The 144,179-nt window shown below is 40.0% G+C and overlaps 4 protein-coding genes and 1 pseudogene across 12 annotated transcripts in view; 2 read left to right on the plus strand and 3 right to left on the minus strand.

Annotated features, from left to right (window-relative positions):
- Positions 1–3,071: 3,071 nt before the first annotated feature.
- Positions 3,072–21,784, minus strand: TFAM (transcription factor A, mitochondrial). Its single transcript, XM_008145520.3, has 7 exons — positions 21,472–21,784; positions 20,810–20,928; positions 17,926–17,996; positions 17,372–17,521; positions 12,043–12,138; positions 6,588–6,644; positions 3,072–6,111 (listed from the first exon to the last, which is right to left on the minus strand). Exons 1-7 carry the CDS (start codon positions 21,570–21,572, stop codon positions 5,968–5,970), a joined length of 738 nt encoding a protein of 245 aa, XP_008143742.1. The 5' UTR covers positions 21,573–21,784; the 3' UTR covers positions 3,072–5,967.
- Positions 21,785–39,365: 17,581 nt separating this feature from the next.
- UBE2D1 (ubiquitin conjugating enzyme E2 D1) lies at positions 39,366–76,275 on the minus strand. 3 transcript variants are annotated; one of them, XM_008145486.3, is made up of 7 exons: positions 76,051–76,275; positions 49,066–49,129; positions 48,941–48,972; positions 46,606–46,683; positions 44,645–44,750; positions 41,160–41,253; positions 39,366–40,242 (listed from the first exon to the last, which is right to left on the minus strand). In XM_008145486.3, the coding sequence occupies exons 1-7, from the start codon at positions 76,072–76,074 to the stop codon at positions 40,197–40,199; spliced, it is 444 nt and encodes a 147-aa protein (XP_008143708.1). In that variant the 5' UTR covers positions 76,075–76,275; the 3' UTR covers positions 39,366–40,196. The 3 variants fall into 3 exon arrangements, with proteins under 3 accessions (XP_008143708.1, XP_054584983.1, XP_028007320.2); XM_054729008.1 differs by lacking the exon at positions 39,366–40,242 and adding an exon at positions 40,285–40,387; XM_028151519.2 differs by lacking the exons at positions 39,366–40,242; positions 46,606–46,683 and adding an exon at positions 40,285–40,387.
- LOC103289570 (phosphatidylinositol N-acetylglucosaminyltransferase subunit P-like) lies at positions 49,405–49,818 on the plus strand (annotated as a pseudogene).
- Positions 76,276–112,707: 36,432 nt separating the features above from the next.
- CISD1 (CDGSH iron sulfur domain 1) lies at positions 112,708–141,556 on the minus strand. 6 transcript variants are annotated; one of them, XM_054729258.1, is made up of 5 exons: positions 141,478–141,556; positions 139,756–140,016; positions 132,613–132,707; positions 131,410–131,615; positions 112,708–113,108 (listed from the first exon to the last, which is right to left on the minus strand). In XM_054729258.1, exons 2-5 carry the CDS (start codon positions 139,956–139,958, stop codon positions 113,019–113,021), a joined length of 594 nt encoding a protein of 197 aa, XP_054585233.1. In that variant the 5' UTR covers positions 139,959–140,016; positions 141,478–141,556; the 3' UTR covers positions 112,708–113,018. The 6 variants fall into 6 exon arrangements, with proteins under 6 accessions (XP_054585233.1, XP_054585234.1, XP_054585232.1 ...); XM_054729259.1 differs by lacking the exon at positions 141,478–141,556 and adding an exon at positions 140,250–140,410 and having other exon boundaries at positions 139,756–140,013; XM_054729257.1 differs by lacking the exon at positions 141,478–141,556 and adding an exon at positions 140,250–140,410.
- Positions 141,410–144,179, plus strand: part of IPMK (inositol polyphosphate multikinase) — a 36,434-nt gene continuing 33,664 nt past the window's right edge. For both annotated transcript variants that reach the window (XM_028151521.2, XM_008145488.3), the window contains exon 1: positions 141,410–141,671. In XM_028151521.2, coding sequence (XP_028007322.2) covers positions 141,482–141,671 — 190 coding nt within the window. In that variant the 5' untranslated portion in view covers positions 141,410–141,481. The remainder of the gene's footprint in view (positions 141,672–144,179) is intronic.

Genomic DNA, 144,179 nt, shown 5'->3' on the forward strand with positions numbered 1-144,179 from the left:
CCAGAATAGCCCAAACAATCTTGAAAACACAGAACTAAATTGGAGAACTCTCACTGCCAGTTACAAAACTTACTACACAAAGCTACAGTGATGATGGCAATGTGGTAAAGGCATAAAGATATACATATAGCCTTAACCAGTTTGGCTCAGTGGATAGAGCGTCGGCCTGCAGACTGAAGGGTCCCAGGTTCAATTCTGGTCAAGGACATGTACCTTGGTTGCGGGCACATTCCCAGTGGGGGGTGTGCAGGAGGCAGCTGATCTATGTTTCTCTCTCATCGATGTTTCTAACTCTCTATCCCTCTCCCTTCCTCTCTGTAAAAAATCAATAAAATGTATATATTTTTTTAAAGATATAGATCAGCCTACTAGAATTAAGACTTCAAAAAATATATCTATGGTCAAGTGATTTTTTTACAGGGGTAGCAACAAATGGTGCTAGGACAACAAATATCCACATGTGAGAGAAAGGAGCTGTACCCCTACCTTACACCATATATAAATTAACTCAAATGGATTATCAAACACTTAGAAGAAAACAGGGGGTAAATCTTCATGAACTTAAATTTAGCAACTGTTTCTTAGATATGACACCAAAGACATAAGCAACAACAAAAAAATAACATCAAAATTAAAACTTTTGTGCTGCAAAATGATACCATTAATGAAGTGGAAATGGGCTTAGTCTCACTATTTTCAAACATTTTTTTCTCATCACTTGGTCTTTAGAGAGAACAACGGCTAGTTCTAATTTATTTTTGTTCTTACATTTCCTTGTTCTTACTATTCAGCAACAAATTGAATCAATAATCAATTCCCATTTTTCATAAAAAAGAGGAATACTTCCCTTCTGAATCCAAGATAACACTTCAATAATAGTATCGGCTAGAAGTTGTGACATGTCTCATTCAAAGACATTCAGGTTCTTATTACAAACTAGAAGCCCAGCGCGTGAAATCGCGCAGCCCTGCATCACCACCACTGGGTTTTTATTATATACATGACAAGTAGAAGCCCTACAAAAGCAAAAACTGAGGGCTAGGGGATAGCTTTGGGGAAATATCCTTAAGTTTTTTTCTGTTTTTTTTTTTCTTGATTCTAAAGAGAGAGGGAGAGGGAGAAACATTGATCGGTTGCCTCCCACATGCAATATCCTGAATTTTTTAGGTCAAAGTAATATTTGATACTGTTTCTATAAATTCAGATGTTATTCAAAATTAAGACAAAATTTCTACACATTTAACAAATCTCCACTATCCTTACCTAAGTAGTCTTATAGTCAGGGTATAAATTCCAGCTTGGGAAAACTGGGCATCTGTATCTACCAGTAAAATTCCTGTTCACTTTAGTTACACAAGTATTGAGGATCTGTTCTGACTGGTGATGAAGGGGGGCGGGGGGGGGGGGGATTCAAAATTGAGTAGAATGCTCCTAAGGCTTCAACAATTTCTAAATAATTAACAAAAACAATTTGGAGCCCTGGCCAGTGTTGCTAAGTGGTTAGAGTGCTGGGCCATGCACCAAAAAAGGTCAAGGGTTCAATTCCCAGTCAAGGGCATGTACCTGAGTGCAGGTTGGATCCCCAGCCAAGTAGGGGCACATTCGGGAGATAACCAATTGATGTCTCTCTCACATTGATGTTTCTTTCTCCCCCACTTCCCTTAAAAATCAATGGAAAAGAATCCTCATGTGAGGATTAACAAAAAATAAAGATAGTAACTTGGAGCCCTCTTCTCATCACATAATCCTACTTACAATTCAATGCACAAAATTCCTAATAAATATACAACCTTAAAGATGGGTAAAACCAAATCAAGTTTTTTAATGTGAAGGCCAGTAGCTGACAGACTGTAAGATCAAAATTATGTATTCACTTCTTCCTCTATCTTTTATACATGATGAGTGCGGGAGGAGGAATGAAACTGAACAAACTTTAAATTAATACAGGCAAAACAAGAATTCAAATATTTTCTTACACTCCACATATATAAATCAGAAACCATTATGTAAGAATGGTTTAAATATTAGGGTGATTTTTAAATGTTTATTTTTTAAAATTCTTGTTTAGGACTAATTGTATTTAGCTCCTTAGCCAGTAAAATATATACATTCATACTTTTTAATATAGTACGCCCTCCATTATCTATGGATTCTGCATGCATGGGTTAACTGCATTAAAAATATTTGAAAAGTTCTTGTTGCTGATGTTGTACTGTGCAGTTATAGACCTAGATCAGGGGTCCTCAAACTTTTTAAACAGGGGGCCAGTTCACTGTCCCTCAGACCGTTGGAGGGCCAGACTATAGTTTAAAAAAAACGATGAACAAATTCCTATGCACACTGCACGTATCTTATTTTGAAGTAAAAAAACAGAACAGCAAAAACACCCACATGTGGCCCACGGGCCGTAGTTTGAGGATGCCTGACCTAGATGGTTGTGTATATAATAAATATGTATAGATTTTTATCATTATTCGTAAACAATACATTATAACAACTATTGAGTATAACTATTTTATATAAGGGACTTAAGCATCTACAGGTTTTGATATCATGGTGAGAGGTCCTGGAACCAATCCCCCCCAGATATGGAGGGTCGACTCTACTAGAAAATGTTTTGTGTTTTATGTATTTTCCATTGTAATATAATTAATAACTTAATCAATTACCAAAAGTACTTTATTTGTGAACAATGTAAAAACTAACGATACTAGCTTTGTACAGTTTTACTTTCTGTTTGGAAAGTCCTACAAATTCAAGGTAATAATAAATATGTTTATTTTCTTAGTCTTTCCTTTCCAAAGGTTCAATTTTAAAAAGAATGTTACTGCTTTAAAACTTCAACACAGTCTGTGCTTATAGTATTTTCAAATTTGTCTGTAAGAGCTTGGTGCTATGAAGAGAAGAAAGAGTGGCTGTGAGAGAGAAAAGAAAGGGAGAGAATATTCTCACAGTTAATATTGATAAAATTATGAATCAATGGGTACTATCACTTAATATATAAAAACTTCCTGGTGGTGATTAATTTTATGTAAAGTAAATATCAGAAAAAAATCAATGAAATTTGCTAGTTACTTTAAATCAACTTGTATTTTAATTCAGAATTTAAATACACACATTCGTAGCAACTATAAAAAATACACCTTGTTTTTTAAAAATGGCATTTTCAAGAAGGGAGTTTTAACCAAAAGCAATAGCAAAATTTACATGATTACAGTTGGCTGAATCTTCACACAATATCCTTTAAACATCAGAAAGTAGAATTACCACACAATCCTCTCCTACCATCAAATTATTTCAAACCTAATACTAGTACTCTAATGAAAAAAGTATAGAAATCTCTTTATGATTCTGAACAGCATATGCTCAGAAAAGCATAAACACCACTTTCAATTCTTCAGATCTTTCCCCGTAGCACACTCTTCTTTTAGCTCATACAGCAATAACTATTAGGTCAACTTATGTCTAAAAAGTAAGATGAGTGGCCCCTGGTTTTTGACATAATTTATGCCTCATAATAGAAAATTTGGACATACTATTAAACTGGAAGGCATTTGGTATATGCATACCAGTCTTCAATATGTACTGAAATTTACTAACCAAGGTGTGGACTCAGATTACCTTAATATTTAAAGCATTAAAAATGACATTCTTTTAGAAACAAAGGAAACTAAATATTATTTGATGTTATCGTTTTGCTCTAGCTCTTTTCACACTTTTCCCCCTTTGGTAAATTGTAAATACTTGAACTTACTCGTCACTAAACTTCCTAATATAACTGGGAAGATATGACTTGAATGTGTTCTGTATAAAATAGTTTATGTAGTTGGATGCTAAAAGAGCACAAAAAAAAGTAATTGCAAAGATGTTTACATAATTCATTTCTCAACCTCACCCGTCCTACATCACAAACGACAGACTCCCACATGCTCCTTGGGCTCATCTGAAGCACAGAACACAGTGTATGACTTGAATGATTTTCTCCATTCTCCTAAGTATGGTACATCATCAGTGCCATTCTCTCCCGGAAACCCCATTGAGGCAGGCTGCGATAGACACTAGCACACCTCTTCTTCCCCAACTCCTCTCCCCACGGCATCTATTTAACTCAGAGCCAACTTTGTCCTATATTAATAACCACAGGGGGAAATTGTTTGGAAACACCTAACTTCAAATATTTAAATCTTAAGCTTCCTCTTGTTATATTTGTCTCTTTAGTACATACTTTTGTCAAGTTCAGTATAGAACAAGTCATGACTTTTTATTTATTTTCTATCCACAAACAACAAAAATCCTCAAAATTTTTCTGTAGATTTGGAATCCAAAATTCCTAGTTTGCATAATATAAGATACATATAAATTTTGGGTTATCCTATTCTTATGAACTAATGATGAAAGATGAATTATTTTGCTCAAAAAGATAGTGTGAATTTTAAAAACTTTTGCTAATTCTCAAGATGATAAACAAGTAGTAAAAGATGGAAAGGTTTTTGTGATATGTGCTAACTGGAAACTCAAGATTCACTTACTAAGTCATAGGAAGTAATTGAAGAGAATCTCATTCACACTAAATGGAACTCTATTATACAAAATAATTTGAAACAAGATTATTTTTCTTGCTAACACTGTGGAGCAATGGTTTGTTTAGCTTCTTCTGTGACTTGACCTTTTTCCTCTTAAGACAATGGTGACAAAGATTCTAAAACAAGAACCTCTTAATCAGTTAAAAAACCTACCCCAACATATTAGTATGCTTATCATACTACACTATACTGTAGATATGGGTTGGCAAACTTGTTCTGTAGAGTCAGACAGTAAAAATTTTAGGCTTTGCAAACTAGTTTCTGAAGCAACTACTCAACTGTCACTGTTGCACAAAAGCAGCCATAAACAACAGATAAATTAATGAGTATAGCTGTATTTCATATTTATGAACATTGAACATATTTTCATGTGTCTTGAAATATCTTTTTTTTTTTAAATGGTAAACACAATTCTAGCTCATAGGCCATGAAAGGCAGGCTGTGGGCTGGATTTGGCCCATGGGCAGAGTTGGCTGTCCCTTATATACTCTTTTATCTTATATAAAATGTTTTAAAATTACAGGTTGTTGAGTCTAGATACTTTAAAAACTTGTTTCTGGATCTCTCATTTTAAAACTTACCAGATAAGTTCTCTCTGGATAAATATACTCACATGAGAGAAAAAATAATTCAGAATATAAATCCCTACTTAAAAAGAAAAAAAAAAAAAAAAGACAGAAACTGTAAAATAAATGTTTTACCTTAAACATATAATTAGGAAACAAAAATTGTGTTCTATGACATATAAAACAATATGCATTGATTTAGAACATACTTCTTAGTTTTACTTTAGGAAAAAAGACAATGAAGAAAAGGTTCACAAATCTCTCCATCTTTTGTACAAAAAATTACAACTGAAACTAGCAAGCCCTTGCCTGTAGAACCATCAGCTCTGAATATAAAGTACACCTAGGAATTGGAACTTACCTAAATGAGCTCTGGGTGCTCTTATTAAAAAATGCACAATTAATCATAGAACACTATGGCTCTACAATCTGGGACACTTCTGAATAGGAAACCCCTGCCTCCATAATATAAGGAGACAAGAATACTCTTTTTCCACAGTCATCAGTATTATAAAAAACTTCACAGTCTGACTCACCTTTATCAAAGGTAAAATGTTACTGATACATTTCATGATTATTTTGATCCTCAGTAGTTGCTAAACACAAAATAAATTTTGGATGAACTTTTCTATGTTTGAGTTTTCCAAAGCAAGATACCAATACAGAATGTATTGAACTGGCAGAAGTCCATGGGCTAAAGAAAAAAGAATTATAAAATGTTGACCAGCTTTATCCTTTTAATTTTATAACAGTTTCAGATACTGAGACCTAATTGGTTTCTTGTGTCTATCCATTATGAACATAACTCAATCTTCTACTTAATATTCCTCAGTGCTTTTTGATTGGGGCTTCACTTTGCGACGAAGAAGATCTTCACGTCCAACTTCAACCATTTGTTCTTCCCAAGATTTGATTTCACTGTAATAACGAGCTTTATCATCTTCAGCAAGTTGAATATATACCTAAGAAAAAGTGTAATTGTTAAAATGATTTCTTCAGAAGAATCTTTGCCATTAATTTCTGAAATGCTTCCATATACAGTATACCATAAAAATTACCTTATTCTTCTACATGTGTAAAGGGGGACTGGAGAAGGAATGTTTTTGTGAGATAAGGTAAGAGATAAAGATTTTGTATTAATTAAATTGTTACAATTTTAGGGCTTAAGATGTGGGGAAGGAGCAGAGGCACAGTGTGACTGTCATAGCATACATTGGACACTGAATTTGGTGTGACATTGTTTTAAATATCAATTTTATTTGCAGTTAAAAACTACCAAAAGAAAAAAGCCAAATTGATTCTAGGAATACGAAATTATTTAAAAATATTTTAACTGTATTAGAAGTAATATAAGGTCATATTCACATGAATCAAGCCTTGCCCTAATACATTCTCACAGATATTCTAACTAGATATTTGAGACTAAAACCATACTTACTTGCTTTTCAGCACTGGAGAGATTTTTCCAGCTTTCATGTATATTTTTCAGCCTTACCTGTAAAACAACATATGTTTAAATAGCAGATACAGGGACTTCAGTGATTAAAGAAAAATTGTTTTTTATTACTCATTTCAAAAAAATTCAGACACTAAAAATCATCATTTTTACATCATTTTATCATACTCAGATATTAATGCCTCAACAATTCTTAATATCTTCTTTCTAAATTAAACTTAAAATATACAAAATGACTGGAATAAAGATACTTATCTTTTTTACTGAGATATAAATTTCATATAACTTTGTATTAGTTTCAGATGTACAACATGATTCAATATTTGTATATATTCTGAATGGTCAATACAATAAGTCTTTAACATTTGTCACCATAATTTTTTTTTCTTATGAGAACTTTTAAGATCTACTCTCAACAACTATCAAATTTATTAACTCTAGTCACCATGCTGTACATTACATCCCCAAGACTTTTTTATAACTGGAAGTTTGTACCTTCTAACCACCTTTATCCATCTCATCCACCCCCCATGCCTGGCAATCACCAATCTGTTTCTTTATCTATGAAATCAGTTATTTTTTTAGATTCCACATGTAAATGAGATCATATGGTATTTGTCTTTCTCTGGTCTGATTTATTTCATCCTATATAAGAAAAGCCTAATATGCTAAGTGTCCAGTTGACCTGGCTTTTCAACCAATTAAAGCATAATATGCTAATGATATGCTAAGGCCGCTCAACTGCTCACTATGAGTGCACTGACCACCAGGGGGCAGTCAACCAGTCACTATGACATGCACTGACCACCAGGAAACAGACAGTCGATCAATCAGTCACTATGACGTGCACTGACCACCAGGGGGCAGACACTATGACTGGTAGGTTAGCTTGCTGCTGGGGTCCAGCTGATCAGGACTGAGCAAGACAGGCCAGACACACCCTAGAGCCCTCCCATGGTCCCTCCCCAACTGGCCAACCTCCCGTGTCCCTCCCTGGCCCTGATCGTGCACCAGTGGGGTCCCTCACAATCTGGGATCCCTTGGGGGATGTCAGAAGGCCCGTTTCAGCCCAATCTCGCAGGCCAGGACAAGGGACTCCACTGGTGCATGATTTCGTGCACCGGGCCTCTAGTTAAGCATAATGGTTTCAGGATCAATCCATGTTGTTGCAAATGGATTTGCAAGATTTCTTTCTTTTTTTAATGGCTAAATTACATATGTCAGTTTCTTTATCCATTCATCCAATTAATACTTAGATTTCTTCCACATCTTTGCTGTTGTAAATCATGCTGCAATGAACATGGGGGTTCAGATATCTTTTCAATTTAGTGTTTTCTTTTTTCATTGGATACATATCCAGAAGTAATATTGCTGGACATATGATAGTTCTAATTTTAAGTTTTTCAGGAACTCTTTTGTCTTCCATAGTGGGCTGCAGCAAATCACATTCCCACCAACTATGCACAAGGGTTTCCTTTCCTCTATATCCACACCAACACATTACTTTTATCTTTGACAACAGTCATTCCAACAGGTGTGAGGTGAACTATGGTTTTGATTTGCAATTCCCTGATAATTAGTGATGTTGAACATCTTTTTCATCTACCTGTTAGCCATCTTCATGTCTTCTTTGCAAAGATGTCTATTCAGATCCTTTGCCCTTTTTTTTTTTTTTTTTCTGAGTTGAATTCTGTATTTATTTTGGGTGTTAACCACTTATCGGATATATACCCGCAAATACAATAGGTCCTCGGGTTACATCGAAGCTCCATTCCTACAGCGCAACATAACACGATTTTCGCCATAAGTCAGAACCCACCTACATAAGCACCTACGTCACTCACATGAACACATACACAGCAGTAATGAAGTGAAACAGTAAAAATAAACTTAAAAGAAAGATAACAATTCCTGAACTTTACTTGCGGTAAATAAATAATAAAAAACATACAGCACATACGTATACATCGAAATGACAGAACTTTTTTTTTTTTTTAATAAATAAATTAGAGATGGCGACGTAACCACAAAATGACGTATGTCGAGTCCGAAGTAACCCAAGGACTGCTTGTATTTACTCCCATTCGATAGATTGCTTTGCATTTTGTTGATGATTTCCTTTACTGTGCAGGTATTTATCTTTTTTATTCAGAAATACTAATATTCAAGTATATTATGTTGTAGTCTAACTACTTGTACCTTAATGTTTTGTTCTAAAATGGGTGCCAAAGTATTTAGGTGTAGTGACAAGAACAATACAACACCAGTCTTCAATTCTACTTAGCTGAATTTAATTAAGCGACTCAGAAAAAAGTCCTACTACCTCCCTTAAGTTTGGTTCTTCTATAAAATTAACCTTTTGCACTCGGATGTCGAGTGTGACTCGACACGGTTAGCATTAGAATAAAGGAATCGAGAAAAAAGCAAGCGAGTGCAAAGGGTTAAAGGTATACAGGGACTCCATGGCTGGAAGAGAGGCAGAGATGAGTCAGAGTCAGTGAACCTCACGATGACTATGCTGTTGCTCCCAGAGAGCAGAGAATAAAGGGAAGGTGGGTGGGTGGCAAATGAGGGGCAGAAGAAGGGGACTGTGAAGGAGAGAGGGCCATTATTTCTGAGCAGAACTTTGAATGAATTTTATGAAATTCATGCACAAGGGGAGGGTGTCCTGCACCCTCTCCAATCTGGGAACCCTCAAGGGATGTCCGACTGCCCATTTAGGCCTGATCCACAATCCAGGACTGCTGGCTCCCAACTGCTCGCCTGCCTGCCTTCCTGATTGCCCCAACCACTTCTGCTTGCCAGCCTGATCACCCCCTAACCACTCCCCTGCCAGCCTGATTGATGCCTAACTGCTATCCTGCCAGCTCGATTGCCCCTAACTGCCCTCCCCTGCCAACCTGGTCAACCTTAACGGTCCTCCCCTGCCAGCCTCATCGCCCCAAACTGCCCTCCCCTGCAGGCCTGGTCCCCCCTAACTGCCCTGTCCTGCAGGCCTGGTCCCCCCCAACTGCCCTCCCCTGCAGGACTGGTCCCCCCCCCCAACTGCTCTCCCCTGCAGGCCTGGGTCCCCCCCAACTGCTCTTCCCTGAAGGCCTGGTCCCTCCCAACTGCCCTCCCCTGCTGGCCATCTTGAGGAAGCCATCTTGTGTCCACATGGGGGCAGCCACCTTTGACCACATGGGGGCAACCATCTTGTGTGTGGGAGTGACAGTCAATTTGCATGTTACTCTTTTATTAGATAGGATAGAGGCCTGGTGCACGGGTGGGGGCTGGCTGGTTTGCCCTGAAGGGTGTCCTGGATCAGGGTGGGGGTTCCCTTGGGGTGTGGGGCGGCCTGGGTGAGGGGCCTGTGGTGGTTTGCAGGCCGCCCATGCCCCCTGGCAACCCAAGCATAGGTTGGAAGCAGCTATCTGGGATTTATTTATCTTCTATAATTGAAGCTTTGTAGACTTGAGCGGAGGCCAGGGCAGGCCAGGGCAGGCAGGAAGCTTGGCTTCCTCCTTCGCCGGGGGCAACCCAAGCCTCCTGCTTGCTCCAGCTCCATGACCACCGCCATCTTGGTTGGGTTAATTTGTATACTCGCTCCTGATTGGCTTGTGGGCATGGCTTGTGGGCGTAGCAAAGGTACGGTCAATTTGCATGTTTCTTTTTTATTAGATAGGATCGACAAAAACAGAGGTACCAGATAGTACCTGAGACTACATAAATATTATGTTTTGAACATTTTTAACTTATCTTCATAAGCACTTCTAATATATTCAGGGACAGTTAATCGTTAAATAACTGCTCTGACTCTTAGAGTTGGAAGGAATTACTTTAATGCTTTCAATTTTTTCATAATCTTTTTCTTTAAAATTTTGTTAAAGTTATATATATATGTGTGTGTGTGTGTGTGTGTGTGTGTGTGTGTGTGTATATATATATATATATATATATATATATATATATATATATATATGATTATTATTAATTCTCACCCAAGGATATTTTTCCATTAAATTTTCGAGAAAGTGGAAGGGAGGGAGAGATACAGAGAGAAAGAAACATCAATGTGAGAGAGACACATCAATTGGTTGCCTCCCCCATGAGTCTGGATCAAGCCTGCAACAGAGGTACGAGCCCTTGACCAGAATCGAACCCGGGACCCTTCTGTCCACAGGCAAACACTCTATCCATTGAGCCGAACTGGTTAGGGATATACATATATATATATATATTTTTAAATTGATTTTAGAGAGGAAAGGAGAGGGAGAAAGAGACAGATACATCAATGATGAGAGAGAATCATCAATCGGCTCCTCCTGCCTGCTCCCTACTCGGGTTCAAGCCCGCAACCCAGGCATGTGCCCCTGACCATAATCGAATCCTCCTGAAACCCCATTAAATGAGCCCTTCTACAACGTGAGGACACACTGAGAAGGCACCAGCCATGAACCAGGAAGAGGGCCCTCACCAGTAGGCAACTATGATGGCACCTTGACCTTGGATTTCCCAGCCTCCAAAACTGTGAGCAATAAATTTGTTATTTTAAAATAAAAAACATTAAATGAATAAACAAAAAAATTTTAAGGCATAAACCCACACGGACAAAGAAAACAGGAGAGAGCACTACCAACACAAAATTTTGGAAGCTGAAAAGCAGATACAGCATGGTTCCTGGCTTACCTAACTCATGAAAGCTATTCCCAAACCAGCAGTGGGGAAGCCAAAAATGCAAACTGTTTTACAATGTAGAATTCTGAGTTAGCTCAGGAATTGGCAGCACCAGATAGGTATAAAATAGAGGTACGGTCAGGAGGACTGATTGAAAGTGTTTATAAAGAGGTTAATTCCCACTATGGGCAGATTCTAGGACATTTATCATCTGACAACAGTAAAATATGAGTTACTCAGTGGATACCAGGTATAGTAGGGGGTGGTGATACTACCATGCTGGAAATAGGGAGATTACATGAAAATGTATACTGAATCCCAGAAAGAGGAGCAAAAAAGGCTAAGAGAAAACAATACAGAGAAGGTAAGAAAATTAAGAGTAATTCAGAAGATGCATAAACAAAAAGTAAAAGTTCTAGAGTCAGAACAGAGAAAAAAACAGGGAAAGGGAAAACATTAAAAAAACAAACAAAAAAAAAACAGATCACATTCAAAAGACCAATAATCAAAATGGCTTTATACTTCTCAAAAGCAATACAGAAGTTATAAAAGGAATATTTTTTTTAAGTTTTCAAGAATATGAAACAATTCTATGCCCAAACTATCAAATGTGAAAAAATAGAGACAGAACTCTTAAAACTAATCTCCCATGTATCCTTACTATAACAGAATCAGTAAACCAAGAAAGACAATGATAGAAGCAAAAATACCCAACATTTCCTATCTAATTATTTCTAAAACTAAAATAAACATTTAAAAAATAAATGCAGTTCTATTTTACCTGTAATGTACCATTCTTAGCTCCCTGGAAGCATTCAGATATAAAAATGTTATAAGCTGAGCGAGGTCTTTTTGGTTTTCCAAGCAGTGTTAACTCCTAAGGAGTGAAAATGGAAGAGTTAGATACAGTTTTAACATCTCTGAGACTTAATTTTACTTACAGAAACTGTATTCACTACTTTGCATTATGCAGAATGTTCCTTAAAGTGGATGTTCTGATTCTTATATAAAGTATGTAATTATTCCCTCCTGAGGTCAGAATTTGATAGCATTATTTTGAAAAATTCAATAAATTTTGAGTTATTTTCTATACATATCCTTTACATATTATTTTCATGGTCTCCATGAACTGAATAACTGAGCACATATGTACAAATCTTTTTAAAAAATGAAACAGCTCTAACTGGTTTGGCTCAGTGGATAGAGCGTCAGCCTGCAGACTTAAGGGTCTCAGGTTCAATTCCGGTCAAGGGCATGTATCTTGGTTGTGGGCACACACCCTGTAGGGGATATACAGGAGGCAGCTGATTGATGTTTCTCTCTCATAGATGTTTCTAACTTTCTATCCCTCTCCCTTCCTCTCTGTAAAAAATCAATAAAATATATTTAAAAAAGAAAAAAAATGAAACAATCTGTTTCATTCTTACAGAGCATTACCATTTCCTTGTTCAAACCACTACATGCTTCCACCACAGCTCGTAAACACTAGACTATCTGTTTAATAATATCTCATTTCATTTCCTTCCCTGCATGTCTCTCAATCTTTAACCCTCAAAGATGGGCTAAGAGAGAAACATGAATGTGAGAGACGCATGGATCAGTTGCCTCCCAAACACACCCCGACCAGGCCAGGAACGAATCTGCAACCCAGGCTTATCACATTTAAATATATTGGGAGATGTGGGAGAAACTGTGACTACTATAGAAATTGATGAAGAAACATATGACGAGATATATAAATCAACAAAACGGAATATTCCAATGCTTTTTGTCAGGAGAGATGGTGTTGTGCTAGTTGCCCCTCCATTGAGAGTTGGTTGAAAGTTCAGGCGTCCTCAAACTATGGCGCGCGGGCCACATGCGGGTGTTTTTGCCGTTTTGTTTCTTTACTTCAAAATAAGATATGTGCAGTGTGCATAGGAATTTGTTCATAGTTTTTTTTAAACTATAGTCCGGCCCTCCAACGGTCTGAGGGACAGTGAACTGGCCCCCTGTTTAAAAGTTTGAGGACCCCTGGTTGAAATAAAGAATATATCCTGTGTGGAAATTAGGACTTTATATGATTGTGTCTTTAAAGGCAGAAGATAGTCAAAAGAGAAACCTGCATAAATTTTGATATTAAGAAATGACCAAGGATTCTTCTGCTCGTGAAATGAGTTTATTTGTACATAACTCACAAATTCTTAAGCTAAATGGCAATTTTATTTTTCTCCAATCCTTCCAATAAATGTGATCACCAAAACGCAAAAAAAAAAAAAAAAAAAAAAAAGAAAGAAAGAAAGAAAGATGGGCTAAATTCTTTGTACTCAGTATCTAAAGTAGAGGAAGAAGCCCAGCGGACATGGTTGAGCATTGACCTATGAGCCAGGAAGTCATGGTTCAATTCAGCTAATGGGCTTGATCCCCAGTATGGGGCATGCAGGAGGCAGCCAATCAATGATTCTCTCTCATCACTGATGTTTCTATCTTTCTCTCCCTCTCTCTTCCTCTCTAAAATCAATAAAAATATATTTTAAAATATAGAGAGAGAGAGAAACTGCCTTTCAAATAAACTCCAATGCAGAAAGTCCTTACAGAAATCTATTAACAACAGAGTTGTTCTGGTTGAAGGACAGGGAATTCTCACTAGCTCAACTTTTTCCTTTCATAATTTCAGGGTCCAAAGGTCCAAAAATGTATTTTAAAAATATAATAAAGGCCGAAACCAGTTTGGCTCTGTGGATGGAGCATCGGTCTGCGGACTGAAGGGTCCCAGGTTCGATTCCAGTCAAGGGCATGTACATTGGTTGCGGGCACATCCCCGGTAGGGGGCGTGCAGGAGGCAGCTGGTCAATGTTTCTCTCTCATCGATGTTTCTAGCTTTCTATCCCTCTCCCTTCCTCTCTGTAAAAAATCAATAAAATATATTTAAATAAATAAATAAATAAAAATATAATAAAGTAGAAGAAAAGATGAAAAAATACAAGTATCCCTTGCTATCTGAATCAATTTAGTTTCTGAGTTCAGAGAATGAGAGATATTGCATTATCCTAACCTAGTGTCTGAATATGGATAGTGTGAGTAGTACTTGTAATTTATAAATTTTTTATGGCTTTTAATGACAATTTGGTTAGTCAATAACAAACCCAACTTTTATTCATATGTTAAAGTAGGACATCACTTTCTTCTTCCTGAACCTCTCAGTCATGCAACTACTATAGACTTCAGACACTTCACAACATATCACCCCTTTTATTTCTGGAATTACTATTAGGGATTTCTCTCCTAGGTGATTCACTTGCAACTTCCTAGTTCCCACACTTCTCACCTGATCTCTAAATATTTGGTACTGGGAATCTTTAATGGGAAGGGAAGGAAAATTCCAACAGGGAGTGGGAACGAAAGTCTGAGGGGAAAAACCTGTAGAGCTTGGAAGTCACCACTCCTTCCTAATGAATATAAAATGGAACAGACTGAGAATCAACAACTCTTCTTGAATCCATGAGAGGAGGACACAGAGAAAACTGCTGTGATCACAGAGTTGAGGCTTACCAGAGCAGAGGAGCAGACCCAGGAGAAACTGCTGAGTGCACCAGTGCCAGGTGGGGAAACCTGAACTTTAACAAATTCCTGGAGGTTCTGTGTAGACAACTCTGAGTTTAAGAACTTCAGAGGACCCAGTCATAGGAGGGTCCTCACAATAATGTGAGATTTACAAATTCAGGAGCTTGACCAGATTCCCACAATATACATCTAGAAAAATCGATGCCCCTCTACCCACGCTTCTAGCATGAGGAGAGGAAAAGGAACCATTTTGAAATGTCTTGAGCATTATTATTAACAACTAGAGGCCTGGTGCACGAATTTGTGCACGGGTGGGATTCCTTGGTCTAGCAGGCAATCGAGGCCTATTGAAGGACTGGCCGGCCAGGGGGAGAGACCCTGGGAGGTTGGCCAGCTGGCCCCTCAATTGGGGTCTATGGGGGGGGGGGGCGGAAAAGGGGGGGGGCGGCCAGCCGGGGGGAGGGGCTGAAGAAGGTTGGCTGTGCGAGTGCACTGACCACCAAGGAGCAGCTCCTGCATTGAGCATCTGCCCCCTGGTGGTCAGTGCACGTCATAGCAACTGGTTGACTGGTCATTCAGTCATAACAGTTGCTTAGGCTTTTACATATATAGATGCCTGCCCTTAAGGGTAACTAGTTAATCAGAGCTAATCTCCTGGAGCAGCAATTGCCAACTGGTGGTCTGGACCACTGGTGGTCCATGAGGTTCAAAAGGTTGACAACCACTGTCCTGGAGTATTAGCAAAGCTAACTGACCTGATGGAAGGGAAATACCCAACCCCAGCCCACTCTAGCCATCCTGTCCCAACTAAGGGGAAGAGAGAAAACTGGAAAATACTTGTGCAGTTCACAGTCAGAGACATAGGATCACTGAAAGACCGGCACCTAATCACAGCACTAGAGAACACCTCCCTTGCCTCCACACCTCACCACCATATTAAGGACTATTTAACAGCAATTCCTTTTAGCCAGTACATCATGTCCAGCTATCATGAAAAAATCCCAAGGTACACTAAGAGATAAAAAAACATAGCTTGAAGAGACAAAGCAAGCATGGCAGGGATGTTAAGAGTGGTCAGATCAGGAATGAAAAACTATGATTAATTACACTAAGACAGCATGCAAGAACAGATGGGCAATGTAAGCAGAAAAACAAGAATCCTAAGAAGGAACAACAACAAAATTCTAGAAAGCAAAAACACTGTAGCTGAAATAAAGGATGGCTTTGATGTGCTTAGGTGGTAGACTGGACACAGCTGACGAAAGAATCTGAGCTACAAGACATATTAATAGAATCCTTGAAAACACAAAAATAAAGAGAACAAAGATGAGGGGGTAAAAAAACCCAGAACACTCAGGACTATGGGACAACTAAAATAGGTATAACAAAAACATAATGGGAATACCAGAAGAAAGGAAGACAAGAAATATTTGAAAGGGAAACCCCTTATGTCTAATCCTCATTCTGGTATTCTCCACTCAGCACTAGCTGCATGCATTAAGAGGAAAGGAGAGTAAACTTTAGTACTCACCCCTCCAAATACCATCCCTAAGGCAGAGGCTGTATTTCTCACTATTGGTATTTTTACTCAATCCTTGTACTAACTGGATCAGCAACCTTAGATTACTGACTTGAAATTGGCTGACTCCTTAGGAGGACTTAAAACATTAGGATCAGGAATGCATATCTTGGCATCAGACATTAAAGGTTCTAACCTACTTTTTCAGAGAAATAGTTTTAATTCTGATGACCATTTTCTATACTATATGAGCTAGATAGCAAGCTGACCACTTCATACCTAATACTGGTTTTATACAAAAATGTTTAATTTTCAAACGATGGAATTTATGTGGATTAATACTTAAATTAGGAACCACAAAATTTGAACCACATGGGTTGTTTTTGTGTTTTTTTACTGATTTGAGAGAAAGAAATCTCGATTTATTGTTCCACTTATTTTATGCATTCATTGGTTGCTTCTTATTTCAATTCCCGGTCAATGTGTCCTGACCAGGCATTGAACCCACAACCTTGGTGTATCAGGACAATGCTCTATCCAACTGTGCTATCCAGCCAGGGCCCTATGTAGGGTTTTTAATGAGAAAAAAAGCAGTATTTCATCTTAAAGGGACTTATTTGATTAGATTCAATAGGCACTTTTCCCTGATGTGCTAATAAATTTAGTCTATTCAGCAATATATAGAATCAAATTCACTATTACCTTTAGAACAATTCAAATCAGTAGGCCATTCTAGACAAAACTCAGAAACAGATTTTTACTATCCAAGATTTGGCTGTTCCTACAGCTTTGATTGCCAGTCCTAACTATGTATTTTAAAATCAGATACATCCCAAAGTAGCAACAAGAGTTTCCAAGCTAGACTCAATGACAAATGATCCCGGTGGCAGAAGAGGATAATCCCATTTTTTCTAACTGGAGTATACCTGCCATTCTACCATATAGCCACCACACACATCATCCAAGTAAGAGAAAACACCCTATATTCATATAGTTATATAAATTTCAGTTCTTTGTTAAAGGAAAAGAATATTTCAATGATACTCACTCTCTTTTTTAATATCGATTTCTTTTTTAAACGTTTTTGCATCATTTCTTTTTCCAAAGATACTTTCTGACTTGGAGTTAGCTGTTCTTGAATTCTGTTTAGCTCTTCTTTGTATGCCTGCCAGTCTGCCTTGTAAGCATCTTCATATATCTATAAATAAATAAAAACAATAAGAAGTCAATAAACTGTTGCTACCAAGGAGAGACAATTGCATGACTTCAGATAAAGACAGACTGAACCATCATGTGGAAAATGTGCTCTGGGATCACATTTATATGGACCCAAATCCATGTTTTTTTCATCATATACATGCTAACCAACTTGAGAGTCTAGCAAGTAGCCTTCAATTTTACATTGCTGCCAACCCTTCATCACCACCCCATGCATCCCTATTATCATCATTTATGTAGATCAGAAGGTATGAAGTTCCTTTGTATATAATAGATTTTTAAAAAACAAACAACAAAAACATCATCTCTGAGTCATTTGGTCCTTTAAAGGGCATGACAACTGCAGAATAACTGGCCAGCAATGTTGAAAACCTATATGCTTACTTTTTTCTCTGATTCAGGAAGTTCCCTCCATATTTCCGCAATTTTTTTAATTAGTTCTGAATTTTTCGCATCTATGGATTGGAATGAGAAAAGATGTCACAACTTTATGTCTCATGAATAACTTCTAAAGACTTCCAGGAAATCATAATACATCAGCTCTAAAAGTAAGTTTTATTAGAAACTCTATACCACACACAACCTAATACAATGATTTAGCTTTTCTTTAACCAATTTAAATAACTTTAACCTTAGCCAGTTTGGCTCAGTGGATAGATCATCAGCACACAGACTTAAGGGTCTTGGGTTCGATTCTGGTCAAGGGCAATACCTCAGTTGCAGGCTCAATCCCGATCCCTGACTCTAGGTCGGGGCACCTGCAGGAGGCAAACAATTGATGTGTCTCTCTCACATTGATGCTTCTCTCTGTCTCTCCCCCTTCCTTCCACTTTAAAAATCAATGGAAAAATATCCTCAGGTTAAGAATAACAATATATATATATATATATATATATATATATATATATATATATATACATATATACATATATATATATATAGATATATATATATATATATATATATATATTAGTATTTTATGCAAATTATTAGTGTTTTATCTAATCAAGGAGTGTATCACATATCACCAAAACAGTCCTCAGAACTTGATTGCTAGTTTAAGCAGTTCAGTAATCAATTTCTTCAAGTTCTTTACTTGATATTTTAATCAAACATTTTTTTCAAGCCTTTTAGGAATTAAGTTCGTAACATCTGAATAAAGAACAAAATACAGTCTTGATTCATATACCACCATCTTGGATTTGAATTACAGAAATACCAGTTGCAAACAAACTGAACTTTTCTAAATTCATTAGTCCCCATTTCCTTCCTCATCTTAACTAAAAAGGGTATAAATGCTTTAACAAACCACTTATTAATTTCAACTCCTACATTTTAAAAAGATGTGAGCACTTAATTATGTCTCATAAACCAATTCTTTGGGAATTTTTATTATATCTCATTTGATTTTCAGAAGTGCCTTGTGATGTATTGTTTGTGAATGGGCTTTAGAAATCATAAGCAAAAGTTAGCTATTATTTAGTTACTATCTTTATATTACAACCTCAAATGAAGGCCCTATAGCCTTTCTAGGGAGTCGTCAAACATCCTACCTGGAAATCTTTCAGCACAAAAGCTCTTGCATTAGCAGTAATTTGTATAGACCTTTCCAGTTTACAGAACACTTCCACAGAAGTTATTTCATTATAACTTCCATTAAAAATTCCCTGTGGCAGAAGGGGCTAGGCGAGAGACAGAATGATTCATGGTGGTCCTCTACGCCAATGGCAACTAGGCCCAAAATTAAGCTTTTTCATATCCTCTTCTTTAGTTGCTTTGTATTCTACATGCTGCTATTTTAAAAATATCTTTCATTAGTTCTTAATTATATTTAAAACATTTCTGCCCTAGCCGGTTTGGCTCAGTGGATAGAGTGTAGGCCCTGGGACTGAAGGGTCATGGATTCAATTCCGGTCAAGGGCACAGACCTAGGTTGCAGGCTCCTGCCCTGGTTGGGGGCGTGTGGGAGGCAACCAACCAAGGTGTCTCTGATCTTCCTCTCTCTGTCTCTCCCCCTCCCTTCCACTCCCCCTCCCCCAACACACACATACACACACACACACACACACACACACTGAGTGGCTAGATTATTATGATCTCTGAACACATAATCTGGCCACTCAGTGTGTGTGTACATATCTGTGTATATGTACACACACACACAGATATGTACACACACACACACACACACACTATATATATATATACATACACACACACACACACACACACACACACTGAGTGGCTAGATTATTATGATCTCTGAACACATAATCTGGCCACTCAGTGTGTGTGTGTACATATCTGTGTATATGTACACACACACACACTATATATATGTACATATACACACACACACACACACACACACACACATACACACACACACACACGTGTGTGTGTGTGTGTGTGTGTGTGTGTGTGTGTGTGTGTTTTAGAGGCCCGGTGCATGTATTTATGCACAGGTGGGGTCCTACCAGCCTGGCCAGGGGGAGGGGACATGGGCGGTTGGCCGGCCTGCCTGCTGGTCGAACTCCTGTTTGAACTCCTGGTCGAGGGGACAATTTGCTTATTAGCCTTTTATTATATTGTTACAGAAAACCGGAGAACCACCAAGCAATACTTAGAGAGATGGAGTTACATTTATTACGCGCGGGTCCAGAGGAAAATGTCTCTCAAATTCTGGGCCCCAACATGGAGGAATTTTCCCTATTTATATGTTTTTATCTTCTTTGTCTCCCAAATATGGGGTGTTTCCGGCCTCCTTTGCAAGTTCTTAAAGAGCCTTTATGTTCTGGGGCCTTGAGACCTCAACCAAAGGCCTGGCCTGGTGCCAGCACTGATAACCCCATCCGGGAAAGGTTTAATGGCCTCTCTGAAGTGGGAGTAGTCTTATTTTCCTTATTATTTAAGCAAGCAAGCATTTACAGAAGCCAAATAGCAGGGTTAAAATTTCAAACAGCAGTTTTTATATAAGATGGATGCTTCAATATAGGATATCCACTGAGTGGCCAGATTATTATGTGTTCAGAGATCATAATAATCTGGCCACTCAGTGTGTGTATATATATCCTCAGGTGAGGATTAACACAAAAAAATTTCTACTTGGTGAAAAATACGTTAGACCTGCTATTTCACAGACCCTCAAATAGAAGGTTATGTTCCTGCAGTCAATGGATGGTTGGTAGCGTGTATCAAATTTACGGCTTAACTGCTCAGTGAGCTCTTTATTCCATCAGAGAAGAGCACAAGCCCCCCAACTCCTTACCTGGGTTCTTAGCTTTATATATGGCTAGTTGTTCTTTAGAAAATCGAACGTAAGAAGTCATAGGCTTCTTTGGATAACTACTCAAAGTGGATGAAAACCATCTGGGTATATACACAAAGCTACATGTAAATAAAAAGAAAAGAACCAATGTCAAGGATTTAAGCGCCAATGATATTCCCTTGTACATAAATAGGTCCCCAATAAGAGATGATCAAGATGCTACGTATCTGACACCTTCGACAAAAAAAAAGCTAGTGACATTGACAATGGTGACATAACCCGAGGGAAGAGCCTGCAAAACTGAAGCCCTCCCCTCCCACGAAGGACAGAGAGTGCAGAAAGCAGGTACTTCAGCTCCAGGGCCCCGCCTCCCTCATGCCTAGAAGAAGGCGGGAGACTGTCGGCGTGACTTTACAAGGAACGGCCAGTGAACCAGGTGCTCGGAGGCCGCACGGAGGGGAGGAGAGCGGGGAGGGGCGGGGGGAGCAAGGCGCGGGGTACTCCTGGAGTAAGGCCTGCAAAGGCACCCTTCCCTTGGCAAGGTCGAGGGCTGAACCACGGGGTCTGAGCGTCCCTGACCGCCTGGGAGGGACAGAAAGTGGGAGAGACACCGTCTACATTCCGGCCCCAGGGCGTCCGGCGCCTGGCCGCCCAGGTCCTACCTGAAGGGTGCGCGCAGTCGACTCCCACAGTCGGCGCAGATCTCCGCTCCGGACTTCCCCAGGGCGCTGAGCACCCCCCACACGCCCCGAAGGAGCGGCATGGCACCCCGCGAGGCAGTGGCCGGACCCTAGTCTCGCAGAGCTCCCTGGCAAAGCAGAGCAACCCCAACAAAGGCAACCAAAACCCCGCGTTCAACCTTCCAAGCTTGTTATCCCAAAACCCCGACTCGCGAGGCACGATGGGAAGTTTATCAACTTCCGGTTGGTAGGCAGGGGACAGGGTGAGGCAGAATCGGCGCAGGCGCCGTAGTGACTTCCGCCGGGGGGGGGGCGGGACTGCAGGAAAGGAGGAGGCGCTCGGGGGCGGAGCGGGGAAGACGCAGCCCGGGGCGCCTGCGCGGGCCTCGCCTCCAAGGGGCGCCGCTGAGCCGCCTCGGCCCCGGCCCCCGCCTCCGCAGTCGGCTCCGCAGCGGGGCCCGGAGGTGGTGGAGGTGCGGCGGCGGCCTCACCCGGACTGGGCACAGCTGTGCGTCTGCCTAGGCCAGGACGTAACAGACGGTTTTACGCCCACGGCACGGCCTGGCGCCCACGCTGCTCTGAGGTCAGCTTGGCGAGTGGCGAGCGCCCAGCAGAGCCGCTCAGGTCAAGCAGGAGCCGAAAGTACTGCCGGGGAGTGGAGTGGAGCGTGTTTTCAAACCTAAAAATGCGTACTTCCGGACCGGACCGCAGCGCCTGATTCAGTGTGTCTGTGTGGTGCCCGTGAATCTGCGTTTCGTTTTGAAGATGTGATTTATTGACCTTAGAAAGTCGGGGGAGAGGGGCATCGATGGGAGAAATACCGAATGGTTGCCTCCCATTCACCCGGGGGATGGAACCCGCAACGTAGTCTTGTGCCCTGAGCGGAATAAGGCAACCTCTGGTGCACGGGAACCGCTCCAAACAACGGAGCCACACTGGCCAGGGCTGAATCTGCAAGCACCACGAGGTTTGACACGTTCTAACGCAGTGGTCCCGGGACCACATTTAAAGCAACACTGGTCTAGACCGGCATGCCATCTACTGCAGCTAACGCTGACCTAGTCCTCAAGCCTGGCGTGCAACCCTGCTTAAATCTGTGGGAAGGCAACTGGCTCGTTAGTTGACGGAAGATGCATCCTAACCCCAGCATTAACTCTTGATCCAGGAGTGTCACATCCCTTCTCTAAGATTCAATTTCCCCCACTGCAGATGAGGATCTGTACTAGATCAGTTTTCCCAACCAAAGCCCCGAGAACTTGGGACAAGTACGCTTTGAGGTATTGATGGATGTGCTGTACGATTTCCTGTACAGGCAATGGCATGAGAAAGATTGGGAAGAACTAACTAAAGATATCTAAGGACCCTTAGAGCTTTTACTTTATAGTTACTTCAAAGGTAGTCATCTCCTGAAACAGCCTTTCTTTCCTCTGTTGGATAGCGGTAATAGTTAGAAAATTCTTACCTGTGTGATACTGAGCTGAGAGCCTACTTCCTTTCAGTTTTAGCTTTGGAACATTGGCCCTTTGGTGCTACAAAGAACTAAGTTCACTTCTTTTAAGTGGCAAGGAACTCACAACTCCCCTTTTCATACTCTCAGGGTTGAAAGGGACCTTCCAGATCATCCCTTTTCAAACTTCCCATCCTGTCATTAAAGAAAGTTTTCCCCCCTGAGTACACACTATTTACAATGCCCCAAACATAGATAAAAGACACAGCATTTCCCTACTCGCAGTAAAATTTAGTGGCAGAGGAAAAGAAACACACAATTACAATCAAGTGCCAAGAGAGAAGTATGTATAGGATTCCTTATAATTACATTTTGGAAATAATTTGTTTAGTTTTGAAGAATGTTTTTGTTCTTTCAGATGTTTTATATAATCTCTTGGATTATAAAATATTTTGTTTTAAAGTTTCATTTTGGTAAATCTTGTAAAAACCTTATAAATCTGATTTGTCACATGCCTGTTTTTATCAAATACCAATATTCTTTAAAACGCATTTATATTACAGTGATTTTATTCCAAATGCAGTATTTACAAAGAAAATATAATTCTACCTACTTTCTCCGTCTTTGAAGAAAACGATATATGGTTTCATTTATATTTATAAAACATGAAAACTTATCACAGCCCTTCCCAGGGTCTGTCCCTTTATTTTGTGTTAAAAATTCATCCACTCTGATGACTTCAGTTATCAGTTATATATGCTCATGTTCCCATATTTTTAAAATATTTTTTTTTTTATTGATTTCAGAGAGGAAGAGAAAAACACCAGTGATGAGAGAATCAGCTGCCTCCTGCACACCCCCTACAGGGCATGAAGTCTGCAACACAGGCACGTGCCCTGATCTAGAATCGAACTATGACCTCCTGGTACATAGGTTGATGCTCAATCACTGAGCCAGATCAGCTGGGCCATGATTCCCATATTTTATATTAAACCTAGACCTCTCCTTTTAGTCCCATATCTATATAACCACTATCTTCCGGACACCTATACCATCATGTCCCACAGATGCTTCCTTTTTCCCTGAACAGAATTCACTTTCCCCTAGCTTGAACTTCTGTTGTTAAGAGGTATCAGTATTCCATTTGACTCATCTTAGCTGATCTATATATATAAAAGGCTAAGTGTCCAACCATCTGATGGGTCGCTATGATGCGCACTGACCACCAGGGGGCAGACGCTCATCGCAGGAGCTGCTGAGCTACAGTGACTTGGCAGTGGTGGTTCTCAGGTCACGCACCCTAAAACCAGAGAGGAGAGAGCCCAATTCCTTGCAGGGCCATGTGATTCCACCGTCGGCCGTGGGTTATGTTGTTGCTGGGGCACTGTCAGCCCTGAATCTAGTTTACTGCACACTTGCGTTTGTGTTCCACACCCTATACGACAGCAATTTTGCAGAGTGCCCTCTCGCACTCTGGGACCCCTTGGGGGATGTCACAGAGCCAGTTTTGGCCCGATTCCCGCAGGCCAGGCCAAGGGACCCCTCACCTGCTGGAGGGACCCTGCTCACTCTGCAGACGGCAGGGACGGACCATGGGAGGTTGGCTCCAGGGCGTGTGCAGCCCATCTTACCCAGTCCCACCCTACTGGCCACCTTAATTTCCTTTCAATGTGCATGAATCCGTGCACTGGGTCACTGTGACGTGCACTGACCACCAGGGGGAAGACACTCAATGTAGGAGCTGCTGTGATGCGCACTGACCATTTATGGAGAAATAGCACCGTGGACCTGGCACCCACAAAGCAACACTCAGCTTCCCCCAAGTGGGACACAGGCCCCATCACCAACCCAGAGCAATACCCCACCAAATCACAGCCAATGCTGCAGAGACCCCATGGCGCAAAATGCGGCCCACAGCCCAGCCCAGCCCAGAAACGGTTGCTGTGGGCGCCAAGTAATGATGTAGAAACACCCGGCTTCCTCTCCCTAGCAACTAGCCACCTTGCAGTTTCTTCAGCCTAGGAACACGACTTGCTTTATAGCCAGGTGGAAACATTTCACACTGTAACCAAATGTCTGTTAAGCGTTTTCCCTTGCCTCATCTCATTTGATCCTCATGGAACTCCTGGAGTAGGTAGATAGGACACTCAGTGGAATCTATTTTCTTTTCATTGGCCGGAAAATGGGAGATTTAGAATCTTGACCCAACTGAAAAAAAGTAAGAAATGATGGACCTTGAAAAGGACTTCAGGTTTTCTCACTGCACAGAATATAGTCAAACACTGCTGCAGTTAAATATTTTACCCTTTGTTCTCCCTGTGAGATCTACAATAATAATCTGCTTCATGTTGATATTTACTGCTGTGTTGTTGACAATTACCTGAAAGAGAAGTTGGGTGCTTCACTGGGCTGGAAAAAGTTTAGCTAAATCAGAAAGCATGTCTAACTAAGCAAGTTTATTCTATATATATACTAGTAAAAGGCTAAGTTAACTCACACAAGCGTGATACATATAAAGCTCTCACTGGCACCAATTGCACATTTCAATCTGTCATTGTCAATTGTAAATTTGGTTGACACTTCTATTAATAGAGAAAGGGCGAATAGCGATATTAAAATATTTCTTCTAATTAATTTCTTTTCAATGTGTACAGATTCGTGCACCGGGCCTCTAGTAATTTGATAAATCATAATCCCCCCATTGACACTCCTCCCCCAAACCAACTGATGCTAGGTATTGCTGATTCCCCATGAGCTCCTCCAATAAATATTTCCTCCTCTCCAACATTTTGTTCAGGCCAAATGGGTTGATAAATCAGCTCTCAAAAAAAAAAAAAAAAAAGAGTTAAAAAAGAAAAGACCTACTTTGTAGTGTTTGCCAACATCTGTGGCTTAAATATTCCCACCATGGCTGATTTCAAACTATCACCTTGATGTCACTGAACCCGAAATTGGGCAGATATACATAATAGGTTCTCCAACCCAGTACCAGCCAGCTCCTGTTTGCCACCAGTTCAGGCTCTGCCATCTTTACCCAAACTCAACAGTTTTCCTACTTTGTCTTACTTCCCTCCAAACCATATTCCACATTGTCTCCAGGTCACTCTTTCTAAAAGACAAATCCCATTGTTCATTAGGTATGTATGGAACTCCAGCTCTGTGCCAGGCAGGCAATGATTACATTTCTGTACTTGAAACCGTCAGTGGCTCCTGATTACCCACAGAAGCAGTTTAAATTCTCAGACATGGCACAAAAGTCTGCCAGGAACTGGCCTTTCTATTTCCTCTATAACTTCATTCCTTACTTCACCTTTGCTTAAAATAATTTACGATTTAAATACCTACTTCTGATTTAATAAGCACATTGAACCACTTCATTTGACTCTGAGTTTACCATTGCATTTTGTGTGATATTCCCAAGTTATAGGAATTACTGGTTTAGAAGTTAGGCAGATTTAGGTTCAAATCCTGCTCTTGTTACTGACTAGCTGTGTTACCTTGCCAAATGACAACCTCTCTGACCCAGAGTTTTTTCCTCTGTGCAATGGGAACAATAATCGTTGATTCTTAGGATTGTTCTGAAGATGAAATTAGAAAATACATAAAAAACTCTTAGCAGAGTCCCTGGCATATAGTAAAGGCTCAATAAATAGTGGCTATAATTATCATTACATCATTCATAACAATTATTATTGGCTTCTAAATAATTATAGGTATAGTATGAATTGTCCCCAAACAAAAAAGTCAGATTTGTAGCACAGCCCTGTCATTACTTTATTTCCTCTCCCTATTAAATAACATGCATCCATCCATACGTACTATATGTCAGCACTGCTCCTCTCTTCCTATTGAATTTTCAACATTTCTTAGTGTTTCAGCGTAAATACTATGATATTGTCTTGGCCTGTGTTCTCAGGGGTTAGAGTGTTTGCCTATGCACCAAAGGGTCTCAGGTTTGAATCCTAGTTAAGAGCATGTACCTGGGTTGCAGGTTCGATCCCCGGTCCAGGTTGGAGCACATGCAGGAGGCAACCAATCAATGTTTCTCTGTGTCCTCTTTCTCTGTTCTCTCTCTCTCTCTTTCTCTCTCTCTCTCTCTCTCTCTCTCTCTCTCTCTCTCTCTCTCTCTTACTGTCTCTGTCTCTCTCTCTCCCTTCGTCCCTTCCACTCTAAAAATAAATAAATAAATGGAAAAATAGCCTCGGGTGAGGGTTAACAAAATAAAAATAAATACTATGGTATGTAATGAAAAATTAAAACAATATATCCTTAGGTTTTAATCATATTTTAATGTTTTCAGAACATTTTATATCATTTTATTTTATGATTTTCATATTGAAGTAAAGCAGAAAAGATATCATCATCATGTTTCCCAATTTACATCTGAGAAAAATTAACTTCAGAAAGCCCAAGTCATAAGATTACAATAGTTAATTAGCAAGGGGTGGTACTGAAAACCTGGTCTTCCAATTCATTGTTTTGCACTTTTCCCATTATATTAAACTATCCCTCAGACTCAGTCAAGAAACCACATAATTCCAGTCCATAATATCTTCCTTGGATCTTCTATAGTGTGTAAGCTTGTATTATTTACTTGTGACATATCATATACCACTCTGGGTTGTAATGCTTTTTTTAAAGTATATTTTTATTGATTTCAGAGAGAAAGGGAGAGGGAGAGATAGAAATATCAATGATGAGAGAGAATCATTGATCAGCTGCCTCCTGCATGCTCCCTACTGGGAATCGAGCCCACAATCGGGCACATGCCCTTGACTGGAAGCGAACCTGGGACTCTTCAGTCCGCAGGCTGATGCTTTATGCACTGAGCCAGAACGGCTAAGGCTGTAATGCTTTTTTATGTGTACATATTTTTTTCTCAATAGATGGTAAGCTACTTGAGGACAAGACCAAGTGTTTTATTTCTTCCATTTCCCTATAATAACTAGCATACTACATGCATAACAGATGGAGAGAGGGAGGGAGGGAAAGAAAATATGAAAAGATTGGTATCTGCCCAAATTAGTTACATACAAATTTGACCCCACAGAAAATAGCAACTATCTGTTAGAAGTGTTATTTGCCAATAGAAAGCACAGTTATGTATGAAGATGGGAACCATGTGAAATTTTGGAATATACTTATCAAAGTAGTGAGCATGTTTTATTGATACTTGCACATTAGTAAAGCCAAAGGTAGCACCAATAAATACCAGCAGCAGTCAGAAACCAAGGTAATTCCTTGCTGAACAAAGGAGTTAGGTACATAGATGCATAGCTATCCCTGGGAGAAAAAAACATTCCTTAAAGAAACCAGTAATGCTTTTATAATTACAATGGATAAATAATTCAGCTATAATTGAAGCAATCACTTAATAGGTTTAACGTGAAGAATAAATGTAATTCTGAACTCCTAAGTAAAATATATTTCTATAAATAAGATTATACTGAAAACACCACATTTAAAGACAATTTACACATTAGCAATTAAGTAGTACTGTGATAGGCATTGGATATGGCACAAAAAAGTAAGATATTGTGGGAACAAAGAATAAACATGCAAAAAATTACAAAAGTATAATAATTCATTGCAGCAATAGAGGGAAAAATTTATAATCTGAATATTTCCTACCTTATCTTTCCTGTACATTTTACTAAAATGTATGATTATTTTTTCCTTCACTTAAGGTCTGTTATCACTTCCTTGGAGTTTGCCTTTAAAATCAGTATACAAAATAGGGGGTGGGGGAGAAATAAAATTCGTATACAAAAAGATGGAAGGGGAGAAAAATTAGAAAGAGCTATCACATGTTAATAGTTCCCAGATATTAAAATTAGTTTGAGTTATTTCTCAATTAGGACAAAGTCTGCTTGCAGCCTTAATTATTAAGAGCATGTCAGAGTTATTTTTAGACATTGCTGTAGCAGCATTATGTAAAATAAATATAGCTCTGTTTTACAGCTGATTCTATGAGTCAGCAGGAGGTAGGACAAGTAAAAAGGATAGCTATAATTTTATGCAAATTTATAAAACCAAAATTCATGTTGCTGGATATTCCTGAAAGCTGATGTAAAGAATGGATAAATCCAGAATTATATTGATGGAATAATGCTATTAATAAACAGTATAATCTACAGTGTTTGCCCTCATATTACTGTAAAACACCTGACCAATATAATGAACTATATTTTATTGCTCAATTGCATGCCAAACATTTTAGTACATTATCTCTAACCCGTTTACACATCCTATGAGGAGAAATTATTTCTATTGTAGAGACATGAAAACATATTCAGAGAGATATAGAGGAATAAGTAACTTCTTTGTTGCATCTTATTAAAAATTTCTACCTATGAATCCAGTTTGCAGCTTTGAAATTATATTTGACTCTATGTAAGCACAACATAGAGAAATCAATCATGAAGTTGCAGTTTTGTTTTTCCAACACTTGCTCACATGATATTATTTCTTTTCTATTCCCATAAAGACTCTTTCTTGACCTTAATGAGTGGATTGTTTAAATAACATCTTAAGTTCCTTTATTCATTCATTCATTCAAACACTTAGGCTTGAGTTTTTAAAAAATACACTCACATATGCATGGGTGTGCTTGCATAAAAAGTGGGCAAGGTAATACACACAAAATCGGGTTTAATGGTGATTATACCTGAGTATTTCAGGAGTGATAAATGGTACTCATCTTTTACTTTATATAGATCTGTATTGTTTTATATTTTTTCTAAAATAAAACAATAATATTCATCTTTTGTCATAAATTTTAAAAACTCAGTTCCTAGTAGAAGCCAGCACCATACTAGATACTGTAATAAGTTCTAAAAATACAAGAATGACTAAGGTCTGATCCATCTGCTTAAACCTGCCTAGGAGAATAGAGGATGGCTTCATAGAGTTGGTAACATTTGAACTGGTTTGTGGTTTTTCTCAAATGGGGAAGGGTGGAGGTGCTTTCCAGAAAAAGGAAACAATATGTGCAAGTCATAGATATATATAAGAACAAGGTGTACATATACATACATATATATATACACATATATATGATATAAGACAAATCCAAACATGTTGGGTGGCATTAGGTCATGAAAGGCCTTGTATAATATGCCAAGGAGTTAGCAAAATATAGACCAGTAACTTTTTAGGCAGGCTAAACTTGTTTTTAGAAAAATCTTTGGTAGGAGCACAAAGAGTGAGGGGGCAGAGGAGACTGGTAAGATGAGTTAGGAGGCTGCTATAATACAGGGAAGAGAGGCTGAAATTCTGAACTAAGATACTGGTTCACATTCCAAAAGCCTTTCTAATTTTCATCAGCAGAATTTCATTGACCAGTTCAGCATATGTGAGCCAAGAATGACTCTGAGGATTTCTAGCATGACAGATTATTTCGATTCAAATTCTCTGCTGAACAAATATCCCTAAACAAATGCTTTCCTCACATCACCTTCCTGGTTAAAAACTTACTCTGGGAAAGTAGAAGCTATCAAATCAAGATTTCATACCCAGTAGATCTGCCTTCTCCACCTTATCTTTTCTTTTATTAATTGCACACAGACCTACCAAGGCTATTTTTACTTTTTTTTCTACTTTATTATCTTTGTGTGGTTTCTCCTATTTTAATGAATGTCTTCCCACTTAAGATCCTTTTTTCCAAGGCCTAGATCATTCATTTATTTAGTCAACAAATACTTGAGTTCTTTTTTTTTCTTTTCTTTTAAATATATTTTATTGATTTTTTACAGAGAGGAAGGGAGAAGGATAGAAAGTTAGAAACATCGGTGAGAGAGAAACATCGATCAGCTGCCTCTTGCACACCCCCCACTGGGGATGTGCCCGCAACCAAGGTACATGCCCTTGACCAGAATCAAACCCGGGACCCTTGAGTCCGCAGGCCGATGCTCTATCCACTGAGCCAAACCGGTTCCAGCGATACTTGAGTTCTTATGTGCCAAATACTGTGCTAGGTCCTAGGGAGTCAAAAATGGGAAATGCAAAGAATCTCACAAATAATGATATTGACAATACAGCACGGAAAGGGCACTTATACACACGGGGTAGAGTGACATCAATATTATGAGAGAATAAGCTACCCCTCGTTCATGCCCCGCTCCCAACAACTTGGCACCATTCTCAGACACAAATGCCCCTGTGAGAGCCATGGAATCTAGCACCAGATACCAAGGACCCAGAAGGAGTCTTGCCCACCCATGCATCTGGTAATGGGCATGCAGATTTTGGTCCTGCAGTGGCCCATAAACTAGCTCCAGTCCCTCTTGTCCATTGTCCAGGAACCCCTGCAAAACACTGTCTTAGACAATCATTTACAGATGAAAGAGCCATTGTGGAAGTCCATGTTTCCAGCAGAGAACTTCCAGGACAATGCTGAAGCAAACTGTAAGTTTAGACACACTGGAGAAGGTAAGATGAACAGTTTGACTTTACCCGTATCACCCATCTGCCAAATGGCACGGCTGAGGCCCGAGAGATCTTCTGAGCCTGTGATTTCTCCAATGAGGAAACGTGAGAGCGTGTGAGTGAGCGCCCAGCTTCCCCAGCTGTGTGGAACACTGCAAAAGGAGCTCATTTCTCTCTTAGCCCATCCAGAACACTGAATCATGAATGTCAGGAAACGATTCTAAGAGGGAATTTTATAGTGATAAATGCATATATTAAGACAACAGAAAGAGTTCAAATTAACAACCTGTCTTAAGGAACTACAAAAAGAGGAACAAACTAAGTCCAATCAAGATACACTGTCCATCCTCAACCTAATGAGGATTGAGAGAAGGCATTCTAGCTTAAGAATTCTGCCACAAGAGGGAGCAAGAAGCATGGAGCAGGTGTGCCCACAGAAGTCTGAGAAAGCCTCAGAATCCCTAGCAGAGCTGATGGAAGTTTCTTCTCTCCTGACAGCAACTAGTCAAGATTAGAGGAGGTGCTACTTTAAATCAAGGAAACATGATGCCATCAAGGATCACATTCTTCCAGGAACCAATCTCCAAAACATAGAGATCTGAAATTTACCCGGTAAAAAATTCAAAATAGGTGTTTTAGGAGAACTCAGTGTGCTAAAGACAATTCAACAAAACCAGAAGAACAATACATTTTCAAAACAAACAGCTTAATAAAGAAATACAAAAAAAAAAAAAAAAAGACTAAAACAAATTCTGGAGCTAAAGAACACAACGAATAAAATACAAAATGCAATAGAGAGCATTCCATCAACAGACAATGAAACAAGCAGAAAAAAGAATCTATGAGTTAGAAGACAAGAACTTTGATATTATCCAATCAGAAGAGAATAAAAAAGATAATGAAAAAAGGAGTGAAGAAAGCCTATGTGATCTACGGGATAACACAAAAAGAAACCATATTAAATTATGAAGTTCTCTCCCCCTTCCTCCCACTCTCTCTAAAAAAATAAATGGGGAAAAAAATCCTCAGGTGAGGATTAAAAACAAATACTCTAAATATAAACGGATTACATCCAATTAAAAGACATAGAGTGACACAGCCAGTATGGCTCAAAGGTTGAGCATGGACCCATGCACCAAGAGGTTGCTGGTTTGATTCTGGGTCAGGGCACATGCCCAGGTTGCAGACTCGATCACCAGTAGGGGTTGTGCAGGAGGCAGCCAATTGATTATTCTCTCACCACTGATGTTTCCATCTCTTTCTCCCTCTCCCTTCCTTTCTGAAATCAATAAACATTTTAAAAATAAATAAAATAAAATACATAGAATGGTTAGATGAATTTTTTTTTAAAAAAAAGACCCTACTATATGCTGCCTAAAGAGACTCACTGAGCCATAAGGATATACATAGGCTCAAAGTGAAGGGATCATAAAAGATATTCTGTGCAAGTAGAAAACAAAAGAAAGCATAGCTAGTTATACTTATACTAGTAGCCCATTTGCAGGAAGAATCCTGCAAGTGCCGCTGCGGCCGCGTGCGCTGCCACTGCCGCCGCCATTGCGGCCGCAGCACCTGCACCCACGCGCCGCTGCTGCCCGCCCCGCTCCGCCCCGCCCCACCCCGCCGGGGCTTTCCCTCTGGCAGCCACCTTGCTTTCCACTTTTCTTCCCTCTTCCTTCTAAGTTGTCTTCAGTCTTCACTCCTCCCTCCCTCAGCATATGCAAATTAATCGCCATCTTGGATGGGATAATTTGCATACTCACCCTGATTGGCTGTTGGGCATGGCTTTGGCTGGTGGGCATGGCTTGGGCGTAGCAAAGGTGCAGTCAATTTGCATATTTGTCTATTATTGGGTAGGAGGATCAGAGAGAAACTTTAAGCCAAAAACTGTAACAAGATACAAAGAAGGTCATTGTATAAGGATAAAGGGGTAAAGTCATCAAGAATATATAACAATCTTAAATATATATGCACCCAACACTGGAGTATCTAAATATATTAGCAAACACTAACAGATCTGAAGGGAGAAATGGACAATACAATGATGGTAGAGGACTTCAAACACCACTTTCAACATAATGAGTAGAGATCTTCCAGACAGAGCATGGTTCCAGGATAGATCATACGATAGGTCACAAGATAAATCTTAGCAGATTTCAGAAGACTGAAAATTTTTTAAAATATATTTTATTGATATTTTACAGAGAGGAAGGGAGAGGGATAGAGAGTTAGAAACATCGATGAGAGAGAAGAAACATCGATCAGCTGCCTCCTGCACACTCCCTACTGGGTATGTGCCCGCAACCAAGGTACATGCCCTTGACCGGAATCGAACCTGGGACCCTTGAGTCTGCAGGCCGACACTCTATCCACTGAGCCAAACTGGTTAGGGCCAGAAGACTAAAATTTTACTAAAGATCTTAGACCACAATAGTATGAAACAAGAAATCAGTAACAGGAAGAAAGGTGGAAAATTCACAAAGATTTATAAATAAACAACATACTCCTGAAAAACCCAGGGTCAAAAGAAAACAAAAGTGAAATTTTTAAATATCTAAAGTTAACAAAAATGGAAACAATTCTAAGAGGGGATTTTATAGTGAAAAATGTATATATTTACACAACAGAAAGACTTGAAATAAACAACTTATCTTTACACCTCAAGGAACTACTAAAAGAGGAACTAAGTCCAAAGTTAGTAGAAGGAAGGAAGTAACAAAGATAGGACTAGAAGTAAATGAAATACAGACTAGAAAATTTTTTTTTAAATCAATGAAACTAAAACCTGATTTTTAAGAAGATATTAAAAAATGACAAACTGGTCTGGCCGGTGTGGCTCAGTGGTTGAGCATCGAGGTATGAACTAGGAGGTCACAGTTTGATGTCTGGTTGGGGCACATGCCTGGGATGTGAGCTCGATCCCGTGTGGGGTGTGCAGGAGGAGCTGATAAATGATTCTCGCTCATCATTGATGTTTCCATCTCCCTCTCCCTCCCTCTCTGAAATCAATAAAAAATATATGTATATTTTTTAAAGAAGCATTCATGACCATGTGTGGCTAAGGGAAATAATCAAGACACAAAATATCCTGAAAATGTTAAAGTGCCCAGAAGAAGCCTCTTTAAGCCTCTAAGTATGTCTGGCTGATCAGGTTCAATGGAAGGAAATGCCCATCATTATTATTGTACATGATATTGAGAGTTAATTCAGCTTTCATTTGGTGGGCACCACAATTCAAATATTTGCATTGTGGGCCATATCGCTTCTCTCATGAACACAGATGCAAAAATCCTCAGCAAAATATTAGCAAATACAATCCTAAAATACACAATATTGTAAAAGAAGAACAAAGTTGGAACACCTACCCTCCCTTCCGATTTCAAAAGTCACTACAAAGCTACAATAATCAATGCCAGTTTGGTACTGGCATAAGGTGTAGAAATCAATAGAACTGAGAGCCCAGAGCTAAACCTCTACAGTTAGTTGATTTTGAAGGGGGTACCAAGACCATTCAAGGGGAAAGATTCATCTTTTCAACTAATGGTGCAGGCCTGATCTCTGAAGGCTTTGCTTCCCAGGTTGGCCCTCAGCTGGCATCTAGGAACTTGGCTTCTGGCGCTTTCCCTATGTGACATTATGTCTGCAGGGCTGACTAGAGGTTTTAAATAATGGGATTTATGAGGAACACTTGCTTTTCTTCGGAAAGATTAGAATTCTGAAGGGCAGAGTATCTACACGATCTAGTCCCTCCTTGCCCTCCCCCACCCCCGCACCTCCCACCCCAAAAAAACACCTGGACTTAGCATTTCAAACAGACTTTCCTGGACAGAAACACTGTGCTGTGTAATTGCATCTCAGAGTCACTCTCTGTGCCTCTTCAGAGAGAACACAGGAAACCTGCACATGGATTCCTCCAGACTCTGCCTTATCTCCATTCCCGTTACTGATGCATCCAGCGGTGTATCTTTGCTGTGTCACTATAATAAATAAAACTGTGAGTGCGACCATATGCTTAGTCTTGCGAAGTCTTCTATGGACATACTGAATGCATGGGTGGTCGTGGGACTGCCAAAACAAGTGCATCCGAAGTGATAACAGCGGTGCTATCTATTCCTCACTTTATATATAATATATTTCATATACAAACTCACAGTGATCTTTTGCACTAGACAGCGTAACATAATCACGTCGTACATGATATGGGGAAAGCACAGCTCGGACTTGTGCCAGCACCATAAAAACTTCTTCCCGAGGTAAGAAAGGCACGTCCCTCTCTCTAGAACAGGAGAACCTAAGAGAATGTTAAAATAAACTTTTAAAGAAATGTACCTTATTACATAAAAATACCCCCAAATGCTAGCAATTTTGGGTGAATAGTCCCTCTTCTTATTAGTTCAGTTCATTTATAACTTAAAACCACATTCTTAATATAACAGGACAATGGGAGCATAAATTTTAGTGTGACATAATACCACCAAGACTAATACATTACAACTTATTTCTACAACCACAATATCAGCTGCCCACTAATGGTCAGTTACCACCACTCCCAAAAAACCTCCTGGTGAAAGTGCATCAATTACAGTGTAAGAGAAGTTTACAGCTATCACTCCATAGCAAAAAAAGTAGAAATGACAATGCATAGGATTTTTCTTTTTTTTAAATATATTTTATTGATTTTTTACAGAGAGGAAGAGAGAGGGATAGAGAGTTAGAAACATTGATGAGAGGGAAACATCGATCAGCTGCCCCCTGCACACCCCCCACTGGGGATGTACCCGCAACCAAGGTGCATGCCCTTGACCGGAATCGAACCTGGGACCCTTGAGTCCGCAGGCCGACGCTCTATCCACTGAGCCAAACCGGTCCCGGCATGCATAGGATTTTTCACAAGTGAAATTAGATGAATCTCTACCTGCTGCTTTACATTTGTACCGACAACTGTCCTAACAGTAAAAGGGAAACACTATAAAAAATGAGAACTTTCACAAATAACCTGCATTACATTTTAGGGCTTTTAAATTGCAATTAAACTTCAGCTTTAAAGAAAATATTTCTGAAAGTTCTAGTTGACAGTTAATAGTTATAGAACTGAACTCTAAAAATTCAGATGTTATTGTTTTAATAATCACTTAAAAGTTATACACTTTTTTAAAAAGCAGTACTCTGTTATATCTTAACAGACCAAGGTCAACAGTTTGAGTACACTGAAGCCCTGTTTATATGGCCATGGCTAACGCATTAATCACATTTTCCGTGGTTGGTCCTAATAAGAATAAGTAACAGGACTGCTGATTCTACTGCAGAACTCAAATTTTAAATCATTCACTGGACTGGATTTTGAGTCTATTTCAAGTTAACTACTAAAAAATAAACATGATATAAATAGCTTGAAGACCAGGAATTTCTTTTAATCTTAGAGAAAAGAATTTGCCCGTTTCCTTTTTTTTTTTTTAATCCTCACCCGAGGATATTTTTCCGTTGATTTTTAGAGAGCACGGAAGGAACGAGGACAGAGAGAAACATCGATGTGAGAGAGACGCACTGATTGGTTGCCTCCTGCATGCACCCTGACAGGGGATCAAGCCTGGGAGCAAGGTATGTGCCCTAATGTTTCTGTTTTAAAATGGTGTCAGATTGCCCTAGCTGGTTTGGCTCAGTGGATAGAGCATTGGCCTGCATACTGAAAGATCCCAGGTTTGATTCCGGTCTAGGGCACATGCCTGGGTTGCAGGCTCGATCCCCAGTGGGGGACTTGCAGGAGGCAGCCAATCCATGATTCTCTCTCATCATGGATCTTTCTCTCTCTCTCCCCCTCTTCCTTCCTCTCTGAAATCAATAAAAAAAACATATATTTTTTAAAATGGTGTCAAGCAGGTACTAGATTTACTGGAGTGATCACTTCATAAGTTATATAAATGTCTAATAACTGGGCTATCCACCTGAAAATAATATACTAGTGTATGTCAACTGTAATTGAAAAATAAAAACATTTTAAAAATAATACAGAACTGTGAGAGGGCACGATCCTGTGACACATTCATGACTGAATCATGTACAAGGATAAATAGATCATTGTAATAATAAGAGCAATGAAAACTATATGTGGTACTGTTTCTATCATGTTTTTTAAAAAGTCACTCTTAAAAATATTCTTAGGGTTGCCTTGTATACTGTTTGTGTGTTTCTCACTTAATACCTGTTGAACCTTTGAAATTGATCAGTAGTTGATTTAAAAAGAAAAACTTTAATTCTCCCTAACAAAACTTATAGTAGGGTGGGCAGTTGGGGTGGGGATGGATGGGTAACTTAAAGCAAAAATTAATAATATATGGTTTACACAGGCATGTGTAAAACCCATATTTCAGAAATCATATGCTTTGAAGATAGTCGGGGGATGAGGGTGAGGTTGCCCTTACAACCTGTATTGCTGATTGAGTGTATGGGTCAATTATAATTTAACTGTAGTTTTCTTTTCGATGTATTTTTATTGACTTGAGAGAAGGGAGAGGGAGAGATAGAAACATCAATGATGAGAGAGAATCATTGATCAGCTGCCTCCTGCACATCCCCTACTGGGGATTGAGCCTGCAACCCAGGCATGTGCTCTTGACTGGAATCGAACCCGGGACCCTTCAGTACACAGGCCAACACTCTATCCACTGAGCCAAACCAGCTAAGGCTTAACTATAGTTTTCAACTAGATCTTGAAGCATCCAGGACTTCGCGTAGGATCCTAAATCTCCAAAAGGCTACTCATTTCCCTCACTCCAAGGAGGCTCTAAAGTTAAAGGTCACTCTGTGGAGGAAGGTCCCTGGCTTGGGATTTACAATTCAGATGTAAGCAAAGGCAAACAAGAGTTCGGCAAGTTTCAAAAACTTTAATAAAGAAAAAAAAAAGACACTTCCAAAAATAAATGCCACACAAATGAAAGTTTATAAAAAAGTGAAAGATATTCATGAAACAAAATCCCTATATCAAAATATACTAAATACTAAAATCTAATGATGTTGATTGTTCAAATTCTGGGAGAATATAGCTTATAATAATATAGCTAATAGTGTTCTTCATAATATGCCTGTTTCAAGACATCACTTAATATAATTACTTTTAAACCTATATTTTCTTAAACATCCATTTCACAATTCATTTAAATATTTTACATTCATTTATAAAAACACACTTTCTAACAACGGGTTATTCTGTGTTTTAATAATAATGAACCATGGTAAAATACTTCAGTGATTTAAATGTCTTGCTAATGACTACACCCATCACAGATTCTTGCACACTTACATAGCTACTGCATAATCAGAAGAGCTACAACTCTTCTTAAAAATGACACTCAAGTTTAGTAAACATGCTAATAATTAGAGATGTATTTTTCCCAAGTTAAAATACTTTCAAGCTTTCTTTAAAATCTGCAAAGATAACCTGCTTATTTAACTACTTTTTACTGGCAATTTATAAAGCCAGGAGAAGCATCGTTTTAGAATTTTCTCTATAACTTCTATAGTAAAAAAAAAAAAAGAGGATTTTTTTTTCAAACTGGATGGCACTAAAATTCTATTTTGGAAATTCTAAATTTTAAAATGTGAAGAAATGCAATGTCAGTTACATCTAGAGTGGTATTTTAATGGATTAACCTAATTATTCTTCAGGTATATAAAGATTTTTCTTCAGTGTGGGTGACCCTATCTTATACACACACATCTTAGTATTTCAGTAAATAATCCATATTAGTTGTGATCCAAGACAAACCCTAACTTATTCTAAATTCTCTTCCATAACAAGGGACCAATCTATATCACCTTTAGACTGACAATTTAGTGAACACATAAAAAGCTAAAGCAATAAAATGTATATAAATGATGGTTAATTAGCCAAATCAACAGACCTTAGTCTCACAATTTAGAATTAATTTCATTGCAAAATTTAACATAGAGTTTTGATCCTTTACTTATAAACTATTATTTTATCTTTTTAAGTAATCAAGACAAATAGTAGAAAAAGCATTTTATTTATATGGAAAAGCTACATTAAGATCTGTAAAAGGTGTCATTATAATATTGCCTATACAGAAAAAAATTCAAATGTGAATAACAACAAATAAAAGTTACACATCTTCCTACTTAGCAGTGCAATTAATTCACATTGCAATAAAGTTAAGTCAAGTATAACAAAATCAAAACAAGTGTTTTTCCATAATCAGTATACTGAGAATTACAGTGTAAAGATCATTCAGGTTTAAGAAATCTGCAATTGATCTACACAGAAAACCCTAAGACAAGGGAGAGAGACAGTTAATTCATTTAATTATCAGCTGTTCGGTTTTTTTCAATACTGTTCACAGGAAAAAAGTAATGAGTTGACATACATGTAAATAGAATATATTTAGTCTATACAGTAAAAAAATACAAATTATAAAGTGAGCTAACAAAGAATGAAATCTGAATAGATTTATAAAACTGACGACACAGACAACACATACAGTATTTCTCATGTAAAAACATCTAATTTCAGCAAAAAATAATTTGGTTACTTTTCAGATGCTTTGTAGATCTTGTAAGCTGAAGATGCAGATGTCCAAGTATCTTAAAATCCATAATAAATGTCTTTCTCAATGCATACAAAATGATAAATGCTCTCATCACAGTCTTAAGGGTATTTTTGGAAGTTTGTTTAGTCTTGCTTCAGAAATACATTTAAAATGGATAAAAATCAAAGGATTTCATGATACAATGAAACAGTAAACAGTGCTCAATTTACTGCTAATATTGAAAAAAACCTAGATTTTACAGTACTCTGGTATATATGAAAAATGTTTTTATTTTACATTGCATATTTCTGAGTCCATTCTCTTGCGTGTCTGTTGTATCTGTAGGCATACAAAAGGGATATAGTAAAAACATACAAATTGAATCTTTTAGAAGATCTATCTACATAAAACAGTATACTCTACCTTCCTATGCTTATGTGCAGTAATCATACGTATACCAATTATTGGGTCAATGTGACTTAACCTTATAAATAAATAAAACAGAAAACTTAAGTCAAAATTTTACCTGATGGATTTGTCTACAACCTATATGAAAACATACCTAAATTATAAATAACAAAATGAAAAAATAACAATTTATAGTAATAATCTATAAAAGGCAATGAGCATTATTTGTAAATTGCAAATGAATCAATGGTACCAGTAAGATGAAGCAGCTTGAAAACTAGGTCAGTTTGGGTGGCTTAGGGATAACTTTTTTCCCTGGGAGATTAGGAATATAATATCTAACACTTCCCAATTACCAAATTTACTCCCTAGAATTTTTAAATTTACTCCCTAGAATTGTATATAGTTCTTTCCTACCAAAAACATAACATCCTGTGCAAATACAGAACGTGTACTATCTATAATAATAAAAGCATAATATGCTAATTAGACTAGACGTCCTTCCGGATGAAGCCAGGGCTGCAAGGGAAGCCCGGTCCTGGGTGCCAGAAGGAAGCTGGTGTTGGCAGCCAGGGGAAGGAAGGCCTACTCTTGCATAAATTTTATTCATTGGGCCTCTAGTTAAAAAGTAAAGGATTAAACAATATGTGAAAAGGAATAAGATTGTTTTTGTAAAAAAAACTAATAAAGTTTAAAAAGAAAGGTTTACTACTCGGGAAAGAAAAACAAAATCAATGTAAGTATAATAAGTATAACTAAATGTATTGTTAAATATATTGACAATACTTATATTTTGGTAGACCACAAAGAAATATACACAAACAGAAATAAATATAATAAACACTTACTTTTCTTTGTCTGATTTATAGATTTGTGCAATATCTGGTACTAAGGGGTCATCTGGATTAGGATCACAAAGTAGAGAACATATGGACAATAAAACTATATTGAAAAGAGAACACCATATTAGATAATAATCTTTCTTCTTTATACAATTACATATGTAAAAATAATTTCAATGAATATAGACAATGAACTTATAAAGAAAACAAAACACATTCAATTATATTTTAGACTATAGCTGGTAGCACGTATTTTTAATTTTTAAAATCATAAAATTACCATAATATATATATTAAATGCAAAATTATAATTTTTAAAGGCTTAAATTCTATTTGAATTTCTATTTATTTAAAAAATATGGACCTCTAGCCGAAACCGGTTTGGCTCAGTGGATAGAGCATCGGCCTTCGGACTGAAGGGTCCCAGGTTCAATTCCGGTCAGGGGCATGTACCTGGGTTGTGGGCACATCCCCAGTGGGGGGTGTGCGGGAGGCAGCTGATCGATGTTTCTCTCTCATCGATGATTCTAACTCTCTATCCCTCTCCCTTCCTCTCTGTACAAAATCAATAAAATATATTAAAAAATAAATAAATAAATAAATAAATAAATAAATAAAAAGAAAAAATATGGACCTCTAAAGTAGTTATTATAACCTTTAAACTCAAGTGTTCTTTACAAAAATATTTTGGTAACACACACATACCCCAAATGATACATAATAAAAAACTTTTTAGAATAGCATCCTAACTTTAGATGTCTCTTAGAGATACTTTTGTAGAGAAAACTGTCCATTTTATTCTATTTTAATGCAGAAAATCTGTGTTCTAATCAATTCAAGGTAAAGCAATCAAATTACAGTTACTATTTGGACATTGTGCTCATGTACTTTTTCACTTTGGCTTAGTGCTATACAATGTCCACAAAGAAGAAAGATTTGTAAGATTTTTCTCAACGACTCTTTTATTCCATGTATATTATTTATATCACATGCATGTAAAAACAATGTGAATAGTTACTCTGTAACTTGTATATTTTTAAATATAGATGAAAATTTTAAAAATAGTTGTTTCTTGCCACATTACCTCAAATACTAATACAAATAGCCACACACACAAATCTAAGCATCTGAAAAAGGAGGGAACAAGACTGGTTCCTCTTCTGCCTTCACTGCATGCCACCACTTCTGAGGGGGTCCGTGGGCTCTTTGGAACAACCTTGCATTTTCAGCCTCCTCTACTATGTTCCCTTATCTTTTCCTATTCTTATAAAGAATTTATAAAGCAAAGTTGATTCTTAGATGACACGAAAAGCTGGTGCTAAGAGCACTAATATTAAAACTAGTATTTAATTTATCTTCTTTATCTCCCATTGTATATTAAACCACGATTATCTGGGCTAATGTCTCCAGAAAGTTTCCAGATAAAAATCAAAATAAGGCATTTTAAAATACCTGTATTTTAGGTAGAAGGTATAAGCTACCTTACAAAATAAGCAAGAGGCAAGTTCCTCATCTCCCCAGTCCTGCTGCCCAGTCAAGGGCCATGACTTCACTATTATGCACAAAAATCCAGTGTTTTAAGATAAGGAAAAAGGGATGTTGACACTCATTTGTGTGCTTACTGTGTGTCAGGTGCATAGTGACCCTATGTAGTAATATTATTTATAATCCCCACTTTACCTTTGAGGAAACTGAGGCCATTTGAAACTGTTATTAAAGACAGTTACCAGAAAGCATCAATACTAATTATTCTTTATAAAAAGCTACCAATGTCAGAAGATAAATGTTCAACATCTAGCAGTCTGCCATTTCTTTTGTATGTGTAAGTATTTAGCTGCTTATGCCAAATGAATTATAGTTTCTGATACCCTTCCAGGAAAGAGCATGTGAATTTGAATGGCCCTTTGACACAGAATCTTGCCTACATCTAGTTCTAGTGCGTAACAGTTACACTATGTGAAATATTTTTTAAAAGACAATGGAATCTACATGAACATTTTATACGAACATTTTAGGTCAGAAAAACTGCCATTCACAAATAACTGACTGACATAAAGGGCTATTATTTACCTAATACTTGAAAAAATGATGGCTGTAGACTCTGTTGCCTATAAACCTCATCACTTTTAAAAACAAGTCATATATTCAGGTAGCATTTATTTCTTTTGTTTTAATTTTTAAATGACCATGGATCTCTCCATGAATCCTTCAAGAGAAACAATTTTCTTAAATTTTATAAAAGGAAAATCTACCAAGTTACTTCAGGGGCAGATGCTTCTAACTCAAAACAATATTTTCCAACTGTCAGGTGCTCTTCTGTTTAGATAAACAAGACTTGAATTAAGAGGATTCACACAGCAAATAGTATTGCTAAAAAAACAAAAGGGATTCAGATGTACACATCTGATAATTTAGCAAAGAACAAAGTTACAGATTACTAAAAGTTAAGAATCCACATGGCGTATGTATTAGTCATTATGATAATGCTATTGATTACTCAAAGTTTAGAGCAGTGATTTTCAACTGGTATGCTGAAGAATTTTTAAAACACACTATGCCGGAGTATTTAGTCAGGGGCACTGACATCTTTTTCCTTAGATTACCAAATAAAAAAATGACAACAACCAACACAACAATAGCTGTCTGGTGTGAATGAATCAAAATTATATGTATTTTTTTCTCAGATCAGGAAAAATATATTTTTTGGTGTGCCACAGGATTTTAATAATTAGTGTATGTGTATCATGAGATGAAAAACATTGAAAATCACTAGTTTAGAATGTTATATGTATTGCATCATTCTAAAACGTGAAATGTCTTAAATCATTTGTTTTATCAACCTAATCTGATATTTCTTCTTAGATGAAGTAAAACAAATGTAAACCTTTAATCATTATGTCAGTAATTCCATTTAACAAATGGGACAATGGGCCCTAAAATCATATATTTACTTCTCTCTTTTTAAAGATAAGCTAAAACTAAAGGGTAAAATGTCGAGAGGCTTATCCCCAAATTTCTAGCTTTAACATTTTAAATTTCTCTTACTTCATCATTTAGATTTGCTTACCAACACCACCCCCACCAAATTAACTGTCAAAGCCTAAAGAGGCCTGGCTGGTGTGGCTCAGTGGTTGAGCATCAACCTATGAACCAGGAGGTCACGGTTTGATTCCCAGTCAGGGCACATGCCTGGGTTGTGAGCCTGATCCCCAGTATGGGGCATGCAGGAGGCAGCCAATCAATGATTCTCTCTCATCATGGATGTTTTCATCTCTTTCTCCCTCTCCCTTCCTCTCTGAAATAAATAAAAACATATAAAAAAGTTAAAAAGAATACATATAAGAGCTATGAAAGCAAAGCAAAATCAAACAAAATCAAAGCAGGATAAAACACAGTAGATTGTTGTTTTTTTAAACTTTGGGCCTTAGATACTTCTGTATTTTTCCTGTTTCACTATTATCAACTGTCATATATCTGATAAATGAAATTACCTTTTGATACAGTCAGAGCTGGTGACCACTGTGACCTCAGGATATCAAGACAAATACTTCCATTACTGTTTATGTTTGGATGATAAATTTTTGTTGTGAAAGCAATCTAAATATAACACAAAACAAAATAAAAATGTGACAATCCATGAACAATGAACAAAACAGAACCAGCTTACTTTAAGGTAAAATGTCTTTAAATTTAAGCACCCTAGTAGAGAAATGTATTCAACATAAACTGAATGAACATCCACTTTGTGTGCACAAAGTTTTAGCTACTGGGGATGTGAAAGCAGATAAAGTAAGTTTTCCCACTCTCCCACTTTCCCCACCCCTCCCCCGCCACCTCCAGCAAGAAACTGAGAAATATTTTGGAGAGTGCAATAAGTATGAGAGCTGATATGACTGCTGAGTAGCAGCTGAAGTAATTAACCATGGCTTTGATGATCCCCCAAAGTAATCCTTTTCTTAATTTGATTATCAAGGATACCTGGAAGTGACACTAACGTCTAAAAATAGGGTGCTGACCCTGTTCTGGGGTAAAGTGGAGGCCTGAGTTTGTAACCTGTCCTAAGAAATCCACCAGGAATCCTAATCTCCCACAAGACTTTTTGTTATGCCGTTTCATGCGTATACTAGAGGCCTGGTGCACGAAATCCATGCACTCAGGGGTGGGGTCCTTTAGCCCGCCCTGCACCCTCTCACAGTTCGGGATCCCTCAGGGAATGTCCAACTGCCGGCTTAGGCCCGCTCCCCATGGCACTCGCCAGCCATGAGCCTGGCTTCTGATTGAGTGGCGCTCCCCCTGTGGATGCGCACTGACCACCAGGAGGCAGCTCCTGCATTGAGCAGGATTGGGCCGAAACCGGCTCTCTGACACCCCCGGAGGGGTCCCAGATTGCGCAAGGATGTAGGCCAGGCCGAGGGACCCCACCAGTGCACAGTCAGGGTCGGGGAGGGATACAGGAGGTTGGCCAGCCAGGGAGGGACTGCAGGAGGGCTCCAGGGCATGTTCGGCCCATCTGGCTCAGTCCCTATCTGCAGGACCCCAGCAGCAAGCTAACCTACCTGTCAGAGCATCTGCCCCCGGGTGGTCAGTGCATGTCATTAGCATATTACACTTCGATTTGCTGAATGGATGACAGACACTTAGCATATTAGGCTTTTATTATATAGCATAACGTTATTCAGTTATTTTTAAAAATCTAAAATAATTATTTGCTCTTTCCTCTCCGGAGCACACCTGCACCTTTCCCTGGCCCCTCTCCCTCCCCCAGGTGCGTTACATCTGCCTTTCTCTCTCCTAAGCTGCAAGGGCCCGTCTTTTGCTTCTGTAACTTGTTTCCCAAGCCTACGCAGCCCAGCTGGCTCACTTCTACTACCTCTGTAACTTTCTAAATAAGCTCCTCTTATAATTGGAAAAAAAGAAAAAGAAAAAATGAAATAATTGTTTCCTGAATGACAGAAGTTGTTAATGATTTCTCCCTCCTGATTTCCCCATCATGTGTTCCCTCTTTAGATTTAATTTAAACTAAATTGAGTAAGAACATGTTTTTATCCCTCCTACCACACTAAATAAAAGGACTGTGTCTTATTTACTTTTGTATTCTCCAATGTCACAGAACATGGTAGGTGTTCAATAAATGTCTGTTGAATACTTAAAACTGAGAAAAAAAAGTCAACTTTAGAAAGATAATCCCCTAAATGGAAAAGTCTGATTCTTAACCACAAAAACCCAAACTATAGAGATCTAATGAAGAGGAAAAGAAAGGAACCTAGTTTACAGCATAACAGATACTGCCTTTTGTTTTACAAACATAATACAATTGTCTGAGTAAGAAAGCATACTTTAGACTCAGTAGCTTTATTGAACAGTTGAACACGCTAACTTGTCTTGGACATAATAAAAATATCTCTGGATACACCCCTGACATAGGAGTCATCAATCACAAAAATAAAAATACCTTTGGTGGTTTAAAAGGATAGTCTGTCGGAAAGTGTACAGTGAGAAAGAAGACTCCGCCTTGATATGCGCTATCAGGCTGAAATCACAAAATATTTGCATCAGTGTTTGATTACTACATTTATTTGATAACCTAAAATGATCCCCCTCCCCACCCAAAATATGTCAGTTTGAAAAACATGCCATCATTTTGTCAAAAGTTCAAATCATTTACCTTGAAAACAGACTTTCTTTTGCACTTACAAAGGAGGATTTTCCAACTATTATAGAGTTTAAAACAAATAAAAAATAGGACACACACAGTTGTGTGACTTGCCCAATCAAATCTGTTTATGAGTATAGATTTTTAAATATCAGTATATACACAAGACCGCTGTAAGAAAAGAATAATTTTCTGTGGCAGTAATCAGTATGAAAAAAAGGGCTGGGGCTGGTATTTACTTTCTAATTTATGAAACTGAAGTCCTGATAGTCCTTTAAGGGGCAAGTATGGAGATGAACCCAGCCGGTGTGGCTTAGTAGTTGAGTGTCAACCTATGAGCCAGTAAGTCATGGTTCCATTCCCGGTCTGGGCACATGCCTGGGGTTGAGGGCTCGATCCCCAGTGTGGAACACGCAGGAGGCAGCCGATCAATGATTCTCTCTCATCACCGATGTTTCTATCTCTCTCTCCTCTCCCTTCCTCTCTGAAATCAACAAAAATATATTTTAAAAAAAGAAAAGAATGGAGAGGAACTGAAGAGAACAAGTTATGAAAAGGACAGGCTAAGGAACAGCATTATACAATTTAGACGGCAAATCTTCACTCAATAATAATTTGTAAAATAACGTGAAAAGGCTCCAAACAAAACTAATAAATTCAATATTCATGAAATTATCAAATTTGGAATCAAGAAGAATCTAAATTTGGCCAGGAATCTTTATGGCAATTAGAAAATATGCTACAAGCGAGGGGGAAAAGATACTTTTTTAAAAGGTAGCAAAAAATAGCTAAAATTTTATTTTAATTCCTTTATATTTAATTAAATTTATCATGTGATACTAACATTTTGGTTATAATAGCAAGACTATCATTACTTCTTCCTTAAGTTTCTGCATATATATTAGAGGACTGCACTGTATAATTATTCTTCCTACATGTGTTGCTTAATTCTAGTTCATAAAAAATAATAAGGAATGTAGAAAACATGAGTAAATTACAATTGACAGTCGTGTTTTGTTTAGATTTTCAAATAATATGATAGAATAACATGTTTACATTACTAAAATAAAGGGAGTATGAGTAACATAATTATAACCATTTGCTACATGTAATTCACCTAAGAAATATTTTTGAAGGGCTATAATTCACGTGGTAAAACGGGTCTTTAAAAGATAGTATTTTGAAGGTTCTTAGTAAGCAATGAAAAACAAACAAATAACCAGATTCTTAAACGTTGTTTAAATAAATACGTTGCATTTTACCCTTTAAAAGGCTAACCTAACAATTTAGTAACTGAGATATTTGCCCAGTACTCCTTCTCCGAAAAAATCAGTAATTGTTTTGTTTTTTAAGTTAAAGACAAGATAAAGCTCTTTGGGGGGAAGAGAAGAGAAAGATGTTCATGGAAACATGTTACTATGTTTCCCAGAAAGCATCTTTGAGTTATCGGTGCCCATTCTTGTGCAATCGGATTTTTGCTCATAGAAAGGAAAGCCTCTTTCTAGTCATAACTGCCTCTTGGGTGTAGAAACAATCTTAACAAACAAAGGACTAAGTGTTGAGAAAAGCCACTCATAAAATAGCAGGTAATTTTGACTTCAGGATAATCCAAGGAAACTAAAAGCAGTAAACTCATGAGGTGGCAAAGACAGACCCACTACAATATTTTATCAGTTCTCTCTCACAAATAGGAAGTGATAAAACTTAGTGCAAACTGGTATTTGTTACTTGTAGGAATTCATTACTGGGTTACTAACACTTATTTCTGACCTACTAAAACGGTTGATGTGAGAATAATTATGCTTAGTTCTGAACAATTGTTTTTTTTTGTGTGTGTTAAAAAAAAAAAAAAAAGACAAAGGAAACATACAGCCTGGTTACAAATTGTGGGTGATCCAGGACTATGCGTAATTGATCAAGGATTTGGCAAAGGAAAATGTATCACAATGATCCTAGAAGTATTCACCATCAGTGTTGTAGACAATTATCATAAACCCTGTAATTACATTTTGCTTCCTGGGTGATTCAGATACAAGGAAATTCAACCTGAGCCACAAATATCTGATCAAAGGTGAAACGGCAAGAATTAAATATGGCTGAGGGGATTAATTTCATATATAGGAATCATACTTACAGGTCCCATAATAGTTGCTTGCCAGTGGAACACTGAAACAAATAAAAGAGTTTCGGAGTCATTAACAAATGTTCAAACCTGTACTATTAACTGTAGCAAAATGCTAGCAATAAAGCAAAGCTTACAGTCGTCTCCCACAGGTCCGGCGGAGCAGTGAGCAGGTGGGTCACGCTGTAGGTCACTTAATTCCTTGAAGCGAAACAAAATACTTAAGGTTAATTCTTTTTCCAGTGAAACAGCATAATAATCCATGAAGACACAAATTATCAACTTCACTTTATAAGCAGTTTAGGCACCTAGTTCAATTCAAAATATGAAAACAAAATGTGGCCTAAGCCCGGGTTGGGGGAGTTGTGGCCACTGAGCCTCCCGCTCAGTGTTTCCTCTCTCGCCCCTGGGCTTTTGGGGTGGGGGTCAGTGCCTGTGCTGTGGGCTCCACACTGATTATCTAAAGTCACAGAGAAATGGTGGAAAATTCACCGTCTCCATTGCCAGAAAGATCAAGTTATGGCTTTGTTCTTTTCTTAAGCTCCGAATTTGGCTTCATGCTATATCTCGTATGGGCTTTTATGCCTGAATCTTGGCCAAATTCCTTAGGCTGAACCTACTGGCCTCAAAAGTATTGGGCAGTTGCACTGCCCATCTACCTCCTTATTCCTGTAGTAATCAGTTACGTACTCTTGTTTGAAGTAAATATGATGAGTACCTGGCCATAACTCCATTCAAACAATCACAGATAACTATGCCAAAAATCAAGAGCAGAAGAAATACCAAAAGAGGCCATCCCAGCATTAAGAGATATTCCTATTAGTGAAGTAAACCAAATGCTCTATCTTACAGTCAAAGAACTTTACATAAAAGTATGTAGATTAACATAATTTTTTATATATTTTTTGAAATATATTGAAAATGTAAATTGAATTTCTCTAAGACTAAGTTCCATTAATATGTACTTGGTAAATGTTCTCAAATATTACTTATTAATGGACAGAATAAACAAAACATTGCATTAGTATTAAAAAGACAACAAAATGTACTCTCACTCATGGGAAGAAGAGTAATTCATGAGACAGCTCCAAACCTTGAAAAGATTAAATGGATTAAAATAGTTTTTCTTTAATGAATATCTACTATAGGCAAGGTAATTTATATAAGTACTAGGTATATAATCTATATGAAATAGGCCTTACTTCAACAGGTTTGTAATCTAATTTGGGAGAATGAAGGCTTACGCAGAGATGGCTATAAAAGGAACCCAAAAGTTAAATGAAAAGAAGGCCATATTTTGAAGCCTAGCACATTGATTCATATTCTCTTTTCTGCCATCAAGGAAGCAAAGGAAGGACCATGGAGATGACACAGCTTTAGGTCGGCCAGTCCTGGATTGGCATTCCAGTTTTACCATAACTGTAGCTCTATGACCTTGGAGAAATCGCCTCAATCCCTTACCTTTCAGTTGGGAAGGAACTGATCACCTCCAAGTAAAAAAAGTATACATTCATTATAAAGAACTATGCATTATGCCCAGCCGGTGTGGCTCAGTGATTGAGCATCGCCTATGAACCAGGAGGTCACGGTTTTGATTCCGGGTCAGGGCACATGCCCGGGTTGTGAGCTTGATTCGCAGTAGAGGGCATGCAGGAGGCAGCCAATCAATGATTCTCTCTCATCACTGATGTTTCTACCTCTCTCTCCCTCTCCCTTCCTCTCTGAAATTAAAAAAAAAAAAAAAATTTTTTTAAAGAACTATACATTAGGATTGAAGAACCTAATTTAGTTTGGAAGATCAGGCAATGTCTCTGAGGAAGAGGGACCTAAGCTGAAATCTGAGTGGGAGTTTTGGGAGAAATGAGCAACACCGTGAGGTAGAGTGGCATAAAATGAGGTTGAAAGTAGGCAGAGGCCAGGCATAAAACTGAGAACAGTATACCCATGTTAAGGATTTGGGGTTTTATACCAGTGCATTGGGAAGGGTTTTAAGCAGTGGCATGATCTGATTTAAAGAATGGCTCTAAGTACTTGAATGGATTAGAGATGGGAAAGAGTGGAAGCTACAAGATTAGTTACTACTGGCAAGGAAAATAGGGGCTTGGACCGGAGAAGTGGCAACAAGATGGAAGTGGAGGGATCTGAGATATTTTGAAGGGTCTACCTACCAGAGGATGTGATGATGAGTTAATTACATGTGCAGAGTAAGCAGAGAGGTCACAGATACATATGATGGTTAGGGGCAGCTAGCATTCACTCCATGTTTTGTTGTCCTAACAATCAATCCTCACAGGTAGGTGTGATGACGCTCCCCATGTTACAGATGAGCACAGGTGACTCACTTCACCGTGTGTTCACAACACTGGTCTGTACGGGGTGGAACTGGGATTCAAACCCTGGAAGGCTTTTTAGTTCACAAATGTACTAATGTAGATGCCATTGTCTGAGAGGAGGGAACACTAGAAGACAAGCTGACTTGGAAAGTAGACATAGAATCTGTGACCCCGGTGACAGCAAGGGAAATTTTATAGGACTGGAGCATAAAAGAATACTGGACTAGAAATTGGAAAATCACTGTCTATACCTGGTATTTAAAACCATGGGGAAGGTGTAAACATTTTCTTGGGAACACATGCAAACCAAATACTGCATTTGTTCAAATCTAACATCCCACCATAAGTCACATCCTTATTTTAGGTACCAATAATTAAGGAGGAATGCTGCCAATTAATTTTAAGATAAGTTGCATGCTGATTTTACGTAAAATAAAAATGAGGTGCACCTTAGGATCATTCCAACATGGTGATTCTTGCAATGAGTTCAGCATTCTAACAGAGACAAACAAGAAGAGGACGTGGTAGGGAGAGGCTTTCCGGAGAAAGTGATATGAGCTCAGTAACTGAGCCAAGTGCAACGCAGGTCTCCCTCTTCCAAGTCCCCCAGTCCAATTGGGCACTTTCATTTTTGGTTTTGTTGCTGTTGTTTCCACAGCTGTGAGTGCTTCTCTTCCCGACAGGAATTAGCTAACAGTTAGCAGCTCCTTTGGTCCAGGTATAGTTAAGCAATAAAGAGGAAGATTTCAGTCTCTGATTTCGCAATCGTGGTTAAGAAGCAAGGCTTTGAAGTTCAAGTCCAGGTGCCTGTCACACGCTTGCTGAGTGACCTTAGGCAAAACACTTCCCCCCGCCCCTCTCCTAATCTCAGTGTTCTTTTGACACTGCTGCTTTCATCCGTCGTTTCTATGACCAACAAGTGAAATGACACGTGTAAAGTGTATAGCAGTCTCTGGCACACAGGAAGCCTTCAAATAAATGTTAAAAAATAATGTAAACTTGATAAGAATCATCCAATTCTCTTGTAGCAGACTATAACTATTTAGTTTAAATGATTGGGGGAGGAGCAGTTCCCAAGTCACAGCCCCATTTTAGAAGGACTGTGCTTTATTTAAGTTTTCTAATTTGGGCTCTTAGGAGATTGCTTCTGAAAATATTCATCATGTGGCGTTTTATAAACATTAGTGTATATGGGTAAATGAGATTTCTTTGCCCTTATTTTTAACTAGAAAACTAGTTCATTAGAAATACAGTCTCTAATTGTCGTTTAAAAACTACTAATGAGCTGAAACGGGTTTGGCTCAGTGGATAGAGCGTCGGCCTGCAGACTGAGGGGTCCCGGATTCGATTCCGGTCAAGGGCATGTACCTTGGTTGCAGGCACATCCCCAGTGGGAGGTGTGCAGGAGGCAGCTGATCAATATTTCTCTCTCATCGATGTTTCTAACTCTCTCTCCCTCTCCCTTCCTCTCTGTGAAAAATCAATAAAATATATTTTTAAAAAAACTACTAATGATATATATATATATATATATATATATATATATATCACAGATAATGTGAATAAATCATACATTATACATAAATACATACAAATTTATTGTGTTTACTAACAAAAAATAAAACCCAAACCATATTTTAGTTGAATCATGTTCAGATTTCAAATGTGAAACAGTTCTTGAAATCCCATTAAAATATTGCAGAAAAATACAGGTTATCTTGTTCTTATATTTTTGTGCCCTGATTCTACCTCTTCTGTAAAGAGAAGTTAGAGCTAAGGACCAGATAGAAAAATCTAACAGTGGAACTCCTACAAAGGCCAGGTTCTTAAAGCTCACTTATAAGAAAGAGGCAGCTGATGGTACATCAAACATTCTTAATAGTCACACTGACCATTACTAATAATGGCGCTAATGCTTTGGTGAGGAACTTACACATCCTAGACTTTTTAGGAGGGTCTCAATTTCTAATATTCTTTCTCTTTGTCAAACCATGCCTTGAAATATGCTGTTATACTAGTACTATTTGGAAATATGTAACTAAAACTACAGTGCTTAGGTACAGACAGAATGACTAAAAAAAAAACCCCACAAAAAACAAAAGGCACAGTATATATATAATACCCACCCTTAAAAATACAGATCTTGAATTTGAAAAAAGAAAAATAAAGAATCCTGAGATGTGCTAGGAAGGTAAAAATATAAAACAAACAAAAACTACAACCAATCAAACAAAACCCTACCTTTCTGGCCCTTAGTCTGCTGAGCAGCCAGAGTATTTTTAGATAAGACATAAGAAATCAAGGACCACGCCCGGCCAGCGTGGCTCAGTGGTTGAGTGTCCACCTGTGAACCAGGAGGTTACAGTTTGATTCCTGGTCAGGGCACATGCCCAGATTGTTGGCTGGATCCCCAGTGGGAGGCCTGCAGGAGGCAGCAGATCAATGATTCTTTCTCATCATTGATGTTTCTAGCTCTCTCCCTTCTTCTCTGAAATTATTAAAAATATATATATATATATTTAAAAAATCAAGGACCACTTACACTCATTAAATTCTCCCTTTTAATATGTTTATTCCAGGTTTTCAGAATCTACCTTATCTGATTTATGTTTTCTCAACTATAAAAATATTTTTATTGATTTCAGAGAGGTAGGGAGAAAGAGAGATAGAAACATCAATGATGAAAGAGAATCATTGATTGGCGGCCTCCTGCATGCCCCTTACTGGGGATCGAGCCTGCAACCTGACCAGAAATCGAAATGTGATCTCCTGGTTCATAGGTCAATGCTCAACCACTGAGCCACACCGGCTGGACATAACTAGCATTGTTAATTATCCAATTCTAGCATCACAGATACATATAGAGTATCGAAAACAATTCAGTGATTCTTATGTTATTCCAGAAGGAAATGTTAGGATAGTAACCCCCTCCTCTGCTCCTCTCTCCACTCTCTGTAAGAAATAACACTGAATTATACAAATTGCTCAAGTCCATAGGATCCTTGTAAGAGGCAACGATTAACTCCATACTACTCACAGCTAATGGAAGCCCCTTCCAAAAGAACAGTTCATGACACTGACACTCACTTCTTGAACACTTCTTACTATCCCACCACTACCCTGAAATCCAGGACGCACCCCATAGAGAGCCTCCAATAACTGTTTCACTAACCCCTCAGGCCTCTTGTCGAGGCCTTCAAGGCCATGCTTTTATCCCATAATGATTACAAGTAAAAAGGTCTCAAAGACAAAATATTTAAACTGGTTAATTTTTAATCAAGTATCGTATTAGTGTGTGTTTGTTATAAAAGCAAAACAGTGTTAGGGAAAAAATGGGAAGAGCAACGTATAAATAGGCAAACACCCACGAGACCACTACCCAGCCAAATCATTGCCAACCTATTGGAATACTTCCATCCACAGCTCTGGTAGGAAATAAGCATGCCACTCACTGCTGGAGGGAGTGTAAGTTGAGATACAACCTTTTGGCGGGCAGTATGGTAATAACTGTGAAAGTGAAAAATGCATATGGTCTCTGACCTGGTTATTTCACCTCATAGTAATCATTGTCCAAATAGCCAAAGATGCATACATAAGAATGTTCAGTGAGGCATTTTGTATACTTATGAAAAACTGAGAATAACCTAAAGGTCCATCGATAAGGAAAGGTTTAATGAGATAGCCATGAAACACTGTGCAGTCATTAAAGAGAATGAGCAAGATCTCTTTATATTGACATTAAAGAATGTTGTGTGTATATCATATAGTTTTTTAACTGAAAAATACAAGTTACAGTAAAGTATGCCCATTAAATTCCATAATATATAAACATATTATGAATACATAGGAAATAAAAGAATAGACACCAAATTATTAACAGCAGTTACCTCTGGGAGTGGGTTGTCACTTTTTATTTATGTCTTCTACGTTGTTTCAGTTTTTTACAATAAATGTTTAACATTTTAAAAAATAATGATTTTATTCAGGCCATTATGCGTTTTAAAAGAGATGAAATGATACTGCTTTTTTTTTTTATCACATATACTATAAGTATCTTCTCTTTCATTAAAAATTTTTTATGAGGCAAGGAAAGACTAAGGAATTGTTACAGATTAGAGGATACATGTACTAAAGGGACACAACTAAATCTAACTGGTGACCCCAAACTGGATTAGAGAAAGGGTAAAAAAAAAATAGTGAAACCTGAAATAGGTCTATAATTTATATCATTGTACAATGTTACTTTCCTCATTTTGATAACTGTACTATGGTTATACAAGTTCCAGGATGCACCCCATATGCAAATAGCAAGGGAAATTGGGTGAAGAATATATGTAAACTTTTTGTTATTTTTGCAAAACTAAAATTATCTCAAAATAAAAAATAATATAGCCCTAACCGGTTTGGCTCAATGGATAGAGTGTCGGCCTGCAGACTCAAGGGTCCCAGGTTCGATTCCGGTGAAGGGCATGTACCTTGGTTGTGGGCACATACCCAGTAGGGAGTGTGCAGGAGGCAGCTGATCAATGATTCTCTCTCATCGATGTTTCTAACTCTCTATCCCTCTCCCTTTCTCTCTGTAAAAAATCAATAAAATATATTTTAAAAAATAATAATGTAAAGCTTTATATATAGTTTAAAACAATTCATTATTTTCTTTCCCCAACTTGCTTCTTTCCCTATATCTATTAATGGAATATTAATCTCCCACTAACCAGGCTCAAAATCTCAGGATTTTTTTTTTTATTGATTTTTAAGGAAAGGGGAGAAGGAGAGGGAGAGAGACAGAAACACCAATTTGTTGTTCCACTTATTTATGCATTCACTAGTTGATTCTTGTATGTGTCCTGACTGGGGATCGAACCCCCAACCTTGGCGTACCGAACGACACTCCAACCAACTGAATTACCCAGCTAGGGCAGCACTGTTTTGACTCTTCTCTTTCTGACTCTTATATAGTCAGATGCAGAGTACCAAAATATATTCTACTTCAATATCCATTACATTGCTTACCATAGTAAATTAATTATATTTCAACTATAATTGCTTCCCATTACTCTATGCATTACTTTTATAATAATCTTTTAAAAGCACAACTCTATTTATTTCATTCTTCTACTTAGAAATTTTCAGTGGCTCCTCACTGCATATTAAAGACTAAACTCAACCAACCTAAGTCTTTTCATTATTTTGTCTCAACGTTACACTTTCAATTGGGTTCCCACACACACACACACACACACACACACACACACACACACACACACACACACAAACGTACCCAGTAATTTTCCAAAGAACCCTCTTGGGTTTTCTAAAACACTTTCAGGAGGTCTGTGAGATCAAAATTAATTTAATAATAAAACTAAGAGGTTATCTGCCTCTTTCACTCCCAATATCTCATGAGTATATAGTGGCATTTTCCAGTTTAATACATGATATAGTAACACTGAATGCAAAAGCAGATGTGAGAATTCAACTGTCATTATAAGCCTAACAATAATGAGATCTGAACAGGTATAAAACAATGCAACTCTACTTTTTTGTGGTTGTTTTGGAAAATATAGTTATTTTCAATAAAAACGTTATTTAGGTTAATATGTGATTGGTTTATCATTATTTTTAAACTAGAGGCCCAGTGCATGATTGAATCATGCACGTGTACGGTCCCCTACAGGCTTTCGCTTTCAATCACGGGGGAGCTGGGTGCCTGTCCGCTGGTGCACCAGGCCTTTCAGAAGCCTCCGGCATGGCGAAGGCTTCTGAAAGGCCTGGTGCCTGAGCGGACAGGCACTCAGCTCCCCCGCTTTTGATAGTTCGTGGTGGGACGTGAGCTCGCTGCCCCAGAGGCCCCTTCTGTGCCACAGCACAGCTATGGCGCAGACGCTGAGCTTGAGCTGCCGCTGCCCACGCAAGCTCAGCGTCCCGCCAGCCCAATCGGCCACCCTGGCCACCCCGAGTCCCGCCCCCTCGCACCTCCTGGCCAATTGCGGGCATAGCGAAGGTATGGTCAATTTGCATATTTGTCTATCATTAGGTAGGATTCTATTTATTTAAATTTGTTTTTAGTTTTCATCTATGGCAAAAATTAATGCTATAACCCATACAAACAAAAGCTCTTTGGGGCCCTCAATACTTTTAATATAAGGGGGTCCACAGACTAAAATGTTTGAGAACCTTTTTGAAGTCAATGTTTCAATCTCACACCTATGTTTCTCTCTCTCTCTCAAAATAAAATAAAAATATTAAAAATAAAAATACATGCTACTGCCACAACTCTTTTTCAATTTACAGAATGTATGAGATTCTGTTAGAAATTTTTGTTTTGGTTTTTCCAGTTTAGAAGACCTCAAAACTCTAAATAGTCCATCTTTATTGTTTACTTAGGATGCTGCTGACCTACTTTCAGGACACAGCTTTGGGTTGCTTTTCTTAGAGGAGTCAGGGGTTTGTGCTGAGCTGACCCAATCTTCCAACCACGGGCAATCCTTGGTGACAGAGCTGCAGTTGGTGACACAGGGGTGTTTTGTTGTTGTTCCATGCTCAGTTTAACCAGCTGCACTAACCATAGCAGAAGTTAATGAAGCACTTCCAGATCCTTTCTAACAGGGATCAGGATTCTCACTTATCCTCTGGTCCCAACTCTACACTCCCATATATTGCAGAGGTTTAATTTAATTGTATCCAATTATGATGCTAATAAACATTCTCACAAATCACTGGTCAGGCACATTTTATTGATGATTAAACTGGGCATGAAATTCAAGGAGAACTGATTTGTGAGGGGTAGGGGAGCATAACTTCCTAAGATGTGATTTAAAAAGTATAGGAAAGAGGCCCTCTGGATTCTTAGAAACTCAAAAGTAATTGTATCTCCAAGAAAATACATGTAAGAGAAGCTATAAACCCTAAGGGTCATCCCTCTCCAATCCGGAAACCCTCAGGAGATGTCCTACTAAGCCACAGTCTGGCCTCCCTCTGTGAGAGGTGACCGGGCTGTAATGTGTTCATTACAGTTTAGATACTCAAAGGCAGTGGTTGGCAAACTGCGGCTCGCGAGCCGTGGTTTGCCGCTCTGTTGACTAATGAGTTTGCCGATCACTGACCTAGACTCTCGATTCCAATAATTACAGGCTGTTGTTGTTCCTTGTGATTAAGCCCCTATCCCAGTGGTCAGCAAACTCATTAGTCAACAGAGCAGCAAACTTCGGCTCGCGAGCTCTCGAACCGCAGTTTGCCAACCACTGCTCTAGGGAATTCAGGAAAGAAAGCTTCCCCTAGGATAGAAACATGATGCAGTAAAAAAACTGGTATAAATACCTTCACTGACACAAACTACCTTCTAAATAAAAAAATAAACACAAATACAAAACATTAAAAAGTAAAGTTATCAGATCTGGTCAATTCTGAAAAGCCACATGGGATGCCTCAGAATTCATTTCCTACTCTACCCTCACTACACAATACCACCCTTAAATAAAAACAAGCTGTATTTGTTAACAGGTAGATTGCTGGAGCACAGTAAAAGTTAATAAAATTTTTTTTTGTATTTGCCAATTATTACAAACTAGAGGCACAGTGCATGAAATTCGTGCACCCTCTCCAATCCGGGAACCCTCAGGGGATGTCCTACTAAGCCACAGTCTGGCCTCCTTCTGCAGGAGGTGACCGGGCTGATCAGGGGAAGGCGCCACCCCCATCACCCCGCTGCTGCCACTGCTGGCCGCCGCAGCCACCAAGGTGTTTTCATCAACACGGACTCCAGTCCCTTCACCACGAAAAAGTGACAACTTTCTTTAGGCATTTTCAAGATGTCTCTTTCATAGGATATGACATTTCGTTCTTTTTTTTTATCCTCACCTGAGGATATTTTTCCACTGATTTTTAGAGAGTGTGGAAGAGAGAGGGAAAGACAGAGAGAAACATCAATGTGAGAGGGACACTTCGATTGGTTGCTTCCTGCATGAGCCCTGATCTGGGCCCCGGCCAGGGAGGAGCCTGCATCCTAGGTACATGCCCTTGACCAGAATCGAACCCGGACCCTGCGGTCGGCAGGCCAAGGCTCTATCCACTGAGCCAAACTGGCTAGGGCAGGATATGACATTTCTTAGCCCCTCCAGCAATGGACCTTCGTTTTTTCCTCCAGGAGTGAGGTGGAAAAACCCTAGATCACCTTCTTGGATTCTTATTACCCAAGTTACCAAGAACACTGCGAGTGGTGTATGGGGAGCTTAGCCAATGAGTGGTCAGAAAAGGTGTTTCCTCTGCAGCTCACGCGCAGAGGCGGGACTGCCGGTGTGCGTGGCTGGCAGGCCCTGTTCTCTGCGGGCCTGCTCGCCGCCGCAGCTTGCCTCACCACACAGGCAGTCTCCTCCCACCCACCTGCACACGCAGCCTCCTCCTGAGCGGTCGTGATGTTACGGCGTCCCGGCTAATTTGCATATTACCTCTTTATATATATAGAGAGAGAGAGCATTCAGGGCTGCTGCATTCTGTCACACAGGCTGTGTGCGCCAATTCCAAGGGGTGCCATTCAAACAAACCTCAATGTGAGTGGGGCCCTCTGGGGCTCTACAAAGCTCCATTACAGAAAACCGCACAAAAAAAGAAGTAGACAACATAACCTTTAAACCCAACCCAGGATAGTATCACTGTTTTGAATGAACACATGTTAGTGTTTGATATCTGAGTGGGGAATAAGCACTTATTTTAACTTGATTTCATCAATGTGTTGAAAATGGCAAACATGGAATTCAAAAATTAAAAGTGAAGACAATGACATTCTAGTGAAGGAAGAAGGAACATTTTTTCAGTACATGATGTTAGGGCAACTGGGTATCCATATGGGGGGAAAAGTGAACCTTCACCTTCCTCCCCACCTCAAATCATACAAAAAAAAAAAATCAATTCTAACTAGATTGTAGGTTTAAATATAAAAGATAAAAAAATAACGCTTTTAAAAGAAAACATCAAATATCTTCATAACTCTTGGGAAGGCAGAGATTTCTCAAAGAGGACACAAAGAACACTAATCATGAGAGAGAAAAGTGGAAAATTTGGACTTGATTAAGATTCAGAACATCTGTTCATTAAAAGACACATTTAAAGTGTGAAAAGGCAAGCCACCAAATAGGATGTATCTGACAAAAGCAATTCCTGCAGATCAATTTTTAAAAGGCAGACTTGAATAGGCATTTTACAAAAGTGCCTATCCAAATGGCCAATACACAGGGTTTGGCCAAAGTAGGTTTACAGTTGTTAACATTGAAAATAATACAAGAATAAATTGTTTTTGCATACTCTCAACTGTAAATCTACTTTTGCCCCACCCAGCTTCATTAGCCATCAAGGAAATGCAAATTAAAATCAAAATGTCATGCCACCACATATCCAACAGAATTGTTAAAATGAAGAAGACAGAAGATGTTTGCACGGCAACGAAAACCATCAACAAAATGAAAAGACAATTCATTAAATGGGAGGACATATTTGCCAATGATACATCTGATAAGGGGTTAATATCCAAAATTTATAAAGAACTTAGACAACTCAACACCAAAAAAAAAAATCAATCCAATTAAAAAATGAGCAAAGGATCTGAATAGACACTTCTCCAAAGAGAACATACAGATAGATGGCCAATAGACATATGACAAGATGCTCAATGTCACTGATCGTCAGAGAAATGCAAATTAATACCACAATATCACCGCACACCTGTCAGAATAGCTATTATTAATAAATCAAACAAGTGTTGGCGAGGATGTGCAAAAAAGGGAACCCTTGTGCACAGTTGGTGAGACTGCAAATGGTACAGCCACTGTGGAAAACAGTATGGAGTTACCACAAAAAAAATTAGAACTGGAACTGCCCTATGACCCAGTAATTCCACCTCTGGGAATATATCCGAAGAAACAAAAAACACTAGTTCAAAAAAAAGTATGTGCCCCTATGTTCATCGCAGCGTTATTTACAATAGCCAAGAATTGGAAGCAGCCCAAGTACCTATCAGTAGATGAGCAGATGAAAAAAGCTGCAGTACATTTATAGAATGGAATACTACTCAGCCATAAAAAATAAGAAAATCTTACCATCTGTGACAGCATGGATGGACCTGGAGCGTATTATGCTAAGTGAAATAAGCCAGTCAGAGAAAAACAAGTACCATATGATTTCACTTATATGTGGAATCTAATGAACAAACAAACAAAATAGAACAGACTCATAGATACAGAAAACAGCTGTCAAAGGATGGGAGGCTGGGGGGCTGGGTGAAAAAGGTGAATGGTTTAAGCAAAAAAAAAAAAAAAAAGAAAGAAAAAACGTACAGACACAGACTACAGTTTTGTGATTGCAAGAAGGGGGTAGAGGTAGGTAGAAGAGGGCAAAGGGGGGATAAATGGTGACTGAAGGAGACTTGACTTTGGGTGGTGAACACCACACAATAATATACAGATGATAAATTATAGAACTGAACACCTGAAACCTATATAATTCTATTAACCAATGTCACCCCAATAAATTAAATAAAAATTAAAAGAAAAAGACAGAAGAAAGTACAAATGTTGGTAAAGATGTAAAGCAACTGGAACGCCCACATGCTGCTGGTGGAAGAGGAAAAGTTTGACAGCTAACACTAAATGTGAATATAGGGATACTCCATGACCCAGAATTCTACAGCCAGGTACATGCTTAAAAGAAATATATAGAAATCATACACTGTAAAAGATGGCTATCAAATAATGAGACTAGTTAGAAATCCATATAGGAAAAGGACTTGTTAGAGTAAACACACTGTGTGCAGATACATACATTGTGTGTGTATGTGTGTATCTCTGTTTTATTTCTAGCGACTTTTAAAATCTAAAATTGAAATACATAGTTGATCCAATTTCGTCTTCTTTGAGATAAAGTAAACTTAAAATCAACCAACCTTACACCTAAACATAGATCAAGCAATAATTATCATCAGCCCTAACCGGTTTGGCTCAGTGGATAGAGCGTCGGCCTGCGGACTGAAAGGTCCCAGGTTCGATTCCGGTCAAGGGCATGTACCTTGGTTGCGGGCACAGCCCCAGTAGGAGGTGTGCAGGAGGCGGCTGATCGCTGTTTCTAACTCTCTATCCCTGTCTCTCCCTCTCTGTAATAATTATCACCAAAGTGGAGACAAAAGCAGTCTGTGTCAGTGAAGCAATTTGCTATTCTAACGTGATTAACACTCAAAAAAAAGAAAAGAAAATACTAATTAGGGCATTTAAACTTTAAAATATATATATGATGTAGTAATTAAAAATAGATTGTAAGTTATTGTCCCTGAATTAGAACCGGGACCATAAAAGCACTGTCCGTCCACAAAAATGTGTACTTAATGGACTATTCTAGTTCAGCTTTCTATAACCAACTAAACACAAAGAAAAGTACTGAAAGGTCTGAAACAGAATTTTAAATTGGCACAGATGGCATGTTTATAACACCCCCCACAATATGCTGAGTGTTCTCCATAAAACCAACCTAGACACAGTCCCTGCCTCTGGGGACTTAAAAATCTAAAAGTAGATGAGGCAGTCTAATTCAAAGAAAGTAAACAAACAAAAGGAAACAAAGAAGGGAATGTCAGAGAAGAGAGGCCTGCATTAATCTCTCAGCTCCCAGAAGGGTAGCAGTCCAATCGGAACAGCGGAGAAGGAAAGCTAACAAGTCAGAGCTGCCTTATTTACCATCAGACTTAGTATGACACTATCCAGTAAATATTCTCTAAAAAACTTTGCTGACCACACTGAAAATGCTTTGTTGTTCTGTAGCTTCAGCATTCAGAAGGCCTAAATCTCTGCAATAGGTAGACTATATATACCCCACTGGGTGTGCGGGAAGGACGTTAAACAGCCCATGCAGAGCGAGTGATTTACAGTCCATAATCTAAATTACTGAATCCAAAGCACATGAAGGCATTATTTCAAAAATCCTGGCTCAACAGGCAATTAATTAATGTGACACAACCATCAAAACTCCTAAAACAAGGCAGTGATTCTTACTGGACTGCATTTTTGATGTGTCTCTAAAGGGACATATGAGCTATATTTGGTTGTCTGTAAATAAACACTTCATGGGCTTACAGCTCAGACTCTGATCTCCTTACCCAGTTGACTAGAGCTATTTAAGTAGAAAGATGTTCCACAATTGCCTGAAATGTCTCCAAACACAGACCCTCTTTAAGCCCTTGAATTAGAGAACATCTTTATTTTAAACCATGGAGATTCTTCCTGGAAGACTTCAAAATGCTGATGACATCCAATTTATTAAGTTATAGGAACCAAACTCACTTGAACAAGCCGGTCCTGGCAGCTTCACTGCCTCTTTGGACCAAATATCTCTGGAAAAGACTGTCTATTAAAAATAATAATAATGGTGATGATGATGCAGCCACATTCCACACAAAAGAAAGAAGATGAAGGAAGCAATAATGCTATTGACTTTGCACATCAAAGTAGTATCTATTGAATCTGAACTAAAAATTAGAGCTCAATTAGAACAATGGTTTGAGGTTAGGATTAGGGACATATCTTCCCAATGCCTCAGACCTGTAGCCACTTTCCCCCTGGTGCTCTCCACGGCAGCCACAGTGACTTTCAATTTCCCCAAGTACTATCTTGCCTGTAATTTATTTATTTTTATTGATTTCAGAGAGAGATAGAAACATCAACGATGAGAGGCTGCCTCCTGCACGCCCACAAGTGGGGATAAAGCCCACAACCCGGGCATGTACCCTTGACCGAAATCGAACCTGGGACCTTTCAGTCCACAGGCCGAGGCTCTACCCACTGAGCCAAACCAGCTAGGGTTTGCCTGTAATTTAAAACACGGCTTCCTTTTTAAAGAAAAGATTCTCAATTACCTCTTTTTATATATAATACTAGAGGCCCGGTGCACAACATTTGTGCACTGGGTGGGGGTTCCTCAGCCCGGCCTGCGCCCTCCTTAGCGCTGCTGCAGAGGTGGGAGAGGCTCCCACCACCACCGCTGAGCTCGCCAGCCGTGAGCCCGGCTTCTGGCTGAGTGGCGCTCCCCCTGTGGGAGCGTACTGACCACCAGGGGGTATCTCCTGCATTGAGCATCTGCCCCTGGTGGTCAGTGAGTGTCATAGCGACCGGTCATTCCACCGTTCGGTCGATTTGCATATTAGCCTTTTATTATAAAGGATTTCCATCACAGAAATTACATTAAAAATGTACCTTACACAAATCCAGGATATTTCAAGAAAAACTGTTTTGAGTCTACTTTATTAAGTATTATAGTAAAAATGCACTTGATCCAGTAACCCAAACTCTAAACCTTGGACTCACCATCTGATTCCTTCTTCCCGCCAGGTCCCACCTTGCCTTCCCTCCTCCTCACATTAATCAGTAACCAGGTGTTCAGATTCTCCTTCCATCCAGATCCCTCACACTGAAAGGGTCTCAGGAGTAAGCCCATCACATAGAAAAATCAAGGTCCAGTATGAACCTGGAGGTCATGGTTCAATTCCCGGTCAGGGCACAGGCCTGGGTTGCAGGATGGATCCCCGATGTGGGGCATGCAGGAGGCAGCCAATCAGATTCTCTGTCATCATTGATGTTTCTCTCTCTGCCTCTCCCTTCCTCTCTGAAATCAGTAAAAATATATTTTAAAAAAATAAAGTTTAAAAAAAATTGAGGTCCAAAGGGCAGAAGAGTCTGAGAAGAGGAGACACATTTCAGGCTAAGACAAGACAAAGGTTCAACCAGAGAGACACTATTATAGTGTCTGGGACAGACCGGGTAGTAGGAGAAAGCATCTGAAGAGACTGCCCAGACTACTGAGCCTAGAGACTTGACCTAAAGTCAAGGACTGGGTGGGTAAGGCCAATTCAAAAAGGCTATGTGGAACAAATACACTATTATTTTTCTCACATACCCCTCTTTGCAAATATCCTCTGCCACCATCCTACTCACACCCTCTTTAAATCTCACTTGAGCAAATACAATGACACTTCACTGACCCTTTGTCCTCTTATATCTCTACCAACAACACACTGCGGTCAAAATCATCTTCGTGCCGAAACCGGTTTGGCTCAGTGGATAGAGCGTCGGCCTGCGGACTCAAGGGTCCCAGGTTCGATTCCGGTCAAGGGCATGTACCTTGGTTGCGGGCACATCCCCACTAGGGGGTGTGCAGGAGGCAGCTGATCGATGTTTCTCTCATTGATGTTTCTAACTCTCTATCCCTCTCTCTTCCTCTCTGTAAAAAATCAATAAATTAAAAAAAAATCATCTTCGTAAAGTACCATGTCAAAAACTTTCAATGTTTTTCTTTTAAAAAAAAATTATACACACACACACACACACACACACACACACACACACACACACACACAGATATCCTCCTATCCTATCTAATAATAGAGTAACATGTAAATTACCATCACTCCCTACGCCCACGATTGGGCGGCGGGAGGCTGGGGGGGCAGGACTCGGGGTGGCCTATCCAGCCATTGAGAGGCACGGATCCGCTGCCACTGAGGAGGGCTACCCTGCTGTTGAGAGGCGCAGAGGGCGGGACTCCCGCCCCCTGTGCCTCTCAAAGGCCAGATCCGCGGCCGCTGAGGGGGCCTGCCGCGGACACCCGGCTGCGCCTCTCAACGGCAGGGTAGCCTGGTGTCCATGGCAGCCCCCTCAGCGGCCGTTGAGAGGCGCAGCTGGGTGTCCGCGGCAGGCCCCCTCAGCGCCTCTCAACAGCAAGGTAGCCCCCCTCAGCAGCCGCGGACCATCAAAAGTGGGGGAACTGGGTGCCTATCTGCTCCAGCACCAGGCCTTTCAGAAGCCTCCGCCGAGCCGGTGCACCAGCGGACAGGCACCCAGCTCCACCGGGAAAAGAGAAAGCGTGTAGGGGACCCTACACGTGCATGATCCAACCATGCACTGGGCCTCTAGTCCTATATAACAAAAGGCTAAGTTTGACCGGGAGTTAGACATGGGTTGACCACTAGGGGGTGGCGTGGAACATGACAGGCGTTGGCGATGCGGTGCTGGCAGCGGGCGTCAGTGGAGGTGTTCATGTCCCATCTTAAACATCATTTCCTTAAGGTGGTTTTCCTTGACCCCCTTCAAAGGGTCCCTGGTATATTTCCAGAAGTACTACGCTATACTTCCCTTTTCATGGCATTTATCAAATTTATAACCACAAACAGCAAGAATGCATACCTACACTGTGATTAAGAATGTTACTTCCTTATTCAAAAACCTTCTGCTGGCTTCCCCAAACTTTTGCATTAAGTTCACATTTCTCAGCATGGATCTTTCAAGGCCTTCCACGGTATAAACTTTTATGGTCTACTATTCCCAAAAGCAGAATTATCTGTTTCTTCCCAAATAAACCACATACTCTCTAGTGCCTTCATTTCTGTAGCTTTTTCTATGAACCTGGCTGTCCTGTCTTTAAAATTGATACCCTTCTTCCAAACCCACATCCAATTCCATCTTCTCCATAGAATTTTTCCTTATTTTCCCCAAATAACTTTGTCTCTCCCACCTTTGACTTCCTTCCTGCTCAAATATGTTGTATTTTCCTTATGGCACTTTCCTAAAGCTACATAGTTGTTATGGTACTCTTCTTACCCTTTTTTCTATCTCTTAGGTCAGTGGTTGGCAAACCACGGCTCGCGAGCCACATGTGGCGCGAGCCGCGGTTTGCCACTCTGTTGACTAATGAGTTTGCTGACCACTGGACTAGACTAAATGTTACCGTGTAGTTGGAAGCTGTGAGGATTAGGCAATTGTGGCTGGCATATTGTGTGCAAAGAGGTAAAGGGTAGTATATGACAGTGGTCGGCAAACTCATTAGTCAACAGAGCTGCGGTTTGCCGACCACTGTCTTAGGTAATGCTGGTTATGTTATACCTTACTTTTCTATATATCTCATTTCATTTTGTATATGCCTCATATACAAAAAGTGCTCCATAAATGCATTAACTTGTATGGCAGTTGTCTAAATATATGTATAAAACAATCTTTCAAGTACGAAAGACACCTGTGAAACAGATGGAAGCTAAATGGAATTAGAAAAGGATGTAACCAGTACAAAAACAGAAATATACCTTATTTGCATCACAAATCATTGCTCTTTAATCAGAGAGTAATACATCGTTACGGACTCATTAATCTTATACATTAAGACGTCAACATTTATTTCAATTCTGACATTTCAAAGTAAATAGAATTTTAACTCAAGTTTCCTACAGCAGCAGACACAGTGCCACTGCTCAATATTTATTTTGTGATCATTTTTGCTGTTTGCTGAACAAAAACAAATAGCAAATAACATTATCTAGGTGTGTCTAAAATTATAACCCATACAAATTATCTAGTTCATTAAATTTCTAGATCAAGAAAATAAAGACAATGAGTTTCTTGACCAAGGTGACAAAGCTAAAGCTAGGACAAAGGCCCGGACCCTCGACTGGCACTGCAGCACTGCTCCCACCCAAAACAATAGTCACCTGAAGGCCATAAAAACTAGAGCACATTATTCTCAATCAGCATTAGAGACAACAGTGCACCAGTACTGAATTACGGTCATTTGCACATTTTCAGCCACGCTCAAGAGAAACAAAAATGTGAGGAGTGAAGGAATGAAAAGAAATTCTTTTTATCTTTCCCAGGAGCCTTATAACCTTTGAAAGGGTTAGAAATGAACACTACTTCCTAAGTTTCTGAGGAGAGTGTTTGTGTTCAAAGACCTCTGAGAGGCAAGAAAAACATGATAGGAAATTACACGAAACTTTTCAAAATACGTAATAGAATTTTGATACATAATAGAACATGCAACATACAGCGTTTTGAATGAAACATTATCAAAAGTTACTATTTACTTCATAGTAACCAAGAAAGGTGGTGCTTCAGAGAAAAAAAGCGAAAAGAAAATGAAAGGAAAAAAAGCTAGCAGGCTATTTCTTAAAACCTACTTAAAACACAAACATACCTGGCAATATTTAGCAAATATTTGATATTAAGTATCACTTCTTATAGCTCTAGCACTAATAACTGGCATATAATGGTCATTTATAAGCATAATAAATTAATTAATCTCTCTTAGTATCACCCAGTACTATTCTTGAATACTATAGTTTTATATCAGTGACGGTAAACTACTGCTACATGTAGTAGAAAGGAATTGGCATTGACAGTTTGTATCGAACAAAAATGTTTCTAAGGCTAGAACATTTTACATTAAGTGGATGTATCTATGTAAGTATATAAGTGTAAGTGTATAAAATATGTTCATTTGCTCTCTCTATATACATATATGTATAAATATATGGAATGTGTTTTGACAATATTGATTTTAAATAAGGAACTTATGTATGGAACAGTGATTTTCAAACTTTCCTTGTAGCAAGTCATAATAAGAAAAACATACATCACGACCTAGTACACCTACCACATACACAAACACAGGGACTTACATACAAAACTAAAGCAAAAGTTTCATGAAATAACACCACCCTTACTACTCCCAAAGCACTACTATTTCCCATTCCATTTTTTAAAATGCAGTTTGTGATCCACTAATCTGATTTTGTCACCCTGTTCTGGAAGCTCATAAAAGTGCAAAAAAGACACTGGGAAGGTGTAAATCTTAGTATGGTCTTCATTCCTCAGGAATAACCTAGGCCCTATAGACAACAACCAGAAACTGGCAAGATGAAGTTAGAAATGATTTCATATTGCTCATTCAAAAGCTCTGTTGAGCACCTGAAGGGCACTCTTATTAAGTAAAAAATACAGACCAGATTCTGGGCCATAAAACAAGTCTCAAACATTTAAAAGGAGTAAAATGACAACAGATCTTCTCTGGTAACAGGAGAATTAAATTAGAAATCAATAACAGAAAGCTATCTGTAAAATCCCACATACTTGGAAAATAAATAATATGCTTCTAAATAACCCAAGGGCTGAACAAGAAGTCAAAAGGGAAATAGAAAGTATTTTTAACTAAATAAAAATGAAAATACAACACATTCAAATTTGAGGGAAGCAAAATCACAGGCAGAGTGTGACTGGTTTAGAGGAGAATGAGCCCAGCCACCAGGTCTGCTTGGTTCCTTCTAGCACAACCGGAACTGTTCACATAAGGAGGGTGGCCATGTGGAGTGAAAACCATTGATTATTATTACTGAAGGTTAAGATGAAAAAACCAGCCCTCTGGCTCAGCGGATAGAGCATCGGCCTGCAGACCAAAGGGTCCCGGGTTCAATTCCGATCAAGGGCTCATACCCTGGTTGCAGGCTCCTCCCCGGCTAGGGCTCTGGTCAAGGCTCGTGCAGGAGGCAACCAGGCGATGAATTTCTCTCACATCGATGTTTCTCCTGGTCTTCCCCTCTCTCTTACACTCTCCCTAAAATCAATGGAAAAATACCCTCGGGTGAGGATTAACCAAAAAAAAAAAAAAGATGAAAAAAAAAAACAGTCCCCCACCTCACCCCTGCTGGAAAGGGTTTCCTAACTCTGAAAGGAGACTAGGAATCCAATAAGCAATCTGGTGTCACTGAAGGAGGAGAGAGCCACACAAACAGGATAATCTGACTAGAGAGCATTGGGGGAAACATCCGGAAAGAGGCGAGACCGGAAGCTACAGCGCGTGGTGAACTGATGGGCAGCACTGCTCTGCAGGCTTCAGGATGGTGGCCTCCCCCCCACACTAAGGACAACTCCTGGAACACAGTGCCTCTTACTGCTGTCTACTTGAAGCTTGTAATTGAGTATTCATAGAGTCACCCCAGAACCAAATTAAACGCAGGAAAACCTCAGCTTCTCCGAGGCCAGCTAGACTAACACAGGCCAGAAAGAGAACCTGTTTTGCCCTCAGGCAGATGTTCTGAGGTGGCCAGAGGACACCCACCCCCCGCAACCCCCAACCTTGCAAATCTGGGTTCTATTATCTATCCTAGTACTTTTATTCCAGCATCACAGGGGTAAAGGAAAGGACAGTATCCTCAATACCTGTTTTTAATTAAATAAAATATCAGTTCATCCACTGTTTAAAAAGGGGCTGGGGGATAAGAGGGTGTAGACAACCATTAACTCAGTTTGATGGAAAGTACTAGGCTTACCATGTTGATCAGTTTGGCATTCATTAAACATGTTTTCTCTGTGTTTTTTCAGGGAACTAAAGTGAGTAAGGATGCTACTCTGCTCTTCTGGAGGCAATCCCACATCCTGTTAGATTTGGTTTTTCTAATATGTGCTTGGCTTCATAAAACAACCTTATTTAGATCTATGCTATTTATTTCCACAGAGAAGGAACCTCAGAACTTCTTAACTATTAATAGGCTATCTCATCCTTTTACACCTTTTTTATGTTAAAGAAAAATACATGGTACAGGGGAAGGGGGACGAAAGACTGAGTTTAATTGCAAAGATTTAAATGCAAAAAAAGTCACATGGTGGCTTTTTAGAAAAAGAACACCCCCCCCCTTTTTTTAATCTACCAAGAAACATAAATACTATGTTACTCCTTTAAAAAATATATTTTGGAAGTTATATCCTTCTTTATTGAAAGACCCTAGAGTCTTAGATTTAACCTCGTAATCTTAAAGTCTTTCTAACATACGTGTACAATCTAAACAGTCGACTACTACTCAAAGCCACCATAGGAACTAAACAGCTATATAAATTCATAAACAGTTTCCTCAAATGAAAACCCCACAGAAAATGATGCTTTTGACAGAATACCTCTTCTAAATCCTTTTGGAGGAGAAAAATTTTACGTGATGGAACAAAGTGAACAAAGTTATATTATTTATTCACCATGTGAAAAGAGCCAGTGTACATTACTTCAGAACAGAGATTTACAACGTATAATCAACATACTGAGTGATGAGCCAGTGAGAATGATTAAATATGCGAAGGTCTTAATTACAATACCACTTTACATCTGAATAGAACAGTTTGCAAAGCCCTTACTTACATCCATAAACTCATTTGACTCTGTATGTCCTTCAATTTAAGTACAATAGATATAAGTCCATCTGAGTAAGAGAAGTTATGTACTGAAATGTTTACGAGCATGGAATATAGAACCAATTGCCTGGTTTGGAATCCTAGCATTGCTGTGATTCTGAGTACATTACTCAACATCGCAGTTTCGTCATCTATAAAATGGGGGTAATAATCATTTCTACCTCTTGGACCCACTAAGGATTAAACCAATTAATGTATGTCAAGCACTTGAAACAGTGTCTAGCACAGAGTAACCATTATGTATTATACAGTGTAATTGTACTTATCAGCAGCATCATTGTGTGAACAAGGAAACAAGCCAGCCAAGTCACAGAGCCGGGAATAGAAACCAGATCTTCTTCTCCTATTTGAAGCTCCATCCAGAGGGAGCTGGGTTTGCTATTGTCTTTACGTATCCTAAGGTTTTTCTACACTGACATTAACAGTTTAATGTGGAATTATACAAATCAAAACCATCCAGCAGCTCACAATATTTATAAAGTTGTATTATAATCTATGTTTATGCATATTTTAAGTTAATTTTTTTTAAAAAACAAATATTTCATTGTGGGGACAGAACTGTACATTAAGGAACAGTTATGTGTTGCTCTACTTGCAGAACAAAACTTTTGCTTCACTTTTCAAAAGATAGGCCAAAAAGGCAATAGTCTATCATATCATATCATGGCCATTAATTCAACTTCCTTAGCAAATAAAAAATAATCTAGAAGGAAATACAACTAACCCTTGAACAATGCAAGGGTTAGGAGCACCAAACCCTGGGCATCTGAAAATCAGATGCACACATGAGTTCTGACTTTCCCAAAACTTAGGTTGTCCCTCAGTATCCGCAGGGGATTGATTCCGGGACCTCCCCCCCGCCCCCCCAATACCAAAATCCATTGATGCTCAAGTCCCCTATATAAAATGGCATACAGTCGGCCCTGCACATCCACGAACCCCTAACTGTGGATCAAAAACATTACAGTATTTATTGGGGGGGAAAAATCCCACATATAAGTGGACCTGCACAGTTCAAGCACATGTTGTTCAAGGGTCAATTATATGCTAGGACGATGATACTGTCTGTACTATGATTTCCTTTTATTTCTTTCTGGTTTTCAAAACATTAAGTATTGTGATGCAAATGATTTTTTAAATGATTTCCAAAAAAGTTAATCAAGATTTAAAATTAGCATTTATAGAACAAACACTTAGAAATTGATTCTAGAAAATTATAGATGGCCAGCTGAAACTGCCTCTTTTTTCAGACATGTTTTAGGTATCTTTCCTCAGACTCGTTTAACCTTTTTCCCTTTAGGGATTTAGGTGACTGCGATAACATCTTCCACTGAATCTAAAAATAGGGCACGGGTGTGTAAATTTATAAGCTGACATGCAAAACTGGCACTAGTTGTCCAAATTAGAGCATTAAATCATTTAGCATATACTCTAGTATAAAAATGTACTTTAAGCACTGATACCCACATGCTTTGTAGATACTGTATATGCAATTTTAACTCAAGCATATTTAATATTTGCTTGTGAAGAGCTATGAAGTCATAAACATTTTAACATTCTCAAATATGTCAAATCACTCCTTGAGAGATTAACTTGGACAAAGTACTCCTCCACGCCAGGCCTTTGAATGATGTGGGGAGACTAGCACATCACGGGTTCTCAATGTTCTTTCACCCCAACCCATCTGAGGGATGCAATCTCTCCATTTACTGCAGTGGGGACAGCCTGGAAATGTCTTACCACCCTAGAAGCTGTGCCCCTTGCCCTGCCCTGTCCTCCGCTCCACTCCCTTCCGCTCTACCCACCCCTGCAGAGTTCTCTGAGGTTGTGCACAGCTCCAATGTCTGCCACTTTAGGTACAGAAAAATCATGCCATGAAGGGAGCACCCATACGATTGTCAGCTGATTTCTCAACAGAAACTATACAGGCCAGACGGGAGTGGCAAGAAATATTCAAAGTGATGAATAGCAAGAACCTACAACCAAGACTACTCTACCCAGCAAAGCTATCATTCAGAATTGAAGGTCAGATAAAGAGCTTCACGGATAAGAAAAAGCTAAAGGAGTTCATCAACACCAAACCAGTATTATATGAAATGCTGAAAGGTATTCTTTAAGAAGAGGAAGAAGAAGAAAAATGTAAAGATAAAAATTATGAACAACAAATACATATCTAGCAACAAGTGAATCTAAAAATCAAGTGAATTAAAAATCTGATGAACAGAATAAACCGGTGAATATAATAGAATCAGGGGCATAGAAAGGGAGTGGACTGAAAGTTCTCAGGGGGAAAGGGGTGTGGGGGGTGTGAGAAGAGACTGGACAAAAATCGTACACCTATGGATGAGGACAGTGGTGGGGAGGTAAGGGCAGAGGGTGGGGTGGGAACCGGGTGGAGGGGAGCTATGGGGGGGCGGGGGGGAAGAGGAACAACTGTAATAATCTGAACAATAAAGATTTATTAAATTTAAAAAAAAAAGAAAGAAAAATCACACCATGACCTGGAATGTATCTGAAGGTGTTACTTTAAAATGCTTATAAAGAAGCACTAAAAGTTAACATGCATCTTCTTTTGTGGGAACACGCAAGGTTCAGACAAGGATCTGTATGCTGATGATATCAAGGAGGGCTTCATAACAGTACAAATGGCCCACAACACACCTGCCCTGGAGTTGGCTTCTAATCAAGGAGAGGGGTAAAGGAAGAGGGAAAGTAGGGAATCAAACAAAATAATGCCCCCTACAATGTGAGGACATGGTTGGAACATGTGATTAAAGGAAAGGCGATTTGTGCAAGTCAAGTTTTCTGATAACAGAAAAGGAATGCCAAAATACAACACATAGAGATGTGATGTTATATGATCCCCAATTTCTTCTTCCAGATATCAATTTTTGCAGGACTGACATCAATTCTAAGTGATTTTTTTTTTATCAGTCACTAGTAATAACCAATAGCTATAAAAATATGGTTTGGGCATATGCTATATTCTAAATACAAGTCAAATACACTGGCTCAGCATGATTAACAATTAGCCTGTATGGTATTTACAAACAGTGTCCTTTTTCTTTGAAGGTCTTCTTACTGTGGACAAAATCCATACTATTTAAAAGCTATTGTATGTGCAAAGTCTTTAGGAAAAATTCTCATATCTAGGAAAAAAGGAAATGGAATTTTACAACTTTTTTGGGGAAAATGTGTGTTGTTTCAGTGTCAGCCGATATGACGTCATCATTAATAAGTATAGAAGGCACGGCAAAGATTCCGGCTGGGGCTTCGAAATTACGATTAATTATAAGGGGGGGAAAATGTGTAACTGCATCATCTACAAACCAGAAAACACATTAATCAATAAATGCTGATTGTTAGCTACGTTTTATGGTAAGAGGACCTTTAAATGGCACAAAAAATAACACTGATCCACAGGTTTGAACAACAACAAAAATTGACTAGGTCTGAACGTTGCTGTCCTCTGCACTAGAAGATGCCACCAGTGGTGACTGAAAATAGAATGTGCCCATCTCTGTTCACTGCTCTATTGATTCGTGCCTGGAAAAGTTGGTAAAATTTTTCAGTGGGCATCACTTGCTTCTGAAACCACTTTACAAAAGCATGCTGTCCATTGTTGGCTTAACGCGCTGAACGCAATTTAAAAAAAAAACACACCATTCTCAACCTTCTCCACAGGAACAGGAACTATGAACTGTAAAACCTAAAACTTGTGTTAGGGGAACAGGCCAATAACTCAACAAGAAATAAAACCGAAGAGAACGAAAATGCCCCGACCCCAATTTCGTTCACACTGGAAACGGTAGCAATAAATATTGTGCGAGAGGACAATCCCAGAGCTGGAATGGATAAATGTTACTTGAATGAACATAGACATTTCTTCCTCATTCTGTACCCAATGTGTCAAAGCATCAAACACTTTAATTTGTGCCCCGTTTCTGTTGTGTCTTGAACTTTATATATAAGTTTTATCATGATGGGGGGTGTAAAAAAACCTGTTTGGCTTGCCTCGCCATGAATCACAGCCAGGAGGTCATCTTGTGTACCAGCAACTATGTTTTCACTACAGCTATGTGACCTAAAGTGGCAGCAGGAGAGGCACCAAAATAGAAGGAGCAGGAGGAGGCTTCTCCTGGCTTCTCGGCCCCAAATGGGCTTTTCCAGCCCATTCTGGTTTCTGAGCAAGAGCCAACCGCAAAGGAGAGCGAGAACAAGCCCGGCAGCTCCGCGGGAGCAGGCTGCAGGCCCACCGCGCAGCTCCCCTGCCCTCCCCGGGAGCCCGGGGAAGCGGGAGCAGAAGGAGAACGGGCTGAAGAAACAGCGAGGAGGCACGGTGTGACAGGGGGCCGAAACGAGCCCCGTGTGGGGCAAAAATCCAGCGGTGGCCGTGGAGCACGGATTTCGGGGAGATCTGGAGACGAGGGAGGATCTGCCTCCCCACGGGGGCTGAGCGCGCAGGTCCGGCGCGAGCACAGCGGGTCCCCTGCCTCCTGGCACCTCCAGCACCCGGGACCTGCTCCAGCCGCCGGGACCGGGACCGGGACCTGCCCCTGCCCTTGCCCCTGCCCCTGCTCCCGCCTCACCTGTCCGGCGCCCGCTGGCCCGGCCCGCGTCTCCCGCCGCGGGTACCGCCCCTGCCCCCGCTCCCATCCCGCGCCCGCCCGGTGCGTCGCTGGAGACCACCGCCCGCGTCCGGGAGGGAAGGGGCCGCAGCCCGCTCCGCTGCCCCGGGCCTGTGCCCGGCACTCACTTTCTGAATCCGCTTCAGCGCCATGGGTCAGGGAGGACGGCGGGGACACCGGCCGGCGGGGGGCGGCTGCGGGACTCGGGGGGCGTCGGTCGTCGCGGGCGCGGCTCGCTGGCTCCTCGGCTGGCTCGGCGCGGTGGGTGCCCGGCTCGCCGCTCGCTGGCTCGCTCCGGGCGCCTGTGCCAGTTCCGTGTGCGCCCGAGCGCGAGTGTGCGCGAGTGTGCGGGCGGGGACGCCGGCGAGACTCTTTTGTTTCCGCTTTTGCTTCTGGGAAGGAGCCTCGGCCCGCCCCGCCCGCGCCCCGCCCCGCCCCGCCTGGCACACTGGGAAGTGTAGTTCCAGCCCGGTCCCCGCGGTCAGCCCCGGGCGGGGTCCGGTGACTCACTGCTGACCTCAGCCCCGCAGCCTGGCCGACCGCCGCCAGGGGCCCGAGTGGGTCTCTGCAGGCCGATCTGGATCCAGATGCTGAACGCGGCGTACCCAATCTGTGAAATGGGGGCAATAAATGAGCTCATAAAGCGCCTACAGGAATGTGTAATGGGCTACAGCTGGTCTTGTTATTTTTACAGACTCATTCCCTTCTCAAATATGCACACTTCTCATCCTCCACACATGCACAGATTCATCCCTACTCAGCTCCTACTGCAAAAGGCGAGCCTCCTCTATGCAATGCTAACCTCGCGCGTCTGCTCCTCCTTGGAACTCCGAATTTTGAGCCTCAGCCTTCACCATTGGCTCCTTCCCTGGCGTTGACAATCCGTGTGCAAGGCAGTCTACTCACGCTCCTCAGTCCTTCCTGCTCATGAACGTGTGTGCTCGTTGAAACGTGGCTTCTGCTTTCGGCACAAGCAGAATCGGCTTTCACCAATGTCGCGCTTGAGCTTTTCTAATTACCAAACCCAATCCGCTCCTTATCCTCCGTGAGGTTTTAGAACCGTTTGATTGTGGCCCACCTGTGCTTTCCATGAATACTCTCCGCCTCTGGCTTCCATGGCCCCAGGGTAGTTGGGTCTTCCACTTCACTAGCTTCTCTTCTCAAGAGCTGGAGGGCCCCAGAATTCCAAGCCTGGGTCCCCCATCACTAGTGTCTTCCTGGAGATAATAGAAGTTGAATGGAGGGAAGCATTTCCATTAGAACGGGAATAGAACAATTTTCTAACAGAAGGAAATGAAAAGTAGCATGAAATCTTCCACAGGAGGCTAAGTTTCCTATTGGGAACTAACAAGGAATACAGCTACTATTGGGATCAAATAAAGATGTTGACTGCTAGGTCTAGAAATAGGAAGTTAAGCCTAAATGCAATAAGAGGAGGTTTTCATCATGAAAGTAGTAGCGTGGCAATGACATATTGATTAACAAATTAGTCTAATAGAGGGACATAGGATGGTAGATGAAGAGAAAATAGAGAAAGGGAAACAAGTTTTTAGAGCCAAGATTACAAGAGCCTATACAAGGATGACATGACTAGAAACACAAAGAAAAATCTTTTGAAAAAAGAAGCAAGGGAACTCAACTGCAATTAGATAAAGAAACTGAAAAAAGAGGAGTAAGTTTGAACTGCAAATTTACGAGAGAGAGACTGGGATAAAGACTAATATTGATGATCTTTTGGAGAGGGGATGGTAAATTGAGTTTAGGACATATACAGTTTGAGGTTATCAAACATATAGGTTTCAAAAGGAAAATGCCTACTGAGAGAGACAGGGGCATGGAAATACAGATTTGAGAGCAAGCATATGAGAAGATGAACTTGAAACTATAAAATATAAATAACTCCCCACAGGACTAGGGGGAAAACAGAGAAACGAAACACACTAGAAATTGAATTCTGGGAAATAGCTATAGTCAGTGAGTGAGAGGAAAAAGAAGGGTTAGTGGTGGAAAAGTAGGTAGAAAACCAAGAAAGTATTGTGTGGTGCGAGCCAAGGGAAGCAAACAAAAAGTCAGCTGACTGCTCCAGAAAGGCTCAGGAAACGAAGCTCTGGTTCCTCGGAAGAAGACAGTGGGAATTGAGAAGAAGGAGATGAAAGTGTGTATAAAAGTCTGTTTAACAGGGTCTATATAGCCCTGGTCAGTGTAGCCCTGCCCAGTGTTGCTCAGTGATTAGAGCATCAGCTCACACCAAAGGGTTACAGGTTCGATTCCTGGTCAAGGGCCTGGGTTGCAGGTTCATTCCCCAGCCCTGGTTGGGGTGAGTGCAGGAGGCAACCTATTGATGTGTCTCTCATGTACATATTTCTCTCTCCCCTCTCTCCCTCCTTTCCACTTTCTCTAAAAATTAATGGAAAAATATCCTCAGGTAAAGATTAACAACAACAAAAAAGGGTCTATATAGACCCTTACTTTACACCATACACAAAAATGAACTCAAAATGAATTAAAGACCTAAACATAAGACCAGAAACTATACAGCTACAACTCCTGGAAGAAAACATAGGGGAAAAGCTTCATAACACTGGATTTGGCAATGATTTCTTGGGTATGACACCAAGGGTACAGGCAACAAAAGGGAAAAAATAGACAAATGGGATTATATCAAACTTAAAAAACTTTTGTGCAGGAAAGAAAACAATGAACAGAGTGAAAACACAACCTATTAAATGAGAGAAAATATTCACAAACTTTGTATATGATAAGAGGTTAATATCCACAACGTATAAAGAAGTCCTCAACTCAACAACAAAAAGCAAATAACCAAATTTTTTAAATGGGCAAAGGACTTGAATAGACATTTCTCTAAAGAAGATGGTCAACAAACATGAAAAGATTATTAACATCACTAATCATTAGGGAAATGCAAATCAAAACCAAATGAGAGCCCTAGCCGGTGTGGCTCAGTGGATAGAGCGTCGGCCTGCAGACTGAAAGGTCCCAGGTTCAATTCCGGTCAAGGGCATGCACCTTGGTTGCGGGCACATCCCCAGTGGGGGGTGTGCAGGAGGCAGCTGATCAATGTTTCTCTCTCAATGTTTCTCTCTCCCTCTCCCTTCCTCTCTGTAAACAATCAATAAAATATATTTTAAAAACAAACAAACAAAAAACAAATGAGAGATCTCACATCTATGAGGATGGTCTCTATAAACAAACAAACAGAAAATAACAAGTGTTGATAAGCATGTGCAGAAAAGGGAACCCTTGTGCACTGTTGGTGGGAATGTAAATTGGCACAACCACTATAAAAAAGAATGAAGATTTCTCAAAAAACGGGGGGGAAAAGAACCACCATATTATCAAGCAAACTCACTTCTGGTTACATATCCAAAGGAAATGAAAACAGGATATTAAATACATATCTTCACTCCCATGTCCATTGCAGCATTATTTACAATAGCCAATATATGGAAACAATCTACGTAGTCATCAATGAATAAATGTATAAAGAAGATGTGGTTATATATCATATATGGAATATTACAATGAAATGTATATATTACAATGGAATATTATTTGGCCATGAGAAAAAAGAAAATCCTGCCATTTGTGACAATATGGATGGCATTTGAGGCATTTTGTTAAGTGAAATAAGCCAGACAGAAAAGGCAAATACTGTATAATCTCACTTATTATGTGGAATCTTAAAAAAAAAAAATAGAGACAAAGAGTAGAAAGGTGGTTGCTAGGGGCTACCGGTGGGGGAAACAGGGAGAGGTTGGTAACAGAGTACAAACTTTCAAATATAATTTGAATAACTTCAAAGGATCTAAATGAATAGCACAGTGACTATAGTTGATAATTTTGTGTTGTAGAACTGAAATTTGCTAAGAGAGTAGAACTTAAATATTCTCACATAAATCTATCTATCTATCTATCTATATAAGGCTAATATGCAAAGTGTGCCCACGGGAGTTCAACCGGGGGACCGGGAGTTTGATTGCTCATTATGATGTGTGCTGACAACCAGGGGGCGGCATGGAATGAAGAGAGGCCCCGGCCAGCAGCCGAAAGGCCCCGATCGCCGGCCAGGCCTAGGGATCCTACCCATGCATGAATTTCGTGCACCGGACCTCTAGTAAATAAATATAAATAGATAAAAGGGAGATCGTGGATTAACTAGATGGGGGAATCCTATCATAATGTATACATGTATCAAATCATCATGATGTATACTTTAAATATCTTAGAATTTTATTTATCAACTAGCATTCCCGTTGCAGGAAAAATCCTGCAATAGGATTTCCTGCTGCACTCTACCCCGCCTCTGTTCCTCCCTTGTCACCCTCCCCGCCTTCTCCTCCAGCCCACCTGCGTTTCCCTTTGCCCCCGGCCCCGACTCCGCTCCGCCCTTGTCGCCCTCCCCGCCTTCTCCTCCAGCCCACCTGCGTTTCCCTTCGCCCCCGGCCCTGACTTCGCTCCTCCCTTCTCCTCCCCCGCCCCCCTGGCTTGCTTGCTTCTTCGAAGCTTTACTCCCTTCTGCAGCTCTTGGCTTCTTTCGACACTGTCTTGGTATGCAAATTAGCCGCCATCTTTGTTGGGGTACTTTGCATACTCGTCCTGATTGGTTGGTGGGCGTGGCTTAGCTGGTGGGCGTGGCTTGGGTGTAGCAAAGGTGCGGTCAATTTGCATATTTGTCTATTATTAGATTAGATTATACCTCAGTAAAGCTGGGGGGTGGGGAGGAAAAGCATAAATCAAATGGAGTTAACCAGTGCTTATCACATTTTGGAAAAGTTTGCTGGTGAGAAAGAAAGGGGCATGAAATAGGAACCAGAAGAAGCCTGGTGTTTTTTCCAAACAAGATCTCTTTATGTTTGAAGGTAGACATGAAAAAAATTAGGTCTCTTGTTTATTGCAAAAAAAAATAATTTAACACAGCTGCTTAGGTCAGCAATTATTTATTATCTCGTAGTTTCTGTGGATCAGGAATTTGGGAGCCTCTTGGCTGGGTGGTTCTAACGTAAGGTCTCTCATAAGATTGTTGTCAAAATGTCAGCTGGGGTTTCAGTCATCTGAAGGCTCTACTAGAGGTAGAGGATGGCTCATCCATGATGGCTCACTCACATGGGATGCAGCAACATCTTTGTTTTTTGGCCAAAGAAAGGGTTTGGTGAAAAGATTCAGGCATTCCTGGATGAGTGTGATATGGTGGAGCACAGCATATGCCAGGAGTCCTGTGTTTGCAGTCCATGAACTTGGCCCTGGCCCATGAAGCCAGCTGAAGGTGGCTGCCCTGTCAGAATACCATCACCAGCTCTGCTCTCTCTGGAATGGATGTTACCTGATTTCTCAGGTACTGCTGGGGACAGGCTGCTGATTGCCATTTTGCTTCTCTTCCACCTGTTCCCCAATTTAATACGTTTGTCTTTGCAAATATAAGAAGAGCTGCTTTTGTTTTTTTCTTTGTGCGTTTATGTGGCTGTGTTCTCAACAGTCCTTGTCTAACTCTCAATAGTCCTTGTCTGCATAAGGCCTCCCTACCCAAAAATGCCCAGCTCTTTTGAACTGTGAGTGCTTTTTGGGGGGCTGATGAGAACTCTCACTTGTCCTGGGAAAATTCTGGGCATATAGGCCATACAATCTTCTGATACAACAGGCCCCTTCCCCCCTGTGACTATATTGTCCCATAACTATAAAACCAGAATGGCCAAGAGATGGAGCTCAGTCAAGAGCGTTGGGATGGCACAGAACATGTAGTTCAAGATTTCTTCATTGTGAAGTATTTCCAGAATAGCTGTCTGGGTTTTGGCTTATAGATTGTCCTTATCCCCACCCCTACTAATCCTGTCTAGCTACAAACCATAAGATTTCAGGGGGACCATTTCCCAGCTGGGGCCTGTGGTTGATGCTTTACTTCCTTATTCCCGAGTAAATATCCATAGGGTTAGGACCCAGTGTTGAGTGTGCTTTTGCTTGAAACTGGGCTAGACCCATGGTTTGAGAAGGGCACACAGGAGAGAGCCTCAGTGGTTGTGAAGGCAACCATAAACTTCTCAGGAGCAACAGACAGGTGCTTCCTTCAAGGGTGTTTCTATTATGTGTAACCTTCTATGACATACATTTCCTTCCAGGCTGTTTCTGTTTATATAATAGCCTATTTGTTGTCATTGTTAATAAAAACCAATTTTGAGCCTTGAACAGCTAGCAGAAGAATGCTTAAACATTTTTTGTTTTTTTGTTTGACAAGTTATGAGAAGAAAAAGCCTTCTGTGGTTCTACTCACAATCTATTTGAATAAAGTTCTGAGCAGCCCTGGTGTATTAGTGAGGGTTCTCCAGAGAAACAGACCAATAGGATATACAAAAGGATATGTAAAAGGAGATTTATCATGGGAATTGGCTCATGTGATTATGGTCAAGGGCATGTACCTGGATTGTAGGTTTGCTCCCTGCCCCTACGCAGGGTACATGTGGGAGGCAACCCATCAATGTGTCTCTCTCACCTCTCTCTCTCTCCCTCCTTCCCTCCCTCCTTCCCTTTCACTCTCCCTCTGAAAAGCAATGGAAAAAAGTCCTTGGGTGAGGATTAACAACAACAACAACAACAAAAGAGATGAAAACATTCTGGAGATTGGTTGCACAATGTGAATGTACTTAACGCTATTGAACTGTACACTTAGAAATGATTAAGATGGTAAGTTTTACATGGGTTTTTTTTTTACACCACAATTTTTAAAAATACATGTCTTATTAAGGACAAACAAGTGTAGGAGAGGATGTGGACAAACCAGAAGTCTTACACACTGCTGGTGAGAATATGAAATAGTATAACCGCTTTGGAAAAATATTTTGGCGGTTTCTTAACAAAAACATAAACTTTACCATATGACCCAGCAATTTCATACGTATAAATCTACCCAGGAAAAATAAAACATATGTTCTCAAAAAAGATATGTAAATAAATGTTCACCACAGCATTATTCATAATGACCAAAAATTGGACACAACCTAAATGACCATCAACTGGTGATAAACTGAGTGTGCTATGTCTATACAATAAAATATTAAAGCAATAAAAAGGAACAAACTATTGGCACATGCTACAACATGGTTGAACATCAAAAATATTATGTTAATTGAAAAAAGCTAGATTCAAAAGACCTGCATATCATATGATTCCATTTATAGAAAATGTCAAGCAAAGCTAAATTTATAAAGACCAAAATAAAGCAGATCAGCGGTTGCTTAGGCTTGGGAATGCAATTATGGATTAACTGTAAGCAAGCACAAATGAACTTTTTGGGGGTGATGAAAATGTTCTAAAACTGGATGATGGTGTTGATGATTGTACTCTATAAATTCACTAAAAGCCTTTGATATGTACATTTTAAGTTGGTGAATTTTATAGTATGTAAGTTTTACCTCAGTAAAGTAAATATTGCCCAGCTGGGGTAGCTCAGTGGTTGAGCGTTGACCTAGGAACCAGGAGATCACAGTTCGACTCCTGGTCAGGACACATGCCCAAGGTTGCAGACTTGATCCCCAGTGGGCAACGTGCAGGAGGCAGCCAATCAATAATTCTCTCTCATCACTGATGTTTCTGTTTCTCTCTCCCTCTCCCTTCCTCTCTGAAATCAATAAAAAATATATTTTAAAAATAATAGTAAATAAATAAATATTAAAAACAATGCCATGCCCCACATATGGGAGCCATCTAGGAAGCAGATCCCCCAGCCCTATTCAAGCTGCTACCTTAGCTGAGCTCTGCCCAACATGAAGATTTGTGAGTAAAATAAAACCATGCACATACACAAACCCACGTCTCCAAACGTAACAATAAAATCTCATGTTGCCACAGATTCTAACATGCTTCCTCTACCTTCTTGAAGAGACAGTGTCTATCATGAAAGAACTCCCACCAGTGAAGTGCACTTTACACACACAATCACCTTTCATCCCCATAGCAACCCTAGGAGGTACGTACCAGTGTACACGTAATATAAAACAGCACAGATGGTCAGCTATCCCAATTTCATAAACTCTGAAGTACAAGAACATCAGCCTTCCGATTAAGGAAACACAGTTGACCCTTGAACAACACGGGTTTGAACTGCGCAGGTCCACTTCTACGCAGATTTTATTTTTTTCAATAAAATACACACAATATTGTAAATGTACTTCCCTTCCTTGTGATTTTCGTAATAACATTTTCTTTTCTCTAGCTTACTTTATTGTAGAATACAGTACATAATACATATAACGTACAAAATATGTGTTCATCGACTGTTATTGGCAAGGCTTCTGGTCAACAGTAGGCTACTAGTAATTAAGTTTCTGGAGGATCAAAGTTATATGGGATTGACTTTCAACTGCCTGGCAGGTGGTACCTCTAACCCCCATGTTGTTTAAGGGTCAATTCTACTTATTATCCCCATTTTTACATATATAGAAACTGAGATTTAAAGAGAAAAAAATAATTCCACAAGGTCACATGGCCTGTATGTGACCGAGTTAATAGCCATGCTATTAGCTATGATACTTGACTGCCTTCTACCACACTATCATATGCTTTTTATAAATATACTCCCCCCAAAAATAACCCCCTCTCTTGAGAATAGTCGATCTCTAAGAGGGTAGGATTTGGCCATCGCTCTGCCAACCCCGATGGGCCCTGGACAGTCAGGCCAAAAACCCTTGCTTAACCCTTCTATTATAGAGAGAGCAGATGGGTGACTCTCCACTCTGAGCCAGTCCCTTCGAATGCCTGTCTCTTTGGCTTTTACTTGTCAAAGAACTCCATCCGTTGCTGTCCTGGGGGAAAGGGACACACTTTTAGATGATCAGGAAATAGAAGGAATGAGAAGAGATGGAAAATGAGGGGGTCAATCCACTTGTAAAACTTGAAAGTGAAAATAGTACAGCTGCCTAGGAAATCGTGAAGAGAAAGTACATTTGACCAGAAAAAAGCGAGAGACTTTGGGCCCGAGGCCCTTTGCAAGGGGATACCTGTGCTGTTTTGATGCTTGCCTGTTTGGGAAATGAAGGGAGGGCAAGTGAATAGAAAAGGTCAAGAAAGCCACAGCTTCTAAGTTTTGACAAAAACACCCCATAAACCAGGCGTCCTCAAACTACGGCCCGCGGGCCCCATGTGGATGTTTTTGCCGTTTTGTTTTTTTACTTCAAAATAAGATATGTGCAGTGTGCATAGGAATTTGTTCATAGTTTTTTTAAAACTATAGTCCGGCCCTCCAACGGTCTGAGGGACAGTGAACTGGCCCCCTGTTTAAAAAGTTTGAGGCCCCCTGCCATAAACGGTGCACTTACATAAGTGACTGACATGATGTTAATTTCTTATGTCTCTCCAGCCCACCACCCTGGTGGAGAAGGGAAACAACAGAGTCACACCTTAGCATTAACATCCCACCCACCTTAAAACAAAGCCAATTTGGGTGTCTGGACTGAAGTTTCTCTTGCCTTTGCAGAAAAAGACGGTAGAATTCGTGTGAATGTAGGTGTTGTAGCTACACAGCTGCTGTAGACTTCATACCTTAAAAAAGAAAAATCACCTTATTCTGCTGGCGTTAAAAAGTCTCAGGCAACTGACAAGTTTAAGAACATTAAGGCTGTTGGGATAATTTGCAGATATTTCTAACACAGAATGCTGGGAAGGGGAAAGGGAGAGAGGGAGAAAGAGCGGGAGAGAACAGAGGAAATGCAGCAAAGAACATTCAGTATCAGAGGCAGGGAAACTGTGAAGTCATCTCTGAGTATGTCATTTAATGCTGGATTCCACAACCCTCTGGATGATTGTGTGGTTTAGCATCTAGGCACCATAAAATAGCTGCCCCTGAGTTTAGAGCCTGAAAGAATAAAATGTAATAACACTGCATAGAATTATAGACACACAGATTGATCCGTGGTGAGCCACGGGTTTTGTTTGCCCTGGGTACAAACTATATGGGGCTCATTGGAGAGAACTGAAGAATGATATAAAACTGCCAGTAATTCTAAACAATGTTTGTGATAAAACACTCTTACCCTGAAAATCTTTCATTGATTTAAGTTCTAAACTATTCCTGCAGTTCCTCTTAAGTGTTTTTTTTTTTTTTACACCTTTATTGTGGTATAATTCACCTACCATAAAATTCATCTATTTAAAGTATACGATTCTTTGGCTTTTAGTATATTCACAGAATTGCACAGCCATCACCACAACCTAAATTTAGAACATTTCCATCACCTGTTAGGTTTTAGTAGTCCTATATAATAAAAGGCTAATATGCAAATTGTCCCCATGGGCGGGAGTTCAACCAACCAGGAGTTAGATGTGCGCTGACCACCAGGGGACGGCACAGAACATGGTGGGTGTCGACGACATGGCGCTGGCAGTGGACAGCAGTGGAGGCACTGCTGGCCCCCATGGGCCCCGATGAGAGTGGGACCAGGGTGGGATGGTGGAGCAGGCGAGCAGGCAGCGCCAGGCCAAGGCAGATGCAAAGGGAGGCCCCATCCAGCAGCCGGCAGCCACTAGGGACCCTACCCAAGCACGAATTTCGTGCACTGAGTCTCTAGTATATATATATATATATATTTCTAATTAGCACATTTTCATTACTAATCCTTTAATAGCTTTGCATCCTACATGGAATTTAATTTGGAGAATTTCCACTTATACGGTTGGCCTCTGACCCAACAGAATTAAGCTACATGCCATTTGTTTTGAAAGTAAGTTCATAATGATCTAGAATTATTTTAGGTCATTGGGCAGTTTTTGCCTCCAACTGCCATAATTTACATATTTCTATCTTTAAACAATAGATTCAAAAGAAACATTGATAGATGTAAGCACCTTTCTTTTTAGTTACCTTTTTTTCCTTGTATGAAATTTTCATATGAGGTTAATTAAATACAAAACTATTAACAAAGAGCTAGAATCAGACTTGAATAATGTCCAGTGAAACACCAAACTTTAAAATTGTTCCCTGAAGATCTGTACATAGAAATCGAGGCCAAAGTTATACAACAACAAAATGCAAGGAAATGGGACTTTTACATTACGAAGGAACAATAAAAGTTCAAAGAACAATGCCAAGAGAAAAAAATGAAAGGTGCAGACCTTACCTTGCTGGAAGAAATCAAAAGTCAATGTCTGAACTTCAAACAATTAACACCTATTTTATTTTATTTTATTTTTATATTTACTTTTAGGGAGAGAAGAAGGAAGAGAGATAGAAAGATAGAAACATCGATGAGAGAGGGACATCCTTGATTGGCTGCCTCCTGTAAGGCCCCTACTGGGGATTGAGCCTGCAACCTAGGTACATGCCCTTGACCAGAATCAAACCTGGGACCCTTCAGAATGGACACCTATTTTAAAGCAAGGATCAAAATATGCCAATATTTATTATTGTTCAGTCATTTTCTCAGATTTTTTTTTATAAAATGAAAAGCTATGGAATTTTTTTATTAAATTACAAAAAAGTAATTTCTGTTAAAATTAACATCTTAATGGAATTTTTTTTATTGTGGAGACATTTGAAAGTCTAAAATCAATCATGACGATAGACATGAAAAGTATTGCAATTTCTGGAATTCTTGTTAAATCCAATTTTTATGACTGCCAAATTTATCTTCATGTTTAAGACTTTCCCTAACTCTTTATTGTCTACTAGTGGCCCAATGCACAAAATTCGTGCATGGGGGTGTGTCCCTTAGCCCGGCCTGTACCCTCTTCAATCTGGGACTCCTCAGGGGATGTCCAACTGCCGGGATTGGGCCTAAACCGGCAGTCGGACATCCCTCTCGCAATCCGGGACTGCTGGCTCCTAACCACTCACCTGCCTATCTGCCTGATTGTCTCTAACAACTCTGCCTGCTGGCGTTCTTGCCCCCAACTGCTCCCAACTGCCTCCCCACACCGGCCTGATCACCCCCAAGTGCCCCTCCCACCAGCCTGCTCACCCTCAACTTCCCCCCACTGCAGCCTGCTTGCCCCCAACTGCCCCCCATGCCGGCCTGCTTGCCCCCAACTGCCCCCCACCGCCAGCCTGCTCACCACCAACTGCTGTCCCCTCCTGGCCTGATAGCCCCTAACTGCCTCTGCCTCAGCCCCACCACCATGGCTTTGTCCGGAAGGACATCTGGAAGGTCTCCTGGTCTAATTAGAATATTACCCTTTTATTAGTATATATAGAGGCCTGGTGCACGGGTGGGGGCCAGCTGGTCTGCCCTGAAGGGGGTTCTATATCAGGGTGGGGGTCCCCTTGGGGGGTGGGGCTGGCCTGGGCGAGGGGCCTGGGGCGGTTTGCAGGCTGGCCACGCCTCCATCAGGGTAGGGTTCCCCACTGGGGGGCATGGCTAGCCTGGGTGAGGGGCTGAGGGCCTTTTGCAGGCTGGCCACACCCTTAAGGGGTGAGGGTCCCCACTGGGGGGTGTGGCCAGCCTGGGTGAGGGGCTGAGGGCAGTTTGGGGGTGGTTTGCAGACCAGCCAAGCCCCTGGCTTTGTCCAGAAGGACATCTGGAAGGCCTTTGGAAGATCTCCCAGTCTAATTAGCATATTACTCTTTTATTAGTATAGATTGCTTTTGTGTGAAAGGAACCTTTCCAAGTTAAAATTATTAAAACATGTTGCTTACTCTGAAGATATAGTGACAAATCTGGCTACGCAATCTATTGAATGTAAAGATATGAACAAGGTCAAATTTGATTAAGTCATTGACAAATTTTTCTAAGTAACACTCAAAAACAGAAAGCATAATATTATTCATTTCTGTCACAGACTAATATGTAGGTATTTTCCCCTTTTTTCAAAAAATACGTTAAAAAGCATTGGTGCCGAAGCCGGTTTGGCTCAGTGGATAGAGCGTCGGCCTGCGGACTCAAGGGTCCCAGGTTCGATTCCGGTCAAGGGCATGTACCTTGGTTGCGGGCACATCCCCAGTGGTGGGTGTGTAGGAGGCAGCTGATCGATGTTTCTCTCTCATCGATGTTTCTAACTCTCTATCCCTCTCTCTCTTCTTCTCTGTGAAAAATCAATAAAATATATATTTAAAAAAAAAAAAAATAAGAACCTACTTCCTTAAAAACTGTGTATTATAGTATGTTATTAAAAAAAAAAAAAAAAAAAAAAAGCATTGGTGCTTTCCTTTATCCTTTATTTTATTGAAATATTTTTATTTTTATCAGTATGCTTATATATATAAAGTTAAATAAAATAAAATTTTCTCCATCTGCATTTTTATCCTGGCCATAATTATTATGTATTCACTTTTATGATATTACTGAAATGAATTTTGTCTTATAGAATGGGGGTGGAGTAGCATTTAAAAACAACAAAATAATCTGCTCTATGTGTCAGATATGCAAGATATCTGACCACTACATTGATCATCTTTGAAAATTACTTTTATGGCCCTGACCGGTTTGGCTCAGTGGATAGAGTGTTGGCCTGTGGACTGAAAGGTCCCACGTTCGATTCCAGTCAAGGGCATGTACCTGGGTTGCGGGCACATCGCCAGTGGGAGGTGTGCAGGAGGCAGCTGATCGATGTTTCTCTATCATCAATGTTTCTGACTATCCTCTCCCTTCCTCTCTGTAAAAAATCAATAAAATATATTTTTTAAAAAAAGAAAATTACTTTTATGTTTTATTTCCTTTTTTTCCCATTCCCTATGTCGTACTTTTATATCCCCATGACTATTCTGTAACAACCAATTTGTGCTTCTTAATCCCTTTACATTTTAAACCCATCCCACCAACCCCCACACCATCAAGCAACTGTCAAAACATTCTCTGTATGTATGAGTCTCTATTCTACTTGTTTATTTATTTTGTTTTTTAGATTCAATTGTTGATAGACATGTATTTAATGTCATTTTATTGTTCATATTTTAAATCTTTTTTTCTTATTATTTCACATAATACTGGTTTGGTGGTGATAAACTACTTCTTGTCTGGCAAGCTCTTTATATGTCCTTTGATTCTAAATGATAGCTTTGCTGGGTAATCTTAGCTGCCTTTTCATCATTTTGAATATTTCTTGCCAATCCTTTCTGTACTGCAAAGTTTCTGTTGAGAAATCAGCTGATGTTCTTATGGGAGCTCCCTTGTAGGTAATTAACTCCTTTTCTCTTGCTGCTTTTAAGATTCTTTCTTTGTCTTTAACCTTTTGAATTTTGATTATGAGGTATCTTGGTGTGGACCTCTTTGGTTCATCTTGTTTGGGACTCTGCACTTCCTGGACTTGTATGTCTATTTCCTTCACCATCCATATTAAGGAAGTTTTCCATCATTTTTAAAAAATATGTATTTTTTATTGATTTCAGGGAGGAAGGGAGAGGGAGAGAGAGATAGAAACATCAATACTGAGACAGAATCATTGATCAGCTGTCTCCTGCATACTCCCTATGGGAATTGAGCCCGCATCCTGGGCATGTGACCTGACTGGGAATCAAACCATGACCTCCTGGCTCATAGGTCCACACTCAACCACTGAGCAACACTAGCCGGGCCATCAGTTTTTTTACATAGGTTTTCAATTCCTTGCTCTCCTTTTCTTCTTTTGGCACCCCCATAATGCAAATGTTAGTATGCTTAAAATTGTCCCAGAAGCTGCTTACACTACCCTCATTTTTTGGGGTTCTTTTTCTTTTTGCTGCTTTGATTGGGTGTTTTTTAATTTCTTATATTCCAAACCAGAGGCCCAGTGCACGACGTTGGTGTACTGGGGGGAGGAGGGGGTTGTCCCTTACCCCGGCTTGCACCTCTTGTAGTCTGGGAGCCCTTGGGGGATGTCCAACTGACAGTTTAGGCCTGCTCCCCGGCCTAAGACTTCCTTAGCGCTGCCGCAGAGGTGGGAGAGGCTCCCGCCACCACTGCTGCACTCACCAGCCGTGAGCCCAGCTTCTGGCTGAGAGGCACTCCCTCCTGCATTGAGCATCTTCCCCCTGGTGGTCAGTGCATGTCATAGCGACTGGTTGTTCTGCCGTTCAGTTTATTTGCATATTAACCTTTTATTAGGATTGCTGATTTGAATCTTGGTTACATCTAGTCTACTGTTGATTCCCTGTTAACTATTCTTCATTTCATTTAGTGTAGCCTTCATTTCTGACTGGTCCTTTTTGTATGGCTTCCATGTCCTTTTTTTATGCTGTTGGAGTTCTCACTAAGTTCATTGAGCATCCTTATAATCAGTGTTTTGAATTCTGCTTCTAGTAGATTGCTTGTTTCCATTTTGTTTAGTTCTTTTTCTGGAATTTTGTTCTGTTCTTTCATTTGGGACATGTTTCTTTGTCTCCTCATTTTGGCAGCCTTTCTGTGTTTGTTTCTATGTATGGAGGAGAGCTGCTACTTCTCCCAGGCTTGGTAGAGTGGCCTAATGTAGTAGATGTTCAGTAGGGTCCAGTGGCACAGCCTCCCTGATGACTCGAGCTGGGCACTCGAGGTGTGCCTCCCATGTGGGCATTTTACAGATGAGGTTTAGCAAAGTATCAGGGCGAGGGAAACTTTCTCCTTACCCTTTTAGTTCTTCTGGTTTGTCGAACAAGTCAAATGACAGACAGCAGATTAACAGAACACCAAATTCTAATATGTGCACATGGGGAAACCACATAAGCATGGAAAGTCCCAAAACAGAGAGGCAAACCGAGGTATATATGTCATTTTGGACTAAGGAGAGGGAGATAGGCAATTCCCAGATAGATGAGAAGGAGCAAACATTTGATAAACAAAATCTCGCAGGCCCACCCAGAAACAATGGGATACCAAGGGAAATCTAGTGAACAGATTTTTCACTTGGGTTCTTTCTGCCTGCCACTTAATTCATACACACTGGGAAGCAGGTTTTTCTATCTAAATCTCTTTAGGCAGGAAAGGGGGAGGAAAAAAACCCTCACCTCTTCCTGAGTTTGTCGGGCTTTGTTATCAACTCAAAATAATCTGCATGCTAGGGTGGCACATTCTGGGGAGACTCTCCTGACCCCCAATGAAAGTTCCCTGGAAGTTTCCCATATCAGAATCTGAGCTGGTGGCTGTGGAGAGAAGAAATGAGTTAGTAGCTGAGTGGCAAGAGATTGTCAAGAGAACACAGGTGAGCATGAGGATAGACAAACCAAAAATATCCAATCAGAGCATATCCCCACATCCCATTTAAACCAGTTTCCCATTCTTGGGAGTAAGTCAGTCTGATAAAATGCCTTTCCTTCATTTATCAGATGGAAACTATCAATCCTTTCTTTGAACAGAATTAAGTTAGGTACTACTTATCCTGTTTGGTTTACACAGAAACAACACTTCACCAATGATTGCACAAGCTCCTCCTAGTTGGGCAGTCTGTGTTCCTAGGACACAACGATTTTGGAGAACCACAGGGGCTAAGCTGTTAACTTCTGAATAGAGTGTCTTCAAAGTTTACATAGTGGTATTGAACTCTTGTTCCTTTACCATAGAGACATTTCAGATTGCTCTTTCCGATTTGTAGTCTTCAAAGCTTGGGACGAAGACCCCTAATGCTGGGAAAAACACACACACAAACCCTTGGATTTGTGACACACAAGAGGATTCTTTACAGTTTCTCGCCTAGAACATTTATGTGGCACAACTTGATGAGCAAAGAAGTTTGTTATTGGCTGCCATTTAGGGTGGAGTGTTTGGTGACAGAAGGAGTGAGGTATCCAAGTCCACATCGTCCTGACTGTTTAGGTGAGAACCTTTGTACACCGTGTCACCACATAAGATGAAAAGGCCAGTGTGGCTTACACACAAGGTGAAAGTAGAATCTGTAATTCCTAGGCTCTGAAGTATTCCCTGGCCTTTGCCACTGGTACTGTTAGCATTCACACACCTCTGTTTTCCATGTGCGCCTGTCAATCTGTGAGTGCAAAACAGATTGTGAAATAGCTGGTATAGGAGGCCTGTAGTCTGGTTTTGGCAGTTACAAAGCTTGGTTCTGTCACTTAGCCAAGTAAGTCCAGGTTTTTGGTCCACCCATATATAGTTTGTGGCATTGGACAACTTAACCAGGGACAGCTGCAATACCCTAAGTTGTACAAGGGTGGCTTGTGAGCCATCCAGGACATTTTTTTGGCAGATATTTGTGCCAAAAAAAAGTAGTGCTAGAGTCACTAATAATTTCCTTGAGAGGTTTAAAAATACCTTCTGTGGAGTCTCACTGCAGAGTTTGATTGCAATATTGCCCTGATATGTCACTCAGGAAGGTCCAATGTCGTGTCTGTTTTCAATACAAAGGACTCTCCCTTGTCTTTATGAGATTTTTTAAAAAAATATATTTTTTTATTGATTTCAGAGAGGAAGGGAGAAGGAGTGAGAGATAGAAATCATTGGTGATGAGAGAGAATCATTAATCAGCTGCCTCCTGCATGCCCCTTTTAGGAATTGAGCCCATAGTCTTGGCATGTGCCTGACCAGGAATTGATCTGTGACCTCTTGGTTCATAGGTTGACGCTCAACCACTGAGCCACACCGCTGGAGCTTCTATAGAGGTTTTCTGGGGCCCAAGTGACTCACCAGAAGAAGCGGACTGATGGTTGTCTTCTCATGAATACATGGATACCATACTCCTTTGTTCATTCATCTTCCATACTCAGTTCACTAGGTGTTCACATTGACCTGAATAAAGACTACTCAGGCTCTTTTGCACTATCTAGATGTTGTCATAACCAATAGTCAGGTTGATTAGTTAACATAACCAGGGTTTGGTAAACTGGCATAGCGGGGTGTTTGGTCTACGCCATACCTATTGAAAAAGAGAGAATTATTAAGAGCAAATACAGGTTGAAATGAAATCCATAGTGGAAGCTTAGAGAGAGAGAGAGAGAGAGAGAGAGAGAGAGAGAGAGAGAGAGAGATAGGGACGACCACTGTCCAGTCAGCTTTCTAAAAAATTGTTCATTAATAAGAGGAGGTGTGTGGGTGTTTTTTGTTTTTTTTTTAATGTCTGTATTTAGGGAGTCTTAAAAGCAGAGGCTGGGTTGGGGAGAGGTAGGTGATTCATGATCTTGGAAAAAGCTGTCTACTTTGCAGTGCTGTCTGCTTCTGGGGCCTGAGAATTAACTCTGGAAATCCTTAGTTTAAGGTCACCTATAGGGACTACCTTCCAGTTGTCTTGAGAGCTATGATTTGGGTCTATTCTGACATAGCGTGCATGGATCCAAGAGGACTTTTAAAAAATTTGGATGGCAAGGTAGGTGGTTAGCAGTGCCTCATAAGGTCCTTCCCATCAAGGGGACAGCACATGTTTTCTTCTAAAGACCTTAATGTGTACCTGGTCTCCTGGTCAAAAGGGATGACAAAGCTTGCCAGTTGATGGAGGCCATGCCTCTTTTACCTGTTGGTGACATGCTTCAAACATACTAGTTAGTTCTTGTATATAGCTAGTCATAGTATCAAATTGTTTGTTTAAATTGTCATAATGTTTGCTTAATCCAGTAATGGAAGGTTTAGAGAAGCTAGAAGGCACTGGGTATTCAAAAACTATTTCAAAAGGAGTTAACCCAATGCCTCCTATTTGGAGTATTCTGGATCTTTATAAGGGCCAAGGACAAAGCTTCTGGTATTTAAAGTCCAATTTCTTGACATCTTGTCTAAAGTCCTGTCTAGATTTTTATATTCCACTTTTTCTGATGATTGAGGATGATGTGGGGTATGAAATTTTAAGGAGTACCCCAGAATTTTTGAAAGCAGGTTATCTATCTCTGTTATAAAGTGATTGCCTCAGTCTGGTTCAATCCATAAAGGAATGGCAAGTATCCCAGTTATTGGTTTCTTTATACCACAGCTGTGGCATCATCATGTCTAACTGGATGGCATTTAGCCCACCCATTATACATGCAGACAATACCAGTGAGAATAGCCTAGTTGGAGGTAACTGTATAAAATCCATTTGAGGTGATAGGACAGTATTGGCTTAGGAGAATTTCCTGAGCTACATTTATTTCTTACAGAAAGTGCCATTCTCCTTTCCCCATGTTCAGTTACCCCAATTCCTGACTATCTATACAAGTCTACTTTTTGTTTTAATATTTATATTGAGATTTTAAAACAATTTTTTATTAATATAGAAAAGTTAACAAATAACATCATATATGACTGTAATACTTGCAAATATACTCCCATCCCCAGGTTCTTGTTAATCTTTTGATATTATTTATTGGGTATTGGTCACGCAGAGTTTTTTTATTTTTTAAAATGAAGTCAAAAGTGGCTTCTGTTTTTTGAGTTATAGAAGTCTTTCTTACTTCAAGAGTTAAAAGATATTGTCTTGCCCAGCTGGTGTGACTCAGTGAATTGAGTGTCATCCCATGCACCAAGAGGTCATAAGTTCAATTCCCGGTCAGAGCACATGCCCGAGTTGCAGGCTCCATCCCCAGTAGGGGGTGTACAGGAGGCAGCCAATGTTTCTCTCTCATCGATGTTTCTACTTTCCCATCCTCTTTCTTTAAAAAATCAGTAAAAATAAAATAAAATAAAATAAAATAAATAAAATAAAATAAAATTATATATATATAATTTTATATATATATATATATATATATATATATATATATATATATATATATAATTTGTTGTTGTTAATGCTCACACGAGGATATTTTCCCACTGATTTTTAGTGAGAGTGGAAGAGAGAAGGAAAGATAGTGAGCTTGTGCTAGACCAGGGCCCAGGCAGGGGAGAGCCTGCAACCAAGGTATGTGTCCTTGACCAGAATCGAACCTGGGACTCTTTGGTCCGCCGGCCGATTGTCTATCCATTGAGCCAAACTGGGTAGTGCAAAAGATATTTTTTAAAAAAGATATTGCCCTGCCTTTTCTTCCAGAAATTTACAGTCTCTCACTGTCTTTATACTTTTGGGGAGGATTACCAATTATTGCAAGATATCAGGTAGTAATAGGTATTTGACATTGTTCTTTCTTTCCAGTTGGCTATTTAGTTGTTTCAGCACAATACTTTGAATTATTTATCCTTTTTTTATTATTAGAAATGCCACTTTTATTTTTCATTCTTATTTGTTTTAAGGCCCTTTCTAAGTTTCAATTCTTTTTCAAGTATTTTTTTTTGTGTGTGCAAATTCATGCTCCATTATCACATCATTTCAATTATTGTAGTTTAATAATAGGTTTAACTCTCTGAGGTTGCTAATTTGGGGTTTAATAACAGGTTTTGCTACCCTCCTACAGCAATCTGGAGAACATCTCAGTAAATGCTCAGGTCAAAAGCTTTGCAGTAATTCTCTTTATCTCACATGCTACCCCTTCTACCTTCAAAACATATTCTGGCCAGATGGCTCAGTTGGTTGAAACATCGTCCCATACAGTACACCAAAAATGTGGCGGGTTGGATTCCCAGACAGGGCACATACCCAGGTTGCAGGTTCCATCCCCGTTCAGAGCACGTACAGGCGGCAACCAACTGATGTTTCTCTCTCACACTGATATCTCTCTTCCTCCTCCTCCTCTTCCTCTTCTCCTTCCTCCTCCTCCTCTCTAAAAATCAATAAACATATTCTCAGGTGAGGATTTAAAAATTTTAAAACAAAACAAAACCATATTCTGAATCTGAACCATTTTCTCTCACTGCATCCTAGACGAAGCTGCCATCATTATGCATTATTGCAATAGCCTCCCATGGTTTTCTTGCTTCTGTGCTTGGTGTCCCTACATTTAGTCTTTGTACGGAAGCCTATGTTATGTGTAAGTCAGATGCCAGCCTCCTGCTCAAAGACCCTCCAGTAGCATTAGATCTTAGAGTAAAAAGCCACCTCTAGTCAATTTGACTGAGTGGATAGAGCATCGGCCTGCGGTTTGATTCCAGTCAAGAGCATGTACCTGGTCAGGGCTTGTGCAGGAGACAACCAATCGATGTGTTTCTTTGACATCATTGTTTCTTTCTGTCTTTCTCTCTCTTTCTAAAAATCAATGGAAAAATATCCTCAAGTGAATTTAAAAAAAAAAAAAAAAAGCAAATACACAGCCCCAATGACTTTTCTGACCTTCACCTTCCTCCTCCAGCCCCAGGGGCTTTCTTGCATATATATAGTTGATTTCAGAGAGGAAGGAAGAGGGAGATAGAAACATCAATGATGAGAGAGAATCATTGATCAATTGCCTCCTGCATGTGCCCTGATTGGGAATCAAACTGTGACTTCCTGGTTCATAGGTTGATACTCAACCACTGAGCCACACCAACCAGGCCTCTTTGCTATTCTTGAAACAAACACATAAAAAACAACAACAGCCCTGACAGGTTTGGCTCAATGGATAGAGCGTCAGCCTGCGGACTGAGGGGTCCCGGGTTCGATTCCGGTCAAGGGCATGTACCTTGGTTGTAGGCACATCCCCAGTGGGGGGTGTGCAGGAGGCAGCTGATCAATGTTTCTCTCTCATTGATGTTTCTAACTCTCTATCCCTCTCCCTTCTTCTCTGTAAAAAAATCAATAAAATATATAAAACAACAACAACAACAACTTACCATAATTTACCCCAAGTCTTACACTTGCTGTTCTGCCACCTACTACTTGCTTCCCTCTGATATCTATTTAGGTTGGAGGCAGAAAGGGCAGAAAGGAAGAAAGAAGTGCAAATACACTGTTGTCATAATTACTGAATAGATAGTAACTAGACACTATCTAAACAAATAGAAGATGGAGTATATTTCATAATAAAGATAACAAAACAAAAACAAAAATGCAGCTCTAGCTGGTTTGGCTCAGCAGATAGAGCATTGGCCTGAGGACTGAAGGGTCCCGGGTTCAATTCCAGTCAAGGGCACATGCCTGGGTTTAAAAAAAAAAGCAAGCTTCCCAAATTGAGAGCAGAAACATACATACAGACACAAAACAAGCATAGAAGACATAGTGAAAATTTATTTTTAAATATCTAAAAATAAGAAATCATTTAAAAATAATAGAATCAAAACATCTAACTATGATATCCACAAATGTAAATTCTAGAGGCTAAGTCCAGCAGGTCATAATAAATGTGAGAAGTCCTCAAAAGATTGAATGGACATTTTCAGCAGGGCTGAAAATCTGCATGTTATTACCTGCTGCTGGAACAGTCGAAGGCAATTCCCCTAACCTGATAATCCTTTACTGTTTACCAAACCTTACCTTTGATATGTATATCTGCTTTGCTAAAGGGCAAAATCCTATCTAATAATAGAGTAACATGTAAATTACCATCACTCCGCTATGCCCACGATTGGGCGGCGGGAGGCTGGGGGGCGGGACTCGGGGTGGCCTATCCGGCCATTGAGAGGCACAGATCCGCGGCCGCTGAGGGGGCCTACGCTGCTGTTGAGAGGCCAGATTGAGGCCAGATCCACCTCTCAATGGCCAGATCGAGGCCAGATCCGCGGCCGCTGAGGGGGCCTGTGCGGACACCCAGCTGCGCCTCTCAACGGCAGGGTAGCCAGGTGTCCGCGGTAGCCCCCCTCAGCGGCCGTTGAGAGGCGCAGGGGGCGGGAGTCCCACCCCCTGTGCCTCTCAACAGCAGGGTAGCCCCCCTTAGCGACCACGGACCATCAAAAGTCGGGGAGCTGGGTGCCTGTCTGATCTGGCACCAGCGGACAGGCACCCAGCTCTTCCCACCCCCACCCCCACCCCCATCAAAAGCAAAAGCGTGGCAGCTGGATGCCTTTCCGCTCAGACACCAGGCCTTTCAGAAGCCTCCGCCATGTCGGAGGCTTCTGAAAGGCCTGGTGCACTAGTGGACAGGCACCCAGCTCCCCGCGATCAAAAGCAAAAGCGTGTAGGGGACCCTACACGTGCATGATTCAATCATGCACTGGGCCTCTAGTGTGTGAATAAAGAGCCTTGGTCCGAAGATTCAGAGAGCTTAGTCACTAGAACTAAGTTCCTGCCTGGCTTTCCCCAATGCCTTCAAAATTTATATTTCATGTCTCGTTTATTCATTTATGTGCAACCCTTCTCCAGATTCCTGAACTCTTATTGCGGAAAAGACCCTAGCATGTAAATATGCTAAAACCTATCTATTAAAAAAAGGATTCTGGCCCTAGCTGGTTTGGCTCAGTGGATAGAGCATCAGCCTGCGGACTGAAGGGTCCCAGGTTCGATTCCAGTCAAGGGCACATGCCCCTATTGTGGGCTCGATCCCAAATAAAGGGCATGCAGGAGGCAGCTGATTAATGATTCTCTCTCATCATTGATATTCCTCTCTCTTCCTCTTCCTCCTCTCTGAAATCAATAAAAATATTTTAAAAAAAAGATTCTGCACAGAGAAAAGACAGATGGTTGACAGAGGAGAGGATGGTTGGGGCATAGATGAAGAGATTAACAAGCACAAATTGGTAGTTACAGAATAGTCACAGGGATATAAAGTTCGGCATAGGGAATATAGTCAATAATCTTATATACTAAAGAGCTAATATGCTAATTAGACCAAACAGCAGAACGACCATCTAGATGGCCTTCCAGATGAAGCCTGGGCTGGAAGAGGAAGAAGCTGCGAGGGCCGAGCCCCTTGCATGAATTTTGTGCATCGGGCCTCTAGTATTGTAATAACTATGTACAGTGCCGGGTGGGTACTGGAAATATCAGGAGGATATTGGGGTCAAACCACTATGCTATACACCTGAAACTAATTCAAAATAGTATTTAATGTGAGCTATAATTAAAAAATAAAAATTTTAAAAGAAGTAAATACATAAAGGATTCTGGTTGAATTATAAAACAAATAACATTCTACACTGTATATTGCATACATAAAAAGAGCACTAAATTGAAATTACTTAATTTTTGAAAATAAAAGGATAAATAAATATATTCTGGGAAAATACAAATAAAAGAAAGTAGAGGTTGTGATATTACTATCAGATGAGATTAAATTCTGAAAAATAGTTACCAAGATAATATTTTATAAAGGATACAGTATCACATGAAAGTCTTACAGATATGCCTAACTTATATGTATAATTTGACCAAAATTGTCGGAAGTCACAGGGCAGTGGTAGAGAATCTGGAGGTCCTTGTGTTGTTTTCTATGGCCTTGAGCCATCATTAAGTACCACCTTCATATTTTAGGTCATATCCAAGTACTGCCTGTGCAGTTATTGACCTGATGGTTTCCTTTAAAGTGATTTATTTTTTAACTGAAATATGTTTATTTAATATAAAACTTGGCAAATGCAAAAAAAAAGTTAATGCCCTATCAGAAAAAGACAGCTGTTCCTCAGTTCTGATAATGCAATTCTTTTTTTAAAATATATTTTTATTGATTTTAGAGAGGAAGGGAGAGGGAGAGAAAGAAACATCAATGATGAGAATCTCTGATCAGCTGCTTCCTGCACGCCTCCCCATTGGGGATCCAGCCGGTCATTTGTCCTCACTGGGAATTGAACCCTGACCTCCTGGTTCATAGGTCGATGCTCAATTATTGAGCCATATCAGGCGTGCAGAATGCAATTCTATGACACCAAATTACTCAAATGAAGCCAGAAATCCCTCCTATTATATAACATCTTCTGATTTTTCAATGTTAGCTGAAAGGGACAAACAAACCCGCCTGTGGCTTTTTTGGCCATGGTCTACTGGTTTTCAGTCTTGTGTCAATAGGTGCTGGGGACACATAAAAGGAATCTGGCTCCTTGTCAACTCCCTCCAGTCCAGCCAATGGCTCCTACAACTCAATGTCCCCTTCTTCTCCCTCCGTTATCAGGATATACCACTTATGACTGAGCTGGAATGTAAACTCCTTAAGAGCAAAGATTATGTTTTATCATGCCCCTCCTCCCCCCAGAGCCTATCAAAGGTTCTGGTACCTAATATTCATTAATTCACCCAACAAATGTTAGATAGCAGGGAAACAGACTTCATAGTTTAAGTGAAAAGACTTAAAATAAGGGTAATAAAGACTCAGGCAAAAATAAGCAGAGTTCTGTGGGCTGCAAAGAAGGGTCACCTAATTCTAACTAAGGGAGTAAGAACAGCTCCCTGTAGGAGGAACTACTGAATTGATTCTGTGATTCTTAAAGAATTTTAATTTATTCACATACACAGACACACAAAGTTTGGGGAAGCATTTTAAGACGAGAGAGTGGCTTGGTATGGATCTAAGTTAGGTTGGAATAGCTGATTTCTAGACTATGGGTTAGGAATGATGAATGATGGTGACAGTGCGAAGTCAGGCTTGGTCATGAAGAATTGCATTGAATAACTTCATGCAACACTAGCAGGCAACCTAATGCCTCTTCACATTTTTTTCTCAGTGGGTTTCTCCCCTCCCACCCACCTCCCCAGTCTATACTTTTTTTCTTCTTATTCTTTGATTAGGAAAATGTCATTCATCCTTATGTGCCAGTTCAAATGCCACTTTGCCTGGATAGTCTCCCTAGAGCCTCCAAGAACAGACTTTGAATTGATTGAACCACTGTACTTTGCACACACTTTTGCTTTAGCTCTAATAGTTTGTTTTACAGTTATCACTACAGGCCCAAAGCACGAAATTCGCAGCCGCATCAGCTGTCTTGGCCCTCGAAGCCCCGGCTTCATCCAGAAGGACATCTGGACGGTCGTTCGGAAGTCCGGTCTAATTAGGATATTACATTTTTATTATTATAGATTATTAGTTTTCCAGCTAAGTTGGAATTGTTTTAAAGTCAAGGAGTGTTTTAAAGTTCATCTTTATAGCAAAAGCATCTGTAAGATATCTCATACTTGTTCCTTGAATGAAGAAATATCTGCATATTAGTGCTTTGGGAATGCAAAAGGAACAAGAAATGTCACTGACTTCTCAGAGGACACAGCATTTGAGATGGATGTTGAGAATAAGTAGAAGTAGAGACAATGAGTGTGAGGGAGAATATACCATGCAAACAAAATAGGAGGAGCAGAGATACAATTTCTTATTAAATCATTAGGTTAAAATGATTGCCCAAGTGTTAGTGGGATAAAGAAAATTTGATGGCATTTGCATGGGAGGAAGGTCGTCAAGAAATTCCCCTTTACACTGTGCTCCTCTTCCATGGCTGTGTCCTGTGTTCAAACAGGGGTGGGGCTATTTGTTTCCTTGCCATAGCTAGTGCAGTTGAACAGACAACGGTGACACGTCTGTCTTTCCCTACTGTGTGTATTTTAAGACCCACTCCATATAGTCTTTCCCAACTATTAAAACCCAAAGGTCTCCTTTCTTTTTTCTGAATCCCTCTGGATTTTTTGCTAACACATCTTCAATACAAATTATAATCTCCAAAGTTGTGTTTACTCCTTTTGTAATTGAATACTTTATACTTTGACTTGTTTGTAAAGTGACTACTTGGCTGCTGTTGATACTTACTAGTATAAGACATGTACTGTATACATCTTCATTTTATCCTCTCAAAGAAATAGAAATAGATGGGATTCTTATTACCAAGAAAGAAAGAAAAACCTCATTACTCTTCAGAAAAGCAGATTAAGACTAGAGAAATGTGCTTCACTTAGGAAGTGTATTATTTTAAATATTTCCATCATTTAAGATGTAGTATTTGAAGGTAATGAGAGATCAAAATATTTATTTAAATTGAGTTTCTTGGAGCTCTTACCCTGCAACTGTGCATTTTTCTGTGTGTATCGATAAAAGAACAGTCTGAGGTTCGCTTGCTTTGAACTGCTTCCTGCCTGGAGTTTGATTCTGCCCTTAGGGTTTAATTCTCTTCTCTCTACCTCCTACCCCCGCCCCCCTCCAACACAAATAAAAACAGCTGGTTAAAACTGCTTCTTTGAAGTCAAGTGGTACACTCCCATCAGTCAACAGTACTGCAGTTTTTCTAATCTTGATTAAATGTTAATGAAAAACTTTACAAAAAAAGGGACTTTACCTATTACCTTGCCATAGAAAGGCGTGGCCAGGACTCCCCCTAGTGGGCGTGGTAACAAGTACTTGGGACTCTCCAGAACTTTGCTTTTCTCACTAGGCTTTCATCCTAAGGAGCAGATATTAATAGAAGAAGCCAAAGGAAAAAAAAGGGAGGGCAAAAATGTAGGAAAGGCTGGGTTACTGCTCTCAGTTTAAATGTCCAATCTCACCACTTTGTGTGGTGTATTTATTGCTTCTGTTCTTTACCAGTTTCTTCTGGGTCTTCAGACAATGTTGATAAATAAAGTATATAGCAATCAAAGCAACCTTATACTCAAACCAACTACAATTGATTGCTTAGAGTTCTGATCCATCTATAGTTTCTGATCAAGAAAAGGGTTTCTTTGAATTGCGATGGTCAGGGCTATGCAGCAATGAGGATTCCTATAGCATTCCAGCTGTTAAACAGACAACAATGACTAATTGAGCATACTTACCAGGTGTCCGGCACAGCGTAAAGTGCTTCATATGCATTTCTTCTTTCATGAAGTCCTGTGAGACGGTCAGTCCTATTATCCCTGTGTTACAGGGATCAAATAGGTTAAGTGATCTGACCAAGGTCACACTGTTGAAAAGGCAGAGTCCTCAGCTCTTGTTTGTTAGGAATCCTCCAGGGTGCTCACTGATGACCAGTGAATACTGAGAATGGTTTTTGTAGATATACTCACTTAACCCCTTTTCAAAATTACTTCACAGGTTAGCTTAAATGAAAACATGACTATGTGCTCTGGCCCGTGTGGCTAAGTTGGTTGACCATCGTCCCATACACTGAGAGGTTGCTGGTTAGATTCCTGATCAGAGCACATGCCCAGGTTGCCAACTGGATCCCCCAGTAGGGGGCGTGCAGGAGGCAGCAGATCCATGTTTTTCTCTCCTCCCTCTCTCTCTCTAAAAATCAATTAAAACATATTAAAAACAAAAAAGCATCACTATTTGAACTGAGATCGGAAGACATTTCCATCCAGATCAGGTATTTCTTCATTAGGCAATGACAACAATACATGACACCATCTATTTAATTTCTTAGCCTCTCTGGTGATGTGATGAAGGTTGAATACAAGATCTTTTAAGTTTTGGCTAAAGCAGTAAGGTCCATCCTCTTCTTCCTGGGTTTAATCCTGACTTTGTCTTGCTTTCACCTGATAAGTAATGGATGACAACTGGATTTCATCTTGCACATTAAAAGTCAGGAGAAAGCCCTGGCCGGGGTGGCTCAGTGGCTAGAGTATCGGCCCACAGGTTCATTTTTGGCCCCTGTCAAGGCACATGAGGGAAGCAACCAATCAATGTGTCTCTCTCACATTAATGTTTCTCTCTTTTTCCTTTCTCTCTCTTTCACTCCCCTCCCCCCTCCTTTCTACTCTCTAAAAATCAATGGAAAAAATATCCTTAAGTGAGGATTTAAAAAAATGCTATTAATGAGATCATTCCACAGGAAGGAGCAGTGCAGACCTCAGTGGGAAGACCAATCAGGGCCATTTCAGAGGAGGGGGCAAGGTGGGCTGAACTGGTCTCTCAGTTCAGAAACTTGGAGTTTGTTGGTCCTCCTTCCCCTTCAAACATTTACTCACACTGCAGCTGCTACTGCTCTGACCTCTGGCTCTGGATTTGGGTCCCTTGTGTTCTTCTGCTTACGTCCTTATCTCCCTCACCTGCTATGTCTAATCATATTGATAATAGCCTTACTACTAGTGTCTAACACTAACCTCCCTCACCCCCTACTAAGTTCCCTAAGGGCAGGGACTGTTTCAGTCTTGCTACTTACAGCCTGGCAAACAGTAAGTGCTCAATAATTGTTTTTAGAAATTGCTGTAGAAAGACCCTGTGATTTTAAAAAACTGCTCCCTGCCCCATGCAGAAAAATAAGAGCTATCTCAAGAAAATTGTCTTGGGAATGTTAACAAAACTAATTTGCTAATATCTGATAATTTGTCTATTATTATTTTTGTACAAAACAACGCCAAATCTCTTTCTGTATTGCTTTTAGCAGGGGACATAATATTAGGGTCAGGAACCCAAGCTAATTTGTGTTATGTATAAGATGCCATGATTTAAAAAAAATTAAAGTCTATGAATTCAAAATGAGACCAAATAAATAAAATGATTATTTAAACTGCAAAAAAAAAAAAAAAAAAAGATTCCATGTTAGATGTTTAAATTTACTATCTCTAGCCCTCTCAGTGTAGGCATAGTCCTCCTTTTACATGTTTATAAAAGTAAAAGGGTCTGCTTTAGTCAGGAATTGCCAGAGCAGCAATAGCACAGTGTGTGTGTGTGTGTGTGTGTGTGTGTGTGTGTGTGTGTGTGTGTGTGTTTAGAGAGAGAGAGAGAGAGAGAGAGAGAGAGAGAGAGAGAGAGAAGACAGTGGTGATGATGGGGAGATATGTTACAAGAAACTGGCTTATGACATTATGGAGGCTAGCAAGTCATAAGACCTGCAGGGGGACTCCGAAAGCTGGAGACCCTGGAGACCTGATGTGTAGTTCCGTCTGAAGACTGGCAGGCTTGAGACCCTGGAAGAGAGGATGTTTCAGTTCAAAGACAGCCAGGCGGGAAGAATTCTCTCTTCCTGTGGGGAGAGCCAGCCTTGTGGTACCATCCAGGCCATCAGCTGATTGGATGAGGCCCGCCCACATTAGGAAAGACAGTCTGCTTTACATGTCTTATTGATTTAAGTGTTTATTTCATTTAAAAACACCCTCACAGATACATTTAAAATAATGCTTGCCTAAATATCTAGGCACTTTGTGGCCCAGTCAAGTTCACATAAAATGAACAATCGGAGGCCCACAGAAAGTTATTTCTTCCAGGTTTCAATTAATTAGTGGCAGAGCAGAGATTTGAACATAAGAGTGATTTAGAAGCCCATGATTGTTGCACCAGTACCCCACTGGCCCCAAAGAAGTAATAAATGCCATTAGAAAGCCTTCCAGCCCTAGCCGGTTTGGCTCAGTGGATAGAGAGTTGGCCTGTGGACTGAAGGGTCCTGGGTTCGATTCCGGGGTAGGGCACATGCCTGGGTTGTGGGCTCGGCCTGACGTGCAGGAGGCTGCCAGTCAATGATTCCCTCTCATCATTGATGTATCTATCTCTCTCTTCCTCTCTGAAATCAATAAAAATATATATATATTTTAAAAAAAGCCTTCCAGATTGAAAAATACCAAAAGTATTTTGGTCTTTTTCATAGCAGCTTCCTCTTCTCCCAAAGCCATGTCCACAGATTTTAAACATCCCAAATGCCACATTACCCCTCCCACTCTAGGTAATGCAGGAGGCAGCCAATCAATGATTCTCTCTCATCATCGATGTTTCTATCTCTCTGTCCCTCTCTCTTCCTCATTGTGCATACTGCCCTAAAACAAGCTGATCTGGATAGTAGTACTATTAGTTTGCTGGCTTTTACACTATAAGTTTAGGCACAGAAGCATCAGACTAAATTACAGCCACTCTTATCAAGATAAGATAGCTATTGAGTAAATTTTCCTAATAGGCATGTTCAAAAGTCTATAATACTGGATGCAGAGGAACAAACTTGGAAAAAAAATGATGATCAGGGTTTGGTGTAGAACAAGACAGAAATACTTTTTGGGAATTACTTTTGTATTCTTTAAAACTTACATTCAAATCTCGTATCAACTAAAACAAGTACTCATTGAGCACCTGCTGTGTACTTGTACCTGCTCTGGGTTCTGAATATACCGTAATGATCAAACTTGGGAAGATTTTCTTCCTCAGGGCTTAAAAAAAAGTGAGTCCTGTGGCATTACAATGACTGGCAAACCAGACGCTAAAAGCATGAGGGAGTCACAGAAACTGTAAGCTGTAAGCTGCTGTAAGTGACCAGACTTCGGGGGTACAAAGGTACTTCAGGATCAGGGCCTTAACTCGAATGCAAACTAATAACTGTAATTTACAACTCAATACTTTCATTAGCAGAGACTGTGCACTAGGTGGCGTCCAGGGTCAGGAGGAAGTAGTAACCAGCCAATGTTATTTTAGCTTTGTGCTAGAAGCTGCTTCCTGGGGGATCCTAAAAGAGAAAGGGTTGCAGCTGCTTTAAGTGATGACCGATTTGCTCTTTGTTGGAATGGATGTGGAGGTGAAGAGATAAGAAAAAGGTCCATGTGACAGGGCAGACTGCAAGTTGGAAAGATGAAGGCTAAGAAATTGTAAGTAAAAAATTGAACGGGCCCTAACCGGTTTTGCTCAGTGGATAGAGCGTCGGCCTGCGGACTGAAGGGTCCCAGGTTCCATTCTGGCCAAGGGCACATGCCTGGGTTTCGGGCTCGATCCCCAGTGGGGGGCATGCAGGAGGCAGCCAATCAATGATTCTCTCTCATCATTGATGTTTCTATCTCTCTGTCCCTCTCTCTTCCTCTCTAAAATCAATAGAAAAAATTTTAAAAAATCGTAATGGTATTGAGGTGAACACACAACCTCATTGTGTGGAATGATGGGGTTGGCGGGGGGGGGGGGGGGGGGGGTGTAGTGGGAGAAGCCTGTGTCAAGAAAGTTGGCGATAAAGAGGAGTGCTCTGTGGATGGAGGACATACATTGAAGTCTACCTTTTATAGTTGGGAGATTTGAAATAAGTTTAGTGGATTTAATGGATGACAGAGCCATAAGAGACATCATCTTTCCTATCTATCCTATAAATGGAGTTAGATGAGCCACTGCTTAAGCCAACAATGAAAGTGTTGGTTGGCAGTATTACTAGAAAAAAACAATTTATCTTACCATAATGAGCATGTGGGCAATGTTCAAAATTATTTTAAACAGAAAATAAAGCTGGGACTCTAGAAAACTCTGTACACTTACAAATGAAAACAACTTTTGAAATAGCACTTGAAGATCCAGATCTTGACGGAAACTGACTTCTGCTTATCTGTGACAGGTTGGAAGGACTAGCAAGAAAAAGACTATCCTGAGATATACAGGTCATCACTGAAAGTGAAGAACATCTGGTTTACACAATGCCCCCCTGACAACATCCTCAGCTTGGCACTTTTGTTCCCCGTTTGAGGTTGAACTGCCCGCCCACCCCCGCTTTTTTTTCCGTTCACAGATCTAAGGAGTCACACCCTATCAATACTCCTAATTTATTTACTTAACTTTTTTTTTTTTGGTTAATCCTCAACAGAGGATATTTTTTCCCACTGATTTTTAGAGAGAGTGGAAAGGAAGGGGGAGGAGGTGAGAGAGAGGAGAGAGTAATATTGGAGAGAGACATCAACTGGTTGCCTCCCACCTGAGCCCCTACTGGGGCGGGGGAATCAAACCTGCAACCCAGGTACATACCCTTTGGTGCGTGGGCCTACTACGCTCTAACCACTTGAGAACACTAACCAGGGCTTAACACTTCTAATTTATAATCTTTTTAAAAAATATATTTTATTGATTTTTCACAGAGAGGAAGAGAGAGGGATAGAGAGTTAGAAACATCGATGAGAGAGAAACATCGATGAGAGAGAAACATCGATCAGCTGCCTCTTGCACACCCCCTACTGGGGATGTGCCCGCAACAAAGGTACATGCCCTTGACCGGAATCGAACCTGGGACCTTTCAGCCCGAAGGCCGACGCTCTATCCACTGAGCCAAACCGGTTTCGGCATAATTTATAATCTTAATCATATTCTCTCATTTACTGATTACAATCTTATTGCCAGTCTTTCCTCTTTGGCAGGATTTCTGGCAACTTCAGTTAACACATGCAATACTCCTCTAAAATACAGAAAAAATACAGACTTTTCACAGGAAAGGCAGATGTGCAGCTAACAATTATCCTTTGCAAATTTCTGTTAAAGTTATAGGTTGTGAAAGGATTAGGACAGATTGGCACTATCCTTAGTGTGGATCCATGATGGCAAAGTGAATTAAAAACCATTTTTAACATTAACAATTTTGCATGAAGTCTCAATCCATTGTGCTAATAATCATATATGAAAACTTCTATATATAAAAATGGTGTATCAAAATCAAACTATGTTGTTTTAATATCTTAAAAAATAAGTCTGAAAACTTTATATAGGACCTTGACTTACTTGTTCCCACACTTAATAATCTTATATAAATTAAATTTTAGTTGATAACCTTCTATGAGGTGTGTGTGTGTGCGTGTGTGTGTGTGTGTGTGCGTGCATGCACGTGCGCGCGTGCTGAAATTTAGTCTTGGCCTAGAATTTGGGAACAATTGCTTAAAATGCCACTTAGTCCAACTCCTTCAATTACAAGCCTGAGAGGTGAGTGGCTTTGCCTGAAATCAGTGTTAACATCAGGGAAAGCATTGCTCCTGACAACTAGTAGGGCAATGTGCCCTCACAGATAACCAAGCACTAAACATGTTGCTAATTAGGACTTAATTGATGTTTATTTTAAAAACAAAACAAAAATCGAATGCATAATCAAATAAATCCACCTACTTTGTAGTAGACTCTGTATACATGACTGTAGCTGCTATTTGTCAAGGAAAATAACACCAAATCATAAATTATATAACCTAGGTCATAAATGATGTAATCTAAACTGTGAGCTTTTAATTCTCAATTACAGTCTCTAGGCTATATGCTTAATACATGTCTGTTGCATAAACAGACAAATGTCATTCTAAATCACTGCAGAATTAAGTTTCCTCATAACATTAGAAACTTCTCTTGCCCTGGCTGGTTTGGCTCAGTGGATGGAGCATCGGCCTGCGGACTGAAGGGTCCTGGGTTCGATTCCAGTCAAGGGCACATGCCCGGGTTGTGGGCTCATTCCCCAGTGGGGGGGCATGCAGGAGGCAGCTGATCGATGATTCTCTCTCATCATTGATGTTTCTCTCTTCCTCTCCCTTCCTCTCTGAAATCAGTAAAAATATTTATATATTTATTAAAAAAAACATTAGAAACTTCTTAACCTAGCCCAAAATCTTATTTTGGAAATCACTGGAACATAAATGATATAGAGGATAAAAAGATGGTGGTGGTGTGGTGAAGCTCCACTTCTCTGATTTCCCAATCAAATGAAAATTTAGCTTTAGTGTGCTTAAATGAGAACAGTAATTGCACACGACTTTTGTGTGAAAACATCTCACATTACCTTAGCCACACCTACTTGACTTTTTAGATTACCAGTAAGTAACACGAAAAGGTTTTAATATCCAAAGAAGTCCTAGTTTAAGAGTATGGAATAGCCCAGCCAGCTCAGTGGTTGAGCATCGACCTATGAACCAGGAGGTCAAGGTTCGATTCCAGGTTGGGGACTCATCTGTACAGGAGGTGGTGTGTGCAGGAGGTAGTTGATGCTATCTGCATTTCACAGGGAGGTGGTCATTTCCAATTTCACCATAAACACACACACCCATATTTTTCCTACGCCTTTGAAAAATAATTTTGAGAACTGGTGCTACTTTTTCCCCTCCACTAACTATGAAAATGTGTAATATAATTTCAAGTTCAAGATTAAGAAAAGTTTGGTCTATTAAGAGAATGTCCCTTTATCAGAAACTTTAGGAATCCATGGATTTTTTTCTTTGAAACCCCCTTTTAAAAGCAAGATGCCCCAAACCACTGTGGCTCAGTGGTTGAGCGTCCACACGTGAACCAGGAGCTCAGTTTGATTCCCGGTCAGGGAACATGCCCAGGTTGTGGGCTTGATTCCCCATTGGGGGGTGTGTAGGAGGCAGATCAATGATTCTCTCTCATCACTGATGTTTCTATCTCTCTCTCCCTCTCCCTTCCTCTCTCTGAAATCAATAAAACTATATAAAAAAATAAAAGAATGATGCTCTTTTTGCTGACCCATTCATACTTATTTTAAAAGTGGGGAGGGGCATAGAAAAAATTTAGCCTAAGAAACTGATAGTTAGAATCTGGGTTTGTGGTAGTTTAGATTTTGTGAGGATGTCCAAGCAAGTCATATGGGTTACTTAAAACCAGCATACACAATCGGGGGATCAACTTTATCTACCACAACATGCAAAACTGTATATATAAAAACGCTGATGTCTGGTTTCATTGATTCTTGTGACTTCCAAGGTAATTCTGGATTTTTAGCAAGTAGGAGCTTGTGATTGACTACTACTGAGAATCCAATGACAGCAAGAATGTTTACCTGTTACTTTTGTCAATTTCACATTGTTAGTCTACATTACATATACATTTTGTCATTTTTTTCCTTTTAACCCATAAGACCCAGAATTCTCTTTTAAAAATGTTAACTATGCCTTTCTTCTTTTATTGCTCCTAATTACTTAAGTTTTCACGTGTTTTTTTTTTTCCTGAATTAGTCCTGGACTGTCTTTGAAAAGTATACAGAATGGCTACCACTAACAAGTCAACACATGATAGTGCTGGCGAGGATGTGGAGAAAAAGGAACCCTAGCACAGTGCTGGTGGGAACGCAGACTGGTGCAGCCACTATGGAAAACAGTATGGGTTTTCCTCAAAAAAATTAAATATGGAACTGCCATTTGACCTAGTGATCCTACTTCTAAGAATATATCCTAAGAAACCAGAAACACCAATCAGAAAAAATGTATGCACCCATATGTTCATAGTAGCATCTCTATGTTCATAGCTAAGATCTGGAAACAGCACAAGTGCCCATCAATAGATGAGTGGATAAAAAAGCTGTGGTACATTTACACCATGGAATACTATGCAGCTGTAAAAAAGAAGGATCTCTTACCCTTTCAGACAGCATGGAGGGACCTGGAGAGTATTGTGCTAAGGGAAATGAGCCAGACAGAGAAAGGTAAGTATCACATAATCTCACTCATATGTGGAATCTAAAGAAAATAAACTGATGAACAAAATAGATCCAGAGAGCCGAAACCGGTTTGGCTCAGTGGATAGAGCGTCAGCCTGCGGACTGAAAGGTCCCAGGTTCGATTCCGGTCAAGGGCATGTACCTTGGTTGCGGGCACATCCCCAGTAGGGGGTGTGCAAGAGGCAGCTGATCGATGTTTCTCTCTCATCGATGTTTCTAACTCTCTATCCCTCTCTCTTCCTCTCTGTAATAAAATCAGTAAAATATATTAAAAAAAAAAAATAGATCCAGAGACATGGAAGCCTGGAACAGACTATAGAATCTCAGAGGAAAGGTGGGGGTGGGTGGGAAGAGATTAACCAAAGAACTTAAATGCATATATGCATGGCCCATGGACACAGACAATAGTGTGGTGAGGGCCTGGGATGGGGGGACTGGGCAGGCTAGAGTCAATGGGGAAAAAAAGGGGACACCTATACACATAAACTTTTAAAAAAGTATGACATAAATATTTGTCTTCAAATTTTTGCTTTTAAGAAAAAGATCATACAATTTAAAAGAGGATATAATTCTTATTTTTCTCCCTCAAATAGTTTTACTAGAATCAGTCATATGCCTAATTATCGACATGGGAAATAAAAATGTTTTCACACCTTTGATCTTGCCCTGTGATTACTATTTGTCATGGATGTGTGGCTTTGTGTTCGAGAGATTTGATATTACATGCTCCAATTAAATGTCCCCATATCAAGTGCTTGCCACTCCTTGGGCTAGAATTCTGGAACATTTTAAGACATTCTTCATGACAACTTATGTCTCTTCTCTCTGTGATCTAAATAGCCACTATTGGTTACCTTAATGGATCAATTAAATATCCATGAAGATTAGTACAAAGAAGTTACCACCCCTTTATTATTGCCTGGCCCATTTCTAAACAATCAGAATAACATTCAAAGTTCATTTTGATTAAAAACTGGGAAAACATGGCAGCCATATTTTCTCAGTGTCACTATCACTGTCAAGAAGAAAATCAAGGTCCTAACAGGTTATCCCTAGATTGCGTTAAGTCTTAAGAGACTAATGTAAGCTTAACCACACCCAATTTACTTTCTAGGTTAACTAATAAAAGGTGGTAATTTTTCTTGAAAATTGTAAGTAAATCTGCACATACACGATTTTGAGAATAATTTAATATGTGAACTTGAACATACAACTACATTCTAATGTGATTATATTAAATGCAAACGGATCCTTACAAAACCAAAATAACCCACAGGCCATGAGGTCAGTTTCACTTTTTCCTTTGTTTAAACAAATGTGCACCACGATGGTTCAACAAGTAAGGCAAATGACATGAATATGAAAGCTGCAGTTTGTAATATACCACATCTAGAACCCAGAGAAGGTGAATTAGACTAAAGTGGTAGTCATTCTAATTAAACAATCAGGACGACTTGGTTTGCAGCATGGAAACTGTCGATCTAGGTTTCTTTTCTCTTAATGATCAGAGGTCCCACATTATCTCCAGTCTCTTCGTTGTGTTTTGTGTGAGCTCCATCGCAGAACGGGAACTGGGAAGAGAAAAAGAGAATGTAAAATGTCTAATCACAAAGTCAATATCATGTTTGGCAGAGTGGGGGTGACCGTCAAGTCACATATATATCATGATAACTGAATATAGAATAGCATTCCCATTTGTGACATTTGAGTATGGATTTTGAAAACCCTTCCATGTTTATATACTAGTTACAATTCCTTTTTGGGTGAACTGGCTATATCCATTGCCTACTTATGTGTAAAAGCCTAAGTTCATTTATTTAAGGTCAATTTGTATATGATCCCTCTGTTGATCAACTTGGTACAATTTTTTCCCTAAACCTTTTTATTTTGCTTAGTTTTTCATGCCCTTAATTTTCCTATTTTCATACAAATAGGCCTTTTTGGCATCATACATTTCCTTTCATACATTTCTCCTTTTAACATCCTTCATGGAGACTTCTTTTTCTAGAAATATGGTAGATTCACATTTCGTTTCATGATTTCACATTTTATTTTATTTTTTTTTCAAATAGATTTTTATTGATTTCACAGAGGAAGGTAGAGGGAGAGAGATAGAAATGATGATGAGACAGAAACATCAATTGGCTGCCTCCTTCATGCCCCTCACTGGGGATTGAGCCTGCAACCTGGGCATGTGCCTTGACCGGGAACCGAACCATGACCTCCTGGTTCATAGGTCGATGCTCAACCACTGAGCCAACCTGGCCAGGCTCATGATTTCACATTTTAGATATAGCTGATATTTTGATGTCCAGTGGGAGGGAAAAGGACAAAAAAAATTTTAAGTGTTTCCCAGAGTATGCTCAAAAGAAGTTAGTGCTGCAATATATTCTGATATGGTTTTATTCTGTGTTTAAAAAACTTACAAACACAACCCACATACAAAGCTATTTTGATTCACAATATACATTATTATTTTACAAAGGTCCTGCTATAAAAAACTCTATTTTACCCCAATCTCTTCCAAACTGACTAGACTTTGGGCACTTTTAACTTTACCCATAATCACAACGTTCTATAAAGTACACTTTGCAAAATGCTGTTCTAGATCTTGTTGCTTCAATATTATTAGGGGTTGCATCCTAGATTGTTATACCTTTCTTCATAATTTTATCAAAATAAAATATACAATGCCTAGATATAGGTTTGATATTATTATATTCATCAACCTACTCTACTGGGATAATAACTGATTAAAATAAGCTTAAAATTGGGTTAGTTTTCCTCTATATTATTACTCTTTTTAAAAAAAAATACTTTTCTAATGATTTCAGAGAGGAAGGGGGAGATAGAAACATCTATGATGAGAATCATTGATTGGCTGCCTCCTGCATGCTCCCTACTGGGGGTGGAGCCTGCAACCCAGGCATGTGCCCTGACCAGGAATTGAACCATGACCTTCTGGTTCATAGGTCAATGCTCAACCACTGAGCCATGCTGGCCGAGCCATATTATTATTTTTTATTAAACCTTTCCTATTTATCCTTTAGCTAACTTTATTTAAACTTTACCTATTTATTCTTCCTCATAAACATGAAAAATTTTTTTTTTTTCCAAATCCTATTTTACTCCTCTTGCAGTTTTCATTCTCAAGTCTCATGTATATTCTGACAAGATTATTTCTGTCTTATAGGTTCTTTGGTTATTATAATTAGGTATATTTTCATACATGACCTCTTTCTGTGTATGTATCATTGGTTTTTGCAAATATATCCTTCCTACTGTTAGATAATAAAAATAAGTATTCAACAGTGTTTTAGTTGTCGCCTCAGGATTTTACACTTAGAAGGCTCAATTATCACTAGATTATTTTGTTTCTCTCCTTCTATATTTATAGCTTCACTTCTACTTCATGTCAAACAATGATAGCAAGCACCTGTTTCATTTAATCTAGAGTTTCATGTTTAGTATAAGGTACACTATTGCATGGAAAGAAATTTAGAGGAGTACAGTAACAAGTCTTGGCCTTAAGAGTAAAATCACCTGATTACTCACAGGGAAGGGGAATATAATTTCAGATACCTGAAACTAGACAACGATGGTATATAATCTTAAACATTGATATTAGAAGTGTCTATTCAAAAATTAAAATAATATTTAGTTAGTGCTGCAATATATTCTGATATGGTTTTATTCTGTGTTTTATTCTGATGTTAAAGAAATTCAATTTTAATTTTACTATCTGTATATAATTCTGAGAAGCAGTAAATTAGTTAAAAATTACAGAAAACCTCAAGGTTTTCAGAGTACCTTCTATATCCAGGTATAAGTTCCATCTTGGGGCAATATAAATGTAATATATATGAAGCTTGCATTATTTCTTTTTTTAGGCCAATAAGATATGGTACACAGTTTATTCATGTTAAAAACAAGTCCTTTAAGCAAAAACATGAACCCAAGCTTTCAGGTTTTTTGGGATAGATGAGGAAAGAGGCCATAAAAAAACCCCCCCAAAAACTAAAATGTATTCTACAGCAAATAACAGCATTTCAAAGTGGCATATGTTTGATAAACAAACACATGATTTTACAGTGAGAATGAAAGTTTACATTGTAAAAGACTCCATTTTTATAAATAGCTCACATAAAACATGTCACTGTAGAGTTTTATGCACACAGATTATAAAACACTAGTGACCCGGTCCACAGATTCGGATTCGTGCACACTGAAAGGAAATTAATTAGAAGGTGGCTGGCAGGGCGGGACTGGGCCAGATATGCCCTGGAGGCAACCTCCCACAGTCCCTCCCCAGCTGGCTGCACCTGGGGTGGTGCTGCGGCTCAAAAGGCTTGAAAGGAATCTGCGGAGTGAGTGGGGTCCCTCAGGCAGGTGGGTCCCTCGGTCTGGCCTGTGGGGATCGGGCTGAAACTGTCTCTCCAACATGCCCTGTGGGGTCCCTGAGTGCAAGAGGGCACTCTGCAAAGTTGTCATACAGGGTGTGGAATGTAAACCAGATTCGGGGCCAACAGTGCCCCAGCAACAACATAACCCACAGCTGAAGGTGGAATTGCGTGGCCCAACGAGGAATTGGGCTCCCTCCTCTTTGGTTTTGGGGTGCATCACCCGAGAACTGCTGCCGCCAAGTCACTGCAGCTCAGCAACTCCTGCGTTGAGTGTCTGCCCCCTGGTGGTCAGTGCATGTAATAGCGACCGGTAGGACGGAGAGAGGGATACTTAGCATATTAGCCTTTTATATATATAGATATTTCTGGAGAACAAAATATCAGTTTTAAAAAAGCCTCAAATAACTTATTGATGTAGCATGCTTCACTTTTATTTTTTAAACTCATTGTTAAAAATACTAGAAAATTAATTCATTTCCTCAAATTACTTTTCTCCATATATAGAATCAAGAACAGGAGAGAAATGTATAGAGAAATAAAGAAAATCTTATAAAGATTAAGAAAGCCATGCATCAGAAATGAGAATATAGTCTGGCCGGAGTGTTTCAGTTGGTTGAGTGTTGGCCTGTGCACTGAAAGGTTGTCGGTTTGATTTTGGTCAGTTCATGTACATACCTGGGTTTGCAGTTCGATCCCTGGTTGGGGTTCCTATGGAAAGCAACCAATCTATGTTTTTCTCTCTCTCTCCGTTTCTCTAAGCATGTCCTTGGGTAAGGATTTAAAAAAAAAAGAGAGAGAGAATATACTTTTTACAATAATCTGTTTCTGCCTAAAAACTGAAATTTACATGTTTCACATGTTCTTAAAAGTAAACAAGTAAAAAATAAATATTTCTTTAAAAAGCAGTGAGTAGTAGGTCCTATCCTATATAATAAAACCCTAATATGCAATTCGACCGAACGGTGGAATTACTGGTCGCTATGAACGCACTACCAGGGGGCAGATGCTCAATGTAGGAGCTGCCCCCTGGTGGTCAGTGCGCTCCCACAGGTGGAGCACTGCTCAGCCAGAAGCCGGGCTCACAGTTGGCGAGTGCAGTGGAGGTGGTGGGAACCGCTGCGGCAGTACCAAGGAGCAGCGAGCCGAGCGGTAGGGAGCAGCAAGCAGGTGGGCGGTAAGGAGCGAGGGGTCCCGGACTGTGAGAGGGCACAGGCCGGGCTGAGGGACCCCCCCATGCCCCAACCCTCAGTGCACGAATTTCGTGCACCAGGCCTCTAGTTTGTTAATAAACTTTCATGCTTTTAAAGTGTATAAGAGAGTGCTTCAGTGTGCCTCGCTGGCAAACTTACCGAGGGTGCTCCTCTGAGCTGCCACTGGGAGTAAGCACCTATCCACCACAGGTACAGCATTAAAAACTGAGTCTGCCCAACCCACAACTACAGAACTCTGGGCAACACAGTCACGCCTTTCCAGAGTGCAGGCCCCCCGAACCACATCACCCCGACAGACGGTTCCTTGGAGCCACTGTGAGTCCCCACTGGGCAAGCGTAATTTCAAGTTAGGGTGCAAGACAGAAAAATTGGAATACTACCCTCCACGACTGCTGACCTCTAGACACTGCAGTTGTGCCTCTCAAACTCTCAGGCCTACATCAAGAGAACCCAAATAGTTCAAGTAGGGAACTACACTAGATTACCAAGCCCAGGAGAACTGAGAGATTACATCAGTAGCACCATCACCAAAAGAACCTGGGTAGCAAAGCAATTGAAACTACAATCAAAACATTACAGGAAAACATGGGGAGACAGAAAGGAAATTCTCAAAGGAAGGAACAGGAAGAATCACCAGAAAGGGAGTTAAATGAACTTGAGGCTAGCAGCTTAACAGAAAAAGAATTCAGAGTATTCGTAATAAGGATGTTTAAACGGATGGATGACAAATACACACAACTCAATGAGAACTATAAGGAGCTGAATGAAAACGTCACCAACATGAAAAGAAACCAAGAGGAGATGAAGAACGACATAGCTGCAATAAAGAACACAATGGAAGGCTTAAAGAGTAGAGTAGAAGAGGCTGAGGACCGCATCAGCGAATTAGAGGACAAGGTAGGAAAACACACACAAACTCAGCAGCAACTGGAAAGAAGGCTTAAAAAGCAAGAGGAGAGCATAAGGGAGCTTTGGGACGACAAAAAACGAAACAATATTCGAATAATGGGGATAAAAGAAGGAGAGGAAGAGAAGCAAGGACTAGAAAACCTGTTGGAAGAAATAATGACAGAAAATTTCCCTGATATTGACAAGAAAAAAACTATCCAAGTCCAAGAAGCATTCAGAGTCCCAAACAAGTTGAACCCCAAAAGACCGACATCAAGACACATCATAATTAAATTGACGAACACCAACGACAAAACAAGAATCTTAAAGGCTGCAAGAGAGAGACAGAAAGTTACCTACAAGGGATCTCCTATCAGAATATCAACTGATTTCTCAACAGAAACACACCAGGCCAGAAAGGAATGGACTGAAATATACAAAGTGATGCAAAACAAGGGACTGAATCCAAGAATACTATATCCAGCAAGGCTATCGTTCAAAATTGAAGGTGGAATCAGAAGCTTCACAGACAAAAAAGGGCTAAGAGAGTTCATCACTACCAAGCCGGCAATGAAAGAAATGCTAAAGGGGCTGCTGTAAAAAGAAGATAGAGAAAGGCAAGAAGAAACATAAACACTAAGGAAAAATATGTCAACAAACAGGTACTTATCAATAATAACATTAAACGTAAATGGATTAAATGCACCAATCAAAAGACATAGGGTAGCTGAATGGATAAGAAAACATGACCCATATATCTGCTGTCTACAAGAGACCCACCTTAGAGCAAAAGATTCACACAGACTGAGAGTGAAGGGATGGAAAAACATTTTTCAGGCAAATGGATATGAGAAAAAAGCTGGGGTTGCGATACTTATATCAGATAAAATAGACCTCAAAGTAAAAGCCATAATAAGAGATAAGGAAGGCCACTACATAATACTAAAGGGAGCAATCCAGCAAGAAGATATAACTCTGGTAAACATTTATGCACCCAATGCAGGAGCGCCCAAATACATAAAAAATCTCCTGGAAGATATCAAGGGAGAGATCGACATCAATACAATAATAGTAGGGGACTTTAATACACCACTGACATCAATGGATAAATCCTCTGGACAAAAAATCAGCAAAGGAACAGCAACTCTAAATGACACACTAGATCAGATGGACCTAATTGACATCTTCAGAGTATTTCACCCCAAAGCCATGGAATATACGTTCTTCTCAAGTGCACATGGGACATTTTCAAAAATAGACCACATTTTGGGTAACAAGCAAAGTCTCCCCAAATTAAAAAAGATTGAAATCATATCAAGCATTTTCTCAGACCATAATGGAATAATATTAGAAATAAACTACAATAAAAACATTCCTAAAAATTCAAACACTTGGAAACTGAATAGCATGCTACTAAACAATGATTGGGTTATCAATGAGATCAAAGAAGAAATTAAAAACATCCTGGAAATGAATGACAATGAAAACACAACATTGCAAATCCTATGGGACACAATGAAAGCAGTCCTGAGAGGGAAGTGTATAGCTCTACAGGCCTATCTCAAAAAACAAGAAAAAATGGTAATAGATCATCTAACTCAACAACTCAAAGAATTAGAAAGGGAGCAACAAGAAAAGCCCACAGTGAGCAGAAGAAAGGAAATAATAAAGATCAGAGCAGAAATGAATGACATAGAGACCAAAAAAACAATACACAAGATCAACAAAACCAAGAGCTGGTTCTTTGAAAGGATAAACAAGATTGATGAACCTCTAGCCAGGCTCACCAAGAAGCAAAGAGAGAGGACCCAAATAAACAAAATCAGAAATGAAAGAGGTGAAATAACAACAGACCCCAAAGAAATACAAAGGATTGTCAAAAAATACTATGAACAACTCTATTCCAACAAACTAGACAACCTGGAGGAAATAGACACATTCCTAGAAAAACACAACCTTCCAAAACTTACTCAGGAAGAGTCTAAAAATCTCAATAGGTTGATAACTATGGAAGAAATTGAAGCAGTCATCAAAAAACTTCCAGCAAACAAAAGTCCAGGGCCAGACGGGTTCACAGGGGAGTTTTACAAAACATTCAAGGAAGAGCTAAAACCTATCCTCCTCAGACTATTCCAGAAAATTCAAGAAGAAGGGACACTCCCAAGCTCCTTCTATGAAGCCAGCATCACCCTAATACCAAAACCAGATAAAGATAACACAATGAAAGAGAATTACAGGCCAATATCCCTCATGAACATAGATGCCAAAATCCTCAACAAAATTCTAGCAAATCGGCTCCAGCAGTACATCAGAAAGCTCATACACCATGACCAAGTAGGATTTATCCCTGGGATGCAAGGATGGTACAATATTCGCAAATCAATAAACATCATACATCACATAAACAAATTGAGAGATAAAAACCATATAGTCATATCAATTGATGCAGAAAAAGCATTTGATAAAATCCAACACCCTTTCTTGATAAAAACTCTCAGCAAGATGGGAATAGAAGGATCATACCTCAACATAATAAAAGCCATATATGACAAACCCACAGCCAATATCATACTCAATGGGCAAAAACTAAAACCATTTCCCCTAAGAACAGGAACAAGACAGCGATGCCCACTATCACCACTCCTATTCAACATAGTGTTGGAAATACTAGCCATTGCAATCAGACAAGAAGAAGAAATAAAAGGCATCCAAATTGGAAAAGAAGAAGTAAAACTGTCCTTATTTGCAGATGACATGATACTGTACATAGAAAACCCTAAAGACTCCATCAAAAAATTATTAGACTTAATAAATGAATTTGGCAGAGTAGCAGGATACAAAATAAACGCTAAGAAATCTATGGCATTTATGTACACCAATAATGATCTTACAGAAAGAGAGACTAAAAAAGCAATCCCATTTACCATCACACCAAAAAAATTAAGATACCTAGGAATAAACTTAACTAAGGAGGTAAAAGACCTATACACGGAAAACTATACAACACTGAAAAAACAGATAGAGGAAGACATAAACAGATGGAGGAACATACCATGTTCATGGATTGGTAGAATCAACATCATCAAAATGTCCATACTACCCAAAGCAATCTATACTTTCAATGCACTTCCCATTAAAATTCCAATGGCATACTTCACAGACCTAGAACGAACTTTTCAAAAATTCATCTGGAATAAAAAAAGACCCAGAATAGCTACAGCAATCCTGAGAAAGAAGAATAAAGTAGGAGGGATCTCAATACCAGATTTCAAGCTATATTACAAAGCCACTGTTCTCAAAACTGCCTGGTATTGGCACAAGAACAGACATATAGACCAATGGAATAGAATAGAGAACCCAGAAATCGATCCAAATCGCTATGCTCAATTAATATTTGATAAAGGAGGCATGAACATACAATGGAGTCAAGACAGTCTCTTCAATAAATGGTGTTGGGAAAATTGGTCAGATACATGCAAAAAAATGAAACTAGACCACCAACTTACACCATACACAAAAATAAACTCAAAATGGATCAAGGACTTAAACATAAGACAGGAAACCACAAAAATACTAGAGGAATCTACAGGCAGAAAAATCTCTGACATATGCCAAAAGAACTTCTTCACTGATACTGCTCCTAGGGCAATGGAAGCTAAAGAGAAAATAAACAAATGGGATTACATCAAAATAAAAAGCTTTTGCACAGCAACAGAAACCATCAATAAAACAACAAGAAAGCCCACTGCATGGGAGAACATATTTGCCAATGATGTCAACGATAAGGGTTTAATCTCCAACATTTACAGGGAACTCATGCAGCTTAACAAAAAGAAGATAAACAACCCAATCAAAAAATGGGCAACTGATCTAAATAGAAACTTTTCGAAAGAAGACAGAAGGAAGGCCAAGAGACATATGAAAACCTGCTCTAAATCACTAATCATCAGAGAGATGCAAATCAAAACAACAATGCGGTACCATCTCACACCTGTCAGAATGGCCATTATCAACAAGTCAACAAATGACAAGTGCTGGCGAGGATGTGGCGAAAAAGGAACCCTTGTGCACTGCTGGTGGGAATGCAGACTGGTGCAGCCACTGTGGAGAACAGTATGGAGTTTCCTTAAAAAACTAAAAATAGAACTCCCATTTGACCCAGTGATCCCTCTTCTAGGAATATATCCTAAGAAACTGGAAACATCAATCAGAAAGGATGTATGCACCCGTATGTTCATAGCAGCACAATTCACCATAGCTAAGATTTGGAAACAGCCTAAGTGCCCATCAGCAGATGAATGGATTAAAAAAATGTGGTACATCTACACAATGGAGTACTATGCTGCGGTAAAAAAGAAGGAGCTCTTACCATTTGCAACAATATGGATGGAGATGGAGAACATAATGCTTAGTGAAATAAGCCAGGCAGAGAAAGATAAATATCACATGATCTCACTCATTTGTGGAATATAAGGAACAACATAAACTGATGGGGGAAAAAATAGATCCAGAAACAGAGAAACATCAATCAGAATGTCAAACCTCAGGGAAGAAATTGTGAGGTAACCAGAAACCCAAGAATGCACGAGAACGCCTTTCCAGCCATGCTAGCAATCATCAGATGTAAGGTAATTTCACCCGGGACAAGAGGGTAAGTATTTTGGACTTATACTCCTGACTCTTCATGGGTAAGACCACTCATATAGGCTGATCCCCTGACTAACGTAGTCACCAATAATACCAAACACCTTGGTTATCCAGGAGGTCCATGGGGGGGGGGGGGGGGGCAAGAAAGTATAAATACACAGGGGTCTCCACCCAGCTTCCCTTTTGTATGACACAAAATCAAAACAATGCCCCTTTGTGTGTAAAATTAAAGAGAGGTTTCTGGCCTGTGTGGACACCAAAGAAAGGGTGTCACTACTATCACTACTTGCCCGTGGTAGAAGTGCAGAAAATGTAACCAAGACCTTGTCTATACAAAAAGAAATAGACAGCCAGTTTGAAAGGGTACTGCCATGGACTAGAACAAAGAATATCCTTACATGATATTATTCTACACTGTCATTAAAAATTTTCCCAGACTTGGATCACCCCCATTACATATAATAATTCCTCACATCCATGGGGGTGGGATCATCTGTTTGGTGCTTAGAGACAAACGTAACACATCTCTAGATATTTTAGAATTACAACAGCATATTATATAATTACCCCAAACAAACTTACAAACTAATTCTTTGAATGTCTGGCAGCAATTTAAAAAGGACATGAAAGGGTTTAATCCCTTCCACTATGTAGAGGGCTCCCTGGGAAGGCACCTGAGCATTCTAAATTGGCCCCTCTTGCCCTTTTAGCCAAGAGGGACCTGCTTCTCACAATCCAATTGTCCACAGCTGTTGCCTGAGCTTCTGTTCATGCCAAGGGTGAAACCTCATGATGGCTGGTACCATGGATGTGTCTCTCGCCCAGTGGGGTGAGCTGGGCCTCCTTGGAGAAGAAACCTGGGTTCCACAAGATATGTGATCAGTGCTGGGACCCTGCCAGCAGGCGAGGGGATCCCAAGACAGGTGCTGGGCGCGGAGGCCATGGGGGCATAGTCGACCAAGGAGACAGAACTAAACCTCACATCACCCTGCTTGGCCCCGGAGGATGGCTGGTTAGCCAGAGACGGGTAAGATTCCTCAGGGAAGGAACAACCTAAGACAGGCACAGTCGCACAGGGGCCATCAGGAGAGAACTTGGGGGTCAACAGAGGTGGGGCACAAACCTTCACCCCCCCCCAAGTTTGCAGGGGCCTGAACCCTCACCCCTGCTGAAGGAGATCTCCTGCCCCCATGGCTGCTCAGCTTCACATACCCAGCTCAAATCGGGACCCAGGTAACAGAGACTTGGCCGACAGCAGATGCCCTCTCACCGCAACAAGACTTGATGGAGATGTCTTGCACCCATGATCCAGGGAACTGGGGTCTAGGATATCTAAATCCAGCCTAGCACCAGGAATGCTCAGGGCCTACTCAAGAAGGCAAATAATCCTCTCCACTAATAATTACAGGGTAAAACAAGATGGTTGTTAGAATATTAAATTTGACAGTAAAATAGTAGTCAAGTTTTCAGACTAATTTAAATTGGCCAATCAAAATAAGCAAATACTCTAGAAAAATCAATTGTACTGGACAAAAAAGCTGTTACTAAAGTGTTAACTAAAATTTTTATTGATAGTTCATCTCATGGTAAAATTGCATAACATATAATGAACCTAAAGCAGTCACATTTTAGTGCAAAAAAGTAAAATTTAAAAGCTATCAAGATTACAGCATAAAATTTCCAAAAGCCTCCCAATATTTAAACCAAAAAAGGGGGGATAGTAGAAGAATATCATGTAAGGAAAAATATCCTGCAAATAAATTACATCTAGAAAATTTTTACTTTAGAAAATTAACTTTCATTTGTAATGCTAACAGCAAGTCACCCAGGTAAAACATACATGGTGTCAAAACAAGCCAAAGGAAAATCATTTGGGCAAAAAAAAATGAAAAAGGATCGCAAATCAAATTTATAGAAAATATTCCTTTATTAACTTTTGGTCGAGAATATGTTTGTATATTTTCAGAAAACAACTCCGAGACATGTGGATTCCTGCAACAGAGAGGAATTGACAGGACTGCTCCAGCCATGAAGTCAGAAGAGAAACAGTCCAGAGATGGAAGACTCTGGCGATGCCTTGCCATACTAGCAGTCAGCAGATATGCGTCACTGCAGATTACCCAGGACCAAACCAGAGAGGGTCAGACCTGCAATACCACCATTTGTCCACCATCCAGAACTGAAATATCACTGCTGTTATGAACACATTAACAACTGTTGGACATAGAAACCGGGACTCAAAAGAACTGTTGGCCCAGAAAGAAACTCACTACAGACTGATTCATTTGCCTCTCAGCATAACCATTATTGCTTGTCTCATTTTCAGTTCCTATAAGTGTATTCCTAGTATCACATAAGCTCACTCATCTAGGGGAAAAGATGAACAACATAGACTGAAGAACAAGAACAGCATCCATCAGACTGTCATACCTCAGAGGGAAAGTAGGGGAGGGTGGGGACAAGGGAGATAGATCAACCAAAGGACTTGTGTGCTTGCATATGAGCCTAACCAATGATCACGGACAACAGGGGGGCGGGGGGGCTTGCGTGTGGGGGGGATTGGGAAGGGAACGGGGGGAGGGGGTTGATGACAAATATGTGATACCTTAATCAATAAAGTAATTAAAAAAAAAATAAAGTGTATAATGCTTTTATGCCTTTAAAATGTAAACTAGGTATTAAAAACCATTTTGTTCAGAGGCACTGATATCTTTTAATACTACTTTCTATTAACACTTAACCACAGGAATTATTGACTTAAATCAGAATCATCTCCCAAACTTCACGTGAAGGTTAAGTATTCCCATCATATTTATGCATTAGGGATTTCTTATTTTAAGTTATGAACAACTAAACATTTTTCTTTTCAACCAAAAGTCAAAATGAGCTATTTCAAAATAAGATTAGCAATTTCTTAGGACTGCTTTGTACATTTCAATAGAATATATTTATTGAAATTACTTCATGATCCTTAATCCTATATAATAAAGAGCTAATATGCTCATTAGACCACACGGCAGAACGACCTTCAAGGAACACTGTAAAATCACACAAGGCCCTTCCCTGGAGCTTTTCCCTGTCAGGTTACTAGTTCCGGGGGGGGCGGGGGGGGGTGGGGGGGGAGAGGGAGAGAGAGAGAGAGAGAGAGAGAGAGAGAGAGAGATCCTTGCCCATTGGTTGGAAGGATGTTCTTTTCTTCCCTTTCTCTTCCTTCTTTTGTATCTGGAGTTAAGTTCAGGCTGACTTTGAGCTCTTTGAAATCCTGGAGGTGGAGCCAGGGTTAAGGGTTGAGAGACCCCAGGCTATAGGTAAGGGTCAAGATAACTAAGGACAGGGAAAGAAGGATGGCTGCTTTTTAACTTTGGCTTTTCAATTGAAATTGGTTTCTGAGGTTCTGAACAGAACCATTTTCTGGATAAATGAGAGCCTAACCCATCCACGTGGGACACCCGGCACTTTCTAATATTCCTAGAGAAGGATGACAGGGCCCGAGGTGCTGTCTCTGACTGACTGGCCAAGACAAAGGTCACCAGGAATCTTTGGTACCAACTTCTGAGGAGCCTCAGGAATGACTTAACAGGGACTCTCCCTTCCCTTGGAGGGGTGGCTGATCTCTCTCCCAGGCCTCTTAAAGCATCAAGGCTTTGGGAACATGAAAAGCAGGGCTACAGGTCATTAGCCCAACAACTGGAACCTCAAGGAGAGGTCATTGGGGACCTCAATTTGAGGAATTTACCCAAGTTTATAGGTATTGCAGAAAAACCTGATAGCAACTAGGTGGGGGGCTCAGCTTCTTTGCCCTGAGGGACTAATTAAAGCTCAATCATGAAATTCCAGCAAAGCAGATTTTAAAGAGCCTATATAGCCCTGCAGGTATGGCTCAGTGGTTGAGCTTTGACCCATGAATCAGGAGGTCAGGGTTTGATTCCCAGTCAGGGCACATGCCTGGGTTGTGGGCTCAATCCCTAGTAAGGGGTGTATAGAAGGCTGCCCATAAATGATTCTCTGTCATCATTTAGGTTTCTATCTCTCCCTCTTCCTTCCTCCCAGAAATGAAAAACAACAACAACAACAAAAAACATTAAAAAAAAGAGCCTAGCCCTAGCTGGTTTGGCTCAGTGGATAGAGTGTCGGCCGGCGGACCAAAGGGTCCCAGGTTCCATCCCTGGTAGGGGGTGTGCAGGAGGCTGCCGATCAATGATTGTCTCTCATCACTGATGTTTCTCTCTCTCCCTCCCTCTCTGAAATCAATAAAAATATATTTAAAAAATGAATAAACAAAAAAATTAAAAAGAGCCTATATAATCAATTGCTATTCTTATTGTGTTTATGCAAATAACCAGGCCAAATTGAAACTAAACTTAATGTAAATAAATTGGTCTTAATTTGGCTCATTAATAAAAATGAGGGTGATTTTAGGGGGAAAATTTGTTTCAGCAGACTCTGTAATACACAGTTGTGAATATTAGTCTCTAATTCAATTAATTGTTTTTAAAGTTTCATTTTTCACCTATGAATTGAACTAAATCCTAACTTTATCTCGTTTTCTTAAATATTTAGCAACAACTCTCTAAATTAAAGCTTCATTTTCTCCCATCCTTTGACTTGGAATCAGTGAGTACTAAAACACTTTTCTCTCTGCCTACAACAGAACTCAGCAAATGATGTAACTAACCTGCCTGAGGTGAGTGGGGGTGGGGTGGAGTGGGAATCTGTAAGACTTATGTTGCATACTCTTCTCTCTTACATCAAGGTTCCCTCATCTTGTTGGGAAAGTAAGACTATCTTCCTTTTTAAGGCTGAGTTTCACATCTGGGCTTAGTCTCATTTCCTTCCACCTTCTTTCAAGACACCACTGTCTGAAATAGCATCTTCCCCTGTAGTCACTTTAATCATTTCCTCTCTATTGGCTCCTTTCCTTCTCACTGTACATATGGAGAGCCCTTCGGTGAAATATTATGAAACAGGCCAGTTTCTGAAACAGCAGAGGGCATACCAATTCTGGGGGGAAGAGGGAGAATGAAGTGTGTTAAAAAATGAATACATACAGTATATATACACTGGCCACTCAGTGTGTGTGTGTGTGTGTGTGTGTGTGTGTGTATACAGTACACACACACACACACACACATACACACATACATATATATATATATATATATATATATATATATATATATATATATTTATATTAGAGGCCCAGTGCATGAATTCGTGCATGGGTGGGGTCCGGCCAGCCTGGTTAGGGGAGGGGGCATGGGCAGTTGGCCAGCCTGCCTGCTGGTTGAACTCCTGGTCGAGGGGACAATCAATTTGCATATTAGCCTTTTATTATATAGGATATACACTGAGTGGCTAGATTATTATGCATTCAGAGGTCATAATAATCTGGCCACTCAATGTACATACAACAAACCAGTGGTTGTAATTAGGATTATTTGAAAGTTTATATTACATATAATGTTTTTGGAAATAGGTAAAAAAGGCATTTAAGTTTTATTATAAAACAATTGGGTTGTATAAGTAAGAAAACTACTGAGTGTAAAAAATTACTGAATGTAACTCCTATCTAATCAAAGGCATTAATTATAAGTCTGTGCATTGACATATAAATGTGTGACTTGGCCCCTGTATGACAACCTTAGGAACCTCAAGAATGTGGGGAGCTTCCAAAGATGTCTGAAGAAGAAGACCATCCATTAACTTGAGTAATATTCAAAGTGAACTCCTAATTCACTTTGGGAATAAAAAGTATCCAAGATTCAGTGAAAATTCCAAAATGACAAATTCTAGATGCAAAGAGGATCATTAATGGCATAAAAGGTAAACACACAAAAAAGACTGAAAATAAAATGATTGGTCTGGCATTCCTTTCCTTAAAGTCCAGCTATGGGAAATGGTAAGCCCTTGTTTAACCATCTGAAAATTCTAAATTGTATGATGCAAGAATAATCCTGGAATGTTATGTTGAACTATAAAGTCTAATAAACATTCAAATCACCACCTTCTGTCTATTTGTGATTCTTCCTGAAATACTTGAGATCTTGGTCCATGAAAGAATATATTTGCTTTATTGACGCTTTACCTTCTGGGAAAACCCAACCAAGGTAAACACACTTTACTTGACCTCAAAGCTAAGGTTTAGAGTCCACTAAAGCTGTCATCTCATTTCTTTTTCTTTCCATTCACTCACATTTACTGAAGATTTGACTTTAGCATTTATTAGTAAGTCATACTTGAAATCACTTGGACACAGCTTCTATTCTATTTTGTTGAAATGACACCAAAAGGTCAATTGACTAAGTCTATTCACCTGGTTGACTTTTCACACATGCTGACAACCAAATCTTTGAAACTTTCCCCCTTTCCACTGGGAAGCTGAAATATTCTTAGTTTTCTTCTTAACTCTGGCCCGTTTAATCTCCTTTGTTGGCTCTTATTCCTCTTTCCAAAATGCAGAAAATTCCCTAAAAGTTCATACTAAGCCCTTGATTTTTATCTGTATCCAGGATTTGTTGGTTGCATTCCTATGCTTGACTCATCAGTTTTGCTGATCTCTATCTCTAACCCTGATGTCTCAATTTTAGTCCCACATTTCAGTTGTCTGCTGTACATTTCCATTCAAACATCACCTTAAGTTCACTCTTTGAAATAAAACTCCTTATTACTGTCCTAGGAAACCAGCTGTTCACCCTGAATTCCTTATTTCTGTTAATGGCACCATCTCTACAAACTCAAATGCATAGATACTTCAGTGAGCGTCAGTTGATCTTCCCCAATCTTTGACAAAAATCATCACTGCATTTGGCTGATCCTTCCCTCCAAATGTTTCATGTATCTATCTGTTCGTTGTTTTCCAGTCCCATACCTAGCACTCTGGTATAAGTCTTTTAACTTTATGTCTGAAACCCCTGACAAGGAGCTCCCCAAGTCTGGAGGCACAAACTCCTCACACTGGTACACTCAAGACGCTCTTCAATTTTGATTTATTTCTGGGGGCAGACAGTGCAAGGACAAGACTAGATTCTTTATTGATCCCACCTTTGCCCATATGAGTTCTTTCCAGAAGGTTTTGATAATGTTTCCAATACCTACTAGTCTATTCAAATGCCACCAATATTTCTGGGCAATTTAACTTCCATATATATATCACTATACCTTCCCAGAAAATTCTAGCCCACAATGTAACTCTTCTTTTTATTTAAAGCCCTTGTACTGTATCCACTATACACATCTATGATACCTGCTGTTTTACTACTTTTGCCATGCATGTATATAGAGTAGACATTAAATGAACTATTTAAAATCACTGACTAAAGAGCTATTACAACTCTGACTTAAAAATTCCCTCATTTCTACAGGTATTACTTTCTATATTTTGATGAGCAATGAAAGAATGAAACTTATTATAGGCATAATTTTTAAAAAACAAACCAGATCTAGTCTATAGATTATTATTGGGGATTATTTTCTAGCAACCCCACTAGTACTTTTGAACAATCCCACATTCCAAGTGAATAGTGTTCTTAAGATACAACTTGCAATAGCACTATTAATTTTTGGTTCATATTCCGTATGTTCATTAAGCATTTTTAGACACTATGACATAATCTAAGCACTATAGCACTGGGTTATGCAACATCAATTGTATTGGGAGAAGGGAGTTGGTGGAATATGCTTCCCAGTGCCTCCTATGTGGTATGTTGACTTGTGATAATGGCTCTCCAGTACAGGAAGAGGTGCCTCACATAATGTGCCTTCAGAAAGTCAGTCAGTGTATGAAGCTTTTCAAGGTGACCTTAGAAGGGTAATTTACCATCTTTAGATCAGTAGCTGTCATCACTGTCTAAAAGCTGCGGGTATCACAGATGATACTTCCAAAGGGAACCTGATGAAATGCAATTCTCACAAAAGAAAGTACGATTTTAAAAAATACAATGTTAGACATTTAACTATAGAAGCTGCAGCTTAAAGGAAGTTTAGGATACAGGGTCAATATGTTTAGCAGACAAAAAAATGTCAAGGCTACTTTTCCCAAACTTTCTCTTGAAATTTCTAAAACTTTTCCTAGAATCCAGGAGTTTGAAAACTCAAGAAAACATTTTATCTCTTCTGTTTCTGTGTTTAGGCTGCATACATCCTCTCGTGGGATAGCAGAGGCTAAGATCCACTTGAGGAGGAAATCTTTACGAGTAAATAAAGAGATTTCTTTCTCATCTTTGGCTAAGAATATGGTTACGTTCACCTGAACTCAATGAGAATATGATGTAATTTTACTTTATAGTGGTTATACATTTTATTTTAAACCGTTCTTTTGTGTGTGTGTGTGTTTTACTGATTTCAGAGAGAGTGAGGGAGAGGGAGAAAGGAATAGAAACATCAATAATGAGAGAGAATCATTAATGAGCTGCCTCCTGCATGCCCCCTACTGGGGATCAAGCCTGAAACCCAGGCATATGCCCTTACTGGGAATTGAACCGTGACTTCCTGGTTCTTGGGTTGATGCTCAACTATTGAGCCAAACCAGCGGGGCAGTGGTTATACATTTTAGTAACTATATTCCTGAAGAGTATAAGAAAAACAGAGAAGAACAGGATCCATCAAAAAATTTTTGAAAAGGGCTGGCTACCTTAACATTATCTGGTGATACCAGTTTGATAGAATAGTTTAAAAAGAAGTATTTCATTAAAGATGGTACTTATATAAAGGACTTATTTCCTCACCTTTTTGGACCTCCAACAACGGCAGTACACAGCTTTATCTCCCAAATCCTCCATGTCAAAAGCATGTACGACCTTGGGGTCATCTTTCTGAATGTGTAGGTTAACCATAGTTTTGTTGCGATGATCTTTAACATAAAATTTTTTGTAAGCTAGATAACCAATTGCGGCTGTCCCAGCAGCAATGGTAACTGCTGCGATCCATTCAACTAGAGCAGGGAAGAAAAACAGGAATAATTATCAAAATTATTGATAAATATGTATAAAATATACACTAATAATCTAATATAATGTTCAGGAAATCCAATTTTTGAGCATTAAGCATCCCAATAATCGAAGTTGGTTTTTAATATTAACTTTATGGTCAGAACACACTGATGTAAAACTTTGTTAAGACTTTCCCCAGCCCATAGCAATGATAGCTAAATTACGATAGAAGAGGGAAACTAAAAAATCATTTTATAGATGGAGAAAAGCAAGGCTTAATAATATCTTTAAAGAGTTCATAAAAAGATTTAAAATAACATGTGAGTCTATAGATACCAATTGCTCTAAAAAATACATACAAAACCACCCTTAATAGTAAACATTCAAAGGAATAAATCCGACATGATTCTGGGCTTCAAAGTCATAAAAAAGTTGTTTTTTTAAAATTTCAAAGTGCCGTCTCATTAAAATAAAAATCAGAATGGACTAATTTCATATTAAACATGAGTAATATAATTACAGTTATATTCTCATTTAATAAATTCCGATTTTTCATTATCCATCAGTGGATGATTATCTAAATTCCCTACAAACTTCATTTTAAATTTAATGACATTTTGGGGGCTGGGGAGCTGGGTGAAAAAGGCGAAGGGAATAAAAAGTACAAATTGGTAGTTACAAAATAGTCACAGGGATATAAAGCACAGGATAGGGAATATAGTCAATAATACTGTCATAACTATGTATGGTGCCAGGTGAGAACTAGAGTTATCATGGGATCACTTTGTAAATTATATAATTGTCTAACCACTAAGCTGTATACCTGAAACTAATATAAAATAATATGGAATGTCAACTGTAATTGAAAAAATAAGAAAAATAAGTGTAATGACATTTTTCTACTCAGTTATTTGCTTGACTAACAGGCCATCTATTTATTTTTCCTACATAGCTTTCTTTTTCAAGGAGCCCTTAGAAACCCAAGCACTTAACAACTACCCCACATCCAGAGACTGTTGGAGAGGAGAAAGTTCTGCAAAGTCTGGTTAGCCTCAGCCTCAGAGGACAGTTGTCTATTCCCAGCACGGAGTGGGCTGCAGGAAAAAGTTGAACAGGGGTCAGGATAAACACACTGGACTGCTTCCCAGCACTTCCTGAGTCAGATCTTCATAAGTGTTTGAAATAAGTTCCCAGACTATCAAATAAAGCCCTAGAGAGATAAGTATAAAAAAACACATTCCAAAGCCAAATAAAAACATACAATAAATAATTACCTATATGGCTTAATTTGCACTATTGAGTCAAATGTCTTATTGCACTAATGTGATTAACCACCGTACCCACCCGTGCCTTACATAAAATTGGAACTTATTCTTACAAAATTCTATGGAAAAGAATAACCATTCTCACACTTAGTTTCTTTTATCTTGGTCTTCTCTTAGCTTATTTAATAATCTAGTTTTTACCAATGTTTCTAATTAGCATGTTCCTCGTATTCTATTTTCAACTACAGTGTTTTTCTCTACAAAGTAATTTAGTTTGTTTTCCTTCCTCCAACATTTCCATTCCTCCTTGCTATAATCCCTTAAAATAAACATTAATGCTATGTTCTTCCCAGGTGCTGCATGACTAAGAAAACAAGTTAATAAGTCATTTGACAGCTTCAAACCTTTGGCCTCACTAAAGTATTTTTAACTGAACATTTTGTGTAGATTTGTCTTGAATTTTAGCGCGGCTTCATAGTATTTCCCTATGGCAATTCCAAGCAGGGCTGAAACTTTGCTCTAATTTCTAGCTTCATTCATGATTATTGTTTTATCTTAAAAATATTTTTATTGATTTCACAGAGGAAGGAAGAGGGAGAGATAGACATCAATGATGAGAGAGAATCATTGATTGGCTGCCTCCTGCACGCCCCACACTAGGGATCAAGCCCACAACCAGGCATGTGCCCTGACCGGGAATTGCATCGTGACCTCCTGGTTCACAGGTCGACACTCAACCACTGAGTCACGCCGTCAGGCCAATGAGCTTTCTTTTTGATGCATTATTTACCTTGGAGCTTCCTTAAGAAAATTAAGTCAGGAGCTATGGCAATCTACTTCTTTGCTAATAGAAAGCCACTCTGAATAGTTAATGTACTTATCACAAAATGGGCTAAAATATTGCTTTGTATAGTATATGTTCAGTTATGTTTGCTGAACATTATCTTTAGAAGAAATTTAAAAGGGGGAATATCCTGAAAGACTAACACAATTCCTTAAATGCTGTTGATCTTAATTACACTCTATTTTTTAGGTGAATCATGAAGCAATCTCTGATTTATTTTAATGGTGCCTACATATTACAAAAAAGCCTGAGACCCAAAGAATAACCCCAATTGGCTAGTATTAATTTGTCTCACAATATAAAAAGAGAATCTGATAGGATTTTCTACCTGAAACTTATAATAGGCTAAAAGAACCTTTTTTACTCATTAAAACATTCTTCTATTTTCTTATCTCATATTACCAACTTAATCCATATGGTAACCTTTTTATTTTTTTTAAACATTTACTTCCCCTGGATTTTTTGATGGGGAAGAAATGACAGAATAACTGACATGGAACAGAGGCAACAGCAAATGAAAGAAATGGGAACCAGCTCTAGGTATCACCCAAGAGTGCTTGTTCCATGAGGAATCAAAACAGGCACTCTGTGACCCTACATAAATGCCACACACACAAGCACATGCATGCTAGGAAAATGGCTTTGTATTTGCTCCAGTGAATTTTTTTTTTTTTAGAATTACAGAACTAGAGAAGGTATTAAGAAAAGAATTTCCATTTCTTCTTCTTCCTCCCCAAATTCTAATTCTCTAATCTCATTAGAGACAAATGTAAAATTTCCCAGAATAAGAAAAATGCTCTTTATGATTTCATTACTGCAGCCTGAAACAGCCTTTTCTGGCAAAAAGCTATGGATGCCACTGGCAACTAGGGAAAAGAAGGAAAAGGAAACTATATGAAGATACATAAGAATGATGACGGATTCAAAAGCCAACAATTAGAATAGAGAAAGAATTGAAAACCAAAGTAACATTTAGTCTTTGTTAGTATATATTAAGAATAAATACAACCTCAGAGGCAACAGGGACTTTACCAAGACCCAATTAAAATTTTTATTGATTGATTGATTGATTTTAGAGAGAGGGGAAGGGGAAAGAGAGAAACATTGATTTGCTGTTCCACTTATTTTATGCATTCATTGGTTGATTCTTGTATGTGCCCTGACCACTGATGGAAACCACAACCTTGGCATACAGGGAGGATGCTCTAACCAACTGAACTACCCGGCCAGGGCTAAGATCCAATTCTTAAAGATATTTCAGTTGACAACTTCCTGACATTATTTCTGTTTCTTCTGGTTTATTTTTATTTTTTAAATATATTTTTATTGATTTCAGAGAGGAAGGGAGAGGGAGAGAGAAACATCAATGATGAGAGAGAATCATTGACCGGCTGCCTCGTGCACGTCCCAAGCCCACAATCCCGGCAGGTACCTTGAAGTCAATGCTTAACTTCTGTGCCACATCGGCCCGGCTGTCTCTTCTGGCTTACTTATGTTCACTTCCATTTTTCTATAGGCATCTCTCAAGGTACAGTATTCCTATAGTTGGATCAAATCCCAGCTTATCCAACCTTCCTCAACAATGCTTTCTATCTACACAAATACCGTAAGCCAATATAAAGAACAAAATACAGATACATCCCTAAATAATTCCTACCTGTCTTACTCTTCCCTTGGCCTGTTATTGTATAATCTCTGGTTTTATCTGTTAGAATTATTCAGAGATAGAGAAAATATGAACATGTTCCCAAATTCTACACCATTATTTATAACCCATTCCTCTGATTTTCTCTAGTGTGGGGATTATTTTGCTTTAATTTACACAGAAATCTCACCCTGCTTCTTTTCCTTTAGTCCCTTTCTGCCCCAAACTGTTCACTCCAGCCCAACGTCAACTGCCACAGAATCAAAATGTTCCTTTCATCTCAGGAGAGGGGGAGGGGAGCTGTGTTTAAATCTTTCCCTCCCTAGGTCTCCCCCACATTGGTAGGCTGTACCTGGTAATGTTTTCCCTCAAGGCCTGGCATACAGGTGGTATTCAATATAAATTGTGTAAGAAGAAATAATAGATTGTTAATTTGAGTTTACGCCTCCATCAGGCTATCACATTGTTCTTACACCAAATAACTTATCTTTGGCCTCATCTTAATCTATTGTTTCAAAGTTTGAAATTTAAATATTTCCTGAGATTTAAAGTAAAAACATTTATTATGAAATGTTTCAGACATACACAGAGAATATTCTAATGAACTTTCATTTACTCAGCTCCAAGAAATATCAGCTCACCACCAATCTTGTTTCCTCTATCTCATTAAGCTCCTAGATATTTGTTTATAATGCATAGGAGCTTCTTTTTTATTGTCAGATCTATACATTATTTCTCAAGAAACTAAACCATTAAACAGTTACTTTAAATGACTCAATCAATTTATTGAACCCAAATGAAATAGTTTTAGTAAAATAAACAAGGATATAAAAGTTAGAGAATAAGAATTTATGAAATTTAGTTTTGGTTACACACATTGTAGCATTCAAGGTTTGGGATGAATAATAAAACACAAGGTAGATAGATGAACACCTATTTTGTAATCTTAGGATAAAGCAAAGTATGAAAAAAAAAGTGATTTGAGGGGACAGATTAAGGAAGGCCTTTTAAAATAGAGGGTGATCCAAAAAATGAATACATACACTTTGAATAATTATAAAGGCAGTGTTTATTAAAATCCATTTCAGCCCTAGCTGGTTTGACTCAGTGGATAGAGCAGCAGCCTGCGGACTGGACTGAAGGGTCCCAGGTTTGATTCCGGTCAAGGGCACATGCCTGGGTTGCGGGCTTGATCCCCATTAGGGGACGTGCAGGAGGCAGCCAATCAATGATTCTCTCTCATCATTGATGTTTCTATCTTCCTTTCCCTCTCCCTTCCTCTCTGAAATCAATAAAGATATATTTAAAATTTTTTTCCTAAACAATCCATTTCATTTTCAAAAATTGAGCTATCAGCTGTTAAAGTGTGTATACATTTAATACCCTGTATTTGGTTAAGTTGGCTCTTTTTTCTTCTTAAAGATGAGGGTGAATTATGAGTTGCTTTGGGCTGAAGAGAAGAAAACCTGAGTGACAGGACTTAGATCAATAAATATCATTAGTGAGGCAAGAGTTTAAGGAAGCAGGAGAAAATGGCAACTGGAAGATGTGGAGAAAGAACTCAATTAAGGGAAGGGATTACAGATGAGAACTGATTCAATGAGTTTGGAGGTATCAAGGAGCAAAATATTTAGCAAACTTCCTAAAAGTCATCTATCAGGTATGAGGAGGAGTCACTAGTGACTCCTTGGTAGTGAAAGCCATTTAATGATAGAAACTATAATAAACTACAATAAAATATCTGAGATAAAATTAAAAGTGAGTTTGGTATGAGCATGTCACTTATACCCCAATAAGGAAAAAAAAGTTTGGTATAATAGACCAAATGGTCAAGAGCCATTTCAATGACTGGGATCTTTGGATATCAATTCCAGTCACTCATCCTTATTACTTCTCCCAGATTCATTCCTGGCCTGATGCCCATCACTTTTACTTATAACCCACTCATTATTTTCTTCTGAATATAAACAAGAATTTTGTATGCACACACACATACATATACTTATATCATGGTTACCATTGTCAAATACTATTCTATGCCCTTTATAGTTATTAACTTATTTTTAAAATATATTTTATTGATTTTTTACAGAGAGGAAGGGAGAGGGATAGTTAGAAACATTGATGAGAGAGAAACATCGATCAGCTGCCTCCTGCACACCTCCTACTGGGGATGTGCCCACAACCAAGGTACATGCCCTTGACGGGAATCGAACCTGGGACCCTTGAGTCCGCAGGCCGACGCTCTATCCACTGAGCCAAACTGGTTAGGGCTAATTATTAACTTATTTAACTAAGAAGAGACATAGTCATCTCCCCCAAAATCAAATGATCTAAAATGATTTTCAATCTGTAAAAACTAATAGGTTTGGTTTAAAACTTGAGAGAACAATTTGAGCGCTAATCATTACAAGGTGGATTCCCAAGACAATCTCTGTCTCTACTTTGCCACATAACTATATCTGAGAAAGAAGGTGCTGGTAGAAAAGATTTACAAAGGCTTTGGGCCTTTTCTCAGAAGCCTCACAACAAGCGTTATGCTTTTATTTGTTTTATTTATTTATTTATTTATTTATTTATTTATTTATTATCTCAGAGAGGAAGGGAGAGATAGAAACATCAATGATGAGAGAGAGTCATTGATCAGCTGCCTCCTACATGCCCCCCTTCCTCCTCCCCCACACACTGGGAATCAAGCCCACAACCCAGGCATGTGTCCTTGACCAGAATCGAACCCCGGACAGTCAGTCCACAACTATTTCTTATAACAACTGTACTTCAAGTTTAAGTTAATAACCCTCTTCACCAAGCAATTTCCTACCCCTTAGAAAATTGCAAACTAATGGGAAAGTCACTTTTAGATTCCCCTAGATTAAAAAAACACACAAAACAATACAAAAAACAAATGTCTTAATTGCAAGAAAGATGTAGTATTAAGAAGCACTAGGGTTCACCTATTTCACATTTCAATAGTATGCCACCAAACCAGAGTTTAGAGCCCGTTTATACAAAATGACTCCACATTTTAAGGCCACATTTTGGAATCTTTCCATCCATTATCACACAAATGCAAACTGTCTTCCTAAAAAATTACCAGTGGCTCAAGTCACACGAGTATCTTCTTTTACATAATAGTCTTATTCCTGAGAAAATACAGGTTTGGTTTTTAAAAAAAACACAAACAAAAACCAATCCCTACTTTAAATGCACCGAGGTGCCTCTATTTGAGACTCAAGATGAGTATCCTTTGAAATAATTTTTGCAAATAATCACCTCCTATATACCTCATTAGTAACTTAAAGATGTCATGGGTTGTCACCCTCACTCTTAACAGTAACTTTGGCAACATAAGTGGAATTCTCCAATGTATAGAATCTATTACAGAATTAGGGCTCAAATTAGTAGGAACCTTTTACAGATTCTGGCATTCTAGGTAGTCAATATTTACTGAATAAATCAATTGGGCTAGTTTTAATTAACTTCTGGACAATCTCTTTACCTCTACTTAACTACTGTTACAGGTAACCAAACCTTGAGGTGTGGCATTTTATACTGGGCAGAGAGATCACATGTATCGTGCAGCTGGTGCTCAGTATATATTAATAGTTATAACACCACCAAGAACTGTTATGAAATGAAGTTCACATTAACTGAAAGTCTTCTAGAAAGTCTCTTAATTTTAATTGGACCTTCTGTGAAGTGACACTTCCAAACGCTAGGTACTAGCACAAGGGAAGCAAGGCTGGAAAAAAAACAAAAAAAACAAAGAAAGACTCCGAGAGCTCGGTTTTCAATCTTCTCTCCTGGACTACAGCCAGGAAGCGCCAGATGCCAGAGGCATCATGAAAAACTGGGAAAACTTAAGATCTCGGATTGGGTTTCTTCCCTTTAAAAATATGTGCAAAACTAAGATGTGATGAGTCATGCATCCCTTCAGGGTTGCAGGCAATACACGTTCAAACTCCACGGTGATTTAAACGTGAGAAGGGGGAAACAGGTTTTTGTGTTGTTTTGTTTTTTTTCTCTCCTTTTTTTCCCCCAAGCCCTATTACTTTCAGAACACAGAGGGGGCTCAACAGAGAAAAGCTAGCGGCGGGATCATTAGGTTTTAGGGTTTGGCTAGTTAGCGGAAACCTGATCCAGACCTGGGGAGATAGATGTCTGCATGGCTCCCCAAGCCAAACTATGCCCGGGGATACCGCCAATCCATACCACTTTCCCCGTTCGGCCCAGGGAGCCCGTAGGTCGGCCAAGAGCTTGCCCTTGTGCATCTCAAGGTTACCAGACCGGCGGACGCCCAGAGCAGCGATAACAGCCAGGAGAGGTGCTGACGAAGCTGCACTGGTGCGCAGGCCGCCGGCCTCACCCGCTCCCAGGCCCCACTTCACCTCGTACGTTGGAATTCAGGCTCATGGCGCCGTCGCTTGCAAGGCGTGTGCACAGGACACTGAACCCAAACCGGCCAGCGCGGACAGACCGAGTCGAGGTGCGAAAGGCGTCCTGAGGGCACCGATTCCGGGCGGCTACCGCGCAGGCGCCGCGGCAGTCCGTAAGCACGTGCGTCTTCTCCACCCAGGCTGATGCCGAGCATGCGCAGAGCTGCGTCCGGAGCCTCCAGGAAGTCCCCCCCCGTCCGGTTTTGACAGCTGCTGGAGGAGGGAGGAGGAAGAGAGCTCGAGAGGTAGCAACTGAGTTTGCGCAAACTTGCGGGGGCGGGGTCCTGGAGCCCGGTGGCAGGGCCTGGGGAACAGGGAATCCAGGCCACATTTTACGTCTCTCCCAGTGCGTGGGTTTCTCCAGGCACTGGACAGGTGTTACGAAGACATTTGCCATAATCAGATATCTAAGATCTTGCCTAAAAATTTCTTGTCCAGACCGGTACCTGCAAGGCCAGGTCCACCCTTCTTGTAAAATGCCAGTGGCAGACACAGAAATCAAGTGTCGAGTCCCATTCCAGAATCTCTCCTAGCTCCCGGTGCACATCCCTTTCTTCTGCCTTTTACCCAGCAGTTAAGTCAGCTGTTGAGGACCTTGGAACCTGTGCTAAGGGGTCAAGTGGGAGAGAGAGAGAGAGAAAAGGCTAATTTAAAAAAAAAAAAAGTGCTTGAAAATTTTTCAGTACAACTTACAACTTGGGGGGAGGGGGGAAGAATTAAGATTATTCTCTGCCATCTACAGTCTGAAATCAGTGTCAGTTCCATTTTTCAATATATATATTTTTTAAAATAAGAGCCGTTTAGGGGCACCAAATTGGGGAGAGGGGCTAGGATTAACTTGAAGGGTGTTTTGAAGGTGCGTCTTCCAAGGCGCTGCCTGTCTTGACTGTATCGTTTCTGCGTGGGGTGGGAGTCGCAGGGAGTTGATGCAGTGAAGGGGTGGCCTCCAAGCCACCCTGGGCACTGCAGCTGCCGCCTAACTCTCCAAACTCGGGACTGACCGCTCCTCGCCACTGGGAGCCCCCGGCGCCTCGGAGCCGATCCCGGGAGGCGCTGAAACGCGCCCTGAATGAATGAAAGCGCCCCAGCACGGACGGCCTCCGAACGCCGACCCGGGGGTGGCGAGTGAAGGACCGCGAGTGTGCGCGCCCCAGCCAGGTCGCCGTGGGCTCGCCGGGGCCGCCCGCCCGGGGGTCCCGTCGGCGGCCTCTGGGCATGCTCAGTGGCGGCGGCGGCCGCGGATCGCGCAGTCGGAGGCTCGCGGCGGCGAAGCAGGCGGCGCTGACGCGCGCGCCGCAGCCGAGGGGACTGGAGGACGGCGGAGGGGCGGGGACGCGGGAGGTGGGGCCGCCGTCGCCGTCAGGCCCCAGGGAGCGCGGGGCGCCGCCGCCGCCGCCGCCGCTCCTGCGCTGGGTTCCGTCTCCGGGGCCGGCGTCCGCGGCGGCTGAGCAGCGGGAGCCGGGAGCCGCGCTCCGCCGGCAGTTGGGAGGGCAGCGCCCGCGCCTCCGCGGCGTCATGGGCCCCCTCCGCGGGCCTCAGCGGGCACCCGCCGCGGGAACCCCCGGGCCTCCTCGCGGCCGAGCCTGAGCGACCCCCGGTCCTCCGGCGCCCTCTCCCTCCACCCTATTTTTTTTTTTCCCCTCTGCCCTCGCCGCCGCGACCGCTTCAGCTTACCGTTATGGCAACGGAGCCACCATCCCCGCTTCGGCTCGAGGCGCCCGGCCCCCCAGAGATGCGGACCCCACCGGCGAGCGAGGCGGACTCCGAGAGCACCCCGAAACCGGCGGGCGGCACGCTCCGCTTCCTCAACGGCTGCGTGCCCCTCTCGCATCAGGTGGCCGGGCACATGTACGGGAAGGACAAAGTGGGTAAGTGGGGGTGGCGCGGGGCTCCGGCAGCCCGGGACCGCCGGGGGCAGCCTGGGGGCAGCCTAGCGCCCGCGGCCGGGCGGGACGCCCTCCCTGGTCCTCGCGCGGGCCCCTTCCGCTCCTCCCCTGAGCCTCGCGACCCGTGCCGCAGGGTCCCGAAAAGTGGGGCGATCCCGGGGCGTGGGGCGCCGGGCTTGCAGCTGGAGGTGGCGGGCGTGGGGAGAGAGAGAGAGGAGTGCCTGGCCTCCTCCTCCCCAGGGAGGGTGGGTGTTGATTGGCGGCGGCGCTGTTAGCGAAAATAAGGAACTTTAATTTGACTGGATGGGGAAGTCAGTTCTCCCCGGAGCACGAGGTCTGTTTATTATAAGCGGGGAGCGATTGCAAAAGGGAAGGAATGAAATGCAGATGATGATGCTAATCTAGTGCTTTTTCCGTGCATAGCTGGAGGGTAGGGGAGAACATAGGGCAGTGTGTGTGTGTGTGTGTGTGTGTGTGTGTGTGTGTGTGTGTGAGAGAGAGAGAGAGAGAGAGAGAGAGAGAGAGAGAGAGAGAGAGAGAGAGCTTGTCTTATCCTGGATCCCTCCCTGCCCCTGGGGAGGTTTTTCTGATATCTGGTGGATTTCTCCCGGAGGCTTGGTTCCAGGAGCCGAAACTCGGATTCTTGGTAGGAAACAACATTCTAGCTGTTGTGCTAGAATGGCCCACAGGTCAGACCTTTAGTTATTCTTGATCATCTTTTTATAAGGCTGTATCATGGCATGCGGAATATCTCCCCCCACCCCACCCCTGCTCTCAGCGGTTAAAGCACAATACAGGGCCTCTCTCCGTTTTTTCCTATTGATGATTTAAAGTCCAGTTTAGGAACTCGAATTCACCCAGCTTTACTCACACTGGTTTCCTGGGCCACAGTTAATTGGGGCGTCTGCTGGACGAGTGTGCGAGTAAAGCAGATCTTAGACCTGGAAGCCACTAGAGACCATTTGGTTTATGCTGGTGAGATGATTTGGGTTTAGGCCGGGTAGGTGATCCTGACATTTTTAGTCAAGATAACTGAGGCTGGTTAAGTCTGGTTAAGGGACAAGCCTAAAGTTATACACAGCTGCTGTGCGTTAGAAGGCAGACACCAAGGGTCCTGCCTCAGGACGGTTTTCCCCACCGTGGACTGTGCTTGAAGATCAAGATTGTTGAAGGTGGATGGGTACTCTTTTGAATGGAGGTTATTTCTTGCTGAGTGACGCTTCCCACTACTTTCGTCTTTACCTGCTTTCCTTTTGTTGAAAGTTGGCATTAAGGATAGTGTCATGTAGTTTGTGTGCCTTCCTCCCCACTAAATTGCGAGTTCCTTGAGGTTGGAGGCCAAATCTGTGTGTCCTCACAGCCTAGTACAGTGGGCCCAGTTAGACTCCGGAAGGGGAGTGTAAGAGTGACAATTGCCCGTTCCTTCAGTACACCAGATAAGGAAGGAAGTATCATTCTCAGGGTGTGTGGTATAGATGTAAGGAAACAACGTTCGCAAGATGCTTAGCATATAGTCTCGTGTGTCACTTAAGGTAATGAGAATTTGAGAGTACTTAAGGAGTAAAGTATTGTTAATAGATGTATACCTGTTGATTTATATTGATGAATTGTAATGATAATATTCCTAATACACTATTCTAGAGGCCTGAATAAATCATTGTTTCCTAAGGGTACCTAGAGACCGACTTCTGTGTAAAGGAGAAGAGATAAACAAAAAAAACCCAACATAAGCACAATCTTCGATGATTGTCACTTAAGACTGTAACCACTGCTTATCTAGCATGTATGTAATAGTGAGCCTATTCAGGGAGTTATCTCTGACTCATTACAAATGTACCTTGAATGTGACTTAAAACTACTTTGGGAACAGTGGCTGAAGAATTTGTCACCCAAATTACCTAATTAAGAAAGTAATTTAGATTCTGGAGGAAGGAGTCCATTCAACTTAAACTTTTTTTTTTTTTCCAATTTGGTAAGACTTTTTTGTAAGACTAAGGGACTGTCTTTGTGTCACCAGTGCACAATACCTCAAACATACTATGCTGTTTAATAAATATTTGATGAACTTAATTCTCATTTATTTACACAATCTTGCTTATATGGTTAGTGAAAGGACACTGATGATAATCTTCCCTATTCCTAAAATGCATAACAAGATGGTCAGTAATTCAGAGTACAAGAATGTATGTCTCTCTACTATAACAAACCACATAGAGTTGTCAAGTATATCATGTAGATCATAGTTTGATTTGGCTGTCAACTGAAATTCTCAGAATAAACTTTCTTAAAAACATTGTGTGAATATTTGTTTAAAATTTTTGTTACTATTAGTAAGTAACCAGAGTTTTTCGATTTAGGATTTGTATCTTAGTGATTTTCAAAAAGGAGTTGTTGGTGTGAATGAAAAAGCTGTTCAGGAAAGTAACCTAACAGTGTGATCTGATCATAAATTCCTAACTGGGCAGGTCATAGTAGGTGTATAACTTTAGT

Source organism: Eptesicus fuscus, chromosome 17 (genome assembly GCF_027574615.1).
Source record: "Eptesicus fuscus isolate TK198812 chromosome 17, DD_ASM_mEF_20220401, whole genome shotgun sequence".
In the NCBI taxonomy this organism is placed as follows: domain Eukaryota; kingdom Metazoa; phylum Chordata; class Mammalia; order Chiroptera; family Vespertilionidae; genus Eptesicus; species Eptesicus fuscus.

Bases quoted from the DNA above. Each gene is read 5' to 3' on its own strand.
- TFAM (XM_008145520.3), bottom strand. From the start codon at position 21,572: ATGCCGCTCCTTCGGGGCGTGTGGGGGGTGCTCAGCGCCCTGGGGAAG. The intron at 17,522-17,925 runs GTAAGCATATAG...ATTTATTTATAG, and splicing joins TTCCTGAATCAGAGAAAAAA to ATATATGAAGATGCTTACAA. The intron at 6,645-12,042 runs GTAAAATAGAAC...GTTGTTTTACAG, and splicing joins CTAAGAATGGTACATTACAG to GTAAGGCTGAAAAATATACA.
- UBE2D1 (XM_054729008.1), bottom strand. From the start codon at position 76,074: ATGGCGCTGAAGCGGATTCAGAAA. The intron at 48,973-49,065 runs GTAAGCTTTGCT...TATTTGTTTCAG, and splicing joins CGGACCTGTGGGAGACGACT to TGTTCCACTGGCAAGCAACT. The intron at 41,254-44,644 runs GTAATTTCATTT...TTTTCAATATAG, and splicing joins AGCTCTGACTGTATCAAAAG to TTTTATTGTCCATATGTTCT.
- CISD1 (XM_054729256.1), bottom strand. From the start codon at position 140,200: ATGGCAAATGTCTTCGTAACACCTGTCCAGTGCCTGGAGAAACCCACG. The intron at 131,616-139,755 runs GTGAAGTGGGGC...TCCCTGCTCTAG, and splicing joins CCTGAATTCCAACGTACGAG to TTGAATGGATCGCAGCAGTT. The intron at 113,109-131,409 runs GTGAGGAAATAA...TTCTCTTCCCAG, and splicing joins GTTGTTGGAGGTCCAAAAAG to TTCCCGTTCTGCGATGGAGC.